This window comes from Canis lupus, chromosome 3 (genome assembly GCF_048164855.1).
Source record: "Canis lupus baileyi chromosome 3, mCanLup2.hap1, whole genome shotgun sequence".
Classification (NCBI taxonomy): domain Eukaryota; kingdom Metazoa; phylum Chordata; class Mammalia; order Carnivora; family Canidae; genus Canis; species Canis lupus.
Window position 1 is genome coordinate 51,347,373 of NC_132840.1, and position 144,179 is coordinate 51,491,551.

The following is a 144,179-nucleotide window of genomic DNA, read 5'->3' on the forward strand; positions in this document are numbered from 1 at the left end:
AGGAAGTTGCTTTGCTTTTAGCTCTAATATTTTGGCCCCAAGTTAATGATCACTTAGGTAAGAATGAGAGCTATTATGAAATGGATTGATGTTTTATCTCTTTCCCCCTTCCCACTCCATCTCTCGATGTTCTCATTAGGAAAAAAAAATAGGAAGCAGTTCTCTCATTTCTCCTGGTTTTGAGCTTCCTTGGCTAAGGGCAATGGCAAGTATTTTTGTTTTTGTTTTGTTTTGTTTTGTTTTTGTTTTTGATGTTGGGGAAGAATAGAAAACCCAATGGTCCACTCTGAGAAGGCTTTTGTTTGCAAATGCTGATGGGGATTGACTTCATTAAGCCTGAGGAGTAGGGGGAGAGGTTGGAGGCTGGTGTAGTTGCAGAGGAACTTCTCTGACCTGAGAAGAATATGGGAAAAGAGCCACACTTGCAGGAGGAGTTGAGGTTTACTTGGATGCACCAGCCCGGAGGTAACAAGACGTGAGTGTGGCTTGGTGGTACATTGAAAGCCTGGGTGAAGGTAGAGGCCAGTGAGGCTGACATGGAAACACAAAAACCATAGAGAAGAAACATTGACTTTCAGGGGTATCAGATACCAGAATACTCAAAAGACCAGACTCCTCACTCATTTTTATAGACTCGTGTAAGCCCAACAGAATAGAGAAGAAATCTTCAGTGGTTACTGACTTTGAATTCCAAGTGGAATCTGGTGTGTGAGGGCTGTAAACCAGATTCTAATTTGATTTATAAAAATTAAGAAATATTACATTTTTCCACTTTGAGTATTGGGAAAATTCATGACTATCATATTTCAAAATCTGCAATGGCACATTAGCATTCTGTATCTAATTTCCAAGCTCTTCTGCTGAAAGCATCGTCAGTTTTTATATCCATCTTGTACTCATTAAGTGCTGTGTCTTTGGAATCAGAAAGACCTAGTTTGAATAATCACTGTGTTTCTGACATGATATACAAACAAAAGTCACTTAATATTTTTGAGTTTCAGTTGCCTCTTCTAGAAATGGGGAAACCTGCCTGAGAGAGTTATCATGGTGTTCATTGGATAAGACATTTCTACTGCTCATTCCCTGGACCTTAGAATACATTCAACAAACAGTAGCATGTGTGATTATTTCTGTGGTGCTGGGGTTAGGACCCTAGGTGACCTAGGCTCTGCCAACACCATGACAGAGGCTTGGAAAAATTTCCTGTATGTCCCTGTATGTCCTGTGCGTCCCTCTTCTTCCTCACTTTTTCACCCATGACACCTGACAATGATAAATGACCACACCCCATGCTCAGGAAGGGAAAGGGTGATTTCCCTTCTCTGGTAGGATTTATTCCTGTTTCTGGAAGGAATGTGAATTTAGGATTCAGCTGTGGTCTAGGTGGCTCTTTTGCAAGACGGAGGAGAGAATTTCTAATTCTCAAATGTTAATGTGCATACAAATCTTCCAGTGTTTTAAAACAGTGTATTGACAGAAAATTTGAAGTATAGGGGCACCTGGGTGGCTCAGTGGTTAAGCGTTTGCCTTTGGCCCAGGGTGTGATCCCTGGGTCCTGGGATCAAGTCCCGCTTTGGGAACCCTGCAGGGAGCCTACTTCTCCCTCTCCCTATGTCTCTGCCTCTCTCTCTGTCTCTCATGAATAAATAAATAAAATCTTTAAAAAAATAAGAAAATTTGAAGTATAGTAAGGCCAATGTATCAGGAGATGATTGTCATAGAAAGGATAGTTTATTATAGTTCCCAAGAGAAAGAGACACACAATGCTATGGAGGCCATACAGAGAAACACCAGGAACAATCAGTGGGCAGAGAGAGAAAGGAGAGCTGTGGCTAGTTTTAGTTGTTTCCTCAGAAAGGATGGGGTGAACCAGGGTAAAAAGGCTTAAGATTAGTTAAATAATTTCAGCAGACTCTAGGGTAAAGGGGCAGACCTACTCCCCCAATGCAGTGATTAGGATAGTGGCCTGGAGAATGAGAGCCCCATAAAGCAGGTATTTGTGGTGTGGGCTCTGGATTGGTTGGTTTGTAATTGAAAAGCAAGCTTGGGAATTGACCAATCCTGGGAGGGGTCGTCCCTTCAGGGTCAGTAAAGCCCCAGATGTCGGAGCATCAGAATACAGAAAATAAAAAGACCAGAGGATCTTATTTAAAACACAGAATTCTGGGTCCCACCACTAAGATTCTGATTCTTTTTGGCCTGAGATGAAGCTCATTCATTTCTTTTCTTTTTTTTTTTTTAAGATTTTATTTATTCACGAGAGACACACAGAGAGAGGCAGACACAGGCAAAGGGAGAAGCAGGCTCCCTGCGAGGAGCCCGATGCGGGACTCGATCCTGGACCTCTGGTAAGACGCCCTGAGCCGAAGGCAGACGCTCTACCACTGAGCCCCCCAGGTGCCCCGAAGCTCATTCATTTCTCATCAGCCCCTAGGTGACAGTACATGCTGCCAGTTTGTGGCTCACAGTTTAGGTAGTAGGGCTCCGAAGAAGATGAGCAAGGAGCATCCCAGAAAACAGCATCTGAGTAGAGACAGTCTATTCTTGAACAGCTCCCAATCACAGCTGAGGATAGCAGAGTAAAACAGATCCTCTAGCTTCCCCAGCTATCCACAGAACCTGGGTTAAATGCTCTGGTTACTAGAGACCTTACTTTAAGCTCTTTAAATGTAGAGACGTTAAGGACAAACAAAACATGTTGGTGGTCTCAGTATAATTCAAAACCATCGAGCCTGCCCCCCAAAGGCACTTAGACACTTAAAGGGCAGTGGAATCCTATTAGTTAATTGACCACCAACCATTTAGGAGAACTTCCCCTATGTGAAGGAGTAGACCAAATGCTGTGGAGCTTTTATTTTCAGTTTTACCCAAACATAACCCAAACCTAAGTGTGCAGTTTAGTGAGCCTTCAGAAAGCAAGACATGTAACCACAACCCAGATCAAGAAATAGAACATTTAACCAGTGCCACAGAAGGCTCCCTAATCCTCCCTGCCAGTTTCTAGGTCCCCAACAGTCCTGACATCTATCACCATTGATTAGTGGGACCTGGTTTTGAACTTTATATAAATTAAATCATAGAGTGTAAATTCTTTTGTCTTCTATGTTCGTTTTTTTTTTTTTTTCACTCCACACTTTGAGATCCATCCATGGTGTTTTGTACAGCAGTGGCTCATTCTCATTGCTGTGTAGTATTCTATTCTGTGAACAAACCACACTTCCCCTAACCTCCCAGTGGTGGACATTTGGGTTATTTTTATTTCACAGCACTGTTGTGAGCATTCTTATACAGGTCCTGTCCATATTGTTGGGTATACACCTTGGAGTAGAATCTGTGAGAATTTACATTTAGCACAAAAGATTTCCATAGTGATTATGCCAGCTTGCGTGTGCTCCAGCAATGAACGAGAATTCTGGTTGCTCAGCACCCTGGCATCAGGTCTTGGTTTTTAAATGGGTACAGGTGGAGAATGATGGCAAGGGAAATAGAGTGAACGAGAGTTTGGAGGTGGGAAAATGCAAGCCGCATTAGGGCAAAATGTTTCTATGGATGAGAAATGCAACTGGACATTTCACCAGGAGTTAAGAGAGGGACAGGCCATCAGTGCTCTCTTGAAACAACGCTTGAAGCCAGAGGCTAAAAATCAGAGTTAAGCAGAATGTGTCAAATTAGGCATTTAGAAACTGCAAACCAGAGAATCTAGGTATTCATGAAAAAGACAATGTGCCAGAGGCTCTGTTACCTCGACACTATGGATGTAAAAGTGAGTCATGTTCCCTCCTCTACCAGAGGCCACACATACCAAGAAGAGATAAATAAGATGTATAATAAAGCATTGCGATAAATGCTGCAGCAGAGACTCATACAGACTGGAAGCAGGAAGAAGGTATCCATCAATTGGCCTGGTAGGCCTGGGAATACTTGCCTAGGAGGTGACATTGGATCTGAGTCTTGATAAATTAGCGGTTCATTAAAAAGGTAATGAGCAGAGAAGCAGAAGCAATGGTTTGAAAAGGTAGAAGATTATGGGGATGTGGTTGGAGAAAGTCCAGTCGTTTTGTGCAGACTCATGGGACTGGGTGAGAGTAGACTGGGAGCAGCCTCATAAATACTCCCGAGCATCCATGTGCCACAGGCCAGGAGAAGAAGCCACTGGAGTTCTCCAAAGGGGAGCTGCCAAGATCCCTTGGAAGGATATCGTGATAGCACGAGACTTAGGATCTAAGGTCCACAGCAGAGGAAATAAAAAGAAATAAAAAGAAAGCAACAGATGTGACTTCAAATAAAATATGGCTCAGTTCTCCTCTTGCAGGGCAAAAATCCTCATTTATTTGGAACTGGAAAAGTACTTAGGGTGATGATTTTGTTCTGCTAGGGTGGGCCCAAGACTGAAGGTAATTTCTCAAAAGCAGCTGCTCTAAGAGTTAGTTAAATGGTGCCAGGGGATTCACTGGACACAGGTGTCATGTTCAATCTTATTCATCTATCAATAGAGCCAGACTCCGAGTGCCGGCTGGATGCTGGATGGCAGCAGGGCACCTCTGAGACAGGAATTCTATTAGCAGATGCATCTCGCTGCTTCAGTCTGGGGCTCTGCTGCAGACTTCAAAGACAGCCTCAAGTCCTTGACTTCTACTGTGCGTCTCCATCTCTTCGGCTGCAGATCCTGCCGGGGTGACTCAAATACACACGTGGAGTACACTTTTCACATTGAGGGTGTTCCTACACATATTTTCCTCCTGCATTTTTAAGATAGGAAAGGAATATTTGAGCATTTAATTAATTGAATACATAATAAAAGGAGTTGGTACATTAAAAAAATTCTTTAAAGATTTTATTTATTTACTTATGAGAGATACACAGAGAGAGGCAGAGACATAGGCAGAGGGAGAAGCAGGCTCCCTGTGGGGAGCCCAATGTGGGACTCGATCCCGGGGCCTGGGGATCACGCCCTGAGCCAAAGACAGAGGCTCAACCACTGAGCCACCCAGGTGCCCCTGCTGTACTCTTTTCAGAACATTGTATCAAGGGTACAAAATGTTGATATGTTTTATAACTGGTAATGTTAAATTTGATTTAATACAATAGAACTAATAAAATATAATATTCATGTGTATAAATACAAAATACATAAATTTATATAAAAATATATGTTAAGTATATTTTTTAAAGAAAAACATGAGACACCTGGATGACTCAGTCAGTTAAGCAACTGCCTTCAGCTCAGATCATGATCTCAAGGTCCTGGGATGGAACCCGCATCAGGCTTCAGAGCCTCCCTCTCTCTCTCTGCCTCCTGTTTGTGCTCTCTCTCTAGCTCAAATGAATAAATACAAACTAGAAAAAAAAAGAAAAACACATGAGTTCATACAGATACCTCAGGCTTCAATCCAGCATAAATTTTAGTTTCCCCTTTACTTGTAACTTCCTTCTCCAACAGTTTAAAACCTGTCATTATTTGTAATACATTTACTTACTTGCTTACCTCTATTATATGTGTAAGGTAGTTTTAGAATTGCTAGCACATATCCTTTTGAGAAACAGATATACCAACTAGAGTACAATTTTGTCTACAGGTTCATTTTGCCTTTGGCCTGTGTCCAGGCAAAAAATTTTTTCCTGTAGGTCAGCTTCTTTCTTACCCACCCCTTCCGGTGTGATGATGTTATTCACTGACAACACAGTTACATGTATTCGTCATATGTATCCTGCAGCATATCTTGGGTTGCCTCGGTGACCTGGTTGATTTTTTAAAAATTTGAGTACAATAAAATTCACTCATAGTATGCAATACTATGGACTTTGACAATCACACAGAGTTATGTACTGATCGTCCTAATACTGTAGAGGATGTTTCACTGACCCCCCACCATTTCCTCATGCTGCTTCTTTGCAATTAACTCTTCACCCAGTCTCAAACTGACCGTTGCTGCTCAGTTTTGCATTCCTACTGTTTTGTCTTTTCAAGAATATCATATAAATGGGATCAATCAATATACAGTTTTTTGATTCTCACTTTTTTCACCTAGCCAAGTGTAGTTAAGATTAATCTACTGTTGTGTGGATACATAGCATATTCTTTAAAAAATAACATATTAATGATGTATAATTGACAATGAACAGCACATATTGAAAATGTTGATTTGACAAGTTCTGACATAAGGATGCATCCATACAGCCTTCACTACAATCAAAATAATAGATCCAGCAGTACCAAAACTTTTTTTTTTTTTTTTGGTAGATTTTATTTATTTATTTATTTATTTATTTATTTATTTATTTATTTATGAGAGACATAGAGGGAGAGGCAGAGACACAGGCAGAAGGAGAAGCAGGCTCCCTGCAGGGAGTCCAATGTGGGACTCAATCCCAGGACCCCAGAATCACGACCTGAGCCAAAGACAGACGCTCAACTGCTGAGCCACCCAGGCGTCCCTATACAAAAACTTTTGTCCCCCTTTGTTATCATTCCTCATGTCTTTCTCCACTTCTTCCATCCCTAAGCATCCATTGATCTGCTGTCACTATGGATACATGTACACTTGCTAGAATTTTATAGGAATAAAATAATACAACATGTATTCCTTTTTATCTTTCACTCAGCAAAATTATTTTGGGACTCATCCTAAAATAGCATGTTTCACTAGGTCATTCCTTTTTGTTGTAGGGTTGTAGTCCATTGGATGGATAGAATTCAAGTTTGTTTATCCATTCACCTGATGATGGATGTTTGGATAGTTGCCATTTCGAGGCTGTTACAAATAGTGGCTATGATCATTCATGCACTATTTTTTGGGGGATGGATATATGCTTTCATTTTCTTGGACAAAGTAGAATGGCTGGATCAGATGGTGGGTGTATGCTGAACTTTTAAGAAATTGCCAAACTCTTGCAAAGTGGTTACTCCATTTTACATTCTTATTAGCAAGGCAGGATAGCTCTAGTTTTTATGTATTGCTGCCAACACATGTTATGGTCAATCTTTTTCCATTTTAGCCATTCTTATTGGTATGCAGTGGTATTTTATTGTGTGCAATTTGCATTTCCCTAATGCAATGATGTAGGATTTATTCCATGAGTTCATTTGCCTTCTCTTCTAGTAACATAACTGCTTGAATCTTATGTTTTTAAAAGATTGTGTCCTTTGTATTGAATTTTAAGATTTTGATATATACTTGGAATATATTTAAACGTCTGTTATATATTAAAAGTCTGTTATCAGATACATGGCTTTTAAATATTTTCTTCTAGTCTGTGGCTTGTCTTTCATTTTCTTAAGAGATCTTTTGGAAAGCAGAGCTTTAAATTCTGCTGAAGTCCAATTTATCAATTTCTTGTTTTATATCTCATGCTCTTAGAGTGTCATATGGAAGAAATCTTTGCCTAAAAGAAGGTCACAATAGTTTTCTTCTATGTTTTCTTCTGAATGTCTTATAATTTTAGGTTTTACATTATGTTTATGAGTTCATTTTTGAGTTAAGGTTAATTTTTCTTTATGGTGCAAGGTATGCACTGAAGTTTTTTTGCTTTGTTTTGTTTGCTTGTGGATATCAAATTTTTCCAGCACCATTTGGTGAAAAGTGTCATTCACTGAATTGCCTTTGCACCTTTGCCATAAATCACTTGTTCATATATGTGTGGGTCTATTTTTGGCTTTTCTGTTTGTTAAATTTACATACTTATTTATATTTCTACCAATACGACCCTGTCTCAATTATTGTAATTTTATAATAATTCATGAAGTCAGGTAGTGTCAGTCCTCCATCTTTTTTGTTTCGTTTTGTTTACAAAATCATTTTTGCCTATTCTAGGTCTTTTATATTTCCATATGAATTTTAAAATCGGTTTGCCAATTTCTACAAAAGCATCCAGGATTTTTATTGGGATTTCATTGAATCTTTAGATCATTTGGGAGAGAACTTGCCTGTTAATAATACTGATTCCTCAACTAATAAACATACCTATCTCTTCCTTCATCATGTCTCCTTTTTGTTCTCTGAGAAAAGTTTTGTATCTTTTCAGATTTATCCTTATGTATTTCGCATTGTTAATGCTATTGTAAATTTTACTCTTGGTTAAATTTCTATTGCTTACTGTGTGTTGTTATACAGAAATACAATTGATTTTCTCCATTGGTCTTTTACCCTTGAAACTTGCTAAATTCACTTATTAGTTCTAGCATATTTCTGTGTTTCCATTAAATTTTCTATGGAGAAGATTATGTTATCTGGAAATAATGCCAGGTTAATGCCTTTGTTTGCAAACTGGATGCCTTTAATTTCTTGTCCTCACCTTGCTGCACTGGTTAAAACCTCCAATACTGGGTGATGGGCACTGAGGAGGGCACTTGATGAGATGAGCCCTGGGTATTATACTATATGTTGGCAAATCGATCTCCAATAAAAAAAAATACACAAAAAAAAGATCATGGAGGTATTCACCAATATTAAAATCTAAAACTTTATCATACAATGCTGAATAGAAGTAGCAAGAGTGGATATCCTTGTATTGTTCCTGATTTCAAATGGATCATTACTTAGTTTTTAATCATTGTATACATGCTAAACATAAGGGCTTTTTCTCTTTTAATGTCTCTTATGAAGTTAGAGAAAACTTCTATTTCTAGTTTGCTGAAAGGTTGCTTTCTTCTTTTTATCAGAAGTGAATTTTGTCAAATGATTTTTCTATGTCTACTGAGACTATTTTTTTTTAGTTCACTAATATGCAAGCAAAAGGACAATGAAACAATGAAATATCAGCCTAAAATCCTATACCCAGCAAAAAATGTCTTTGAAAAATGATGGTGAAATAAAAAAAAAATGTTTTCAGGCATACAAAAGCTGTGATCGTTCAATGCCAGCAGTTTTGCATTGTATGAAAAATTAAAGGAAATCCTGAAGGCAGAAGAAAAACATGACCAGATAGTAATATGGATCTACACAAATGGATGATGAACGCATTGGCAAATATATAAGGTATCTTCATACTATTAAATCGATTTACAAGATAATTATTGAAACAAGAGCAATGTAGTATGATGTTTATACCACATACTACATGTAAAAGCAAAATATATGAAAACAATAGCACAAAGGTTGGAGGGAAAAATGTAAGTATACTATTGGCAGGTTCTTATACTGTACATGAAGTAGTATGATATCACTTGAAATTGGAATGTGGGAATTAAAAAGGCATAATTTAAATCTTAGAGCAACCATTAAAATTAAACAGTTATAGCCAAAAATACATCAAGTTGTTAAAATGTTGATGGAGGTCAATAATTATATGGATAAATATCAATATTTATTGATATTGATAAATATATTGAACATATCCAAAACAAAGCAGAAAAATAGGAAAAAGAAAAAAATATGGACAAGAAAACTAATAGCAAGATGATGGATTCAAACCTGACAATATCAGTAATATGTGAGGTGTAAATGGTTCTGTATGATCCCCAGGCCACTGTTACTTCTAATCTTTTCAAATGTTTCTTTCCCCAGCTTGTAGTAGTTTCTACCCAAGCATTCACTGATCAACACTCACCTAAATACTAAATGAGACTCCTCTCCAGATCTCTATATTCTGTCTCTTTGCAGTTCCTTTCTCTATTCTACTCTTGTCTTGGGTACTCTAACCATCTTGGTTTCCCTAAATTCTTGATTCTATCTCTTCAATTCAGGAAATCTGCTGCATTCCACCAGGATTCCCTCTCCCTGTACTTTGTCCTGGAAACCTCTCAAGGCAGCAAGCTGAGCCAACCATAGGGCTCACCTCATTTGTACTCTTTCAGGAATCATTGCTCTTTGTTGCTTGGTATTCGGTGTCTTACAAAACTGTTGTTTCATATATCTCATTGGTTTTTGTTTGCTTCAGTCCAGAGTGTAAATACAGTCTTTATTATTACACTTTAGTCAGAAGCAGAAATCGGGTTTTTCCTTTTTATTGCCAGGAATAGTCATTGTATGGATGTACCAGTTTGTTTACTCATTCACTTATTGAAAGGCTGCATTATTTCCAGTTTCTGGCAACTTGAATAAAGCTTCTATAAACATTTGTATGCAACTTTTGTAGGAACACAAATTTCCACTTAACTTAGTTAAATACCTGGGAGTGGTATTACTCAGTCACTTGGTAAGGGTGTATTTAATTTTATAAGAAATTGCTGAGTTGTTTCCCAAAGTGACTGTACTACTTGGCATTCCCACCAAAAATCTATGAGGGTTCCAGTTGCTCTGCATTCTTGCCAGCACTTGGTGTTGTAAGTTGTTTAATGATTTATTTCTAGTCATTCTAACATATGGATAGTGGTATCTCATTGTGGTTTTAATTTGCACTTCCCTAGTGACTAATGATGTTGAACATCTTTTTATATACTTATTTGCCATCTGTGTCTTCTTTTTTTGAAAGGCCAATTGAGAACTTTCACCCATTAAAAAAAATTGGGTTGTCTGTTTTCTTATTTTTTTTATTTTTTTATTTTTTTAGCTTTTTAGAGAGAGAGCATGTGAGCCAGCAGAGGGGCAGAGGAAGAAGGAGAGAATCTCCAGAAGAACCCTGCTGAGCATGAAGCCTGACATGGGGCTCCGTCTCATGACCCTGAAATCATGGCCCAAGCCAAAATCAAGACTGATGCCTAACCGACTGAGCCACCCAGAGCACCATATTTTTGAGTTTTGAGAGCTCTTTATATATTATGGATGCTTGCGATATTTTGTCCCCAGTCTATGGCTTATCTTATGTTTCATTTTAAATCTCCATATTAGAGGAATTTGATTTGACAAAAAAACTGACTTAGAAGTGTAATTTTAGAGCAGCCGCAGTGGCTTAGTGGTTTAGCACCACCTTCAGCCCAGGGCATGATCCTGGAGACCCGGGATCGAGTCCCATGTTGGGCTCCCTGCATGGAGCCTGCTTCTCCCTCTGCCTGTGTCTCTGCCTCTCTCTCCTTCTGTGTCTCTCATGAATAAATAAATAAAAATTAAAAAAAAGAAGTGTAATTTTATTAATGTTCTAAATTTATTTATTGACTGATGGAAGAAAGGATTTTAAGTACAGTAATTTTTACCCCCAGACATTTAAAGTCATTTATATCTGAGTAAATTTTGAGAGTGAATTGAGTATAGTAACAAGTTTAGGGCATTTGTGTTCTCTTTCTAGCTCAGCCACTAGTGATATGATCCTAAATATCTTGATTTTACAGGCTTAATTTTCTCAGCAGCAAATGTTCAATGTTGAGCATAAGCGTTTCAAAGTTACTAACTCAGAATGCAATAACATTCTTTGTTAACTTTCCTGGAAGTTATAGCTTTATCTTGATTTGTTTTTTTTCATTTTCATAATAACATAATAGTACCTTTTGTTAAGAGTGATATTTATATATATATTTTCTATTTATCTATTCAAATAGCTTGACAACTGGAAAATGCACATGCAACTAAAGAAGGGGAAGAGTGAAAGGGAAAAAGCTTTTATCAAAATAAAACAGTAGCACTTCACTTATTTTTTAAAATTCCACTTAAACAGTATGTTGCTTGGTAGGCATAGATAGTAAATTACTTCAGTATATTATTTAGGGGCATTAGAGTTATACTTATCAGGCATCTAAACTGATCCTTTTATTTAGTTGTGGAATAGTGAGTGTCAAAATATGTTTTGAGGGAAAATTCTATCCTGTTTTTTTCCTCAATCATTTTATGATGAAAAATTTCCAATGTAGTAAAAATTTGCAATAATTCTGCTTGGAATACCCATAAATCTACCATATGGATTTTACAATGAACATCTTACTACATTTCCTTTATTACATACCTGTCTATCCTTCCTGATACCCATCTATCAATCCACCTTATTTTCTGATGTGATTTGAAGCCTATGGATTTTATTATTTGAGTATTTGTTATGAAGGAATCTTTTGATTATTTAATGAGATCATTGTCTCTACCATATACTTGTCTATCAAAAAGAAAATCATCCCACTAAATCTTGTTAAAGTTCCCAAAGCTGGGAAATTCTCCAAAGAATCCTGGCCTGCACCCCGGATATGTTGAATTCAGATCTGGGTAAGCCTCACATTTGAATCCCCCACGCTCCTTCCTCCTGTTAGCTCCATAGTTGTTTGAATTGCCCACTAAGGTATTTGCCCAGACACATCTTGAGAGAGCCGATTAGAAACAGCACATGTGGGGAAAGGCCATGACATGCCTCAGTTAAACAGTCTAAGGAAGAGAGAGTCAGAGAGAAGATATTCCAGAAGTGAAATTGAGTGAGGGAAGATATGCTCAGGCAGGGCTGAGATTAGACAGGGCCTAGAAACAACCCTTTGCAAACCTAGTTGTCTGAAAGAATCATTTGGGAGAACTAAAATAAAAAACAAAACAAGAGGCACTTTGGGTGACTCAGTGGTAGAGTGTCTGCCTTTGGCTCAGGTCGTGATCCTGCAGTGCTGGATCCTGCAGTGCTACGGGGTGGATTGTAAGCAGGGAGCCTGCTTACAGGCTTGCTCCACAGGGAGCCTGCTTCTTCCTCTGTCTATATGTCTCTGCCTCTCTCTCTCTCTGTCTCTCATGAATAAATAAATAAAATATGAAAAAAAAAAACCCAAAAGCCTAGTTTCTAATAAAGAGTTTGACTTAGCTCTGGGTGAGGGCTGAATCTCTACTTTTAACAAGTGACACATGTCACTTTAAATTTAAATTTAAAGAAATGTAGGGAGGTACAAAAGAGCTAGCTGCACATGATAGCTTTTAGTACAAGCCAAGTGATATTCACATTTGAGGGTTCCCAGCTTGACTCTCAGCTGTGTCTGCTGCTTGAACTTACACACATTGGGGTAGCTAGTAGAACAGGCCAGCAGAAGTTGATTGGCCTAAAGGCCCATGGAGACAAGCTTGGTCAAGTACCAAATCCATGCAGAAGGAAGGGATGGATCTGAGTTCCAGACAGTGTTTTGCTCTCAGTTATGTATCCTGACTCTGGTTGCCAGTCTGGAAACCAGCAAGAAACTGAAAGATTTGGCCAGTAACCCTAAGATATTGAAACCCAGCATTTCTTTGTTGTTCAGAAGACAGAGTGAAATACAAAAGGAGGTAGAATTTTACCCAGAGACTCAGAGACTGGAGAACTCACAGACAGCAGACCTTGACACTGTGCAAGTGTCTCCAGCATAGTGGGAGATGGCAGTTCCCAGGAGAAACCAGTGGAAAGGCTCAAGGGGACCTTGACACTTTGATGCCTAGGGCATCATTGGAGCCAAAGTGCCAGAGAAAAATGGCAACCATTTTTGGTTGCAAGGCCATTCTTAACATTATTGTGGAGCATCCTGAAATAATTGATGGTTGGGGGTGATTTTCAAGGGATGAATACCTTCAGTTGCTGGTAAAGTTTGGGCAAGAGTCAGCAAAATACGACTTCTATAGGTATTGAATTTAAATTCCATTGGCTTGTTAGGTGAAACTAACTTGTAAAGATGGCCAAAAGAAATCAGGGCCCTAAGAAATGAACGAGGTAGCATATTAAGAGAAGGGAAGAGCAGATGCTTCGTAAACTCATGTCTGCCCTAATAGATATTGCCTGGTTTATCTTCCTCTAATTAAAAGTTTCTTTATTAATTTTAACTTAATAGTTTAAAATTTTTAGACTGCAGGTATAACTATCTTCTTGTTGTCTGTGATGTTCTGTGTTTCTGACTCTTTTCTCTTGCTTTACTGATTCCCCTTCTGTAGTATTTCCTGGATTCTTCTCCTTTGATACCTTAAAAAATGTATTTTCCTATTTCTCTCCATCCCACAAGAGCAGTGGGATTTCAGGGTTGAATCCACCTGGGTGTTTGTCCATCTACCAGCCCCATGCTTACAATCCACCCCGTAGGTGACTGCTTGTCCCATCTTGGCCAGGGAGAGCTTTATGGAGAATGACTTTCTCTGCAACAAAGGCCTTTGCCCCTCACTCTGACAAAGACACATAATGGATCCGTTTTGAAAAGCATCAGATGTACTTTCATTTTCCTCCAGGAACGATGAACATTTGGAATTCTGAAGAGCAAACTAACTCTAAAATGTAGGTGCCAAGATGCTTGCATTTGGAACTCTTGGTAAAATTGGGATTTGGTTAAAAAGAATTTCCGTGGGATGTGTGGCTTAGGACACATGCACAGGTGGTTGGGAAGAGGTTTGTATCTGGGTCATATTTTCACCCAACAGGTGATCTGAGAAGTGGTGCAGTCGTGATAAAGGAGGGCGAGGTAAACACTATCTAAAGATATATTTGAGGCTCAAATGAGAGCTTAATGCAGGCAGAGTTCTTGCAACATCAGAATGTAAATAATTTACTTTACTCATTCATTCAGCAGAGAGAGGGGAGGGAAGATTAATGGGCAGTTTAAAAGAAAGTCCAGTTAAAACCTTTGCCGCCCTAATGTCATGGAGGCAAGAGCCAGCTTAATCTAAACAAAAGGGGTGGCTCACCCATTTGGACAGGGCTGGGAGACCACACAGTGGCTCAGAATTGCCCATCAGCAGGGTCCCGCTCTTTATAGACCATTTGTTTCCATTTGTAGTGAAAAAGGAGATGCTCTTGTAGAGGTTAAGTCAGCCAGTTATTTGTTATAAACTTTCAGAAAGGAATGGGTTTGAAACAAGTCTTAAGTGTTTCAGTGACAAACATTTAACGTCAACTCTGAGATTTATGGCACTTCTGTTCACCCTTTGAAAGCTTTTAGTTCAGTGGCAAAGGTTACTGGGGGCTTGTCCAGGAAAAAAAAGGAGGTTCTTTCTGTTGTCTTATCATTTGAGCACTGGCTGGAGGATATTCCAAAGTTTCGGTAATGAATAATCGTCCTTTCTGCTCACACCGTCATCTGCCTTGCAAGTATGATTGTCCTCGGAGAGTAATCCAAGCATTAAAGCACTCTGGCATCTGGAGGCTCACACCCCCCAGCTGGGATTCAGGGAGGAGGGCAGGCAAAGCTGACCCCAGGCCACCCCGCAGCCATGGGACCACAGGGCAGGCAGGCCCAGGTGGCACATACCTGCTGGCATCAGCCACTGCTACACCATCTGGAGTACTTGTGCTGTTGAGATACCTGTCCTAGAATAATCCAAATGGTGAAAACTCATCATGTCGTGGCCAAGGCCTCGTTCCCTTTTGCTTAACCCAAATTTTGATGAAAGCAGCCCTCACTGGTGTGATTTCAGGAAATCTGGCTTCCTGAAAGAGTCCTTTCTAACAAGATGCTGCTTACCTGTTACCTGGTGGCACTACCATAGAGAATTCTGCTGCTGACCATTGTGAAGTCATAGCTACCTGCCACTAGGAATCACAATGCCAACCACCTGGCCTTGGGGTGGGTGGGTGGGGGCCGAGGAGTGAGACATGGGGCTCCCCTCCTAATTATACAAGGACAGGCTTGTATGTCTAATTGAGGCCCATTAGGACTTAGAGTGACTCTGGATGCAGCCCACTCAGTTCCAAAGGGTCTTCACAGAGCTCTACCCTTGCTGGTTCCCTGCTTACTCTGTGTTATAAAAACAACAGTCAACATTTATTGGGTGCTTAGTAGGTGCCAGGCACTGTTCTCAGCCTTTTGTGTGGATTATCCCACTGATCTTCACCACCACCTATTGAGATCTGTTTTTACAGATGAGGGAAGTTAAGTCACAGATTCTGTGACCAAGGACATTCCTCTAAAATCAGCGTAAGGTCCATCCACTAAATCTTCTTTTCCCACTCCAGGACTGATCTCTTTCAAAAGGTGACTGCTAGCCCTTTTCTTCTGGAAGAAGCTTTAACATACAGAAGCTCTCTCCCAAAGGTAGCACTCCCCCGAGTGTGCTGTGGGATGATGTAAGTATGTTTTATGTTTTCCAAGGTCTGAGATATTCAGTCAGGATACACCACAGTGACTTCTGTTTCTTTCCCAAATCTCCTTTTTTTTTAAAGGGGAAAAGAGGATGGGGGGGGCGGGCGTGCTCTGGACTCCCATTGCTCTGCTGCCTTGACCAGCTAAGTAAACAAGAACATGTATGAATCTCTGAGAATTAGCAGTGCTGTGGATCTAGAAGCGAGTCTAAATTTCTGCACAAGAAAGAAACTTTTCTTTTAAGTCAGTGGTTCTGGCCACTGGCAGTAAAAACACTGCTTGAAAGAGCACAAGCCAAGGCATCTGGGTTATAAAACATAAAATCTCTATAGGTGATTCTAATATGCAGTTCTGGTTGCAAACCACTGACCAAAGGGAAAGTGTAGCAAAGACATAGGACTGCTGAAAGATATACTGTATTTATCTCACCAAACAGAACATGTAATTATAGACTGAAGCATGTGTGGTCTGATGAGTTCATAGCACTCAGGTCTTATACAACAAGGCTGTGTGTGTGTGTGTATATGTGTGTGAGTGTGTGTGTGTGTGAGAGAGAGAGACAGACAGACAGACAGAAAGAGAGATAGACACAAAGACAAAAAGAGAGAATGTGATGTATTTGCTTTGCATTTGCTAGCTATAAGGTCCTGTCCAAGTGACAGCCCTGCCAACCTTTAGGTGACATAGAATTCTCTTGCTGCTTTTATTTTGTAATAACAAGTATTAACTTTCATTAACTGAAGTAAGAGACCATGATGTGAATCTGTAGACATTTTCACTGCCTTAAACTTTGGATCTTAATAAAGTCCTTCAAAGTTAGGCAAAAAGTTTTTGGAAACCACCAAAATAATTGGATTGTTTCTCCCCACCACAATGGCTCAACAGTGGCACATTACTTAAGTTCTTTACTTGTTTCAATGTTTAAAAATTAATTTGGCTAGATATATTCATGCTTGCTTTTTCTCAGAACTATTTATTTTTTTAAAGGTTGATTATTTATTTATTTATTTATTTATTTATTTATTTATTTATTCATGAGAGACATAGAGAGAAAGGCAGAGACATAGACAGAGGGAGAAGCAGGCTCCCTGCAGGGAGCCCGATGTGGAACTCAATCCAGGACCCCAGGATCATGCCCTGAGCCAAAGGCAGATGCTCAACTGCTGAGCCACCCAGGGGTCCCCCCTCAGAACTATTTAGATACTCTTCCATGGTCTTCTGGCATTGAAATTTATTGTGGTGAAATCTGAGACTAGTCTGATTTTTTTCTGTTGCTTGCACTGAACTAGAATTTTTTATTTTTTATTTATTTATTTATTTTTTTAAAATTTTTTATTTATTTATGATAGTCACAGAGAGAGAGAGAGAGAGAGGCAGAGACACAGGCAGAGGGAGAAGCAGGCTCCATGCACCGGGAGCCCGACGTGGGATTTGATCCCGGGTCTCCAGGATCACGCCCTGGGCCAAAGGCAGGCGCCAAACCTCTGCGCCACCCAGGGATCCCTAGAATTTTTTATTAGGGCTGAAGATTCTATCTTTTTTTAAAAAGATTATTTATTTATTTATTTATTCATGAGAGATACAGAGAGAGAGAGAGAGAGAGAGAGAGAGGGAGACAGAGACACAGGCAGAGGGAGAAGCAGCCTCCATGCAGGGAGCCTAACATGGGACTTGATCCCGGGTCTCCCGGATCTCCAGGATCCAGCCCTGGGCTGAAAGTGGCACTAAACTGCTGAGCCACCGGGGCTGCCCAGAAGATTCTATCTTTATCCTTTAAATTAAATAATTAAATGAGATTATGTCTTGATGCCAATAATTTCTATCAGTTATTCCCTATATATATACTATAAGCATTCAATTGGTACATCCAGTTTTTCTTTCTTAGAGACATTTTTTTTCTGTATTCTATCTCTGATTACTTTTTCCTCCCTAGTCTGGGTTCTTGATTGTAAGGACACCAATTAGCTTTATGTTGGATCTTCTTTGTCTCCTATATTAATCATCCACTCGAATTGCTTTAATTTCTTTTGTCTTTTCCATTCATTGAGCATATCCTATGTCCTCCCTCTATGCCATTAATATAGTACTTAATCTTATTTATGATAGTTGTTGCTTTTTCTAAAATGTCAAAAGACTCAAAATAGTGTTACAATCCTTCACTTGGTTTATTTGTTCTCCCTTTTCATCCCAATCTTTTATTTATGATCTTGTTTCACAATTATGGTTTTATTGACTTTGTATTCTGTGGGTCTATGCACTTGAGTGCCTTGGGCCATGCTTTTCTCCAGACAGATTCCTTGCCTGTTGTTTTGTGTGTGCTACTTTGGTTGTTGGTGTTTTTTTTTTTTTTTTTTTTTTTTTTTTTGTCTTTTATCTCCTGTTGGAAGTTATATACAGAATTAATATGCCATTTCCTTGCACCTTGTTCATGCTTATTCTGGATTATTTTCCCCCATCTTCCTTCTTTGAACTACATTTTGAGGGCCGAATTTTTTTTTCTCTTATTTTTTTATGGCCTGCTTGTTTGAGCATGGGAGAAAGGAAGAAGTCAGATGGGGATAATTCTAACCCTTAGTAGGGTACTTGGATGTTTCTCAGTTTCTTGAAATCTTACCAAATGACCTGTATGTACCAAGACACTCTTCACACAGTGGATTTTGATTTTCCTTTCATCTTGGACTGTGTCTTGGAAGATGGCAGACTTAAATAGCCCTTCTTATTTCCAGTGATAGCTATTACATATAAATTGACAGTTTTCCAAGCACTGTGATAAGCATATTGCATAATTTTTTTTCATTAAATCTTTGTGACAACTCACTTAAGTAGGTACTATTACATTGCAGTTTTGTAGATGGAGTTCAAATGAGATTGATTCAATAGTTTTTCTCCTTTGATGTATTTCTGTTATCTTGTCAGAATCAGATCTATTTAAATCTTTTGTAAATAACCATATTAATATGTTATATTTTAGGGAAAATACAATAAAATAAAATATAAAATATAACAATTCCTTATATTGTACCTAACTTTATAGACTAAACTCTAATGTATTATAAATATACAAATTAATATATAGTATGACAATCTCCTCTTTCCCCTGTTAAGTTTGTTTAGGGGGGTTCTATATTTGTGTTTTCATATTTTTTGGAATAAACTTTAAAATCTTAAATTTGTCAGAAGTCATTTGCTATTTTATTGGAATTACATTAGCCTACAGGATAATTTGAGAATCAACATATTTTTAATACTGAATATTCCAGTCAAGTATACCCTTGCATTTATTCAATTAACCACATATATTATGGAAAATCTTGATATTCTGAAGTATTTTTATATTGGTGGCTCTGGTGAATATATGTTAACCCTTCCACAGAAACACTAATATATATATATTTAAAGATTTTATTTATTTACTCATGAGAGACACAAAGAGAGAGGCAGAGACACAGGCAGAGGGAGAAACAGGCTCCATGCAGGGAACTCAACGTGGGGCTCGATCCCGGGTCTCCAGGATCATGCCCTGGGCTGAAGGTGGCACTAAACTGCTGAGCCACCCGGGCTGCCCTCTATTTTTAAACTTACTATTGTCTCTTATTCTAATAATTATGTGTTTGCTTTTTTTGAATGTTCCATGGTTAGAAAAAATCCTGTTGTTTCTAATAATTCTGTATTATTTTCTGTACATTCTTTTCAATATATACAATTCTTCCCCCTCTTCTTCTTCTTCTCTTCTTCCTCCTCCTCTTCTCCCTCCTCCTCCTCTCTGGTCTGATTGCATTGGCTCATTCTTTAAGAACAATATTAAGTTGGTCCACTCGTTCAGCTCAAGAGTGCCATCAAACTCAGCAGCTTAAAGCAGCCATCACCCAGCCCAGCTTATTTATACTTCAAGGTGCTCTGCAGACTAGCAAGTGTTGATTGCTCTAAACTGGACTAGTCTGGCTTGGCTCCAGGCTGTAGGTTAGATTCAGGTGAGGAACTTGATTTACTCTTGATTTATTTTGTGTTTATGTTCAGAAGTGTGCCTCTCAGCCTTTTAAGTGTAAATACTAATGTTTAAGCCAAGATGAGCCTTCTCTTGTTTGGAACCCAAAGCATCCAGATTGACTTACCACTAAACTTATGTGCTACCCAGACAACCTGCGTAGAGTTCAGCAGCCATTTGCTGTCACTTCAGTGGTTTCTCTCAGGCTCTGTCTGCTAATGTGAAGTAGTACCTACCTTCCTCCTTTCCCTGGAAAGCTGTGCCCTCTAGTCTGATGTTTCTCACACTTCAGCATGCATTCAGATCACCCGGAAGTCTTATTAAAAGTTTCTAAATGCTTAACATCACTCGGCATCAGGGAAATAAAAATCCAAACCACAATGAGATACCACCTCACACTGGTCAGAATGGCTAAAATGAACAAGTCAGGAAACAACAGATGTTGACAAGGATGCAGAGAGAAGGGAACCCTCTTGCCCTGTTGGTGGGAACACAAACTGATACAGCCACTCTGGGAAATAGTATGGAGGTTTCTCAAAAAGTTAAAAATTGAGCTACCTTATGATGCAGCAATTGTACTACTAGGTACTTATCCAAAGGATACAAACATAGTGATTCAAAGGGACACATGCACCTCAATGTTTATAGCAGCAAAGCCCGCAATAGCCAAAATATGGAAAGAGCCCAGACATTTATCAACAGATGAATGGATAAGGAAGATGTGGTATATTTATTGGAATATTTCTCAGCCATCAAAAAAAATGAAATCTTACCATTTGCAACAATATGAATGGAACAAGAGGATATTCTGCTAAGTGAAGTAAGACAGTCAGGGAAAAACAAATACCATATGATTTTATGCAAACATGGAATTTAAGAAACAAAACAGATGAACATAGGGGAAGGGAAGGAAAAATAAAATAAGATGAAAATAGAGAGGTAGGCAAACCATAAAACAGACTCTTACCTATATGGGACAATCTGAAGGTTGCTGGAATTTAAATTAAAAAAATTTTAAAAAGAAAACAAATTAAATGCAGTTTCAGATTCAGCAGGTGGGACCTGAGATTTTGCATTTATCGCAAGCTCTCAGATGATCTTGGTCTACAGACCACTTTGAATAGCAAGGCTTTAGACCATGATAAGAAAATAATTTTTACCCAGTTTAAAAAAATGATTATACACTGTTAGTGACAGCGTGGAGGGGACATAAGAGGGTAGGAAGATACTAGGCTAGATTTAGACCCTGTCACTGTGTCTGCTGTCAGTTTAATTTTCACACACTGGAAAGTTGAAAAAATCAACTGTCAGAAGGGATGTGAACATATTATGCATAAACCATCCAGAGGAAAGGTACCACTCATTCTCTTATGATTAATAAGAATGATCACTAGGATTTCCCAGGTAAGTTATTGTCTACAAAACAGCTTCATGAGAAAGTAGCTAGAAAGTGAGGACTAAAAAGAGATATTTGGCATAAAATGCCTATCACTGTGCCTGGTATACACTTAGTAGTGAATGTTAACCATTGTCATTTTTATTAAACTTTTAAAGACTGAGTAAGGATAAAGCTGTGCTTTCCAAATGAGTCTTACAGAGGGGTTTTCACTTTATTCTCTTTATTACTTCTGTTTTGGTGTTGTGTGTTTTGTGTATGTGTTCTCTTAATGATTGAACTCTGTAACAAACAAGGAAAATACATAATGAAAACTATCACTCTGAGAATTGTACTGTTTGCATCAGTATTCTTTAAGCTGCAAGAAACAACACCCCCACACCCCACCCCTGACTACTGAATTTGTTTTAAGTAACAGGGAAAATTTATTATATCACTTAACAAGAAGGCTTGAGATAGGGGTAACCCTGCGATCCATCAATTCAGTGACTGGATGGGTTTTCCATCTCTCCTACTCTTCATTTTTGTTGTGTTGGTTATACCCTCATCATCTCATGATAGCTTCAGTAGTTCCAAGTGTCACATCCAGACACGACAATGTCTAGGAGAGAGAGTCTCCTTTTCTGGGTTTGTCTATTTGAGAGGGAGGAAATATCATTCCCAGAAGACCCTCAAAGACTTCTCTTCTCTCTTATTGGTCATATCTGAATCACATGCCCCTTCTTAAGATAATCCCACTGGCAAATAGAATGGGATCACCAGCCTTGTCTATACAGTCCATTCAGGAATTGTCTCTATGTCATGCAGGAGAAGGATGGAGACCACAACAGAGAATGAGGCACACAAGAAGGAGGGATGAGCTTTCTGGGGACACAGATAGAGTGAGTAGAACTCTAAATATGAAGGGAGCTGGCCAAATTTTTATGGTGACAAATGTTTTTGAATTTTCCACTTAGGACTGGAGTTCTTTCTTGCTGCAGCCATCTCAAATATTTGTCATTTTCTGTCTAAATTTTTAGTGACTGGGAACTCATTATTTTGCAGATTTTTGGCATTTTCTTCCCTTTTGGGTCCTTACCCACACTCCCAGTCAGCCATCAAAGGAGCTTTTACAACACGAGTACCAACCCCTTTTAAGGAAGTGTTACTGTTAGCTTCTGATGGTGGCGATGACCTGTCTCATGCTCAAAACCTCAGCTGTGCTCTCCTCTCTATGTGTCTGTGTCTGACCCTTATGATTCAAACCCATATTGAACAACGCTGACCTCACTTTCACGCTGTCCTCCTGATGTTTCATCACCATACTTTTACAATTGTCATGCCAACATGGCACCTGAAAGTAGTTGAAAACGGGCTGCTTTAAAAGACTCATCTCGCTTCCCACTTTGATTCTCACTACTACCAGTAAGTACCCCTCACGCCCCACAACCACCGAAAGCCATGGTTTCCAATTCTTTCATGAATAGGAAATCTTCAGGGTCCTGCAGCTCTAGATTTTGAATCCACTAAGCATATGACCCATTTACTCTGAACTCTGAGCAAATCAATTGACCCTCTATAGCGACTAACTCTCAGATATGTACACGTCTAGAGAGATTTAAGTCCTGACCTTCTACTTGCTCCAGAGTAGTTCACCTTTGTTCAGTGGCATTGGAAAATTCACACAACATTTATTTCTTGCTCTAACAGCCTTCTTGGAAGCTTCAGAGTTAGTCAATTATCTATTCCAAGATGGAGGAGGAATAACAATGGTATTAATCTCACTGCTGTGTGATCTAACCTTTCAAAGTAGACATTTTTCAAAAGGACAGCATTAAGAGCTCAGCGTCCCAGCGAAGGTAGATTTCCCATAATCATGTCCATAATTAAAAAAATAGTCTCAAGGAAATTTTATCATTTCAGGAAACTTCTGCTAAAAGTCTTATATTTTTATGCTTTTGAACCCTTGCTAGCTTTGCTTTTTTTGCATCATTGCCTCTCTATAAAGACTATAGCCCCATGAAGGTCAAGAGAATAAGGGGTGTCTCTGTGATTGGCACACTAACTTTGGCTGACTAAGCTTTATGGAAATGAGGAGAACATTACCAATGTGTGTAGCCTGCATGGCCTCGTTCAGGAGAAACTTGATGACAATCTGTGGTACCAGAAGGGCAGAAGCTCCTCTGTGCATCCCGCTTCCTGCACAGCCATCCATCAGGGGAACTGCGGCTGGTCTCCAGAGGCTTCTCAGGCACAGAAAAGCTACAGGTACCTGTCTTTCCAATGGTTTATTGTTTCAAGCTGCTCAATGGTGCTGTTGTCATGTCTTCTAAACAGAAGCTTCTCACCCCAACTTCCCGATGATGATGAGCAAGAGCCAGGTGACATGGTTTAATGGGGATGGGGGGGCAGGAAAGAGCACACCTCTCCTTCAAACAGACCTTAAATCAGACTCTACGCTCAACCTTTAATATCTATCCAAATTCCCTGGGAAGCTAGCTAAAAATGCAGAATGGAGCTCATTTCTAGATAATTTGATTCAGAAGGTTTGCACAGTTTTGAATCTGCATTTTAAGCAACATACCAGCAGATAAATCTGAGAGGAGTACAAAGAAGAGCCACTTTGAGAAAATCTGCCCTAAGTCATAGATTTGAGGACCAGCATCAGCATTAAGCATCCTGCCTGTTACAGCCTCTCTGTGCAGGTTCTTTGTATACATGAGCATCCATCCCCACCAGCCTTGCAAGTTGGGTGGCCCAGTTTACAGATGAGGGGAGTGAGGCATCCAGAGGTTAGGACATTGGATCAAGAGCTCACTGCCATACGCTGGCCTGCTCCTGGGCATGAGCTGGAGTCTACCTTCTTCCACAGCCCATGCTCTCTGGTCTGGGTGACACCATTCCCCCCAATTAATGACAGCTCAGGTCCTGAACTAGGCTCTGGACAGACCAAGATGAACGAGATAGTGTTCATTTCAAGGACTCATTCTAGTGAGTTTTGAGGGCTGGTTTCTGTCTCTCTCCTTCCAGATGTGCAAAAGCAGCTTGCTCAGTGACAGGCAGGGCCAGAACTAGGAAATAAAACCGCGTGGAGATTTTTCACCTGTACCATGATGATAGATTTAGTATATCACTTGTGTGGCTTATAAGCTGCCTTGCTAGCTTTGAAGGACCTCCAAAATAGTTTAGTCCATGAGGCATTTAGATAGTGCTCCATTCTTTTCCAAGTAATGAGTCTATTTTTGATGATGCTAAACCTCCGCAATGCATACCTATGCATTGCATTGTGTGCCAAACCAAGTAAGATGGCTGATACACAAGCATTTTGGGAGGATAAAAGCACTATGCAATGAATTGTGGATATGTTTTCAAAGGTCCTGTTGAATGAGTCCACCCAAAGCTGGGCTTTGAATCTCACAAAGACCACTTGCTGAATTATTCACCATAGGCCAGGCACAGCAGACTCCATGTATATTACTTTGTGTGTTTTCACAATAATTCTCAGACTTTTACAGAAAAGAAAACTGAGGCCCGGAAAGAACACACGGCTAGTACATGGTGATGATGAAGGCTGAGCCCAAGACCTGAGCCCTTTTGTTTAAACACTGTACATCTTTCACTCATTCCATTTAATATATTCACTTTTAAGATGGAGGGGCCCTTCGAGATAATGGAGTTCAACTTTTTTTTTTTTTTTTTTAGATCTTATTTATTCATCAGAGACACACAGAGAGGCAGAGACACAGACAGAGGGAGAAGCAGGCTCCTTGCAGGGAGCTGGATGCGGGAGTCCATCCTGGGACTGGAATCACACCCTGAGACACTCAACCGCTGAGCCACCCAGGCGTCCCTGGAGTTCAACTTTATTCCATCATAGAAATCAGCTCCATATTATCCTCTGAATAGTCATTGCCTTCTTCTTGCACACCTTCAGAGGTGCATGCTCTACACCTCACAGGTAACCTTCAGCTTCCTTCTTGCTTGCAGGATCACATGCAACCTTCTCGGACATCCATATTTTTACCCACTTACCTTCCAACTCTCTTCTCACCATTGCTTTAGAGACACACTAGTCCTCTGCTGTCTACTAAGTTGACTACATGCATTCCCAACCTCTGCTATTGGGTAAAACCCTCATGTGGGGCAACCTCTTCCTCTTTTCTGCCTGCCTGAGTCTTCTACTCATTCTCAAGTCCAGTATCAAGAACCTCTCGGTCCTCAGCAAGCTTTCCCAATATCCCAGGGCACCTGTTTCCTACGTTACTCATGTACTTCCTAATGCAAGTTGTTCTCTAATGTTGACCGTTTTGGTGCTGTGGTACCGATAGACCCCATGAAAGGAAGGGCTTTGTCCTATTCATCTTCGTATCCTCAATGCCTTGCTTAAGTCATTTTTCAAGAATGGTCTTCCAGTTGTATTGGTTTAGATAAAAACTATTCTGCCTAGCAGATCCTGTATTTTCTATTTTGCATTTATTTCTCTGTGTTGGTGAAGCACCCAGCACACAGTCAATTCTGTCTAACTAGCTGAATGTTGTTGTTGTTGTCATTGGAGCTATGTGGGAACAGGCTAGGAGGAGAACTGAATCGACTTACTGGGGCTAAGAAAATATTTATGATAGCATCATTTGTAACAGTAAAAAACTGGAAACAATTTAAAAGTCCGTGTATATAAAGTTAAGGAACATACAAAGCAAGATTATGTGTTATTTATTGGAAAATGCATATTCAATACAATTATACAGCAGTATGTACCACACTAGGGATGAGGGAGAAGGTATTCATTTTTTGGAGGCTGCTCTAATAAAGTGCCACACTGAGTGGTTTGAACAACAGAAATTTATTGACTCACGGTTCTGGAAATTAGAAATCTAATATCAAGGTGTTAGCAGGTTTGACTTCTCCTAAGGCCTCTTTCTGTGGCTTGCAGATGGCCACCTCCTTCCCGTGTGGTCCCATGGTCTCCTGTGTGCAGACATCCTTGGTGTCCAAATCTTTCTTATAAGGACACCTGTTAGATTGGATTAGGGCTTACTCCAATGTCCTCTGTTTACCTTAATCACCGTTTTAAAGGCTCTATCTCCAAATGTAGTCACATTTATGAGGTACTGGGGGTTAGATTTGCAACCTATGAATTTTGGCAAGGGGTAGGGGACACAATTCAGTCCCTAATAGCAGAATTGGCTCCTTCTGAGGGCTGTGGGGGGAGAATCTGTCCCACGCAGCTCTCCTAGCTTTTGGTAGTCTCAGGTGTTCCTTGACTTATGGACAGTGTTCTCCTGTGCCTTCACACTGTCTTCCCTCCATATGTGTCTCCTGTATGTTGATGTCTAAATTTCCATTCTTTTTTTTTTTTTGATTTGTAAAAGGTATTAATTCTTCCCTTCTGTTTTGAAATTATTTCTAACAGTTTCTAAAGACATGGTCACGGCTGCCTGAAGCATGTCTTCTTCACTCATAACATTTCCTGGATCACTGCCCAGTGCCTCTGAACTTGTGGTGGGCCTCTCACACGGATGTGAGAGCTGTCCTAGTGGATCCTGTTGCTGCTGCTGCTGCTGCTGCTGCTGCTGTTGCTGCTGCTGCCACTTTTCAAAGTAGGCTTCTCTTCTCTTCTGTAGCTCTTCTGAAGTAATGTGGAGTATCTTGAGATATACTTCTGGAACTCCCTTGCATACTGAGCTGAATAGCCCTGCGGAGATCTGTTTCTTCATCTTCATGTCAATTTCTTGGCGACTTAGTGCCAGAGCCCTCTGCAAATCTTCCTCATCTTCATTTAACATGCCTGACCCATCGTTTGCTTCTAAGACTCGTTCCAGATCTGTTTTCTGGACTCTCTGTTCTTTTAGTTGTGCTAATTCTTCTCCAATAAGTTTTGGTCTCTGCATCTGTTGGACCCTGATCATCTGTAGAAGTTGGTCAGCTTCACAATCTGGCAGATCACCCTTAACAACAAATACAGAATAACCTTCCTGTTGTAATTGAGATAGGAAAAGTGCAAGGTATGTGTCTGATATTAATTCTGGACCCGTCAAAGAGAATTCAAGTTGAACCACTGTTTCCCTAATGTTCTAACTGTAAACTAGTGTTCTTTGTAATTGCATATAAATGATCTTTCATTTATGGGATCGATCCTGAACCTCTGATACTCTGGACTGTTGAAGAGAATTAGTTCTAAACCCCAAACTTTCAAGGCATTGCTTATAACTTGAATAGAGAAAAAACCACTGTCATCGATATTTCCAGAAGGCTGCTGTAAAAATGTGCGATAGTCTTCACTAGTAACTCCTCCTTCTGCCATTCTCATCCTCTCTTCTTCATCTAGCTGATGTGCAATTGAAGATAATTCCACAGGGCTAAAATATTCTCCTTGCAATAGATTATTCAAGCAATGTTGAGCGCAAAGTGAGCCTTCTTGTTTCTCGTGGAAGATGGACTCCATGTTTATTTGTCTCCCAAATTTCCATTCTTTTATAGGGACACACATCACACTAGATTAAGGCCCAACCTTATTTTAATTTGATCATCTCAGCAAAGATCCTATCTCCAAATAACAATCATGTCTTGCAGGATTCAGGGTGAGGACTCCAATATAGGCTTTTTTGTTTTGTTTTGTTTACTTTTCTTTTGTTTTGAGGAGGATGGAGTGGGGATGGACACAATTCAACCCATAACAGAATATGGAGGTTGAAGAAGGTCCATAAGGGACTTTGTGTCATGCATATGTCATGTTTCAGTTCTTAGGTGAGGCTGTGTTCATAGACATTTTGTAACTAGAACAATGACAACAAAAGCATTGAACAAGACTACTATTCATCTTCATGGGAGCTGGAGCCTTAGCGTGGAGTGGACATTTCCTGGCATGTATGTTTGTATCCCCCACCACCACTACCCCCAGTAAATTCTAGCATACTGCCCAGTGCTAGTGAGGCAGTCATTGTATCTTGGACCAATTTGTTCACTGTTGACACCTTCACATCTTCAGGCATTTCTTACAAGTTCTGAGCCTAAATCTCCCCATTTACCCTCCATGCATAAGTGCTAGGGATGATTTCTATCTGTGGCCACATAGAATACTTCTGTTGTCATTTCCACCTGGAATGTCTAAAAGTGTTGTAGAGCACACCCTCTCTCCTACCTATCCTCCTACCCACTGCCCCCCAACCCATTGCTAATTCCTTTAACTCCTCCTTATACAATCCGACTTTTGTGATTTAGGCTGCTCTTGACATTGAACTAAATAGGCATTGCCTCATCCCCATAGAGCTTGCATTTTAAGCAGGTCATTACATAAGCAATAATTTGATATCAATGGTGATAAAGGGCTAGAAAGTAAGGAGCAGTGCAAGTTCTCCACAAAGAGATCATGGGTGGGGCCACACTGGGAGAAACTAGGAAATCCCCTCCTTGGAGAAGTGTTGAGCAGGGGTAAGAACTTATTGGCTAAAGAGGAATGTCCAGCATGAAAAGGAGGTAGCATGTGCAGTTTGATGTAAGGCCTTTGCTGTGGCTAGTTAGGGACCTCTAGGTCACATTAAAGACTGTCAACTTTAATCTAAAGGGAAAGGGGAAAGTGTGGAAAGGTTTTAAGTAGGGAAGCACCATGACCAGATTTGCATGTTAGAAAGACCATCTCAGGGGCTCCTTTGTGGCTCAGTGGGTTAAGCCTCTGACTCTTGATTTTGACTCAAGTCTTGACCTCAGGGTGGTGAATTCGAGCCCACCATTCAAATTCCACCACTCGAATTCCACCACTTTTAAGTAGGTGGACTTTACACCTACTTAAAAAAAAAAAAAAAAAAAAGACCACCTTCTGTGAAGAGGCGGGGTGAGAGATTGTATGAGTAACAATGAAGTGAGTTGTCTGTTAGACTATTCCCAAGTGCAGGCTGGAGGGTGGAAATAAAAGCAGCTCTGAGCATGGTGGGCACGGTGACATGTTCAGAAGTGGATGGATTTGAAATATGTTTTAGGATATAAAAAAGAACATGATAATTTATTAGAAATAGAGGGTGAGGACAATACCACTCTTAGCCCCTACCTCTTAGCCCAAGGGGCCCTTACCTTGGACTAGGGATTGGAAAACTCCAGTCTATGGGTCAGGTATGATCTCTATCTTATTTCTCTTTTTAAATAAAGTTTTATTGAAATACAGTTACACTCATTAATCTATGTATTGTCTGTGGCTACCATGGTGCTACAGTGAAGAATTGAGTAGTTTGTGACAAAGGCTATCTGGCTCATGAAGCCTAAAATATTTACTATCTGGCCCCTTACAGAAAAAAAATTTTTTTTTTGCCAGGCCATGCTTCCAAAGACCCCACATATCCAAACTGGCACAAAAAATGAATTTTTAGTAAACAAGTGAGTCCCTCTCAACCCAGGCAAATTGCTTGGCTCTAACTCTAGGCATCTACTGTTAAGACCAAGGATGTTCCCAGGGAGATGCTTCTTTCCATCCCTTCTTCTCAAGTCCTGTAAATGGATGTGTCTAAATGCTTTGGAATTTTTGGCTTTTGTTGTTGCCAACACTTTCCAGTGCAGGGAGGATTTGAGCAAAAGGAATGCTGATATGGAATAAAAGACTAATTAACTTGTCAAAAATCATTGTCTAATCTATAGCATGAATGAAATGAATTATCTGTCACAAAGAGTAGTTTCATAGTAGAACTCAGAGCATCCGTGTGTTTGTTTTGCATTGTTTTGCAATACTCCTGCATCAGTGCAGTCTTTGTGGTCATGGCACATGGTAGATGAAGAATATTTTGCTATATTAAACTATTCATGTTATTCTGGTCTAGAGGAAACATGAATGAAGTAGGATACTGATTCTTTACAGAAATGTCAAAGTTATACATATGCATATGAACTCCATTTCTACTCTAATTCTGGGCGATCATGACTTTGTTAAATTAACATTTGTTAAGTAGAGCACAGGGTGAGCTGGATGGTGAGCTGAGGTTCAACAAAAGACTATGAGAGAAATTGAAATAGAGAAGTTTATCACTTACAGGTCCTGGAGGAAATACCCATATGCCTTGAGGGGCCACATGGGGAGGACAAGGCAGGTATAGACAGAGAGGCAAGACCTGGGGCACCATCCCTTTATTAGGGTCTGGGTGTAGAGTGCTTTGGGATTCCCAGGCTAAATACAGATTTGTCAATTCAAATCAAAGAGATTAGGGTTTTGGTAAATTCCATGGGGATCTTATCTAAGCGGTGCACAAGAAGAAGGCCCTGGGAGATGGAGGAGACTGCTGATCACCAGGGTTTTGTGGGGAGTCATATTTGGAGCTTACATTTACTTAAGACTCTGTGGGCTATTATCTAGAGCACATGGTTGTACAAGGGGCTAATGGCAGTTTAAGGTCCCTGCAGGGCATGTGGCTACACAAATGCATGTGGAGACAGCAATACTGTGGAGTAGCTTAGCTGAACTCTTGACATGGGTCCTGAAAATATTAGGGTGGAGGAAGGCAAGGGAAGGGTCAAGGGTATCTCTTGGGTTGCTGGTATGATCATGAAGGTGGCAGAGGTGACAGCTGGTTTGGAATATGTTACTTTTGAAGAATGTTTGAGAATCCAGGTAGAAGATATAGAGTAAATGTTTAGATCCATGCTACTCAGAAGGGAATAAGGATGCGTTGAAGACAGAGTTGTCAGTCATTGGTAACTGAGCTCATGGAAGTGGTGGCAGTCTATTGGGAAGAGGAATCTGGAAGAAAAAAAGAGCTTGTATCCTTGGCATACAGTGCCTATTAACAGCTGGGTGGGGAGTACAAACCAGCTATGAAAGATGTAGAGAAGGAGAGGTCTAGGAGGTTAAAGAAAGGCTTAGAGACTGAAGAATTAGAGAATTAAAAGCTCAAGAAAAAGTTTCTTCAGAGGGAGGCTTTGGTTAATTGTGTCACATAAGCTGAGGGCTAGATTTCGCTCCTGGAAGCCATTTGTGACCTAAGAGTCATTTCCATGATGCTTAGGGGGGAAGGATGTAGAAGTTTTTGGGAATGCTATGAGGAATGCAGGAGACATGAGGCATGGAAACAAAGAATGTAAACAGGGAGTTCAGGGGGAAGAGGGAATAAAGTGGTAGCTGGAGGAGGATGTAGGACCAGATTTTTTAAATTTTTTTTTTTTTTTTTTTTTAAGGATAAGAGAGCCTTGGAGATGTCTAAGGGTTGTTGAAAAGTCTCCACCTTGGAGAGAGAGGATGATGATAAAGGAGAGACAAGAAATTACAGATGCATTCCGAGCTCATTGGCCTCACTGAGTATTGCAGCCTCACCCCTCAAAGTCTCTGTTGAGTCTTTGGCACTTAGGAAAGAGTGCAACCATTTTGCTGGGAGAGATGACAGCCGTGAAACCCTGAAAAACCTCACACTCACTTACCCAACTATCTGCATAGCATTTGGTCTTTGACTCCGTTGCATTCGGAAGAGGCTTTTGTTATTTATCCTTTCAGAAAATGAGTTGCATTTAAAGTAGATCTCATTTGAGATCCAGAGCCTGTAAGGCTATCAGCCTACTAGATAGAAATAGCTTGTTGCTCTCTTGGTTGATTGCAGTCGTAACAGCAGGATTTCACGTTTCACAAATGATTACATCCTGCATGGATATCTGACATATTCTTCATCACTGTTTTACTCGATTAAAAATGTTGCATTCTACGAAGAAATAGCATTTAGGACGCACAGGTCTCTGAGTGGCAGAGTTTTCAGAAAAGCTGTCATTGCAAAATGAAATTTAGAATCTTAGAGATGGCACCAAGCTGGGAAATTTACATACTATCAGGAAGCAGGACTGGCTGTCTGGAATAATTGAAAACTCTAGTAATAACATGAGTTGTCCTAGGAAGTAACGTTAGGAAATGTAATAAACATTTTTCAAATCTGAGAGCTTTTGTTTTCCATCTATTTACTATACAAAGATGCTGTTGACCTCACAACTAAATATTTTTTCTTGATGTGCTTTACTCCCCCAAATGCTGATCACTATTATTACTGATGCCTTTTGGAGCAATTGTGCTAAGTGTTTCATATACATTTCCTCATCTTACCTTCATTATGATCTTGAGAGGTTACATTGTTTTCACTCAGTGGAGGAGAAAACTGAGGCTTGGAAAAGTGCATTGCTTCCCTAAGTGTCACAGGCATCAGATGTAAATGGCACAGTTTGGATATAAAGTCAGCCAGGATGACTGGAGCCCTTATGTTTAACTTCTTCATTTCTCCATATAGAGGCGAAGGGATTTTAGCTTCTGCTCTGAGAGCTTCAAATCTGACTGGAAGCATATCATATGTGTCCACATAACTTTTCCATAAGGCAAGAGTTAGTAAGTATAATAAGGGGTGATTTGGAATTTAGGAGAGTGAGAAGTGGCTGGGGAGTGGGGCACGTTCTCAAGGCTGGTTCATCATCAATCCTCTGAACTAGAATTGGTGGAATTGTGATTGACACGTGGGAGTGAAAGATTGTTAAGTTGGAAGGAATGGTAAGGGCAAAGGCAAGGTCAGGATAGAGGCACTGTCTGGAGAGCAAGGGGGCAGCCCTTTTACTGATGTTTGAATGTGGAATAACACTGAAAAGACCTGTCCAGGTCAGAGTGTGGAGGTATACAGATGGCAGGATGATTATATTCTCTCCCTACATTCTGGAAATGAAGGCTGGAGCTGAGTTGGATAAAGACTTGACTGTCATGGGAAAGTCAATTCAGCTTCTACCATCCAAAGGAAAGAGAGTAAACTCAGTTGTTATAACTAGGAAATAACAATACTAAAAAAAAGTTTGATCTTTCTCCTTTCATCATGCAGTCAGTGACAAGTCCTCATCTTTCCCTGGGATAGGGACTTTCAACCTTGGCTATATATTAGAATCTTCTGGGGGAAATGTTAAACTATTAAACTTGAGTGGCACCCTAGAGTAATAGAATCTCTTGGGGATGGATAACAAGCATTGGCATATTTTAAAGCTTCCCAGGTGACTCTACTATGTAGTTGAGACTGAGTACTACTATGTTAGCAGGTCCCTCACTTGTTAAGCGAAGGAATTATTTAACTTCTAGAACAGGCAAGGCTGGTAACTACAGTGCTAGTTGTGCTGGTAATAGAAAATGAAACATCAGGAAGGAGACCTGATTTGAGAAAAGATGAGGAGAAACATCTGTTGTTAAATATATTGAAATTAGAAAGTCCAGGTGGAGATTGGGTGTTCCTCTAAGGTGGGCTCTCCCTGGCACTGTGGTGTCATCTGTAAGTACTGTTCCCTGAAAATAGTAGCTGCAGAATAAACATTGGAATCAGGAAGTCCAGCAGGCATTTGGAGCTAGGGTTTTACATGCTTATGAGGTAAGTCAATGTTCTTAAGACTCAGATGTTTGAGCTGCATGTGCATTGGCAATAGTGTAAGTCATCTGGATAGAAAAGAAAAGCTGATGGCGCAACATGGTGGCATGCCAGTATGAAGGAAAAAGAACTAGGAGAGAGAGAGTTACAGATGGAGAATAAAAAATAATGCAAAGATGAAAAGACAGAAAAGGAGTCCATGCAGTCAACTGTATGAAATATTATAGGAAGTTTTTAAAAAAAGAAGTTGAAGGAGAAAAAAATTCAAATCCAATCCCATTGGTGCATATGGGATAGACAGAAGTATTATTTTTAAAATCATACAAAGAGTATTGTTCACTGTAGAAAAAGTAAAAATTATAATAACTAAAATAAATAAAACCAATCACTCATAATCCCACCACTCAAAGATAAACACTATTTTTTTTTTTTTTTTTTTTTTTTTTTATTTATTTGTGATAGTCACAGAGAGAGAGAATGAGGCAGAGACACAGGCAGAGGGAGAAGCAGGCTCCATGCACCGGGAGCCCGACGTGGGATTCGATCCCGGGTCTCCAGGATCGCGCCCTGGGCCAAAGGCAGGCGCCAAACCGCTGCGCCACCCAGGGATCCCGATAAACACTATTTCTTTTCCAAACATATATCTGGGTTTTTTTGTCAACACAAATAGAACATTATTTACATAGTCATATAGAATCTGTTGTTTTCATAACACAGTACGCCATGAATATCTTTCCATGTCAATGACTATACACATTGAAAATGGCTGCAAGTTATTTTGGTTATAACAGAGCTACCATAATTTACTTAATCACTTTCTTATTAGCAGTTTTTAATTTTTTGACATTTTCAGCTTTTTATTGATATGCACGTGTACATGTGTTTGATTATTTCTTAGGTTAAGTTTCTAGGTGTAGAATTTTTACTAGAAAATTACACAACTGGTTACTTCTTCATATGCTCAACAATACTGTAAATATGCCTTCTGTATCTATTGATTTATCAAGTAAAACAGTGGTAGTCCAATGGTGCATTTATGTGCTTTGCTTTGATTCCTAATTATGTTCAGTCTTTCCATATGTATATAGGACATATGTATTGCCTCTTTTTTTTTAATTTTTATTTATTTATGATAGTCACACACACACAGAGAGAGAGAGAGGCAGAGACACAGGCAGAGGGAGAAGCAGGCTCCATGCACCAGGAGCCCGATGTGGGATTCGATCCCGAGTCTCCAGGATCGCAGCCTGGGCCAAAGGCAGGCGCCAAACCGCTGCGCCACCCAGGGATCCCCTGTATTGCCTCTTTAATTGAATTCTTTTCATTTCCTCCACAGTATTCCTATTAGTATATTTTGGTCTTCTAGGAATACTGTCCATCTGTTGCCCAGAACACCTTTTCCTTCTCATGTACAGAGCAGAGGGATGCTTGGCTATTTCCTCATCCCAGTTCACCCTGCCTGTTTTGCAGGGCTGAAATTATGTTATCTCTTGTTTTCTATTCCTTTGGATATTGCAGAAGGAACCTGGGATGGAAAAATGTCTCTGGGTGGGTTGCTAAGAGAGAAAGAAAGGTGCTAAGAGAGAAAGAGTGATGTGAAGGATGATATAATGCCTCAGCCCCTGCAAAGGGAGAGGGCAGAAGCAGGCCTAAACAGAGGAAGAAGGTAAACCCATGAGGCTGTCCAACAAAACCTTGACAGTGCTTCACGGAGCTCTGAAGGGAATGTTGCCTGACACACCTGGCCCTGATGCCCTCACCTCATTCAGTCAGTGGATAAGTATGTCTCCTGATGAAGCAAATAAAAAGACAAGATGCTTAATTAAGCTTGAATTATAGATGAAGAATTAATACTTTTAAAATATGAGTATGTCCCCCAGGCACCTATCTGGCTCAATCAGAAGAAAGTGTAATGCTTGATCGTGAGGTCATGAGTTCAAGCCCCACATTGGATGTAGAGATTTTTAAAAATAAATAAAAACTTCCAAAAAATATGAGTGTGTCTTCAGTGTTGCATGAGACATATTTATGCTTAAAAAAACAATTGTTTTCCTGGAAGTCAAATTTAACTGGGTGTTTTGTATTTTATGTGGCAACCCTAGATGTGGGCACTAACGAAGGAGGAATATTAGATGAGGTGGCTCTGCTGAGACAGCTCTGAAGGAGCTGGTAATCGTAGGTGATCATACATCTTGTATTTGAAGCAAACATTTCTGGATGAGGGGTCTGGGTGGTGTGTTTCCATATCCAACAGAGTTAAACCTAGGACTCTCCAATCCTGAGCTTGAACTGGAAGTCCTCGGAGAACAGCTCCAATTAATTGTTAGAAGAGAAACAAAGATTGGGGAAAAAAAAATCAAGGAAATCATAAGTGATGGAACAGAGGAAGCAGATAATGTGGGAAAGTGGGACAGGGGTTCCAGGCAGCGATTTTGATGATCAACAGTTTGGCTGGAGTGTTTTAGGTCCTGTCTGTCTCAAGGATGAGCACTGACCATTACGAGTGGCAGAGTCCATTTTTTATCCGCAGGAAGCCTGCGAGAGCCTCCAGTCATCTGGGTGTGCTTGTTGAATTTTTATGGCTGTCTAATGACTCTTGAATGAGAGCTAACAGGCTTGGGCTCCTATTCCTTTATTCCCTTAAGAATGGATGAGGTTTCAGCTGTTCCAGAAAAGAGGACAGTGGGAGGCTCACACTGCATGTGGGCTGTTGGCTAACGGTGCTCATTTCCCGCAACAATGAAACGGCGTGAAAAGGAGTCTTCAAGAGGTCCCTGGGCTGCCTGGAGACTCCCTGTGTCGTAACACAGGACTAGTTTTGGCATTCATGAATACTAAATGAGAGCAAAGAGGTAATTTAACTTAATGAACTGAGAAAGCTTTGCAAGACTTCGTGAGTACTTCCCAGCCTATGCGTTACCTTAAGTGCCTACTAAAAGTAGAAGAGATGTGATGCTTTCTCTCCTCTCTCTCTGTCTTTTTATTTTTAACTCATTACTAATTCTATCTCTGTTTCCATATAAGGGTCTTAATATAGATCTTGCCCTAATACTGCCAGACTAATCTTCCTTAATTGCAACTTTTATTGCATTATTTTCCTGCTTAAAAACCTTCAATGGCTCCCTATTTCCTACTATAAAGTCGTCTTGATTTAAAAATTGCCATAATCTCTCTGGTTTTGCCTCACACGCCAACTGTATTCCTTTCTAAGCCCTAAAACATAACCAGTTGCCTTGACAAGCTTGCCCTAAATTAGGTATTTTAACAATGAACCATGGGAAACCTTCACAGGGCACATACATTTAGGTATTATTTTGTCATATTTTCACAAGGGACAACTTGAGATAACTCAGTCGTATATTTTTTTCTCAGTGATCTAACTGCAGCTGTATTTTCATGATCCTGAAAACCTCCTCCTACTTTCTCAGAGCTTTTGGTTATCTACCTCCCTGCCTATCAGCTGGAATCTTCCTCAATCAATGGGGCTTTGATTATGGATATCTAGTAAAGCCTCTGTTTTCCATAGGAGATCTGATCATCCTTTGCAGAAATGAAACAGCTTGTGTTTTGTCAACATCAATTCCCAGTTTAGATTAGAATCATTAGTGGCAGAGCAAGTGCTATTTGGCTAAGCAGTGATAATTAAAGCAGCAAACAGGGACCTGCATAAATCTGTCCGTGTTTTACATGGATAATGGAATGAAAACCCGTCACAAGGACTTTTGAAATAGATGGTAATTGGAGCTCAGTGGTACATCCCCACCCCCACACTCTGAAACCCAAGGTAAAATACCAAGGGGACATAAAAATGCCTCATCATCACTGGAAATGACAATAGAGTTCCAGCAACATTAAAGTATTTCTGAGACAGTACGGAGGAAGTGACAAAAGATACACAGTCTCAATTCCCCTTGTATACAAATGGCAGATGTTAGCAGTGGTGAGTAAAGAATGGTTTACCAGCACTCCAGAAAAATAAAACCGCGACTTGCTATATTCCTGCCATGGCCAGTTTCAGGTCACCATAGCAGACCTGGGGAGAAATGCACAGATTTGGTTCGTGCAAGGCTGCCCAAGCAGCTCCATCATCCCACTGAAGATGTGGGAAATTAGTCCAAGTGGTGACTCAGAATAAACCTCTGAACTGGATCTGGGGGTGTGAGGGTCTGCAGTGGGGACAAGAGGCCAAAAGAGATAAACATCAACTCCTCAGACCCCTTTAACTGCCAGTCCACAGCTTCCAGGAGTATCTATGCTCAGGAGGTAGAGGAACAAGTCAGTGAGAGGAAAAATCTAGGGCAGACCTGGTTTTCTTTCCATCAGACTATCAGCTGCCCTCTTTTTGCAAAGCAGACACTGTGGCCTCCATAAAGGAAGAACATAGAGAAGCCAGGTAGAAGAAAAAACTAGATTTAGAAAGATGTCCTAGGACAAAAACGCTCATAAAATAGAAAGCATATAACGTGATGACAAAGATATGACCAGGTTTACTGTTGACACATTAAGAATAAGAACGGGTTAAGGGCACCTGGGTGGCTCAGGTGGTAAGCATCTGACTCTTGATCTCAGGTCAGGTCTTGGTCTCAGGGTCTTAAGTTCAGGGTCATGAGTTCAATTCCCATATTGACCCAACATGGAGCCTAATTTTAAAAAAAAAAATGAGAATGGGTTAAACTTCTGAGCAAAAGACAGACTATTCAGATTGGGTGATAAGGCAAATTCTAGCTGTTTGTAGGAGAGACACCTAAAGGAAAATGGCACAAGGAAGTTAAAAATGATCAGTATCGCAGGAAAATGAAAAGTAAAATTCAGAGCTTAATTTTACTATTACACAAAATGGAATTTAAGACTAAAAGGGGCACCTGGGTGGCTCAGTCAGTTAAGCATCCAACTCTTGATTTCAGCTCAGGTCATAATTTCAGGGTGGTGAGGTCTAGCCCCGTGTCAGGTTCTATGCTCAGTGGGGTTCCTTAAGATTCTATCTCTCTCCTCCCAATACCCCCTGCTCACATTATCTCTCTCTCTTTCTAAACAAAACAAAACAAAACAAAACAAAACAAAACATTTAAGTAGGAAAAAGGGTTATTGGGTTTTTCGTTTTTTAAAGATTTTATTTACTTATTCATGAGAGACACAGGCAGAGGGAGAAGCAGGCTCCCTGTGGGGAGCCCGATGTGAGACTCGATTCCAGGACCTTGGGATCATGACCTGAGCCAAAGGCAGATGCTCAACCATTGAGCCATCCAGGCATCTCTGGTTATTCGGTATTAAAGAAAAATTCAGAACAAGAAAAGACTCGCGAAACTTTATGTACCAAAAAAATATAATGTTGAGGTGTGTATAGTGTAACTGTTTGGAAGATGAGAAGCAGTTGATACAACCGTGGTGTTGTACTTTAACAAAATGTGACTTTTAGAATTTTCCAACAAAAGTATGATATAGATGAGTGGAATAGTTTAATTACTACATTGGATTTAATAATTATATACATAAGATGTTTGTACTCCAAAAAAATATTGATTTTCTTAAATGTCCAGTGGAACATGGTAACAAACATTCAATAAATATTTATTTTGTATTTGCCAATGCCAAGCCTTATATTCGGTAGGGGACAAAATGTGAACAGAATTGTCACAGACCCTGTCACAGGGAGCTCATGTGTCAGGCACTCTTCTAGAAATAGGGGATGCAGCAGAGAACCAAACAGATCAAGATCCCTGCTTTCCTGAAGCTTATATTCTATATATCCTAGTTGGAGAAAACAGGTAATAACAAAGCCGTATGGATCTTTCTTTTCTAGTTAAGCTAATGCCATATTTTTTGGGGTCATGGTATCATTTTCATCATATCCTTTATGTATTTTAAATTTCTAAATAGCTTATAATTGCAGTTTTTATGTACCTTTTGCCCAACACTAATTTTAAAAGAACATGTAAAAATTTTCCCATGTGGCTAGAGTTTTGGGGGGACCACCCCTTTATTATATTTTAATTTCTTTTTGCTTTGAGCCAGAGAATGTAGCCCAAATAATTTCTTCTTAAAACTCATGAAAGTTTTCTTTGTGGCCTAGTTTATGATGAAATTCAGTTCAGCGTCTCCACATTGCCCAACGTCATTGGAGCCAATTCATGTATTCCACATGCTTCAGTCCTGCTGAACTCCTTTCATTTGCTTGAAACTGCCCTTTCCTTCCAATTTTGAGACTATAAATCATGTTGTAACAGAACACTTCTCTCGTTTGTTTATTGTCCTCGTCAGACTTTTTCAGAAGAACAAAACCAATAGAGTGTGTGTGGAGAGAGAGAGAGAGAGAGAGAGAGAGAGAGATTTATTATAAGGAATTGGCTTGTGTAACTTTGAAGGCTGAGAAGTCCCAAGATATGCAGTTGCCAAGCCCAAGACCCAGAAGAGCCAATGTGTAGGACTTGTCCCCACCTAAAGGGCTGAGAACCAGGAGAGTCAATGATGGAAGGTCCAGTCAGAAGGGCAACAGACTTGAGACCCAAGAAAAGCCAATGTTTCTGTTCAGATACAAAGACAGGAAAAGACTGGTGCCCCAGCTCAAAGCAGTCAGGCAAGAGGAGCCAGAGGACTTTCCTCTTATTCAGTTTTTTGTTGTTGTTTATTCAGGTCTACAGCTGATTGGATGAACCCTGCCCACATTAGAAAGGACAATCTGCTTAACTCAGTTTATTGACTCAAATGCTCACCTCACCTAGAAACACTCTCATAGACATATCCAGAATAATATTTGGCCAAAAGTCTGGAAGCCCTGTGGCCCAGCAAGATTATGTTAGAGGGTCCCACTGGGTGCTCCCACAGCATCCTGTCCATCTCCTATCCTCATATTCTGATATAGTGGCTTCATTTGCTTATTCAGTTGACTAGATGGTATTCCTACATCTTTAACTATCACCTGATCAGAGAAGCCTCCCCTGAACCCTATTTCCATCACTCTCTCACTCTGTTTTATTATCCTCCACACCCAATGTACTTGGGTGTCTCTATTATTGAGTCCTCCCACTAGAATATAAGTTCCACAGAAGTAGGAATTTTGTATGTTTTATTGACTGCTGCATCCACTACTTCTGAAAGAGCTCCTGGTACAATGTGGGTATTCAATTAATATGCAGCTAATAAAATCCGGGAATAAATAAAAATAATTTATTATAACTAAGTGTATTATAGGTATGTAAGGATAGTTCAGCATTAGGTATTATGTAGAACATTCTCTAGAATTCAATGAAGCAATCAATATGTAAAAGATTTTTTAAATGTCATGATCTTGATGTCAAAAGGAAAGGATTACCAAAAAAAAAAAAAAAAAAAAACACCCCGAAACTAAAACAAAACTTTAGCAATCTATAGTTGAAGGTTTATTCCTTAAATGACAAAAAAATCATAGTTATGATGAGATATTAAAGACCTATCATTAAAATGTATCAGGGTTCAGTAAACTATGGTCTATAGGCCAAAACTCATTATGCTCACTTTTTATTTATTGTTTATAGCTGCCTTCATGCTATAGTGGGAGAGTTAAGTAGCCTTGACAAGGATGATGTGCTCCCCAGAGCTAACAATATTTACTATTTGGCTCTTTATAGAAAAAGCCTGCTGACCTCTGTCAAAGAATAAGAGAAAAATCTGTACACATAGATATTGTCAGCCTTATTTTAGAATTTCCATAAGCACAGTAAGATTTGAAGTAGAAAAAAAGGGACATTAATTAGTAGGGAAAAATAGAGAAAAATCACCATTATTTGGCACTATTAATTTTCTATATGGGAAAGAGGCTCAATTCAAAGCCATTAGGATGATCAAGAAACTTTGCCAAGATGGCCCATTAAAAGCTAATTATACATTCTTACATTTTATTTTTTTTTAAAGATTTGTTTATTTTAGAGAGAGAGAGAGAGAGCATAAGCAGGTGGGGGGGGTAGAAGGAGAGGGAGAATGAGTCCCAGGCAGACTCCTCACTGAGTGCAGAACCCAACATGGGGCTAGATCTCATGACATCACATGATCTCAAGAGATCACAACCTAAGCTGAAACCAAAAATTGGGGGCTTTACCAACTACACCATGCAGGAGCCCCAAATATCCTTACATTTTAATAACAAATATAATCAGTAAAGAGAAACACATGCCTCGTCTAACTTTTACTTTATATTCTTTTCCATGAAATCTACATAACTTTATTCAGAATAATAAAGACTTGAGTAGTGAAGAGTCCTATCACTTGGACAGGGAGCTTCAATATTGTGAAGCTGTCAACTCTTCCAAAATCAATATTCAGATTTAATGCAGTTCCACCCAAAATCGCAATAAGAAAAGAATATCCAGGAAGTTCTTGAAAACAATTTTTTTGTGTGTGTATCAGTTAGACGAAGCTATATTATGATCTGGTAACATACATTCTCTCCATCTTTAGTGGCTTAAAACAGCTTGGCTTTTTTCTGATATGACACTGCCCATTGAAGATTGACTTTTTAAATTTTCTTACACTGAGATTCAAGCTGAAGTAACAGCCTCCGTCTCAGATATTGCTGGGCACTGTGGCTGATAAAAGAGATCTCTAGAGGGTCTCAGAATGACAGTTAAATATAATGGCCTGGAAATGACACGTATCCCTGTGTTCACAAGCAGCACCAGAACAAGTCATAGGCCCCATCCAATGGCTGGTTGTGAATCTTCTTCTTCCCCAAAAGAGAGGACCAGATGACAGTGGCAGCAGTGACTCCCCACTATTGGGAAGAAAAGGACTCCGCTTTACCAGACATAAAGATTGTTTTAAGTTGCAGTAATTAAAAAAGAGTGTGGTGCTGTTTCATGGATGGACAGACCAATTAATGCACAGAACAGAAATGCCCAAGACAGAACAATTAAACTAGAATTTAGCCCATGACAGAAGTGCCATTAAAGAGGGTGCTTGGGTGGCTCAGTTGGTTAAGCATCTGCCTTCAGCTCAGGTCATGATCCTAAGTCCTGCATTGAGTCCTGCATCAGGAGCCCTGCTCAGCGGGGAGTCTGCTTCTCCCTCTCCTCCCTGCTCATACTTTCTCTTGTTCTCTCTATCTCTCTCGCTCTCTCAAATAAATAAATAAATAAATAAATAAATAAATAAATAAAATCTTTTCTTAAAAAAAGATGCCATTGGGATGCCTGAGTGACTCAGCGGTTGAACATCTGCCTTCGGCTCAGAGCGTGATTCCCACTCCTGGGATCGAGTCTTGCGTTGGGCTCCCTTCAGGAAACCTGTGTCTCCCTCTGCCTGTGTTTCTGCCTCTCTCTGTGTGTCTCTTATGAGTAAATAAATAAAATATTTTTAAAAAAAGTGCCATTAATGAAAAAAACTAAACTCCTTGAAATCTTAAATTCTGGTTTAATCAATGATTTCAGATGATGTTAATATGATGTTAAAAATCGTAGCAATTTTAAAAAAATAAATAAAAAATAAGTGGGTGAGTAATATCATTTTCTAAAACCTTTTTCTGTTTCTAACTAGGAAGATAAAAATCATTTTGCAGGTTAAGAGAGAAAATAAAATGCCAAAGGGAAGACCAATGTGGTGGAGGTGTGAGAGCTCTCCAGCCAGGGCAAGACTATGGAAGGTGAAGTGGCTTGAGTTAAAATAGCCAAGTGCTGTTCTTGGCCCACCATAGGGTATTATGGATCTAGTATTGAAATGGGTGATAGAGAAAGAATAGGTTACCCAAGTAAAAATTGGAAACCCATGGCATTAAGTAGAAAAGACACCAATCTATCCCTAGGTATTATGCTTCCTTTACATATTGTTTTAGATTTTCCCAAAACAATCAGTTGAATTCATATTTTATACTCAATATGAAAAGTAGAGCTGGTAAATTTTATCTGATTTTTAAAACTCTTTTTTTTTTTTAAGATTTTATTAATTTATACATGAGAGACACGAGAGAGAGGCAGAGACACAGGCAGAGGGAGAAGCAGACTCCATGCAGGGAGCCCGATGTGGGACTCAATCCCAGGACCCTGGGGTCACACCCTGAGTCAAAGGCAGACACTCAACCACCAAGCCACCGAGGCGTCTCAAAAACCCTTTTTAATTGAAATATACATATAGAAAAATGCGTAAGTTATACATGTATGGCTTGATGAATTACAACAAAATGAGCACACTCAAGTGATCACCCCCCCAGGGTGTTATCAAAAAGACTCTCCATATTTCCTTCCAAGTACTATCTACTCCAACCTCCCCCTCATAGATTAATTTTGAACCTTATATACATGACACCACCCAGTATTTTTTTGTTTGTTTTTTGTTTGTATTGGGTTTCTTTTGCTCAACATTTGTGGTGAGATTCATCCATGTTTTGCATGTAGAATTAGATTATTTTCACTGTTGCATCGTTTTTAAAAGAATGAACAAACAATAATGTATTTATCTAGATTATTGTTGAAGGAATTTGATGGATTAGGTTTTTTAAATTTTACTATTAAAATTAATGCTGCTATTCTTGTGTATACATTATGGTGTACAAGTCTTTGGCGCACATTAGATATGTAACTGTGAGTAGAATTTTGAAGTCATGGATCATACATATATTCAACTTTAGAAGTGAATACCAACAATATTTTAAAGGGATTGTGCTAATTTACATTTCCACCAGCTGTGTATGGAAGTTTCTGCTATCTCACGTTATTGCCAAAACTTAAACTGAGCACTGTTTTTTATGTTTATTGTCTGTTTGAATGTCCTTTTCAAATTCCTTTTCAAGTTTCTTGCCTAGCTTTTTGGGAGGAGATATTCTATTCTTTCACATTGAATTATAGAAGTTCTTTATAGATTCTATGTACAATTCTTTTACTGGATTTTGCAAATATTTCTTTTGGTAGCTTGTATTTTCACTCTTTCATGGTGTCTTTTATTATTTGTAATATTAGTAAAGTGCAATACATTGTTTATTTCTTTTATGATTAGCTTTTTTCCCCCCTGCTTAAATAGTCCTTTCTAGACCATGAGCATGAAAATATTCTTTTATATTATTTTCTAGAAGCTATATTGTTTTATCTTCCTCATTTAGAATTTCAATCTACCTGGTATGGACTTGTGTATACTGGGTATAGTAGGTAGCCATGTTTTATTTTTTTCATATGGCTATCATATTCCTAAATAGCAGGATATTCATTCAAGGTCAGACCTTCAGTTCTTCATTGTGAAAATACCAGTTATCTCCAAATTGACCTATACATTTAGTGCAATCCCAATCAAAGGACCAATAGGTTTCTTTGTGGAAGTGGACAACTTGATCTCTAAATGTGTTTGGAAATGCATAAGTCCAAAAGTACATTCTTAAAGAAAGACAATGTATGGGGCTCCTGAGGATTGCTCAGTGGTTAAGAGTCTGTCTTTGGCTCAGGTCGTGATCCTGGGGTCCTGGGATCAAGTCCTGCATTGGGCTCCCCACAAGGAGCCTGCTTCTCCCTCTGCCTGTGTCTCTGCCTCTTTCTGTGTGTCTCTCATGAATAAATAAATAAATCTCTTTTTTTAAAAAAGGAAAAACAATGTAGGAAGATGTATTCTACAGGATGTCAAGATTTACTATCAAGGTAGTAATTAAGACCAAACATTATAGACAAAAGAGCAGACAAATAGACTGGTGAAATAAAGAGAAAGCTGAGAAATAGATCCTCATACATGGTTACTCAGTTTAAGATGAAGGTGAGATTGCATAGTATTAGAGAAGAGATAGTCTTTAAAATACTCTAATTTTATTTTAGGTGTAGCAATTAAAATTAGAAAGGTAGTAAGTTGTACTTAGATATTTTAGCTGTGTCTCGATTTATTTATTTATTTATTTATTTATTTATTTATTTATTTATTTATTTATTTATAGATTTTGTTTATTTATTTCAGAGAGAGACAGAGTGCACAAGCATGAGTGGGGCCGAGGGTTGTGAGAAGCATCCTCCCCACTGAGCAGGGACTCTGAAGCAGGACTCGATCCCAGGACCCTGGGATCATGACCTGAGCTGAAGGCAGACACTTAACCAACTGAGCCATCCATGTGCCCCAAATATGTATCATTTTAAAGGATAACATCCTTTGATGCTTTGTGATTTTTAATGGTTATTGAGTTAAGGGAAAGAGGCCTGAGATGTTTAACATTCAAATAAATGTAGTCAATTAAAGCATGTTGTTTTAAACATCTGCCATATGGTCACAGTACTACCATATCTGAGGAAGCTTATCTTGATCGCAGACAAAATGTATGACTAGCTGAGGAAGTGCTTGAGAACTTATTTTGAGATTAACTCTATTAGAATATGGCGGGGCTACTAAAGATGTAAATATGGTTGACCTTTCTGGGGATTTTAGAATTGACATGTGATGATCAAGTCAGCACACACGAAAAGAGAAGGAAAAAAAAATAGGAGTCTGAAAATGGTCATTCAGATGTATGGTCAAGGAGGGCACAGAACATTGGGGGAAGGAGGAATTGGATGGACTCCCGTGTTAGCAAAGCACTCCTCAAAGAAGGCAGATTTGTGTTGAGCCTTGGAATCTGGGTAGGTTTTAGAGAAGCAGATGGGATGATGGTTATCGCTGGTGTAGACAGATGTGAGAAACTGAAAGAGGGGGAAATGAGCATTGTATTTGTCTATGTGTTGGTGGGGGTGTGTGTATATGTGTGAGGACAAGCAGCAGAGTGGGGTGGAACATTTAGATTGATGAATCATGGAGAATAGCTTGAGTTGGTGGGCTGGGACCATGTGATGGCAGAACTGAAGAAATAGTAAAGGAATTCAAAGTCACCTAAAAGGCAACAGAGACCTGAGACTTGTCTGTCCTGCTTATCACCTTACCCCCAATGTGTAGCAGAGTACAAGGCACAAAATGCATGCTCATAGATATCTGTTGAATAAATGAATGGAAGAAATAGTAGGATTTGAGAAGTAATAGCTAGTGTGTGCCCCAGTTTAGCACATAAAACTCCCAACAGTACTATCATCTCCTACATGAAACTCATCTAAGCCCCCCGATAGTTGCTGATACCTAAGAATAATTAAAATCATAACGATCAAATAATCATGAACTTCATGGTAAGGAATGTTTCATTGACCAAACGCTGATCATTAATTTCCATTTTTCAAAAAGCCCAAAGGAAAAGCTCACTCTCTGCAACCTATTCTCCAGCTCCGGCTATATGTTTTAACAGCCTATGGAGATAATCAACACAGGAAAATAACATGGGATTTACTTTTTTTTTTTTTTAAATGAAGACAGTCGATCATCAATGATATTTTTGGCCACAGGTTTTATGCTTCTGCCTCTCTGCACATTCAAGGTTAAGTTAATAGATGTTTGTGTGGGTCTAGGGCTCCATCTGTTCATTGTCCTACTGCAGAGAAGGACGCACTCAGTACCTCACCCTGCAGGTGCCATCTGATCACGATTTACTAATCACCACTCCCCTCTAGCTGCCACCTGCCCTGGCTCGCACTCAAAGACCCTTTGGGGAAAGGTGAAATCCTTCATTAATACCTCCGCAAGCTCCCATCCCTGCTCCTTCACTCCTTCCTGGAGAATTCTTTCTGAGGGCATGAACCGGAAGTGTCAAGTCCAGTAATTGGACCAAGTGTCACTGTTCTCTTGTCCTGCACCCACAGCATCAGTGAGGCACCACTACTACTCATGGAATCTCCAAACTAAGAGACCAGAGAGATGATAGTCCAAGCACAGTATTTTACAGATGGGGACACTGAGCCTCAAGGATTGACTTGCCCCATGACACACACCTAACTAATGGCAGTGGTGGCAATGGAACCAAGACTGCTCCCAGCCAGCTGTTCATACCCCTTGCCACCCTGCCTTGCTCCTTTCTTATGGCTCATCATTTTGCATTTTGTTTTCACCTTTGTTTTCAAAGCCACACATTTGTCACAAAGTAAGTTTGCAAGGCTGATCCCCACTGCAATACACATAGTACAATCCCTCACATGGCAGTTCCATGGTGTCGGGCTCTCAGGGCCGCTGTCCAAAGTGAATCGGAGCTGGAAAGACTTCTGACTTGAGGCCCTCTTGGTTGGAACTGACTCCTCTCCAGGACATGTGGCCCCAGGCAAAGTTTATGCTGAGTTTATTCTGCAATGCGGAGAATGTTTCTTTCCTCCAAAATTCATTGCCAATTTAAAGGAGTTTATGGAAAGGGTTCTCGAGCTGACAGGCTAAAAGAGCAATTCACTACATTGCAGAGCATCTGGGAAATTGAAAGCCACAAAATGCAAAGAGATGAAAGCAATGTTCATCACCTTCAGCATCAATGTGAAAAAGTTTGTCTTGATCTGGCCAACATTGGAGGGACTATGGGATCTGGAAAGGATGTGGTGCCCAACATCTTTCTCTTTCTCTCTCTCTCTCTCTCTCTCTTTTTTCCCAAGTAAATCAATGAAAGCACAGAAAGGACAGGTGACTTTTAGTGGTTGAGTGAGAATGACATTTGTTCTAAGACTACCTATCTAGTGTTCGTGTAATTGTGTTTCCATTGAAAGAGAATGTTCTCATAAAAGTGACATTGAGTTGTTCTGACTTTATCACCTATCATAATAAAATAAGATTACTAAAAATCTTGTAAACTACTTTTTAAAAGATAAACTCTCAGATTTTTTTCTACAGAGCGTGAATATGACATCGCTAAATTCTCTGAACAAAGGTAGGTACAAGATGCTTTGTGCACTTTTTGAGAATTTCTCTGCTTGCTTCAAATCTCAAAAAAAAAAAAAAAAAAAAAAAGAAAAGAAAAAGAAAAAGAAAAAGAAAAAAGGAAAAGAAACCCACAAAGACAATGTAGTTAAACGAGATTCCTAGGACATAAAGAAGCATGTGATTAGTTCTGTTGTTCCTTTCTTTGCCTTAATAAAAAGAGGAGAAAAATTATTCATATCATTTAAGAGAACTCTGTGGCCAGAAGGAAGGAAACCCTATTCCTAAGGAATGGATGGCATCACTAGAGGTGAAGTCATTTATTTCCTTTTGCCTAAAGAGCTTTTCATGTCACTATTCCACATAAATTAGTATATCCTCTGTTCTTAAAACTCTTAAAAGATGGAACATGTTCTACTGAACAACACAGAATTCTGGAATCCCAAATCCACTTCCCTCATTATAAAAACAAAGGCAAATGCCATAAGCTCCAGGGTCACCTCCCCTGTTTTTCTCCATCTCAAGAACCAGCACCATTATTTCCAGTTGTTCAAGATGTAAACTAGGGCTCATCCTGGATTTCTTCCTTTTGCCTCCCACCTCCCCTTCTACTTCTGCTCACACTGTTGCTTCTACTTCTAAAGTTCATCTCCACCATGTTGGTTCCTCTCCCCTCACCTCATCCATTCTAGCCCATGCTACCAGCCACCATCCATCCTTCTCTCAACTTGACTTCTCTGCTAGCTTCCTGACTGGTCTCTCTGCCTTGACTCTTGCCCCACTCAAACCTATTTTCTACATGGCAGTCAGAGGGATCTTTAATTTTTTTTTAATTAACTAGTTTATTTTTTTAGGGCAGTTCTAGGGTCACAGAAAAATTGAGTGGAGGGTACAGAGATTTCCCACATGCCCCTGCTCATAACCCCATTTGCATAGACTCACAGACCATGAACATCCCCCACTACAATGGAACGCTTGTCACAATGGATGAAGCTACATGGACCCATCACTATCTCCCAAGTCCATAGTTTATTAGGGTTCATTCTTGGTGCTGTGCATTCTCTGCATAGGGACAGAGGGATTTTTGAAAACATAACTCAGATCTTGTCTCTATCCTGCTGAAAAACTTCCACCAGCTTTTCTTCACACTGGGAACAAGGATGTTCCCATCTCCAGGCCTGTACTTTCTGTTTACAGTATTTCCTGGGCTAGAACACTCTTTCCTTAGCATTTCACATGGCTAGATCCTTCTGCTCAAATGTCATGCCCTCAAAGAGTCTCTCCTGAGCCAACCTATCAGAAAGTAGCCAGTTCTCCATTTGCACTTTACTTCTGTAATATTTTCTCCAGGGCCCTGAGCTTAATCTGTAAATCTTCTGTCTCTTAAATTTTTCTTTTCCCCCACTATAATGTAAGTCTCCCCAGCAACCCAACCCCACTACCTTGCTTCATTCCCTATAGGCACTTGGTAAGCACTCAATATAAATCTGTTGAGTGTTGAATAATGCTTGATCATACCAAGCATTTCCTAGGCATCATGCAAAGGTACTTTACAATCATAATATACTTCATCTTTGCACTGACCCTAAAAGATAGGTTTGATTATTTCCATGGCATAGATGAGAAAACGGAGTCAGAGAAAAGTTAAATGGCTTGACCAGAATCATACAATGGGTAGGGTTCACAATCAGGAGGAGTCTGGCCTAGAACCTACCTGCTATGCCATTCGGCTATACTGAAAGAATAAGCGAGAGTGGGGTTGTTTCTTCTATCTGACCACCTTTTGCCTTTACAGATTACAGAATAAAGAGTTCACGAGGGAGGACCAAAAAAAGATGGCAATTGTTCCTTGTAGATATCTTAGTAAAGCTTCCTATATTGGATCTCTAAGCAGAGGAAAGAAATCCAATTAATTCCCTAGCCATAGCCCTCAGGGATCCTGTCATTTACATATGATTCATCACTCTCTTCCTCTCCTGTGGGCTTTCCAGCTCAGGGCTTCAGCTACTGCTAAGTTCTGCCCTCCATTCAGTTTCTTCACCTCTGCTAAGGATCTCCTCACCAGAGCAGTGGACTAGGGATGAACAAGGAGTAAGACAGGTTGTGGTCTGCTGGTAACTAGCAATGGAACCATGAGGCTCATTTTCTTCACGTGTGAAATCCTAGGAACGATCTCTCGGGTCCATTTTTAGGTTTATAATATTATGACTTAGGAGGTGTTTTACTTAGAACTCAATTGAGGATTTTTCTAGGAGCTCTTTGCACTGTTTCCTCTGTGTCCATGCTCTCATTTCATAGGTCTTACATACCAAGGTTAGAACAACATCATAAACCAGACCAGACAAATTCTTCTGATGCCAAGGCATTTGGCAGTGCTGGCGTAGGCTCTTTGACTCCCCCACCTTGGGAATTTCTAAGTAAATTCATTCATCCATCTATCTATCTAAGAAATAATTACTGAGCGGCTACTATGTGTAAGGTTTCATGTCAGGTGTTGGGAATATACGTGGTCTGGACCCTCATGGAACCAGTAGGGATAAAGTTACTAATGAAAGAAAATCACACACACACACACACACACAAAAGAAAAAATTAAGAAAAAAGGACACCTGGGTGGCTCAATCAGTTAAGCATCTGCTTTCAGCTCAGGTCATGATCCCAGGGTCCTGGGATGAGCCCTACATCGAGTTCCCTGCTCAGTGGGGAGTCTGCTTCTCCCTCTCCCTTTGCTGCTCCCCTTGCTTGTGCTCTCTTGCTCTCCCTCAAATAAATAAGTCATTTTTTAAAGATTTTATTTATTTATTCATGAGAGACACAGAAAGAGACAGAGGCAGAGACAGGCAGAGGGAGAAGCAGGTTCCATGCAGGGAGCCTGATGTGCAACTCGATCCCTGGTCTCCAGGATCATGCCCTGGGCCGATGGCGGTGCTAGACCACTGAGCCACCCGGGTTGCCTAATAAGTCAAATCTTTAAAAAATAAATAAATAAAAGAAAAATCACAGGAGTCAATGTAAGAATATTGCAGTGATAAGTACCATAAAAGGAAAGTGTATGGTGGTATGGGAACAGACATTGGGGGTATGGGGTTTGACCTAACTGAGACAGTTAGTGGGGGCCTTCCTGAAGAAGTGGCAAGCTAAAATCCAAATGATAAATAGAAGCTCACTAGAAGATGAGTGGTTAAGGTGCTCTAGGCAAAAGGAATGGCATACGCAAAGGTCCTGTGGCAAGAGGTAGGATTGCATGCTCTGGAACTAAAAGATTTGTGTGCTTGTCATACAGAAAACACAGAGACATACTCAGATAAGTCAGGGATGACAAGAAAAGTAGGGAGAACAGAAGTTAGCAGGCCAAGGCATCTATCTCAGCTTCCTGCAGAATATGATTCCCACCCAGTTAGATCTCCTTACACATGGTTCTTCCCTAAGCAGCCTATAAAAATTTTAGCTTGAAGAAAGGACAATTAAAATTCATTGGTATTTTTTTTTCAATCCTTTCTATATAACGGTGCTGGGAGACCTCTTTGGAATCGAAAAGAAAGTCTCCATCAGTTGTCATTTGGCAGCAAGGCCTGGCCATGAGGTATCCGGCAAAGAATTCACTCTCGTCCTACCCCTTCTGGTCGTGCCACAGACGATGGCTGTGTGTGTTCTGGCAGCATTCCCACTCCCAATCAACCAAATGAAGCTGTAAAGAGCAAATACAAAGCATTTGCTAGAGAAGGAAAACCAAAGGATCAGAGACAAGACCCAAAGCCAGAAGGTTTTGCCAGTTATCTCTGAGAGATAACTCAGAGGCTGTTTTCCTCTGGAGAAATAATATCATCAACAGAGTCTGGAAGTTCCAAAATGAAGTTTAGAAAAAAATAAATGGAGGTGATTCAAAACAGTGGTAATTACCCATTCTTTCCCCATTCTAGATGACTCACACTGGATCAATAATCCAAATGACTTTCTTCTCATTAGTCCCAAAATAGAAGACTTTGCCAGGGCCGTAAGGAGGAGAGTTGATGTGTATTAGCTGAATTCAGTTTCATGGATGCTAAGTGCCCCCACAAGCTTAAAATTCAATACAAGTTTTACAGACTCTCTATACTTCTCCATGGCAGAGGAGATAATTGAGTAGCTTTTGGGGGTTTCTAGGCAAAAAAAAAAAACCCAACCAAACAAAAAAAAAAAAAACAAACAAAAAAACCCCACCTCTGCCTCCATCATCTGGAAATTAAGATACTGGCAAGTCAGTCTTGTGAATTGTGAATGTCAGTGTGTTAAATAAACATTTTAAAAAAGCAACCTGCTTGACAGTTTTTTTCTGAGTCTGGCATATATATTTTTCCTTCATCCAAAGAGCTCAAAATTGCTTAAGTGGAGATTAATTGAAAAAGTTCACCTCAAGAGTATGATTAAGCCTGGAAAATTTTAGCCAATAGGGGAATTTTTCATAAAATTATGACTGAGTGGAAATAGTGTTATAATGGAAGTCTGTGTATAATGGGCACCATTAAAATTATATACGTGTATATTTGAGCATCAACAGGTAACTGACTTACAGGGTTACAGTTCTGTGAAGGATTTCTGGTGATATTATAAGCTATAGGCGCAAAGTGCAAGTCATCCAAATTCCTAAATAGAATTACAGTTAGATTAAAAAAATAGTCTTGCCATAATTATACACCAGGCGTGGTTTGGATCTTCTAATTAACTTCTCTATGCACAGGCTTTGCCTATGTAGTAATGGGTAATCCAATTCTCATGTAATGGAATTATAGGATATTCAATATAGGAAGAAGCCTCTGATTTTCTAGTTCATCTTCAGCCCAAAATTCATGAGGAAAAGAAATAAACAGAAAGAATAGCAATCTTGCAAACACTGCCCCGCAGCAGGTTAGGTGATTTGTAAATACAGAAGTTCAGGAGGGAGACCAAAGTTCCAGTGTCTTAATCCAGGTACTTTTCATGGTTTAAAATTTCATTTCTCCTCTGGTCTGCTTCTAACCTGCAGTTTATAGGGAATTCTAGAATTTTTATGTAAGAGGAGTGTGGGCATGTCCCTTTGGTTGCAGGAAAGGGGTAAGCAGGTAAAACGTGCTTCTCAAACTTGAATGTGGATCTGGGGGTCTTGTGGGTGTAGGTTCAGATCTATCCAGTTTGTGATATGGCTCCAAGGTCTCAAGTGATGCTGGTATGCTGGCCCCAGCACCCCACTTTGAGGGCCAAGGCATTAAGAGAACTTGTCTCACAGCTGGATTTGCAAGCAGACACCAAACATAACCTAGACCGCCTGTTTCTCTGGAATGCCTCTGGGGCGACTGATGAAGATCAGAAGTACCCCCCCCTTCCAACTAGCTCTTGTTTTGGCTCCCTAATCGATTTCTATTACAAATGGGTGTATCAGATATAATTGTGAGATCCATCAGTAGTGTCTAGACTCAATGAGTCCGGAAAGGTCCTCTGCCCCCCTGTTCAGTTCACCTAGCATCTTGAGATGTATGTTTATGTCTTTCATCAGATTTGGGAAGCTTTCAAGCCATTATTTTTTTCAAGCACTTTTTCTCTCTCCTTCCAGAATCCTGATAGCATGAATGTGAGATCTCTTTGTTATAGTCCTACAGGTCCCTGACGCTCTGTTTTGTTTCATTTTGTCTTGTTTGTTTGTTTGTTTATACAGTTATTTCTCAGTTGCTCAGATTGGATTATTTCTATTGTGTAGTCTTCCAATTCACTGATTCTCTCTTCTCTCCTATTACTCTGATGCTGAGCCCATCTACCGAGATTTTATCTCTGTATTTTCTTTCTTTACTTTTTTTAAAAAAGGATTTTATGTATTTATTCATGAGAAACACGGACACAGAGGCAGAAACATAGGCAGAGGAAGAAACAGGCTCCCTGTGGGGGAGCCTGATGTCGGACTGGATCCCAGGACCCCGCGATCATGATCTGAACCAAAGGCAGATGCTTAACCATTGATGCACCCCCCTCCTCGGAGTTCCTTTTTCTTCACTTTTTATATTAACTGTATATCCCCATTTAAAAAATTCCATTTGATTCTATTTATTGGAGGAGGCTTTCTGTTTCTGCAACTATTTGGGGCTTCTTTGTGATTGTTCATGGAAGCATTTTTTTTATTAGAGCTGCTTCTGTCTGATTATTTTAAAATCTCTTATCTCAGTGTTGTCTTTTGTTACTCAGTTTGAAATCTTTCTGGTTCCTGGTATGAAAAACAGTTTTCAGTTTAAAACACAGGTATTTTTTGTGTTATACCTTGAGACTCTGGATCTTATTTAAACTGGTTGAACTGGGTTTTTCTGACACTGCTCTGGCAGGGGAAAGGAGTTGTCACCTTGTTTCTGCCAGATGGAAATGAAAATCCAAGTTCTTCACTTGGCCTCCATTGATGCCTAGGGGAGTAGGTGGACTGCTCTTTACTCCTGAGGAGCATGGGATTTCCAGCTCCTCTATGGTCTCCGCAGACACCATAAAGGGTCCACAGGTTTGTAAGTGGCCAACACGGATGGAAGTCCCTGCTCCTTACTGCCTTTCTGTGGCACCACCCAGGGGTAGAGGGGAAGTGGGGTGTTGGGCACTTCATTATAGTGAGGGTGGGAGTCTGGTCCCTCTTCACTGATGGGGTTGGGATGGGGGTTACAGTTTTTTCTACAGAATTTGACTGGAGTAGACAGGTCATTGTCTAAAAGTTTTCTGTCTTGTTACACTACCTCTTCCTGGTCTTTTGGCTGCAGAGGGCAGGCTTTTCTTGGTGTGTCTGTGAGTCTGTTGACTTCTCTTGCTTTCTGGCTTCTCCAGCCCCAAGGCTAAAACATTTGATAAAAAATCAGGGGACTCACTACTGTGCTGTGTCTCCAGTTCTGAGGGTCTTTTCCAGGGTCTTTTATTTTCCTTTTACTTACTGGGAAGGATAGGGAAAAGGACATTTACTCATCTTCCCAGAAGCATTAGTCACTATACTTACTATTTTATTGTCGTGATTTTACTTTCATATGAGGGGTCTCATGCAACAGGTAGCACATATTAGTTTACAACGTGCTCTTCTCACTTAGCATTATGATTTGGAGAAGTATCCATATTGGTATGTAAAGATCTAGGTCCGAATTTACTTCCGATGGTTCCTGGCCCAGGTATAGAATAAACGACCCGGTTCAGTGAAGCATGCATACAAACATGAATTAAACAGCCTCCATCATCTGGCTTTCAGATGATTTACAGGGACTATATCTACATTACTTAGCTGATGTTTGTTTGTTTGTTTGTTTGTTTTGCCACAGAAGATATATTTTAATGACCTTTGGGTTATGGAATACTTTGAAAATTGGGTGAAAACAGGGAGCATTTGTAAGTTATGGTAGATAACAGCACTGGTCTTGTAGCAACAACAACAACAAAATGGCAATTACTATTACTACCACCAGTGGATTGCATCCTACTGTGTGCCAAATGTTGTCTTATTTGTTTTCATGGCATCTATGTAAGGTGGCATTGCTTTTATTCTTACAGATAAGGAAATGAGCTCACAAGAATCAAAAAGTTTTCTCAAAGCATCTAGTTCATACTTGCCAATTGAATCCATTCTGTGAATTTTTTTCAGTAAAAGAAAGCCTTATCTCAAATTGTAACAACAAAAAAGAAGATTTATTATCTCATATGACATCAGTGGTATCATCAAGATTCAGGTTCATTCCATCTTTCTGATCTGTCCAGCCTTGCTTCCCTAAAGGCACAAGATGGCTACAGTAGCTCCAAGCATCACATGCAGAAGAAGAGGGGGCATATTTGTGTGCAATAATATTTGTTAGAAGTACCCCAAGTAGATTTCTCCTTGCCATGTTCGCCAGAATTGTAGCATACACATAGACCAGTTATATAGTTTGTAATAATTTGTGGGGCCCAAAGCAAAATTAAAGTGTGACATCTCTTGTTCAATGGTTATTAAGAATTTCAAGTTGATAGCAGAGCCTTAAGCCAAGTGTGGGGTCCTTTTGAGACCAGAGCACCATGCAGCTGTACTAGTTGCATGCCCTTAAAGCTGGCCTCCTCCAAGCCTATAGCTTAAGTAATTTCAGACAAAGAGAAGTGGGTCATATCACTGGCTTAGCTAGGCTAAGATTTATTCCGGAAGCCTGGGGTACAGGCCACCCTTCCTGAATCATAGGGAGAGGGATGGGAACCAGAATAACATTGAGATGTCCCCAGGGAAGTGGGGAAGGGCTGTTGGTTGTAAATCAATACCATCTGGTTTGAGTGTATGTATCTCTGCTTGCCTCCTCATATTTTGCCACCTCCTAAGGGTTCATATTTCTGAGATGTAGCTCAGTTCTGCTACTACGAGAATTTGAGCAAGTGTTTTCATTTCTCTGAATTTCAATTTTTTTATTTGTGTAACTAGAACACATGGGTGTCCCCAGAATTCGGAGTGTGACCCTTATGCCCTATGTATGTATGTCCATCACCAGAGGGTGGAATCTTGATGCTCTGCCCAGTGGGAGTCCTCACCTGTGGAGCAGAGACTCAGTCCTCTATACCATCAGAGTCACAGGCACTGGAAGAGTCTCCTCCCATAGCATGTATTTTGGCTCCCACACTAGCCTGCCTCTTAGAACATGTGGTAGGTGGCAAGATGGCCACAAGTACATCTTCATGTTCCACTCCATTCTGTGTTACATTGCAGCTTCTCTCATCAATGATTAGAGACTTCATCTCCATCCCTGAATCCGGGCTGGCCCTATGACCTATGTTGGGCAATGGAACAGTAATAAACATGGCTCAAGAGGAGAATTAAAAGCATGTGTTGGAAAAAAAATAAAAATAAAAATAAATAAATAAAAGCATGTGTTGGAACTCTGTCCTCCCTCTCTGGACTTTTGAGCCTTGAAACTCTCACATCATGACCCAGGGTAGCCTGGAGCTGGTGATACTGAAGAGCTGAGGTCCTCCAGAAGAACCACCCTGCCAACCACCAGGTACGTGAAGGAGGTCATCTGTATTAGTTTCCTACTAGTGCCATAAAAATTAGCACAAACTCAGTATATCATAATCATGGGAGTGACATCCCATCATTTTTTCTATATTCTATTGATCAGAAGCAGGCCATGGGTCCTACCCACACTCAAGAAGGGATTACATAGCTGTGTGAAGACCAGGAGGCAGGGGCCTTGGTAGGTTGGGGGGGGTCACCTTGAAGTCTTCCCACTGCAACCTCCCAGGAGGTAGACAATAAACATACAGGATCTGCCTTCTATGCTCTCCTCCTGTCTATGGAAGTGAACTTTAACAAGTCAGTCACTTCTCTTTCTCGGGGCTTTTGTCCCAGAAAGACTCCAGGGCAGCTGATTGTTTTCAGGTTATTTGGACCCAAATGTCTCAGCAATTAATAAAAATGACACTGAGTTTAATGAAGATAACTGTAGTCAAAATTACCCTCATTTCACTTCTGTAGAAAGTGTGTCTTTCTTTTTTCTGCTTTTGTTTCAACATCTTTTAGAATAAGGCTTCCCCAGGGTCCCTCAAAGAAGGTTGAAGATGTTTTGAATTGGCATAAAGCAAGAAGACAGCATTGATAGAAAGGAACAGGGTAAGAACTTACACTGCTTTTGCTTGACAGGCTTTGCCTAATGGAGCAAAATAAAAATTTACTTGGGAAAGAAAAGTTGATCAAATGTCAGCTTGAAGGCAAGTTGCATAAACCATCCCCAAAAAGGAAGAGAACCAAGTCATGAGCTTCTAACTTGGATTACAGCTTTGTAAAAGCAGAATTGCATTTAAAACCTTTTCTTTCTCTTGCACACCCCTCTGTTCACCATGTGACAGTACTAAAATGGGTTAGAATTCACATTTTCCCTGGTCTCAATTTCTTTCACCCCTTCCTCAAATTGCCTTCACAATGGAGCATCCGTATGTCCAAACAAACAGACAAGTGAGGAGATTAATGAACTGACCTTTAACCTTCTATGTATTTATTTCAGGGCTCAGGGGGGAAGCATGTCTGTGCCAATGAAAATCCTGAAACTGTCTCTGATAATTTGGTATTAAAGATAGCTCTGTCAAATGCCTCCTGAGGCAGAGTGAGCATCGCCCTCCTCCTGACCCCAAGCTTCTTAGCCCTTATGTTCCTCTTTCCCCATTCAAACAGATTGTACCCCATCCCTTTACCATTATTCCTCTAAGAGAGTTTTTCTTTAACAATGATATTAGCTACCATTTATTACACACTAACTACTTCAGATACTGCGTTTAGCTATTTTCATCATCATCATCATCTAACACTTTTGAGCACTTACTACATGAGAAGTCAGTCTCATATTCTTTCACTTAAATTTTATGCTAGCTGTACGAAGTAGGTGTTTCTAAAAAAAAGAGTCAGCTACTTACTCCTTCTGTAAGGAAATGTTGAAGACAGAGTGGGTTCATTGGGTTTATTAACAACTTGATTAGATGAATATGGCTCTTGAACATTTTCTGTATATGTCCTTGTCACAGCAGGGTGGGAAATAATTGGTGTTCAAAGCCAAACACTGGTATAAATAGAGTCATTTTTTCCAGCCCTCTGATCACTCCTCAAATTCATAAAGATTATGAATCGGAGCATGCACATATGTATGGTTGCAGGAGGGCAAACCCTCTCTTTCTTTTGCATCCAGTGCTCTTACAATGTGACAGTACTGTACTCTAGAGGTACCAATGTGGATCAGAAGCATAGAAATACACCAGAGTGATTAGGCTTGGAGTCAAATGACAGGTCTGTTATGGCTGCTCGTGTCCAAAGATGACCTTTCCCTGTATCCTTTGTCATCACTTGGCTGTCTTCCGCGTGTATGACTGTGTGTCTCTGCTTTTCTGAAAATGACATCAGTCATATTGGATTAACCAGCTGGAGTACCAGGGGGTTTATGAACCAGGTAAGGCGTGTGGGTCATAGTGTAAGAGCTATGGATGATCTTTACAGGCTTATTACAATGAAATGACATAATTTGTTTCCCTTGTAAAATCATCCTGCTATCAGTACTATTAAAAAAAATGGGTCATTTGCACTACTAATGTTAATTATTACCCAAGAACCTGTGTGACAGATATATTGGATGGGGGCTGGGGTCCTCATATCAAGAGGTAGAGCTTATTTTTCCCTCCCCTTGAATCTAGGCTGCCCTTGTAACCATTACAGTAAAAAACAAAAGAATATAGTTAAAGTAACTTTCTAATGTTTTCAAGTTCAGGCTTCAAGAGACTGACAGCTCCTGAAAGCTTCCTTTTGCAGTGTCTTCTCAGAAAGATGCTGCCATGTTGTAAGGAAGACCAAGCAGCTATGTGGGAGAGCTCCCATAGAGGAGAACGAGAACCTCCACCAATGGCCTCTGCTGAGCTCCTGGTGACAGTGACCACCAATTGCTGGTTGTGTGACTATGGCCATTCTGGACTTTGTAATATTCCCATCAACACCAAAAGAAGTAGAACTACCCATCTATCCATGGATGTGAAAGAATATATATTGTTGTTCCTTTAAGGTGTTACATTTTGGGGTGGTTTGTTATGTGGTCACTCTAACCAGAATACTACTGGTTCTCCATACAAGTTTATTTTCTGCAAGCCCTTTGTTGGAGATGCCTTTTGTTTTCCTTTCTAACACTTCTGTTCCCCTGAATTCAAGGATCAGGGCTAATGGGAAGAAGACAAGCCTCCTCCTTGGAGGATCCATCAGGACCTGGATGGAGCTCAGGGGAAAAGAGAAAGGCAACCAATTGGCTGTTTTCTTGTCTAGAGAGAAGGGATTTCTTTTACTTTCATTTCAATTTTCTATATCTCTACTTGGCAACAAAAGTGGTGCCATTTGAGGACTATGATTAGGTGTGGACCCATAGGGAGGCCTCCAAGAGGGCTACTTTGGCAAATACACATTATCTATAATGCCTATGCTTTTGAGACTGAACTGGGATCCATGAGGAAGGACGTTACGTTCCCCATGCTGCCAGCAAGCCCCATACATATACTCAATCTTTAGGGTTTCAGGAGCTACGATGCACCATAAGGACAGCCACATATCATTTGATTCCATGCCATTTTCATCTGATCCTGCTACCATTTTATTAATTTGTAGACTCTAGATTACATTTTAATGGTCTGGTTTGCATTCTCCTCCCTCTATTTTTCTGGTTGATAAAATTTTAAAAGGACATCTGTTGTGCTAAAGATGACTTTTTACTTAGGACGCAAAGTCATTGGAATGTGTGGTAGCAATTTTTCTTAGGTAATAACCTCCCCTATCTTATCAAACCAGGCTTTGGGCGCAGAAGGGCTTTCTTAATTCAATTGTTGTTTAACTTTGCCATTTGTTGACTGGCTGAATGAATGACTCCTTCTCACACCTCATTCTGACTCCTCACACATTTGTCTTTAGCTCTGAAAAAGGAGTCTGGAATCTGGAGGTCTGGCCAATGACTAATGAGAAATTCTGATGCTATTTTACAAGATTTTTAATAAAGAATCTATTTCCTTTAGTGGCTGGAGGAAGGTAGAGAGAAGCCGTGCGTGCCAAGATGTAATTGCCGTCACCATCAATGGCAAGTGTTTAATGAGTGTCTCCTGTATATAGAGCCCTGTGTTATGTCTGTGGCAGTGGTTCTTAAGTGGGAGGCATTTTGCATACCCCCACTTTCCAGAGAACATTTTTCAACGTCTGAGACATTTTTAATTGTCATAGTGGTGGGGCGGTGGTGGTGGGGTTACTGGAAGTCAGGGATACTGCTAAACATTTACAATATAAGGGCAGTCTTCCTCAGCAAAGAATTATCAAGCCCAAAAAGTGGAAGTCAAGGATACTGCTAAACACTTACAATATAAGGGCAGTCTTCTTCAGCAAAGAATTATTAAGCCCCCCAAAAATACAGTTCTGGGGGTTGAGAAACTTTAGTGTGTAGATATAAAGACATTGAACCTGGACCCCTTAATTATGGAGTGGCATGAGAACAAAAGGAAATAGGGATGGAATATGGGTGAGATGAGGCATGAAACAGAGAGGGGTCAGCCAAGCGCACATAGTTTTCCATAGAACAAAGTCATCCATAACAAGGAAGGACACTTATCCATGAGACATGATAAGCACTAGAAAAAGTATAGGCCGAAGGAAAACAGAGCCATGGTGTTCCTCTGGGTTTGGGGTGGGATCCTTTTGCATCTGTTTGTTTGTCTCTATATTCCTTTCTTCATGAAGGGAGATCTCATCCAGCACCACAGGCTTTATATAATCTCTTGAAAAAAAATAATCTCTTGAAGTTGATGACTCCCAAATTTCTATCTTGAGACCCATCTTCTCTGACATTTGGACTCACCCAAACAGGCTTTTTTTTTTTTTTTTAAGATTTATTCATTTATTTTAGGAGGGGCAGAAAGAGATAGAGAAACTTTAGCAGACTCCATGCTCAATGTAGAGGGTGATGTGGGACTTGATGTCACAATCCTGGGATCTTGACCAGATCCAAAACCAAGAGGCAAGTGCTTAACCAACTATACTACCCAGGCATTCCCCCCAACCAAATAGATTGATTATATGTTTCTATGTGGATGTTTTTAACTTAATGCATCCAAAATGGAATCCTTGATTTTCTTTCTCAGACTTGTTCCCTGCCCGCCCCTGCCCCAAATATTCCCTCTTCTAGTGAATAGTGCACCATCTTGCCAACTGTTCAGGATGAGAACATGATTCCTCTCATTTTCCAAATACTCATATTGGATAGTATTTAATAAACGGTTACCTTCATTCTTTTCTCTTGTGCCACTTCCCCTCAATCCACCCTTGATACCCACATGGACATTGGATCATGTCATTTCATTGTAAAAAGTCTTTAAAGGTCATCCATGGCTCTTAGATTATGATCTGTATGTCTTATCTGGCTCTCAGATCCCCATGTGCCCCAGCTGCTTAATCCAGTACAACTGGTACCATTATAAGAAGAGGAGACACACAAACACACAGACAGAAGACAACCATGTGCATCAGAAGTAGAGACTGGAGGGATGTGTCTATAAGGCAAGGAGCCCTAGGGACTGCTGGCAACACCAGAAGCTGGAAGAGGGAAGGAAGTATTCTTCTCTGGAGTTTTCAGGGTCAAGCCAAAACCTTGAGTATTGATTTCTAGCCTCCAGAATGGCAGACAATAAATTTCTGTGGTTTCTAGCCACGCTGTCCATGGTACTTTATTACTCCAGCCCAAGGAAATGAAGACAGACTCACTGCTCTCACCATCTCACTCACTTCCTCCCAGTCACACTGGACATTTTTCTTCCTCCACACGTCAAGCTAACTATTCTCTTTCTTTGGAAAAATGTGTTTTCCCTTGAAGTTGACAGGCTGATTCCTTCTTGTCATCCAGATAGCACCTTAAATTTTGCCTCCTCTGAGAGGACTTCTTAGAACACCAAACCTAATGGACTTATCACCTACTATTCCACACCATCTTGTACTCGGTTCTTATTCTGTGCTTAGAACATAACACTACATGACCTTTTCCTTCTTCTTGTTTAGTGCCAGGGCTCACCACTGCATGTAAACCCCATAAAACAAAAACCTCTTCTCTCCTATTGATCCCTGCTTCACTTCCACCCAGAAGAGTAGCCCCAACTTTGCAGATACAGCATGATTTTTTTAAAAAAAATTTTTAGTAAATGGGCCAGTTACAAAAATGAAAAGGTCTTTGCCAAAGTGAAGCTGGTTGGAGCAACTAGACAACTGGAATAGGCCATGAGTGGCTCAGTTGGATCTTGAGACAGAGAGGAGAGAGGCTTTTTGATGAAAGGAGCAGGAAATCTCAAAAGATCACCCTCCTATGGGTAAGAGGATCTAAGCTCCTGTTCAGTGCTGAATCTCCAGTGGAAGGGGACATGGTCGGTTGTGTTCCATCAAGCCCACCGCTTTTTCTCTACAAATATTTATGCTCTGAGCTCCCCTGTTCCCAGGCCTGACAGGAGCCCGGGGAAGGCTGTGTGCTAGCACAGGGCCTAATGGAGACATTGCAGTGCTATTAGCACAGATGGTTGTCATATGAATGCAAATGAGAAACAAATTGAATTTGGTGTCCCCTCTCACCAGCTGTCCTATCAAGGAACGCTCCCACAGCAGCCAAAGAACTGCTGCTACACTACTAATCTGTCACCACAGATTAATTACAACAAGCACATTAATCACCATTTGTTTCCAGTACAAAGGAAAATATCTTGTTTTTCAAGTACGTCCTGTTAAAAGAAGGTGTCCAGCCTTGTTGAAACAAGGCCCAACAAGGGTTTGAGGCTTCATTAGTTAGGAATAAGAGGCAAATGGAGGATAAAAAGGCCTCAGTTGCACACTGACTTCAGAGCTATCTGCTAGTAAGTATTCGAGGCGAGGAGGCAAGGCTAGGAGATGAAACATACCTAGCCAGCTTTCCCTGCATGTGATGCTCCAACAGCCCAGAGTTTCCAAGAGTTAATTTTGCTTAGTGGATCTTTAAGGAATCAGGAGGCACCTGAAATAGGTGTTTTAGATGGATTATTATTATTACCATTGTTTGGTAGAAAGGCAATGGGTAGGGCGCTAGCCAGAGATTTGAAGGACCAGGCTTCACTTCTGACATTTATCTAGTTCTCATTTTGAAACTAGATTTGAGTCATTGTTTTTGTTATGGGGAAAGTCAGCACCCACATGAATACTTAACGAAGGCAATGGACTCTGTTGAAATAGAAGTCTGAACAAATTTTACCTGCAGTTGCAGTAGATTAATTGATTCTCTGAAGCCTTTCTATGCCCTCATGTGAAGATGGCTTTGATGAGATGGTCTCTGCTCTTTGTTCTCCCTACACCACCACCATGAGGTCAGTTCCTTAACTACAGATCTCATAGCATTGTAAGCTATGACTCTCAGTTTTAGCCATTCCTTTGGTTATTCATTCGTTCACTCAACAAATATTTCTTGGATGCTGTACTTAGTGATATGCCAATGATATGACATGAGATGCCATCCTGGTTTTCATGAAATGTACAGTCTGGTAGGGAGACAGACAGGAATCAAACAGGCATAGAAATATGTATGGAAATTCAGTTGTGAGTAAAACGTGCAGTAGGGAATCACATGCCACTATGGGAACTTACAGTAGGAAGAGTAATCTTATCTAGGGTAGGGGAGACTTCCTTGGAGAAATGACAATTGTGTGAGGATCTGAAGGATGAGGCATAGCTAATCAGGCAAACACAGATGTCAACCAACCAATTCTCTTCCTGAAAGAGAATTCATCTTTGAGGTGGAAGAGCACATGGCTTGCTCAAGGAATTCAAATAAGAGAAATACAAATGGTTTTCAGAGGCCAAGGAGTGGCCTGGAGAGATTTGTGACTGGAGAGCAGAGGGTTCCTTGTAGGTGCTCTTGAGGAAGAGTGTCTTTATTCCAAGAACAATGGATAATCACTGCAGGGCTTTAAGCAATACAGGGAGCTGATTATATTTGCATTTTGGAAAGCTCATTCATCATTGACTTTAGAAGTAGATATTGGGTCATGTGGTGTCCTTGGCTACAAAGAATTTTAGATCAAGAGTCAATCATCTTGTGCTTCTATGCTGGATTAGGTAAGAGATTCAACACACATAGAGATTATCCTTCCACAGAATAGCTTCCAGGTTTAATACGTAGGAGAAGAAAATTCAAGTGTTCAGTGTTATTTCGAGAACTGAAGTGCTATTGGGTGGAAGGGAATCAGGAGCACTTAAGTCAAGTTCTGTATAAGTCTTATCTTCGGAAGACACAAAGACAAGTTTTGAGAATCAGGAATTTCACAGGCAAGACTAACCAAAATGGAGACTCAAGAACATAGCATTGAAGACAACAAGAGGGGTGTGTGTTGGGGTCATGTATGAAGAAGAAGAGAAATAACCCTTGGAAATTTAAACTTCTAGAAGCAGTTTTTTTTTTTTTCAAGGTTGGCCAATCAAGATTTCAAGGTTGACAACTGTATTAGCAGAAAAACAAGAAGCTGTTCTTTACAGTAAATAATTAATATGAAATTTCACATGAAGTCTAACTAGTCTGTAAGACCACAATATATTAAAAGAGGCCTAAAGTCACATTAACAGCAAACATTTTTACCTGGCATAAAAAGTTTATAGAAAGTAGTGATTATATTCTTTGTGTTATATAAAGCAGAATTCTGGTTCCCCCAAGGAGCAATGAAAATATTGGAGAGAAAGGAAAGCCAATTGATACAAAGAATGATTTTTACAGAAATGTATTCTGAGGGAAATAATTTTTAAAAATATTTTATTTATTCATGAAAGACACACAGAGAGAGACAGAGACATAGGCAGAGGGAGAAGCAGGCTCCCTGTGGAGAGCCCAATGTGGGACTCGATCTCAAGACCCCAAGGTCATGACCTGAGCCAAAAGTATACACTCAACCACTAAATCACCCAGGTGCCCCTGAAGAAAATAATTTTTAAAATATGTGTAAGGATACTTATCAGTAAAATTTGGGCAAAAAAGTAAGTTTCCTCCACAAGAGTAGTGATTAAAGAAATAATGGTCAACTACAGAAAGGAATATAAATATGCAGTAATTTTAAAAGGATGATTGAGATGCATAGTTATTAACATGAAAATATATCCATGGTACAGTCCATGGAATGACCAAAATGGACTTCAAAATACTATTTATTTATTCTGTGATCCTATTGATATAAATAAATATTTGTAGATGCCATCAGATGGGGGGACTTTCTTACCTCTTTGCCACCAAATGTACAGACTTGAATAGTTGGTGTATTCAGGATCTTCCGTGTTGTTTCCAAAGAAGAGGGATTCCCAAACCTGTCAAAGCCTGGTTGGTCCTCATCTGGACTCCATGGCTCTACCTTCCCCAGGGAAATGCTGGTACCGTGCTTTTCTCCCTCCTCATAAAATTCTTCTTTTCTGTTAGGCAGTCCCTGTCAGTGTAGTAAAAAGCTCTCCATTCCCCTCACCTTCCACAGCAGCTGCTATTTCATTTACGCTCATCACTCAGAGCAGAATCAAAACTGTTGCCGTGACGCTGTTTCCACTCCAGCTCACTCCAATCTGGTTCCTGTCCCTACCACTATTCTCAAGGTTACAAACTGGTTCCTCATTGTCAAATGCCTTGATTGTTCCTCTAACCTCATCCGATACACCCAGGGGGGCATGTGATACCATTGACCTTCTCTCAAAATCTTTCATCTCTGGCTTTTCCTTTGCTTCAGTGGCAAATCCATTCTCAAACCAATTTCCAATGTTGACTGCTTCAAAGTTCAGTTGAGATTCCTCTTTCCTTTCCCAGGTTGGGTATTCTCAACCCTGTCTGTGTTAGCATCATCTAGGAAGGCTTCTAGATGCAGGGATGTGTGGGCCCCAGACAAGGGAAATTAGAATCCCCAGTTGTGGAGCTCTGGGTTTGGCAGGTTTTAAAAGCTTCCCCAGTGACCCTTATGTGCACTCAGAGCTGAGAACCACTGCCCTAGGTGATCTCATTCCATTCCATGGCTTTCCATATTATCATCAGAAGGCTAAATCACTGCTAAATGTATATCATCAGCCCCCCAGGTGGAGCTCCCTGGAAGAACAAGGCTAAATTAGTGTGAAGGGACCTCCCTGTCTCTTGATGGCACCGCTCTACTCCTGGGATGGGAGCGTGGGGTGATCAGTGCTAAAGTGGCAAAAGAACCACACTGGACTCCTGAGTTCATGTGTCAACCTGGCAGGGTCACTGGGTGCCCAGATATTTGGTCAAACATTATTCTGGGTGTTTCCATGATGGTGGTTTTGTTTGTTTGTTTTTGTTTTTAAAGATTTTATTTATTTGTGAGACACAGGGAGAGAGAAGCAGAGACACAGGGAGGGGGAGAAGCGGGCTCCCTGTGGGGAGCTTAATGTGGCCCTCAGGTAAAGGCAGAAACTCAACCACTGAGCCACCCAGCTGCCCCCATGATGGTGTTTCTGGATGAGATTAGTATTTGAATCAGCATAGGGCAGCAAAACAACTGCTCTCCCTAATATGGGTGGGCCTGGAAAATCAGCTGAAGGCCTGAGCAGAACAAAAAACTTGACTGTTCCCTGAGTAAGAGAATTCCTTCTACTTGAAACCTGCTACCTACAAACTGGGACATCAGGTTTTCTTACCCTCAGACTTGAACTGGAACATTGACTTTTCTTGGGTCTTGAACTCTCTTGAGGCTTCCTAAAGCTGGCAATATCCATGGCTGAATGGAGTTCTTTTATTATTATTTTTTAAACTTTGATTTATTTTATTATTTTATTTTTTAAAGGATCCCAGGACCCAGGATCACAACCTGAGCAGAAGGCAGATGCTCACTGAGCCACCCAGGTGTCCCAAGATTGATTTATTTTAGAGAGAGAGTACAAACAGAGGGCGGGGCAGTGGGATAGGGAGAAAGAGACTCTCAAGTAGTCTCTCCACCAAGTGGAAGCCTGATGTGGGACTTGATCCTAGGACCCTGAGATCATGACCTGAGCCAAAATCAAGAGTGGGCTGCTGAACCCACTGAGCCACCTAGGTGCCTGGTGAAATACTTATTTTAAACAAGAAATGCTTCCACAGATTCAAAACTCAAAATATGCCAAAGGAGGTATCATCAGCATTACATCACCGTCTCCTTTCTTCACTCTTTCATGCCTTTTTTTTTTTTAAGACTTTATTTATTTATTCATGAGAGACACAGAGAGAAAGGTTGGCAGACACAGGCAGACACAGGCAGAGGGAGAAGCAGGCTCCATGCCGGAAGCCCGATGCGGGACTCGATTCCGGGTCTCCAGGATCCCGCCCTGGGCTGAAGGCAGGTGCCAAACCGCTGAGCCATCCAGAGATTCCCCACTCTTTCATACCTAAATGCAAACTGCGATTAATGTCTTTTTCCAAAGGTGGGTATATTTATATACACATATATTATTTTGGCGGACATAAATGGCACCATACTAGACCTATTTTTTTTATACACTTTGCTTTTTGCTTTCTTTTCAAAAAGATTTTGGTTTTAAGAAATCCTTAAGTAATCTCTACACTCAAAGTGGGGCTCAAACCTACAACCCCATGATCAAGAGTCACATGCTCTACCAACTGATCCAGCCAGGTGCCCCAAATTTAAAAAGAACTCTCTCTTTTTTTATTTTTTTGAGCTCTACATCCAACATAGGGCTTGAACTCTGGACCCAAAGATCAAGAGTCATATGCTCTACCAACTGAGCCAGCCAGGCACCTCTTTGCTTTTTACTTTCAATGATAAATCTTAAGAGTCAGTTCCTTATTAGCATAGTTAGAGCTCTTTCATTTTTTATTATATTGTATCCATTGTATGGGTATCTTCAAAATATATTTAGCTCACATTCTGCTGATGGATATTTAAGCTGCTTCAATTATCTTGCTACTACACACAACGCTGTAATAAACTTTTTTATTTCACAAGTTTGTGAGGAGATTTCATGGCTACATTCCAAGAAATAGAACTTCTGAGTCAATGACGAAGGGACTTTTATTTTTGGTCAAGTTGCCGTCAACAGAGGAATACTTTTCACTTCAGTCCCCCAGCGATGCAGGAGAGTGTCTCCTCACAATTTTGCAAGTGTATTATCTAGCATTTAGTCTTGCTCATCCTGATAGCTTAAAAAAGGGGATATTAGTGCTTCATTTTAATTTCTCCAATTGTCAGTGAAGCCAAACCTGTTTCCATAGTATTTTTTTTTAAGATTTTGTGTATTTATTCATGACAGACACAGAGAGGCAGAGACATAGCCAGAGGGAGAAGCAGGCTCCATGCAGGGAGCTGGATGCAGGACTTGATCCCAGGACCCCGGGGTTACAACCTGAGCCGAAGGCAGACACTCAGGTGTCCTATTTTCATAGTTTTGAGAGCTATTTATATTTCCTTTTCTGCAATATCTTTTCATAATACTTTCCCATTTTTTAACTTAAGCTCTTTGTGGGTTGGCTGATACTGTTTTATTTTATTTTATGAGTTACAAAATGTCAGGTGGCCAATTAAAAGCTGTTTTCATCTTTTTCTGGTTTATTAGTGTACATGTTAAGGATTTTCCTCCTTCTCCCACTGTAGCTCTATCCCATAGGTTTGATATATAGGATTTTCTTATCTTTATTTTGTAGCTTTTTGCAATTAATGAGGTTTATTTAAATTTTTTAATATTTCCAGAGGGCTGGGGATCTTTTTCCCTACTAGCTTTGTGATTACTTTTTAACTCTGTTTCATTGTTAGCAGAGAAAGTTTTCTGAACTATTTCCTGTTCATTTCCTGTGTTTTAGAATAATAATACATTATAACAATAATAATGCTGTTATTTGGTAAATAGTCAATAACTATTAGGGCTTCATTGCGAATTGAATTCATTATTTTAAAATGTTCATCTTTGACTCATTGAGGTCCTTTTACTTAGAATATGTTTTGCCTGTTATTAAGATCATGACCAATTTTTTGTGTGGATTTTTAATTGCCTGGCTTTGATTATTCAACCTTTCTTGGTCATTTTGTTTTAGAATCATCTATTCACACAGTAAAACTGGAGTTCTGCTCTGTGATCTGAGCCTTTTTTTTTCTTTTAAAGAGTGAGTGTTGTCCATTTATATCACAATAAATACATTTGTTTTTTAGTTCTGTAATACGTCTTGTGTTAAGTCTTGTGTTTTTCTTGATCTCTTATTTTAAGAAAGCCCATATGGTGAATTTTCTTGGCATCCCGAGTCTGTTTCACTAACTTGGAAATTTTATACTTTAGTTCCAAGAATTACTTTTGTAAACACATAATACATTATTACATATTTGTGTATGGCATTTAAGTATCTATGCAGACATTAGTTATCTGCAGAAAACCAACAACATTGGTATGATACACTTTCTCCACATTTTCTCCTTAGCTTCCACCCCAGTTTTAGTTGGCTTTATCATTTTTCAGTGTTTTACTTATAGTTGGTAAGTATACCTCAATGATTTTATAGTTCATCTTTAAATGATGTTTTACCTTGCCTTTGAAAGCTACAATAGTATCTCTGAGTTTCTGTCTGCCTTTTCCTTCAAATTTTTGTCAGTGATTTCATTCGGTGTATTTAGTGTTTCAATTTACTTTGAATTCTGAACCATTATCTGCTATTATTTTAATCTTTGCCCTACATTTTAATGTTAGATCTTCCTCCCCCCCCCCCCCATTATTTCTAGTTAGCTGAGGTTTATCCTCGCTAGTTCTTTTTGGAATACCACTTATTTTTAAAGTATATCATTTATGTCATTCTTGTTTGTTCTTTCCTCTTCCATCCTTTGAAATTCTGATTATTGCATTTCATTGCCCTTGCTCTTTCCTGGTTTCTGTTGTCCACACCCCTTACCATGTTTGCAATGATATTTATCCCCCTGTGTGCTACTCCTAATGTGTGGTCTTTGTGGATTTAGTTTTCTTTCATTCTTTTCCTGAATAACTTCCAACTCATGTTTTATTTCCTTCTATCATCTCACTTCTCTTTCCTGAGCTCTTAGATGCATGCTCTATGCTTTATCCAATAAAGGTGACTACTTCATTAAGGTTTTTGTTGAATGATGACATTCTTGATTAGTTTTCCTCAGCTCCCTGGCATGGCAGCATTTTGTTGCTGAGTGCTCCTCATTTTTTGTTTGTTTCTCCTTTTTGTTGTTGTTGTTGTTGTTGTTGTTGTTTCCTGCTGATTGTTGAACAGGCAAATCCCTCCTGGGCCTGCTATTTGCAGGAGTTCTCTGGTTGCATGGAGGAGGGAGGAGAGTGCTCTAGGCTTGTAGAAATCCTCCTCATGATAATAGGTCTCAAGTGTGAGCAAGTTCTCCTAGCATGTACTTGAGGTTGGCGGTGAGCAAGCTACCAGTAACACAGAGGTCTTTCTCCTTTGTTCTACCTCAGTCTCTGCAAAATGGTTTGCCTATATGATTCCTGATTGTGCTCCATTTTCCTTGTTTCTCCATAGCGAGAGAAACTTCCTCTACCAACATAGTCACTTATTTTCATTTATCCAAAGACAGAGCTCTTGGTTCTGTCCCCACTACTCCTGGTTCCATTGAAAAAGTTCTCTCCAGCTTCATCTGAGATTTGTGCCTTCAGGCGCCATCTCTGCCCCTTCTCCAAAGTCCCATCTTCATTTCAGTATCATACCCAGTAGGTACTCATTATGTATGGATTCTGTGTTTACAGATTTGCCTTTTAGCTGAAACACATTTGTGGCTCCCCATTCAATACCTGTGGCACTTTTGTGGTCATCCATGGACAAGCTTAGACTGACAAGCATGGATTCACTCAACAAACAAATTCCTAGCTGAGGTTGAACAGGATAACACTCTGCTTTCCGGGTCCAGCTTTTATACTGTAAACAAGTATCCCTTATAATGGTCTATTTGTACTATGTTCCTTGTATTGTAGAGCTTGTTGATGATGACTTTACTCTTTTAAATGGCCCCAAAGATGGTGCTGAAGTGGTGCTCAGTGTTTCTAAGTGCAAGAAGGCTGTCCTGTGCCTTAAGGAAGAACTACATGAGTTAGATAAGCTTCGATCAGACATGAGTCACAGTGCTGTTGGTCATGAGTTCAATGTTAAAGAATCAATAATATATACTAAATAAGGGGTTTTTAAACAGAAACAGACATAAAACAAGGTGATATTATGATCAATTGATGAAAATATTGTGATCAGAGGCTTGAAGGACCCTAACCCCGTGTTTCCTTTGGGAACAAGGGTTCAGTATGCACTAATTGGATGTTCTCAGTGACTTTACAGAATATAACTGCTGCAAATAACAAGAATCAACCCTATTGTCATTTTAGATTACTGATATCTCTGTTACATCAAGGACAGAGTTTTTTGACTATCCTTCTTTTTTGTTTTTTTGCTTTTGCTTTGGGTGATTTATAAGAAAAGTAAGGGTAACTGCCACATCTTGCCATTTTAGACTATGACAACTCCCTTTAGTTAGGGCTTATTTGAAAGTGTTACCTTGTTAGGTAAATTACCCTGAAAAGGTGGAGAATGCCAGGTAAGAAGCTGAGGTTCAGAGAAAAGAATGGGGAGAGAATGAGGAGGCTGAGAGAGGAGCGGGTTGCAAGTTCTGGCTGAGTGCAAAGCCCCCTGGGTAAGTCCCAGAATGTTTGCAGTCAGGTAGTTTAAAATCTGATCTTGATCCTATCATTCATTACCTCTGCGAGACTAGATAGGTTATTGCTCTGGGAGTCTGCTCTCTCTTTTGCAAATGTTGATCATATGGTATAATTGTGAGATTATATATTTAAAGACTATATCTGAAAAGCGTCTGTGACACAGTAGGCACTCAGCATTTATTAGTTCACTCCTCATTCACTCAGGGAGGAAGCATATTTGGGAAAGCTCATATGCCTGCATTTCTGATTTCTCTCAGAATCGGTTTATGATCCGTGCCCAAAAAAATCAATCTCAAAGTCATACTTGTTTATTACCCAAAGTGCTATTACCCTGCTTGATCACCCTCCTTTTCACCAGGCTTGGGAATGAATAGCTCTTAGCTATTTTCCAAAATCAAATCTACTCTGAGCAAATGAAGATTTGCCACCAATAACAATATTATAGAGGACATACTGTAGCTTTGAGGGCACAAAAGAATTCTGGAGACATCTACACCGAGACATCGCTGATTATGTACAGCCTCCCAGAGCTCCTGCTTAAAAGAGGACAGCACATATCACAGTGCCGGGTTCTGACATGTTTATTCTTTAAAAATCAGCCTAATTACCTTAGCGTTACACCTGGTGGGTCTCAGCTGGTGTGGCCCAGGCAATTAGGCTCAGGAGATTTCCCATGATGGTGAGAAAATTGGTGAGACAGTCAGGGGGTACTCTTGACTGGAGACCCTCTGCTGTCTGCTTACCAGTCATATCCCAGAGGTACCTGTGTTGGGGACCTGAGAAGGGGATGGAGCCATACTAGGGCTTTCTCTAGAGGTGACTTAATTTTCCCAGGCAGGAAGTGTTTGGTCACACTGCCCTCTGATCAGGAATTCAAGTCACTTAGTGGAAAGAAATAAACAGACAAAAGATGAAGGTTCAGTGGCATAAGAATTATAAGTGGTATAAGAATTATAAGTAAAGTTTGGGATTCTGCTTCGCCCAGCAGGAGAGTTTGATGTGGTTAGGGGTGTAGAGGGACAAGGAATGAGTCCAAATTAACTCTCTGGACTGATCACTGGATACACAACTATAGCCATTGTGTTTTCTGTATAAACCTTGATCTTAGTCTCCTCTCCCCGCCTCCACTTCCCAAAATGATGATCATGTTGCTTATTCACCTTCCATAAATGCTCCAAAATTACAAGGGGTGCTTTCCACAGTTTATCAGCCAGTAGGACTACAAACCTATAGAGTGATTCTGTTCCTTCATTCATTCAACAGATGAGGTAACGGAAGCTCAGAAATCTTGGGTAGCTTCCCCCAAGGTCACCCACCTGTTAATGAATGACAAAGCTGGCGCTCAAATATAAATTTGTCTTACTGCCTGAGCCCAGGCTGATTTCACATGCCAGGCTGCAGTGAGGTCCTGTATACACAGGCGTTGGCTGGAATTGCCTTAGGAGCCCCTTTTCCCAATGGCCTAACAGTCTGGCTGCATGTGGAATTACGTGAGTATCACATACCTCAGTGATGACGCCTTCCTGGAGGGAGATCTCCTTAGCCTCATTTTGAAGTCCTCATTATATTCTCAAGAGTAGACTTCTTCTTTTCCATACAGAGTATGCATAGAGATGCTACTTTGAAGTTTGAGATGAAATATGAAGAATTGGCTTTTCTAGTACAAGAGACTATATTGCCCACCAAAAACTCTTTAATGATGTTTTCAGTTGCAAAAACGCCAATTTTGGCAAGGAAGGGACATTGTTAGAATGATCTTGGAGGATTTCATGAAATCAAAAGAAGGAAGTATCTGAGCCTTAGGAAGGTGTTGAGTCTCTGGAGAAGCCTGAATATATATGTTCATTCTATCTTCTATCTATCTATCTATCTATCTATCTATCTATCTATCTATCTATCTTTGATATTACCTGAGAACTTGTTACAAATGCACTATTCCCAGACTCTGCCCCAGAATCAGCAATGTGTATTTTCATAAGTCTTTATGATAATTCTAGTGCTCAGTAAAGATTGAGGAAACACTGCCATGGACCACATCTGTTACTTTTCCACATAACAGAAAGTAGCCATTATAGGGGCACCTGAGTGGCTCAGTTGGTTAAGCGTCCAACTCTTGATTTCAGCTCCTATCATGAACTTAAGGTTGTGAGATTCTCTTTCTTCCTCTCCCTGATATACCTGGTAAGCAGGAGCAGAATGTGGGCAATATGTGACTTAGCTACCACTACTTTAGATTTTGTCTGCTTTCAAGGGCAATAGATCTTAGTAAGTCGGATGGTTTGAGACTGGGCAAGGTGAGGTTTGAAATCCCGTCCATCTCCATAACCCCAGATTGTCCTCGGCCATTTGCTGTTTAACAATATGACCAGTGCATTCTGCACTACAAAGCAAAATAAGAAAGGACCTGGAGGTGTGGGATTCTCAAATGCAGGTTTGAGACACTGGAGAATTTGAAATTTATTCTGGCTGGGGTATGGTCCATCCAGACATAGAGGATTAAAGGCATTTTCACTACCCCTATCAAGGAAGACCGCTCATAGAGAGAAAACGTGAACTGGAAAGAAAATGTCCCAGAGATATATCCAGGGAGGCTCTAAATGAGAGACTTAATCTGCAATCAGTAATTTTCTCTTAAAGTCCCCTATCTATATCCCTCTATAGCTTTATGCAAATTTGTATAACAGCTTGAGATCTCATGTCCTGAATGCACCAATCTTTTAATACTATCATGTGAAGGGGAAGCCATTCCAGAGGAAACTGTGGTCTTAAGAGTTTTGCACTGTCCTGCTCATCTGGCATATTCGAACAACCTTACTCTTATTCTAAAAAATCGGATCCATTTGTTTATCTGCCCACATCTGCTCCTTCCTAGCCTCATGATGCTCTAAAAACTTGTGATGAATTTTCCTAGAATTTCAGGCACTGGGTCCTCCCTGCCCCCAGCCCAGCTCATCCAGGACACCCTTACTCTTCCATTGTGGTTCCTTCTGCTAGGCATCCTCTCCTGGCATCAGCCTCCCAGCACCCTGCCCTTTGGGTTCTTCTTCTCCCCAGTTTTCCCACCAGTTTCTCCTCTTCAAAATAAATGTGGATTCAAAGCCTGCCTGGCTTTCTTTCCTTCCCCCAGTCTTCCTTACTTTTCTTCTTTTTCACCTTATAGGCAGCTATATTGAGAATCCTATTTTCCTCTTCCGTAGCAACAGTAAGAATACTCAAGAGCCTTTTATTTACTAAGAACAGAGGAAGGCTGCTATCTTGTCTGGAATAGCCAGGAACAACTGATACGATGGGGAGCTTTTCATCACAGTCCCCACGGGGTACCTTGTGATGTTTTAATGGTCAAGACCAAACTTAATTCAAATCCAGCAGGCATTATTAGAAGTCATGTTGGCTGGCATGTCTTTATTGCTCTCATTTAAAATTATGAAGTGTAATAAGGTCACATTTCTGGAAATAGAACTCAGTAAGATACATTGGTTTAATTTGTAAAAGTAATCTCCCTTCATAGACGATATGTTACATTCCACTTCAGCTAAAATCCACATCAATAGCAGAAAAATGTAACAGGCTTCAATTAGCCTCAATAATCCTTCCACACGATGATGAACAGGAAAAAAAAAAGAAATTGGTATTTCATATCCTCATCATTTAAGGGCTTTGATGATACAAAATAGATTGGTTCTATTTATTTCCCTATGGCAGTGCATGTCTTCTTGAAAGGTTGTAATATGATAAAATGAATTTTAATAAAACAAAGGTGAAAAAGATTCCTTGGAACTGAGTCAAGAAACTTTCAACTGGGCAGCAGAGAGGATCCAGGAGATCTTTTGCAAACTGGAGGCTGGGGTTGATCTGTGCCTGGATGGACTTGGCTTGAAAGCATGAGCAAATCTCCCAGTATCTGGAACAATCCTTACCCTTGGGGAGTTGTTGATGGAATATTTCAGTGTTGAAAATGTCACTCGTAAACTTCTCAGGGTCAAACAGTTTTCAGTTGAGTATGAAAATAGTTCAGTTTTTTTTAAACCCCTGCTAAAAAAAGTAGTGTGGATTTATATAGCTCAATGGCCCTGGCAATTCAAGAAGGACTGAGTCTAAGCAGAAGACCCAGGTCCTAGGAGTAGTTGTACATCCGTGACCTGAGGTGTGTCCCTTCTCAGTCCTATTTTAATCATCTGTGAAACAGGAAAACACAACAAGATCATACTGGTAGTGTTTTCTCATTTCAGTGTTCACTCATCAGCATCTAGGAGTGAATCCTGGCTATAAATTATATAACGATCCTTAGCTTTTTATAGTTGACAAAATGCTGCCATTTATCCAATGTTATTTGATCCTTGCAAGAAGTGCTTTGAGGGAGTATTCCAAAAGCCATCTCCGTTTTACAGATAAAGAACACTGACTCAGATCGAGGGTGACTTATCTAAGTTGATACCGATAGTCATGGCAGAGTGAAGACTCAAATCCAGATTTTCTGATCTGCAGTCATTGTCTCAACTGAATTCTGATTCAGTCCAACAAGCATGGACCCCACTATATGCCAAGTTTTAGAGATATAATGTGAATAAGATAGACCTTAAGTCCAATCTTCCGGGAAAAATCAGGTCCTTCACCTGATAGACAATAGAAGAAGCAAGTGTCACTTTCATAGATCAAAAATGTTGGCTATTGGTGATTTCATTTGATCCCATCTAATACTCTGTAAATTCTGTGACAGAGGTATATTGATTAGTACTTTGTTCTTTTCCTTTGTACTCCTGGCATTTCTTCTGTTTTCATTCATTTTTTTCTACTTCCTGAAGCAGTTGGCTTTGTCAGGGGTGACTAAGTATCATTTGGGGGTGACTAAGTGATCTCTTTAATTCATGACAGCACACAAGTGCTCACTGGATGCCGTCTCTAGCGAATGGCACCGACTTCTCTCTTGCCCGAACCAATGCTCAAGTTTATGTACAGTCTACCTTTCCTTCACTGTAAGTACACAGAACCAATGGCTAATGAATGATTTCATGCAGGCTCTAAGGTTATATATAATAAGAGGGAATACTCCCAGATCCAGGACACTTAGGGCTCTACGGTGCTGAGGACTGCAGGAGGTAGGATGGATAAAGCCTTTGACAAGACCATTAGTTTACCCTCTAGAAATCATTGGTATCCTCAGGAGCTGTTACTGTGGTGTGAATGGGATTCAAATGGGATGGCAAAAGGTAACAGAACTGAACGAGAAAGAAAGGCTGTATATCAAGCGTTGGCTCAAAACCTGAGTGGTTGAAAAGGGAAGTCACACAATAGGATGAGGGTGAGTGGATTAAACTGTGTTCCATGGTGACAACGGGGACATTTTTTCAGCACTAAAAGGAAAGGTGCTATCGAACCAGGAACAGACATGGGGGAAAGTTAAATGTGTATTGCCAAGTGAAGAAAGCCAATCTGAAAAGGATACATGCTGTATGATTCTGAATCTCTGACATTCTGGGAAAGGCCAAACTAGGGAGACAGTAAAAAGATCAGTAGTTTCCAAATGTTAAAGGGAAGGGAGGGATGAATATGTAGAGCACATGTAGATTTTTAGGGCAATGAAATTGCTCCATACAATATTATAATAATGGATATATTTGTCCAGACCCATAGAATGTACAACAAGTACCAAGAGTGAGCCCTAGTGTAAACTGTGGACTCTGGGTGATCATGACTTGTTGGCGTAGGTTCATGTGTTATAACAAATTCACTACTGGGTTGAGCGATGTCGATAATGCAGGAGGCTGTGCATGGGCCAGTGGGGTGAGTGAGCAGATGATATATAGGGAATCTGTGCCTTCCATTCAATTTTGCTATGAACCTAAAACTGCCCTAAAAATACGAAGCCTACTTAAGAGGAGAAAAAGAGAGAAGTCACAAGCTTGAGAAGTTAGTAGGATTTAATGAAACAGATTTTCCCTGTTTTTACTTTAAAGGATATGAAAGATCATAGGATTTTGGAAGGCAGGAGGGAAAAAAATCAACCAAAAACAAAGAGATTAAAAGTGTGTGAGAAGGAGAGAAAGAAAGAAGGGAAGAGAGATGCACTTGTTCAAGGAAAATGTTCTCCTTTGAAAGAGAAGAAAGGAATTGATATTGACTCAAAGGCTATCTTTTCACCTAGATATCTACTGTCCCCTTGTTTGCCTTTTCAAGCCTCTCAAAGCCTGGTGAACAATGTAGAGATTATTGAATCTTTCATTGAAGCAAATGGGAGAAGAGGGGGGTTATTAAAATAAGCAACATTAGCTCCTGTAACAAACATTAGCTCAAATCCTTGTGGCTTAACAAAATAAAGGTTTATTTCTGACCCACCCAAAGACATTCCTACTTGGGCCGTGTGTCTGGGTGTTTTCCTTCTATCTTTTCACTGCACTCTTTCTTGGGACCTCAGAGCCATCCAGTAGATCACCTGAATCCAGCACTTGTGAGGTCATGTGAGAGCAGGGGTGGGAAACCAAACTCATAGGGTGAATCTTATCCACAGCCAGGTTTGGTCTGGCCTTCGAGCTAAGGATGGTTTTCATATTTTTTAATGGCTTAAAAAAAATCAAGAGAAGAATAACAGTGCGTGACACGTGGAAACTGCATGAGATTCAATTTCAGGGTTTGTAAGTAAAGTTTTATTGCAACACAGACCTGCTCGTTTGTTTGCCTATTTTCTATGGCTGATTTTTGCTAAAATGGCAGAGCAGAGTAGTGGCAGTAGAGACTTAATAGCCTGAAAAGCCTACTGATATTTATTATCTGCCCTTTACAAAAAAAAAATTTTGCTGACCCTTGACCTAGAGCACCCAGTATTTAACTATGTCATCCCCAGAGGTCACACCTTAGTTCACTCACGTTTTATTGGCAAGAACTGACCATCTGGACCCATTCAGATGCAAGGAGTCTCTGTCTGGGTAGCTTCTGCTCTGCATCGGCTCTGCCCTTTCACACTGGGGAGCACAAATCTTCATAATTCAGGTCTGTGGCATACACTTCACAGGATACACTTCACAGATTTAAATGCCCTTTAGATATTTCTACTTTCCAAAATCCATGGTCAACTGTGTCTCCAGAGGAGGTGAGTGTGTGCGTAGAGAGGCTGGCAATTCTTCCCTTCTGCCTCTCGCTGTATTGCACATCCTGCTTGGTTCAAGTTGGCTTTCCTCAGACTATCACTCTTGCCTCTTCTCTCTACTGTGCTGAGTGACTCAGTTATGTCTGAGCTTCCAAGGCTGAATGACATACCCAGTCTCCGCCACTCCAAAGGGCAGCACTTATAAATAGAATCCACTGGTCTTGGAAGGACGTGGTCATCCGAACTCATCAAAATATGCCTTCCAAGAACGTGAGGCAACTCTCCAATATGAGAAAGATGGGCTGGGTAAAAAAACAAAACAAAAAACATTTCCTCTGTGTCCTTAACCTTTAAAGGATTTCAGGTTAAATCTCAATACTGTCAATTCAACTATGTATGTACAATGCATTTTAGGGAGTCTTTTGGTGCCTGGGGGTAGCTTACCCAAGATTTACTATTCCTCTGTCACCCACCACCTAAAGCTACCTAAAGAAATACAAAATCTGAGTAAAAATTCAGTGCAAGTCCAGCTCACAGACTCTAATACCGTCTTGCCTTAGATTGCCATCCCCCAAACCACTGCTTTATAGAAATTCTGGGGTTTCTGCTATGACACAAAATTAGTTAAAACAGTGCCTGCTCTTCAGGGAATCACAGTCCACTGGAAAGACAGGCTCTTACACATCTATGGATGATGGAAGGTAGACGAAAATCAGGGCTCAAATTGAGATCCAAACAAAGTACTCTGAGCAAACACGGGGGTGGAGTGATTAATTGTGGCAGATGTTAACCAAGAGTAATGATTTTAAGTATCAGGAATAGAAAGCCTTTCTCCATCACGCTTGCGATGCTAATCCCAATTCATTCATCATCAAACCTCACCTTGCCTGGCCATTTATCTTAAATGCAAACCCAGCTTTATTCAGGAAAATCAGTCATGTTCATTTATCCTTTGATTGCAGACGCTCAGAAAGGATAACTGCTGCCTGCCATATTTCATGCTCATCCACTCACACGGTAGGCCAGAATTTTGCCAGGAGACCTCTTAAACTGAGATGGTTTTGAATTCAATCTAAAACCAAGGCTTGGTCATAGAGCAGCCTGATAGCCCTGTAATACATTCTAGGACACACACGCGTCCTGGTCTCCAGTCTGCTATCCTGGTGAAAATCATATGGATGCATATGGATGCATCTCTTTGGATGCATCATATAAGTATGAAGATGGGAAGGTGACTGACATAAGTTCTGTTCCCTCAAGAAAGGCCAACTAAGAATCAACTAAGCAATGATGCAAGGCTTGAGGTGATGCAGGAAGAGAAGGGCACAGAGCAACATATCATGAAAGAATTGGAAATGGAAAAACAAATTTTATCGGAGTACCCAACTCATTCCTCTATTAGAGTAAGAAACATTGCTCCTTCCTGTTTGGGCAAAGCTTTCTACCTCTTCATGATATCAAGTCCTCCTGTTTCCCTAGTGATGTAATCATTTCTCTCTACCAACCTCTCATCTTCAACCATCAGAGGTTCTCCATTGTGGAGGAGAAAAATCTACACCAGCCTTAACAGCCTCCTCTGGCTACTTTTCCCTTCTTTTCTCTACCCAACATCTCAAGATAAACCTATTGTAATGCCCTTTACTAGGGCTGCTGTCCCACTATCAATACTAATTTATACAAAATAGGCATCTTCTCTCAATTAGCCTGCATTCCTTCTTCCTAAATAGTCCTGCCTCACTGTTGTTTATGGATACTTCCTCCTCTTGTGCAAATTTTCTAGCTCTTTGTGATTTGGATGTGGTTTCAGCTAGAAAGTAGCCAGAATCTGAGGGCAAACTGTAGCCATTGGACAAAACTGACCCTCCACCTGTTTTTGCAAATAAAGTTTTATTGGAATTGGGTATAGCTGTACCTATTTATTTCTGTATTTATTTAGGACTGCTTTTGTGCAACAACAGGCAGAGTTGATTAGTTATGATAGAGACCATATATCCTCAAAAGCTTGAAACATTTACTATCTGGCTGTTTACAAATAAAGCTCACCAATCTCCCAGATATACTTTCTCATAATTAGTATTATAGACTCTCTGTGGTCTTTGATTCTCTTTACCTTTGATAAGCTGATACTGGACTTTAGGGAGGCCACATCCTTGGTTCAAAAGTGGGAGACACCTGGTACAAGAATCAACATTCATACTTGGATTATTTCATGCTGCAAGCTAGGGCAGCCACTATGCGCATAAAAAATCCAATTATGGAAAAAAGATGACTAAAGTCACACAGTCCTTACTTCCTTAAGAATTCTTTTTTCTTTCTGATAACAAGCCTAAGTTCTTGTTTGTTTGTTTTTTAAAGATTTTATTATTCATTCATGAGAGACAGAGAGAAAGAGGCAGAGACACAGGCAGAGGGCGAAGCAGGGTCCCTACGGGGGAGTCCAACATGGGATTGGACCCCGGGGCCCCAGGATCACAACCTGAGCCGAAGACAGATACTCAACCACTAAGCCACCCAGGCGCCCCACACTTAAGTTCTTGTAATAAGCTTAAGAGATTGTGCTTAGATAATTAAGTGACTCAGAAGGTCAATATTGCTTTCCTGGACTGGCAGTTTCTCTGGTAAAGGCAGGGTGCTACTCCAGAAAGGAATCTTGAACACAAATGCTCAGAATTGGGATGCCTGGGTGACACAGTTGGTTAAACACCCAGCTCAGGTCATGATCTCAGGGTCCTGGGACTGAGTCCCTGCAGGGAGCCTCTTCTCCCTCTGCCTGTATCTCTGTCTCTCTTTCTGTGTCTCTCATGAATAAATAAATAAAATCTTTGGGAAAAAAAAATCCAGACACTTAACAGGACTTAAGTAGACTGCAGCCTGCATTATCCATTAGAAATGTAATTTAATACTTCCTTATAGCCACCTAATGAAAGTCAAATGAAAGAGGTGAATGTAGTTTTAACAATAGATTTTATTTAAGCCACTATATCTAATGTAGGATCATTTCAACACATAATCAACACAAAAAGTATTAATGATTTATTTTACTTTTTTTTTTCCATGTTAAGTCTTGAAATCTAGAGTGGTGTTCTATGCTTATGGCACATTTCACTTTGGACTAGCCACATTTCAGGCTGTCTATAGCCACATAAACCAGTGACTCCTGGATGGTATAGCTCTAGATTGTGTCCCCAGCTGGCAAACATTTTCCAGGTCCCCCCCTGGAGTATTTTACTCCTCCAGGAGCCTGGAACATGTCCTACCAAGAAGTAAAGCCAACCATGAGTAAAGAGACCAAACTCCTAAGGGAGTGTGACTGTTGTTTTCCTACTCCTTATGGTGGTCATAATATTATCATTACTAATACCTAACGTGTATTGAATACTTACCATGTCCTGAACTCCTGTGCTAAGTGCTGTACAAGATTATTTTCATTCATTACCCACAACAAACCTCTGAGAAAATAATTTGCACGACCATCTTAAAGGTAAGGAAACTAAAAGATAAGAAAATTTAGGCAATTTGGCCAAAGTCTCAGAAATTTTGAGTTGTTGCAGCCAGGATTCATTCTAAGACAAGTATTTCCAGTGCCAGCTGTACTAACCATAAGCAACAGTGCTCATTTCCTGATCCTTTGCTTAATTTTTTTTTTTTTTTACCAACACATTTGCCCCCTCCTGAGCACTAACTTCTGTCTCCTGTCTTGACCAACAGTTGCTTTTACTAAATATTGGAGTGAAGGGAATGTTTTCCAGGGCTCTTTTTACCAGCCATGGATGGCATGGTGTTTAAACCAACCAGTCGGGGGATCCCTGGGTAGCGGTTTAGCGCCTGCCTTTGGCCCAGGGCGCGATCCTGGAGTCCTGGGATCGAGTCCCACATCAGGCTCCCTGCATGGAGCCTGCTTCTCCCTCTGCCTGTGTCTCTGCCTCTCTCTCTCTATGTCTATCATGAATAAATAAATAATAAATAAATAAATAAATAATTTTTAAAAAAATAAATAAACCAACTAGTCTTGAATTCCAACCTCTTTCCCCAAAACAAACACAGTCTTACATGTTCAGTTTTCCATTGCCTTTTGAGAAAGGCATTGAAAGTCTTCTCTAGGGCCACCTGGGTGGCTCAGCGGTTGAGCATCTGCCTTTTGGCTCAGGGCGTGCCCCCACATCCTGGGATCAAATCTCGCCTGGGCACCCCTCAGGGAACCTGCTTCTTCTCCCTCTGCCTATGTCTCAACCTCTCTCTGTGTGTCTATCATGAATAAATAAATAAAATCTTTTAAAAATACATAACTATTTGCATTCTTTAGCCAAAAAATGTTCCCTTTCCTCAGCTTTTTTTTTTTTTAAAGATTTTTATTTATTTATTCATGATAGTCACAGAGAGAGAGAGAGGCAGAGACACAGGCAGAGGGAGAAGCAGGCTCCATGCACCGGGAGCCCGATGTGGGATTCGATCCCGGGTCTCCAGGATCGCGCCCTGGGCCAAAGGCAGGCGCCAAACCGCTGCGCCACCCAGGGATCCCCTTTCCTCAGCTCTGATCTTGAAAGTAATATTTCATTTTTTTATTTTAAAATGTTGGTCCTCTTTAACAACGCATTGACATTTAAAAAAATATCCTCTTCTATGAGATTCAAGTGATGCAGAGAAAGGTTTTTCATTCCTGTCCTTCTCCCAGTCCTTTATTTTCCATTTTAATAGATACTAACAAATTGCCTTCAAGGAAGTTTCATCAGTTCTTTCATCTATGCATAGCTCAAGTGACAGCATGGGGAGAATCTGAATCCTTCAATCATCACCATTATTTGACTTTATCAAATTGGAATATTTTTCAATGTTTTCCAATTCTTCAGAAAAAGTTTAAAGAGGATCTTCACTTTGAATATAATTTCCAAAGTATGGAAAGTGCAGCCAGACTCCTTTGGTTTATATCATGGCACTGCCACTCATTAGCTGCATGATCCCGGGCAAGTTGCTTTACCCTTTAGACTTTATTGATAACTGTGAAAATGAACTATTTGCTGCCTTCCTTTGCAATAGTTAAAACTCTTCTTTTTCCTGTCTCATGACATTGGTGAATATTTTTAATGGTACTGATAATAGAGATCCTTGTTTTGTTCTCAATTAGTAAGACTGTCTCTAATATTTCACAAGTATGTGGTATTTTTACCGTAGGATTTGATAGAGACTCCTTTATTTTTTTATTTTTTAAGATTTGATTTATTTATTCATGAGAGACACACAGAGAAAGGCAGAGATATAGACAGAGGGAGAAGCAGGCTCCCTCTGGGGAACCCAAATCAAGACTTGATCCCAGGACCCAGGGAACACAACCTGAGCCAAAGGCTCAACTACTGAGCCACCCAGGTTCCGTAAGACATTTTTAGAGAATAAGGGTATTTTATTCTGATAAGAGAACATTATGAAAGTATTTATTTAATGAAGAAGGTTATTGAATTTTATCAGATGTTCTCTTTGGCATCTTTTAAGGTGACTATATACATGTTTTTCTCTTTTAAGTAGCTTATTTGATGAATTATATTAGTGAATTGCCCATTGGTAAGTGAAATAAACCATTCTGACATTCTATTATCAAACTATTGCATTCAATTCATTTATTTACTACTTAGAACATTTACATCTGCCTACGAGAGTCTGGCCAACACATTTTCTCCAAGCACTATTTTTGCAGATTGAGGTGAGAAATTTCCTATCTTTTGTTATGTTATAGAGTAAATTAAATGACCCAAAGCCTTGAAGACTTGGTAGAATTTGTGTATAAAATCGTTGGGCCCAGAGTTTAGGGGGGAACTTTGATTACCTTATTGGTTTCTTGCATGGTTAGTAATATATTCAGGTTTTGTAACCATTCTTAAATAGTTTCTCTTTTCCCAATAAATCATTCATTTTATCTAGATTTTCAAATTTTTTGGCATAAAGTGGTACAAATATTTTTATAATTTACAAACCCACTCTGTAACTATCATCCCATTACTGTTCTTTTTTTTTTTTTTAAAGATTTATTTATTTATGATAGACACAAAGAGAGAGAGAGCGAGAGGCAGAGACACAGGAGGAGGGAGAAGCAGGCTACATGCTGGGAGCCCGATGCCGGACTCGATCCGGGGACTCCAGGATCGCGTCCTGGGCCAAAGGCAGGTGCTAAACCGCTGAGCCATCCAGGGATCCCACTGTTCTTATTTTCAATAGTAGTTAACATTTTCCTTCTTCTCCTCTTTCTCCTTCTCCTCCTCTTCTTCCTTCTTCTCTTTGTCAGACCTGCCAAGGATTTGTCTCCTTCATTAGTCTCTATAAAGAATGGGCTCTGGTTTTACAGATCAGCTGACTTGTTTTCTGGGTGGCTGTTTTCTACATCATTAATTCCTGCTGCTACCTTTCGAGTGTCTTCCTTCCACCTGATTATTTTGTTTATCATTTTGTAATATGAACAACGAGACATACACAGACAGGAAAACACTGCCTCTGAGGAAGGTAAGTTAAGGCTTTGGGCATGTACCCCTTCATACTGTTTGAGTTCATTTTACCGTGTGTGTTTACTATCTATTCAATAAATAAGTTTAACGTAAACTGAAATTAAGGTCATTAATTTGTATGGAAAAAGTCCCAGAGGGATCCTGAGTGGCTCAGTGGTTGAGCGACTGCCTTTGGGTCAGGGCGTGATCCTGGGGTCCTGGGATTAAGTCCCGCATTGGGCTCCCTGCAGGGAGCCTGCTTTTCCCTCTGCCTATGTCTCTGCCTCTTTCTGTGGGTCTCTCATTAATAAATAAATAAAATCTTTAAAAAAAAAGAAGAAGAAGAAAGAAAAACTCTCAGAACTGGAAGGACTTTTAGAGGAGAACTAGTTTAAGCATCCTCCTTAATTTAAATAGAGTTTTAAACACTGGGAAGTCACTCTCAGGGTTCCAGGGTAGAGGTCTGCTATCTCTGGGAGAATCCAGACCACATGACTGCACAAAACTTGCTGTCTGGTCTGCTAATGTAGTAGTGGCTACAGGCAGCAGCCCAGGACTCTGGGACTCAGCAAAGCTTGGAGAGGAAGGTTATCGCTAGATCCGGCCACAAGAGTGACAGAGGAGGAAACAAGAGGTTTCCTGTCTGGGGAAGGTATTTGCTTTTGTTTCAAGACCTCTTATCTCCATCAGGTTGTGTCTGCCTCCACTCACCTAACAGCTTGCCTGGCTCTGGTTTTTCGCTCTTGAATCGACTCCAGCCCCAGACAGAGTCCCTGTCTGCCCTGCCTTTGACCTGCAACATCTCTTTATTTCCCAGGCACCACATGTCTGTCCCCAAGTTCAGCCACTTTACTGCTTCAGCCACCAGGGAACAGGAGGTCGTTGTACATGCAGGTCGTAAATAACTGTGAGGTCAAAATGGGTGTTGAAAGTTGAAGAGAATGGACATGGAAAGTGGAATTAGCTAGACGGATGGAGTCAATAAGTGAATATTTATCTGAAAGATGTGGAAGAGCACATTTGTGCAGAATGGGGAAAGAAAGAGGGAGCAGGACAGAAGGTTGGACTTGGAAAGGGGGATCACCAAATTCAAGACTTCAGAGGGCAGAGGGATGAAGGGGAAATCAAAAAGAAAGTCAAAAAAGTTCCTTCAGTGTTCCAGGAGCTCTGTAGAGATCATCTCACGGAATTCTTTCAACTTCCCCACATTTTATGGAGGAGGACTCAAAAGCCTATGGGAACTAAGCACTTTTCCAACAACCCACAACTGATAAGATGAGATGCAGGGATTGGGTGGCTGATGGAGAAATAGATGGAGGCCCAGGGTGGGTTTGGAGGAGAGAAGCTTGATGTTCCCCCTTCAGGCTCAAATGGTTTGGAGGAAGCAAGAAGTAAGGCACTGGTTGGAGAAAGCAAAAGCCTCGTCTGCCTGGTCGCTCATGCCAGGAGCCTGCTCTCACCCCATCCGCCAGCCAGTCTTGAGGATTATAGTCAGTCTTCAAGATCATATTCCAAAATACATCTTGACTCTCCGTACTCTTCAACTCTGCCACCATCACCCTAGCCCAGGCTAGCATTCTAGAATAAATGATCACTTACCCTCCTTTAGACCACCATGCTAACTTCCTCCTGGCTTTTTGTTTCCTTGGATCCATTTTCATAGATCAGATGGAGTAATATCCCTAATATGATATGATTATCATATCATGATATGATTATCGGATCAAGTCTTGCCATCCTGTAGCCTTTCCAATAACTTTCCACCATCTACAGGATAACATTCGTTATCCTCAGTACGAGATATAAATCATTATGCAATCTGTGTCCCATAAACTCCTCAAGATTCAGTGAAGCCACACTCGCCTTTGCTTATAGGTCTGGGTACTGGGCTTTTCTTTGTTTCTCAACCTCAACAAAGCTTCTTCCAGTCTTAGGATTTTTAACATCTTTCTTTCTGGCTCCATCTTTTCATTCTTCAGGTGTCAGATGCAGCTGGACCTCCACAAGGCTGGTCTCTTACCTGCACTGTTTGATCCCCTTATTACACAGCTCATTGGTGGATTAATTTATTTAGACTCATGTTTGCCTCTTATATGGAACTCTCCATGAGAGGTGAGATTATTTTCTTGTTCACTCAGGCTGATATTCTGAGTGAATGAAGAAGTGAAATATTAAATGATGAAAATGTGTCATGAAAGCCAATCACAAGTGTGGTCTTGTACTGTTTAGCAAAGCACCTGCGTGAAGGATGAGGAGGTCCCCCTCCTGTCACTCTCCAGAACTAGGAGGTAATGGCTCATCTGGGTAGCTCATCCCACATCTCATCCTGATGGGATTTGGCTGTGGTCTCCTTCCCCTTTTGCTCAGTGAAGAAATCCAATGAACACATTCCCTTCATTTAATGCCTCCTAGTTTCCTCTGTGGTTTATCCATACCCCTGCTCTTCCTTTTGCTTTCTGACTCTGGCTTGGAATAGTAGGTGCTGCTTCTTCTATGCTAAGTATTGTAATAGAGGCTTTTTTCCTTGCCCAAAGTAAAGAGGAACCTAGGGAAATATGTGTAAGTATGGGGGGGAAACAGAGTCTCTCTGCTCATTTGGAATCCCTGTCAAGTCACCCCAGGACGTCGTCCTCATTTCTCCCTGCACAGCCCCAGCACTCCGTGAGATACAGCACCCCCTCTAGACATTTCGCAGACCAATAGTGATGCTGTTTGGCTCAGCAAGGGGGCACCAGGCTCTGCCGGAGGGATCTGGGCTTTTTCCATGTCGTGAGTCAAGCTGGGCAGACAAATCCTGCTGAAAGGAGTAATAAATTGGGGACTGTGAACTTCTCCTGCTGAGAAGCTCTAATAGTTTATAAGGGAGAAAAATTGATAAACCCCTGGGTATCATTTTTTTTTTTTTTTGGTTTTCATTTCACTCTGGGGCCAGCTGCAAAAGGGAACTGACTGTAAACAGCCTATTAAGAAAACTGCTTTAGCAAAAACACCGCAAAGCCAAGTCATAAGCAATTGTTACGTCAGCCAGGGCTTCCCACCTCATTTCAAATGGCAGAAGAAGTGGAATGAAGCCCCAAGGTGAACCTATCTTGCCAAAAACAAAACAGAATTGTCACAAAGCTGGTTTCCTGAGTGGAGATGGATCCTAATGGCACCGCAATGTGGCAACAGTCTGGGCCTCCTACATTTTCTCTTGGATGAGACTCGGCCACCAATGCTTACAAGTCTTCTTGGCTTCAGGTCTTCCTATCGAAACTTGATCATGGGCAAAGCATACAGGGAAAAGAAATTGGGCCCAGAGCCATGCAATATTAAAAAAAAAAAAACAACAAACATTACAATGGCAAGCCAGAGGCCCAACCAAGTGCCTTAGAGAAGCAGAAGAGAGCAAGTTCACTGGCCTGGGTTGTGTGAAGAAGGAAGACATGCAGAACGCAGCTTCCCAACTGGACCTTGAAATACCAGGGGTAAGGGAGAGGAGGTGAGAGATGATTCTGCATGAAAGAGGCAGCAGGAATTGAGGCTTCAAAGAAGAAACACCCTCATGGGGCTGGGTGCCATTCTAAGGTCAGCTTGCCAATAGTACATCAATATGCGAATGTAATTGTGAACCAAATCTAAAGGATTTTTAAAAAATTCAAATTTGAATGTCAGATGGTCTGTGACTGGAGTCATATTCTTATTGTTCATGAGATATAGAGCAGCCCCTGGAGAATGGATGGTGTGGAGTCAGCAAACAGCTTGGGTGCCTTGGTACTGTGGGGCACTGGCATCCCCGGCTGGGAGTGTGTCCCTTAGCTGTCCGTCCTTCTAGGGTGGATAAAATAAAGCTCCTCTTGCTGCCTCACTCCCAGGCGTGGCTTCGCAGAACGCATTCCAAACCCAAGGCCCCAGGGAGACCCCGGAGACCACCAGAGACCTCCTTGAGGCCAATGTGAGGCCTTGGCCTCTTTGGCTGGATTTCAGACCCAACACCTTGGGTCCCAGGGAGCCTGGCATGACCTTGCAGAGGGTTTGTTTATTAGCTGTTCTGTTAAAGTTCCATTCATTTATTTAAATAAACAACTCCATCTAACTCAAGGCTCTCCCCTGGCAGCCTTAAATCAAAGGAAGCTTCTGTTATACTTTATTGCTTTACTTTGCAAATTTGAATGAAAAGAAGGGGTTAGCCAAGACCAAATTGCTTTAGGGTTCAGCTGCAGCCACGTAGCAAGTTCAGTTAAAAACCCTCAGGGTCTGCACCCCACATCCTGCCAGCACTCTCATTCTGTGGGCCCCTTTATTGCTAGAGCTGCACTCACAAGAAGGGCAGAGGAGAATGCCTGGCATAGGCTGAGAAGACCCATTTTGAATGAATGTGTTGAGCTGGGGGCGGTGGGGGCCATGGGGCAGCATGCAGGCTTAGGGCCTGGAGACCCCAGGTCAAGGCCACACCTCGCCCAGATGCTGCTCTGTGCTGTCGGGCAGTCACTCTGCAACTCTGACCTTCACCATCTTCTTTCTGCAAAATGTAGGGACAGGGCAAGAAAATCTTCTGGTCTTTTCAGTTCTGTGATGACTGACGACCAGGGCACAGCTGGTGGTGAGGAGCCAGATGTAAAACAGGGAGGCGGCAGTTGTCACTTGGCTTGCGAGTGAGGGGGTGTTATCTAAGGGGTTATAGGAAGAGAGAGAGGGAGAGAGAGAGAGACAGAATCACATATAAGTATTTCCAACCCTAAATCAGTCAGTTGATTATAATTATACAGATGGGGATGGAAAGAAGGGTGTCAGATTTGGGCAGAGTTAAAACAGACTCTGTGTGTTTTAGATTTGGAGGGGTGAGGTCAAGAGTGGAGTCGAGAGCCATCCCCAGCTTTTTTTGGCTTGTGGCCCCTAAGATAAGAAATATTGAAGAAGGAACAGGCTTTGGTGAGTTAGATAATTAACTCATTTTAGGACATATAGAAGGACTTCATCTTGATTTTAAGAGCTGGAGAGATTCTTGGGGCACCTGGGTGGCTTAGTGGTTAAGCATCTGCCTTTGACTCAGGGTGTGATCCCAGGATCCTGGGATCGAGTCCCGCATTGGGCTCCCCTCAGGGAGCCTCCCATTCCCTCTGCCTATGTTTCTGCCTCTCTCTCTGTGTCTCTGATGAATAAATAAATAAAATCTTTTTTTTAAAAAAAGAGCTAGAGAGATTCTTAAAGAACATTTTAAAATCTTTATTAACTGAATACTTAAAGCAACATATATTCCCAGTATGAAAATAATACACAGGGAAAAAATTAAAAGATGCAGAAAACTATAAAAGAAAATAAATTCCCCATAATTCCACACACACAGATAAGCACTGTTTGCAATATTTAGTGGTTGCCAAGAACAGTGGTTTTTGGCTTGGTTATGTGGTTATCCCCAGATACACATGCATACACAATTTTTTCTCACTATTTGTAAACATTTTCAAATGACATTATAGTTTTTATTGACTATATTATTCATTCTGAAATGTTGAGTTGTTTCCAATTTCTTTATATTAACAAATACTGTATGAAAATCATTACAGTTAAATCCTATGTCTAATTATTTCAAAAATATGAATTATGAGAAGCAAAATTTCTAGTTAAAAATGAGTGAACATTTTTAAAAGTTTGATACATATTGCCAAAATACTTTTCAAAAGTTGAACCGATTTATGCCCCCAGAAATGCTATACAGGTACATGCTTTCCCCTATCTTTGTCAACATTGGGAAATCTTTTTCTTTTTAATGATTATCAATCAAAATTGCTGAGATTTTGAGTTACATAATACTTTAAAATGTATTTTTTTGGCCATGTGTAATTCTTCTTTGCGAAATTGTCTATTCATGCTTTTTGTTTTTCATTTTAGATACTTGATTATATTTTATTGATTTTTAGAGCTCTATATATATTAGAAGTTTAATCTTTTTTCCTGCCATTGCACATTTTTTCCAATTTAATTTTGTTTATAGTGTTTTGTGACATATTTTTTAATAATCACATTATCTTATTTATCTTTTCAATTATGCCTTTGCTCTTATGAATATATAAAGATTATCTTTGTTCTAAATTATATAACAATTGCTTTCTGAATTTTTGATTGCTTTTTAAATATTTTCACCTATAAATTCACTTAGACTTTATTTTGACATAGGGTGACAATTCCTTCAGTGACAAGCTACCATTGGATTATTACATCATCTACCTGTTGACTTAAAATGCCTCTTTTAGTATACACTAGATATCTGGGTTAGTTTCTGGTCCTTCTTTCGCAGTCTATTGATTTCATTTTTACATTTTATGTTTTGCCTCAATTTGTAGGACTTTATGCTCCAATAGACGAGTTTAATCATTTATATTTAACATGATGAGTGTTATTTCATTTCTATGATCTTGTTTCATGCTATTTTAATGCCCTCTTATTTTTCCTTTACTTTTAATTTTGTTGTTGCTGTTATACGGGCTGCTATTCTTTTTCATAAATCACTTTCCTTCTAGTGACCTAGCAGAGCTACATTTTCTTTGGCTTGTTATTGAGGACCTTGGCAATAACAAGAACACAATGTTTGTGAGTCCTCTTCATGTAAAATAAAGAAATTATTGAAATCATATAGTATTTGTCTTTCTCTGAATGGCTTATTTTGCTTAGCATTCATTACACTCTCTAGCTCCCTTCATATTGCTGTAAATGGCGAGATTTCATTCTTTTTTATGGCTGAGCAATATTGCATTTCACTGTTTATATATAAATTATATATAAAATTATATATATAATTATATAAGATGTGAGATTCATCTCATATCTTCTTTATCTATTCATCAGTCAATGGACACTTGAGCTTCTTCCATAGTTGGCTATTGTAGATAATGCTGCAATAAACATAAGGGTGCATGCATCCCTTCTAATTAATGTTTTTTGTAATCTTTGGGTATATCTGCTAGTGCAATTCCTAGATCACAGGGTGGTTCTATTTTTAATTTTTTGAGGAACCTCCATACTGTCTTCCACAAAAAATAAAGTGAATAAAGGGGGGAAAGGGGAGAGACAAACCAAGAAACAGACTCATAACTCTAGAGAACAAACCGATGGTCTCCAGAGGGGAAGTGGGTGGGGGATCTGGGAAATACATGATGGGGATTCAGGAGTACACTTGTAATGAGCACTGAGTAATGTATAGAATCGTTGAATCACTATTTTGTACACCTGAAACTAATATAACACTGTTATGTTAACTACATGGGAATTAATTTTTTTTAAATGAAGGAATTAACCCTCATTTGATTTCATACTTTGCTCTGTCATCTCCTGAGTGTAAGTTGACAGAGTGTGGCACCGATCAAAAGTTTGACGTTCTCTATATCTAAAGTTGCCCCATCTCTAAAGTGGGCGTAATAAGTGCATCATAGAATTATGGTGGAAATTAAATGAGATAATGCATACAAAGCATTTAGAACAGTGCTTGCACGGTAAGTCCTCAGGAACATTGTAATAATAAATAGGATAAATATATCCTTGGAAATTTTTAAATTATTATCATCATTTGCATACAAAACTTGTCATTTAATAATTACTCTGACTGCCTTATTTTTTGGAGTGATTTAGACTTTGGTTTCTACTTTACTGGTTTCAGAGCTTACTGTCTGCTCTCTCACGCAGTATTTTCCTATGTGCAAACTGTATTTTGATTCATCTACTCATTGATTGGGCTACTTCAAGTAATTTTAGGTTATATACATGTGTCATAGTTGTATTAAGTTTGCAAGAAACAGGGAAAAAAATCATGACTTTTACAAGTTTAGAGTCTATTTTTTCTCTTGTGTCTAGAGGTGCTCTGGAAAGTTTAGTGTCACAAAGTCATCAGGAACCCCAGCTCTGCCTGCCATGTCATTGCATCCATTCCCAAGAAACAGATGGCTATTCCAACACCATCCATCCTGTCTTTATTGCATCTGGCATGGAAGAAGAAAGCCCAAAGATGGACATGGCCCCTCCCTCCAAAGAGACTTCCCAGAAGTTACGTACACCACATTGGCTTCCATCCCATTGTCCAGGATTTAATTATGTGGCTACAATGCAAGGGAAGCTGTGAAATAGAGTCTTCATTCCAAGTAGCCATGTGCTTAGCTAAACATTTATTTCTGAGAGAGAAGAGAATAAATATTGGGATCAGCTAGCTGGTTCTTCCAAGCCTGCCTTTTGGCTACTGGAATATCCATGTGCTGTCTTTCCCACATACAGGATGTCCTCCTCTCCCATGGGAATATGGTCCCAAGTCCTACCCAGTTGGTGCATCCTGTCTGACTCCCACAATTCCTACATAATGCACAACCTTTTCCATCAGGTTTGGTGTGGCTCTTCCTGGGTCGATAATTTATTACTTCAACACACATGTTCTATCCTTCCCATTCTAAGCTACACCCATAAAGGAGAAATGTGAAACTTAAAACAAAATAAAAATATATTTTTAGGGGGCACCTGGATAGATCAGTGGTTGAGTGTCTGCCTTTGGTTCAGGGCATGATCACTGGGTCCTGGGATCACGGGGTCCCTGCAGGGAGCCTGCTTCTCCCTCTGCCTGTGTCTCTGCCTCTCTCTCTGTGTCTCTCATGAATAAATAAATAAAATCTTTAAAAAAACAAAACATATTTTTAGAGGAGAGAAAGTCACTGGTCAGTGACTGCTATGTGTTTCCCATCCTCTCCTTCTTCAGTAGGATCTATGACGATGATCCAAGTCAGTAAGCAAGAGGAGCAGAGACCCTCTTTCTTGGCAGTGGGCAGGTTGCTGGATGTCCCATGTCACAACCTCAGCCTCTACTCTCTGTTCATTGTTTCCTGTGGTCACCCCCATGGTGGGTTTTGGAGAGGTCTCTTCTTGTGTTTGAGATTCTCAGAGTTGTTTAGAAGTCAAAAAGTTTCTGGCATTTGTAGCCAAGCCAGTGATCTCTTTGGGCACAGGTCCTTCAACAACTTAGTAGACGTCCTGTCTACTCGCTCTCCATCAGTTCCACATATAAGTAACCCTGTCAAAGATCTTGCTTTTAATAGTTTAACTCCCAGATCTTTTGCCTGCCAGCTTCTGCTCTGCCCAGCCCTTCTCTCAAGTTAGGATGATGACCTTGAAGTGGTTTGGAACAACAGGCTTTGGGGATAATATTGTGTAATCTGCTCCTTCCCCCCTGACTGAGTTGTGTTATCTGGTAAAGAATCCTTAATAGAGGGGCACCTGGGTGGCTCAGTGAGTGAGCATCTGCCTTCGGCTCAGGTCGTGATCCTGGGTCCTGGGATTGAGTCCCACATCGGCCTCCCTGCATGGAGCCTGCTTCTCCCTCTGCCTGTGTCTCTGCCTCTCTCTCTGTGTCTTTCATGAATAAATAAATAAATAAAATGTTTTAAAAAAGAAGAATCCTTAAATGAATATATTTCAAAAGGGATCGGGGGCCAGAGTTTTATCTCTTACTAAGTCCAGATCCTCGGGTTACTACTTAAAACTGCTCCCATTTGGTTTCTGGTGGAAATTGTTTTGTTTTCATCCCTGCAAGGCTCTGTGTTCCCAAACTCTGAGTCAGCTTACTGAGGACCACAGGCAGAAAATGTTTCTTCTCAAAGAGCCATGTCCCCTTCCCTCCAGCTCGCAGAGCAGCTAGCTGTAGGACAAAGTTCATCTCCATTGTGGGATGTGAGAACAGCAATAGGCAACCAACACACCAACACCCTGACCATTTCCTCCCATCCCCTCCAATTCTTCCTCTACCCCTGGAGCACACTATTCCTCTTTCCTTATTTTCATCACTGTCTGAATAATGTCCAGGTGTCATATTTGTCTCCTGTCCCTAGCATCTCCCTCTCTGATCCAACCCTGGCTGGTTGGTTACCAGTGCAGAAGCTGAAGAGCCAGCCGGGGTTGTGCTTCCAACTCTGCAGACCTGGTTGAGTCACTTCCTCCCCGCAGCTTGCTTTTTTGCACCTTGCCATTTGCTGTGTATGAGTGGTGGCTGCTGCCTAGTACAATAAGAAGTTCTTTCTTCTTCTTTTTTTTTTTTTAAAGATTTTATTTATTTATTCATGATAGACACAGAGAGAGAGGCAGAGACACAAGCAGAGGAAGGGGGAGAAGTAGGCTCCCTCTGGGGAGCCCGATATGGAACTCGATCCCAGGACCCCAGGATCACACCCTGAGCCAAAGGCAGTTGCTCAGCCACTGAGCCACCCAGGCATCTCGGGAGTCATTCCTTGAGGAGAATCCTCTATCCTGTCTCTGTGGCCATGGCTGGCCCTTGGCTCGCCCCTGGCTTCATGGCCAGGTATTCTGGCTGCCAGGCCAACTGAATTCCACATGACTCCTTCCAGTGTTGCTACGAGCACGTGGCAGACAGGAGTGATACAGTGTGTTTGTGGAGCCCCTGCCCTCTGAGCCAGCACATGGAAGCTCCACAGTTCCACCCATCTAGAGCGACCAAGGAGAGTCCTCTCCATGAAGCCCTCCCTTGGAACTTTGCAGGATCCCGTCGCCTCAAGCCTCCCCCAACTCTGAAGCAGCAGAAATTAGAGCGACCGCAAGTTTTCCCTCTATGTTTCTCATGGGACCCAAACTGCCTTCTGAGGAAGATGCGCTACAATTCTGGCCCCAGGTTGTCCTTCCATTGTATCTAGTTTATATTCTCACGTTTCCATAGCACTCTCCCCTCATTGGTGATGCTTAGAAAGACTTCTTTTCTGCTTTTCGATTTCCTGGCTCAGTTCATGCAGAGCCACAAAGGTGGGAAGGGGAAGGAAGCCAGTCTTCCAAGGTGGCCTCGTTATTTCCAAGCTCCCAGCCTAAATGTGTCACTCATGGGCAAGATGAGGCCAGAAAGGTGCAGGCTTTTGTGAGGTACCTCTTGCATAAAACAGGAAGCACATACTATTCTGACAGGAATCCACAGCAGACTTGGGTCTGGCCTGGACTGCTTTCTAAAAACTCCCTGTGGACAAGTGGCACCAACTAGACATAAGAACTAGTAGCTGGGTAAGCACAGCTTACCATGTTCTCATGGCAAGCACAAAATTCTTCAAGAACAAATGACCAATGTGTGCTGGAATAGACAAAGAACGGCAGATTTGTGGAATCTGGGGAAACATGCCCCAATCTTGATGCCACCATCTTGACACCACCACCCCTCTGCGATGCAGACTACACTGACATTGACACACAGGTCATGGAGGCAGCACATTTCCTTTCTTTATGAGTCAGACAAGAATGCAAAATTAGAGGAACTTTGCCCTGAAAAAAAAAATTCCCCGCATCTCATCACTCATTTACTTTATTTGAATCTTTCCTTTGCCATCTCGATTAATACATTTGCCCATTTGGAGGACATTTTATGATCTGGTTTTAAGAGGAATCCATCCATGGCTATCTGGCTGCCTGGAACTAAGTAAATAAATGCACAAAGAAAGAAAGAACAATAATCAGAGAAAGCCAATAAAAGAGCCTTTAAAACTTGTGTGTGTTCTTGTGCTGATCATGTCTTGAGGTTTCACTCTTTCCTCTCTTCTGTGAGGAGAAGGTGCTGGCAGGCTGGCTGGACGTGCCAAATGCTCATGCAGAGTAGATCCAGGCTGGCCGCTGTCGACAATTCTTTGATGGGCCTCTTCTAGAAGGAAGATTGATGTGAGTCAGCAAAGCCCTCATTAAGTGAGTCACACCATTAATAAAAGGTGCAGATTGCAGAGTGGTGTTTATTTCAGTGTTGATAGAAACCAGGACACAGTGGCCTTGAATCAAAAATAACCTTGGGCCAGACATATTGAACTTGCATCAGACCTGCAATCCCAGGCATTCCTTCTACCCCAAGGCAAACACACCACCAGATGAGTTGGTCCTCATCGCCAGTTCCTGCCCTGGGCTTGATGGTTTACAGAGTCCATCCACTTTGTATGGCCTTGTCCCAACTCAAGGAAGCCTTACATTGTGGTTAAGTGATGTGCTTAGGTTTCAGCCAGTCCTGGGTCAGAATCATGGCTCTGCTATTTTCAAGGCATGGGAACTGAGTTGGCTCATTAACCTCTTTAGGTTTCACTAAATAACCTGTAAGGTCTCTTCCTAGACTGATTCTCTCAACTTCCTCCTTTGGGCCCAATGTCCTTCAGTTCTCCAGTTTATTAGTGAGAATGATAGTCCCTCCATAACAGAGCATGAAGATTACACTAGGTAATTCAATTACTGAAATCATCTCAATGGGCGGCACATGGCAAGAGCTCAAGATATGTTATCTGGAGATTTGGGGACCATACACAGTATGCCAGTTACTGGATAAAGAAACTGGAGTTGAGAAAGTTTATTTGTTTAAAATCATAGAGGTGGAACCCAAAGGTCCACAAGTTGAAATGAATTCTTCTGACATCAGAGCCAGGATTCTTTCAAAGCCACCTATAGCACAGGTCTCTGAGGGATGACCACATTTTCTCTTGCCTTGATCACTGTCCAGGAAATGAACTTGTCTTGTACTTCTCCTGATTCTTCTTGGTTTGCTGTTCTGTTCCATATTCACTTTGGTTGAAATGTCAGAGCCTGGGGCCTCCCTAGCCAACAAGACAAGGTGCTTCCAACCTAGCAGTTGTTGTAGTCAAGTAACAAGGCCATTGTAATTTGGTGTGCTGGGTGATACAGCTGCCATACAGGTGGCACGTCACCCACCTTGGCTGGAGAGAGGGTCAAAGAAGGTGATCAAAGAAGATCTAGCATTTAGCAGTGGTCCAATAAATATTTATAAACTGGTTGCTTACTTCTCCCCAAGGAGATGGTGTTGAAGCTGATATCTGAGGGACAATGAGGGTCAGTCAGGTGAATGTGGGGAAGAAATTCATTCAGGCAAGGTGTGATGCATTGTGGGGAAAGGATGTGCTATGTTCAGGGAGCTGTAGTTAAAGTGCAAACCAATGAGTCTGTTAGGAATTTTGGAGCTTATTCTACAGACAGCAACTTGACTTCCAAGAGGAACATTTTCTTTTAAGTGGTTTGATGCAGTCCTCTTGACAGCACCATATTTTTTAACCCAGGAAAGAGTTTGATGCAGAAGTAAAACATACCCCTTCATAGGTAAAAACACCGTCTCATTACCAAACAATGTAACCACCATAATTCATGGTCTACATAGTCCTTAAGTCAGGTCTAGCCTGTTTTGTACATTATTGGATATATTTCGAGGTTAAAAGCTTAATATTTGGGGCACCCGGGTAGCTCAGGTGGTTAAGCAACTGCCTTTGGCTCAGGTCATGATCCTGGGGTCCTGGGATTGAGCCCTTGGGAGAAGCTTACTTCTCCTTCTCCCTCTCCCTGCCACTCCCCCTGCTTGTGCTTTCTTTCTGTCAAATAAATAAATAAAATCCTTTTTTTTTAAAGCTTAATAACTTCAGAAGAAAATGTGAATTACTGTTTCTATTATCCTAGGATAAGTAGGTAGAAAAATATAGAGAGACATTGAAAGATGTACCTAGATAAAATCAAAACTTTCTTGAGCTGCAACAGAACTATAAAAGCTGAAATATACACAGAATATTAATATTTTTTCAAGTGTGACAATAATTAAATAATAATTTAAATGATTTAAAAGATCCTAATGCACAAATAGTTTCTAAATATTAAAAGAAACAAGATGAGCAGATTAGTAAGTAGCTCATAAAAGAAAAATACAAAAATGCATGAGGGCAATTATTTATGTCCCATTTCAGTGATGTACACATGCTAAGTGCACAGAACAGACCTGGCTCGTTTATTCACTTGCTGAATGAATAAATGTGAAACATTCTTTAGCTTCATTAGTGCTTTCAAAGAATACTTTTTAAAAAACCCACAAGATGTACTTTCCAATCATTAATTTACTCAAGATTAAAGATATTGATAACATCCAATCAGAGTTAGAATGTGGGAAATTCAACTGAAGTTTACTGACACAGACTATATTGATTATAAACTAGAAACAATGATTCCCCATTAAAAAGGGGATGATTGGGACCCTGGGTGGCTCAGTTGAGCATCTGCCTTTGGCTCAGGTTATGATCCCGGGGTCCTGGGATTGAGTCCCGCATCAGGCTCCCCATAGGGAGCCTGCTTCTTCCTCTGCCTATATCTCTGTCTCTCTCTCTTTGTGCCTCATGAATAAATAAATAAAATCATTTCTTTTAAAAAAGAGAGCTGATTAAATAAATTAGAATGTATCTATGAGTTGAATGAAATATTATGAAACCACTCAAAATGTTTATATAGGTGTATATCAATTTATCATAGAAACCTATATATGTCATATTCAAAAGTGAAAATTGAGAACTGAGAAACTACAGAAGGAATAATTTGTTTCATTATTAAAGTATAATTATTGCTATAGGTTTCTAGGAATAACTTTAATGAGTTAATGAAGTTTCCTCTGTTTTTAGTTTACCAAAGTTTTTTTTTTCATTCATCTTTTAAATCCAGTGTTGCTGATAAGAGCATTGGTATTAATCCATTTTTTGTTCCTTGTAGATATCCTTGTTTTTTTTTTCTCTCTCTCCTTCTCTTTCAAATTCATATTTTAATGAAATTTTGCCGTAATACATATAGGTGATGGGCCTTTTTCATTCAGTTCTGTTCAACATTTGATGGGCTCTTAATTCTGGCATTTTAAAAAAATCTCTGTCACTACTTTCCATATCCCCTTCTCTCCACCCTTCTATTCAGCATATTTTAATTTTTATTTCATAATTATCTTTTTCTTTCTTTGTGCTGGACATCAGATGAAATTTTTGGCCCAATCTATTAGCTTGTGAATTTATTCTTTTTTATCTGTATCCATGCTGCTCTTGATCCATATAACTAAGCTTTTGATTTTTGTAAAAAATTTATACTTCATAAGCTCTCTAGTTGATTCTTTCTCCCTTTTAAAAATGATCTGTGAGGGGGATCCCTGGGTGGCTAAGTGGTTTAGCACCTGCCTTGGGCTCAGGGCATGATCCTGGAGTCCCAGGATGGGGTCCCACGTCAGGCTCCCTGCATGGAGCCTGCTTCTCCCTCTGCCTGTGTCTCTGCCTGTGTCTCTCACTCTCTCTCTCTCTGTGTGTCTCTCATGAATAAATAAATAAATAAATAAAATCTTTTAAAAAATGTAAAAAAAAAGATCGGTGATGTCTACTCCATATTATGAGGATTGTAATTATATAATACATATTTTTTAATGATTTATTCATTTTAAAGAGAGAGAGAGAACGCACAAGTGGGAGAGGCAGAGGGAGATGGAGAGAATCTGAAGTTGACTCCATGTTGAGTGTGGAGCCTAACATGGGGCTGGATCTCATGACTCTGAGATCACAATCTGAACTAAAATCAAGAATTGGCTGCTTAACGAGCCAGGAGCCTCTGTAATTAAATATATATAATACATGACAGAGAGAGAGCACAAGCATGGGGAGCAGGAGAGGGAGAAGCAGGCTCCCCACTGAATAGGGAGCCCAATGTGGGGCTTGATCCCAGGGCTCTGAGACCATGACCTGAGCCAAAGGCAGATGCTTAACCAACTGAACCATTCAGGCACCCATGTTTTTTTTTAAAAAAAGATTTTATTTATTTATTTGACAGCACAAGCTGAGGGAGAGGGAGAAGGAGCTCAATCCCAGGACCCCAGGATTACAACCTGAGCTGAAGGCAGTCACTCAACCAATTGAGCCACCCGGGCCCCTAGTTATATTTTTTAAAACTATTGTTTTCATTGCTCTATTAAATCTAACCTCTTGACTATTGTATCAGTCATGATAACACTGCATAACATATAACTCAGAAAAGCAGTGGCCTACAATAAGTATTTATTTTTCTCATTCACAGGTCTGAGGACTAAGGTGGCTCTACTTTAGATGGCATTTGGCTGGACTGGTCTCCTGGGTTTAGGTGTATTCAGGTCTGTCCCACTTCACACTCTCCTTGGACCAACAACTACCTTGCTATGTGTTTACCTCATGGTAGATTGTGGGAAAACAAGAGATCACATCAATCAGTGCAAGCATGTTTGAAGTCATGGCTCATGGACACATCTGCTAACAGTGATTTTTGCTTATATGCTCAATCTTGAATTTGATTTTCCTAAGTAGGATTTCTGTGAGTGCTATATTTTTTCATCACTGTTTGTGGGGGAGGGTGGAACTTGGTGCCAGATTGGGTCTACCCAAGACCAACTCTAATGATCACATAGCAGATGTTGCAGATGCCCTACCTGTGACTCTTTGGCACACACATTCTGACATATTGGCTTCCTATTGTTTAGTACTCATGATTCAGTCCAAGGAATTTCTCTTGCCATGGTAGCTTTCTCAGCTTATGCTTGAAGCAGGACCCACAAAACTGGAATAGGGGGACCAGGGAACTAACACCCCAGAAGCAAGCCTCAATCAATCATGGACTGGAAATGGATGAATACCTAACTTACCTGTCTTTCAGGTGGGACAACTCACAAGTGTGCCTTACATGGTCTCAGAGTCATACCCAGTAGGATTGGGCTCTAATTGCCCATTGTTCCTCTACTTTAGATAGTGACCTAGTCTTTAGCAAAGCCTATATTGACTTCCTTCCCATCCTTTTTTTACCTCCTCACTCTCTTGTAGGTGTGTCCTGAGATTATTTCCAAAACAAATGACTTTTATTCCAATCCTTACACCTGCTTTTAGAGGACTCCAACTTAAGACAAAAGTATATTTTGGTAATAAAAGTTCATGTAAGGGGCCATCTAAATGGCTCAGTCAGTTGAGTAACTGGTTTTGTTGGTTTTGGCTCAGGTCTTGATCTCAGGGTTATGGGATCAAACCTTGCATTGGGGTCCATACTCAGTGGAGTGTCTGCTTCAGATTCTCTCTCCCTCTGCTCCCACCTTGTTCATGCATGCTCACTCACTCTCTCTCTTTCTCTTTCTCTCTCCAAAATAAAAAAAAGGTTAATGTAAAAACTACATTTCCCTCTTTATACTGCTCAGAATTGTCTACATGCTTTATATAATCCAGAAAAAAACAATAATAACAGAAAGAAACCCCAAGAAAAACTTCTGCCATATCTAGTTGCCATGAACTTCTCCTGCTATCTTTTAGGAATTAGAAAAATACACAAATCAGAAAATTAATATGCTCCTTTTCCACTAAAAACAGGCAAATTATTTTGGTGTCTATGGTGCAAGTTATAATTTGGAAGAAGCATTGAGTTAAAAAGGAAAAAATAACCAAGAGTCTCAAAATTCAATAGATTTCCCCCAGTTTCATCATAAAAAGAGAACATGAAGAGAAGAGCTGTCATTTCTTCAAAGTGCACTGATTTTATGGTAACCATCATGTTTAACTTCAAGAAAACCAGTGGATATGAAATTGTAATATTAATGTGAATCATCTTAAATACCACATCCATCTACCTCCCTCCTCTACACTCATAGTCTCCAAGAATATGATGGATGAGCTGTTCATCTAGAAATTCAACAAATACCTCATTGTTCTTTGCCAGTCATTGGAACAGGCTGGAAAAAGACTGGTAAAAGGTGTACAGTTCTCTGATATCAAGGTGCTGGTGGAGAGAGACAAAACACATAAATACATGAACAAGAGTATTCAGGTTATGATAAGTTCTTTGAGGGAAATAGGATGGATGGTTATTTTTGAGTGAACTGAGTTTCTCCTCAAAAACATGAAGAGGAGGGGCATCTGGGTCACTCAGTCATTAAGCATCTGTCTTTGGCTCAGGTTGTGATCCCAGGGTCCTAGAATCAAGTCCCCCATCAGGCTCCCTCCAGGGAGCCTGCTTCTGCCTCTGCCTTTGTCTCTACCTCTCTCTGTGTGTTTCTCATGAATAAATAAATAAAATCTTTAAAAGAAAAAAGTGAAGAGGGAAATCCTGTCAGGAGAAACCTCATTTGAACTATCTCGAAAGAGAAGAAGATGCCCAGTACGAAGAACGGTTCCAAGCTGAGCAAAGGGCAGAGGGGAAGCCCAGGACTGGCTTATTTGGAAGTACAGATGGGAAAAAAGATGATTCTGGAGAATAGTGAGTGATTCTGTTTTGTGCAACTACAAAAACAAATCAAAAACCTACATTCAAAGACTCCCAAAGGGTACCTTGGTTGAGTGTCTACCTCTTGATTTCGGCTCAGGTCATGATCTCAGGGTCCTGGGATCAAGCTCCATGTGGGGCTCTGTGCTCAGAGGGCATCTGCTTGAAGATTCTCTCCCTCTCCTTCTGCATCTGCTCCCCCCACAAGATCTCTCTCTCTCTCTCTCTCTCTCAAATAAATGAATAAATCTTTAAAATAAATAAATAAAGGGATGTCTGGGTGGCTCATTCAGTTGAATGTCCAACTCTATTTCAGTGTAGGTCATGATCTTGGGGTGGCGGGATTGAGCCCCACATCAGGCTCCGTGTTCAGTGGGGAGTCTGCTGGAGACTCTTTTTCTCCCTCTGCCCTTCCCCACCTCAAATAAAAAAAAATAAATCTTAAAGAATAAAAAGCTAATAAAAATGAAGCAAGCAGAAGCGAGGAAGTAATAAAGATTAGAAATTAATGAAACAAAAACTGAAAAACATTAAAGGAAATAAATGAAATCAGAAAAGAACCCCCTCCCTCTCTTTCTCTCTAAAAATAAATAAATAAATCTTAAACAACAACAGCAACAACAAATGCCCTCAAAGTATAGACTGAAGCACACTGAACTGTCATACCAACTCTTGGCAAATCAAGGAAAACGAAGAACCCTCTCATATACTGTATGTGAGAGTATAAATTGGTACAGACTTTTTGGAAGGCAATTCCATAATTCCTATTTAAATTTAAAATACTCGTTAACTTTTTACTTCATTTAATTCCATCTGGCCTGAAATTTTATACTTATGTTTTACTTTTACATTTAAAAAGCTGATGAAAGCACTTAAACCCGTACTTTTCACATTTACCATATCGTGACCCACACACCACGTCCATGTATACGTAGAATGTGAGAGGACAGAGCACAACAGCACAGAGTCTAAAAGACAATGAACAAATAGGTGTCTCAAGGCAGAATTAAGCAAAGAAACCAGGTCCCTATGGGGGCCATGAAAAGGTTGGATCAAATGTAAAACTCGAATCCAGTAGAAACCAGCTTGATACCAATTTCTTGCTTTAATTAAAAGTGTATTGCTTGAACAATGTCCAACCCATGTCTTTCTGGAATTTCTAAGTCTTGCTTTTGGTTCCAAAACTTTTCACCATTTATCACACTTTACAGCCACCCTCCTAGGAAGGAACACAAGGTTGGTCTGTGTTAAATACACAAGTGTATGCCAGTGCTGTTGTTACGTCATTTCCCATAGGTGATCCAGGAAGAAGCTTTGAGCCCCAAAGTGGCAGATCATGGAGGCCAGTTTATTGCAATCAATTTTTCAATAACTCCCAACTGGGCCAGAGTCAATCCAATAACAAAAGATGAAAGTGTCTGAGTCTATTAAACTATCAGGTGCCCAAATTTACTTAAATCACATATTAATTTCCTTCCCTGATCTCACTGCTAAGCTGTCAAAGCCCTATCCATGTGTCACTGAATCAACTATTCTGGGGTCAATTATGTTGAATTGCTTTACTATTAATTGGAGCACAGCCCAGCAGACTTAATTCAGTCTTCAGTCTGGAATGGTCCACGATCCAATCACCCCCGTGTCCTCTCTCTGAAAGCAGCACAAAGGAATGTGTTGTCTGATTGTCCTTTTGGAGGTCAACCTGAAAATCCAGGCATGTAAACTAACAACCCAGCTACAGTCATGTTGAGTATAACATTGGTGAGCTGATAACTCGGGCATGTTCCAAGAGCAACTATTTCACTTGAGGCATAATGACATACCCCTGCTCCCCCCACCCCACCCCACCTGAATGTAGCACCATCAATGTAATGGCTCATTACCTCTTGAGTCCTCCTTCCCATGCCCATTCTTTATAACCCTCATTATTCCAGAATGGAGTTTTCTCCCACCTATCCCAGACTTCTTTCTTTCCAAAGTTAAGTCCTGTTCATCTTTAGCACCTTTGCAAGTGCCCACACACTCTCCCTCCAGTTTCCTGCTTTTAATGTTCTCAAAGCCTGCTTTGCATCGTGGCCGACTGGAACGAGTCCAAGAGTCCTTTCAGAAGCACGATGCATGGTATCCATTTTCACTGAGGAAGAAGTGTGGCATCTTGAAGGAACAATGAAAGATTCTTCTTAGCTGCGATATTTTTTTCAGCTTTTAAAAACACCTGGATGTATTCTAGGATATTCTTGATGGTCAGAATTTCTCCTTCCAAATATGGATCTAACCCACAGCTGGAAATAACATGTACTCCAAATCCCCTTGCCAAAGAGCTAAATATCTTCCCAGCATTTTAAATCATTTAAAGGCACTTAACCACTCAAAATGGTATGAATTCTCCTTCCACTCACATGGAAAGCATTGCACAATTGACAAAGAGCATTAGAGGGGCTTCAAAACCAGAGCTAGAAAAAAAATCAGGAAAAGCAAATACTCTAGAGATTTATGAATGAAAATCTTTAACTAAACCATAGTGAAAGGCTTATCAGGAATGAGTGAACGGTCCTCCCTTGGTCTCACACCCAAATTGGCAAGAATTTACTTCTGCTGGCTGGAAAGACAAATTGAACTTCTACAAAAAAATAAAATAAAATAGGAACACAGTAAAAATAAATCAGTTTTCTTTTTCTTTCTTTTTTTTTTTTTCATGAGAAGTAAAACAACTCTTAGAAATATGTTAGCAGAGCAGACATTTGGTGTTGGATACATTTTTTTCTATGCCTATTCTTCTAGACCAAACCACTCTCACCTCTTACTTGAACAACTACAACACTGCCTCATTGGACTTACACCTCCCGCTTTTGCCATGCCAATCCTTTCTTCAAAGAGCCTCCAAATCGTATCACCTCATTGTGCAACCTTCTAATGACTTTCCGTTGTTCTTTTAGAATAAAACCTAAACCTTTTGCCATGGTCAGTAAGGATTTGCATGATCCAATTCCATGGGGTTTCTGCAGGTCCACCTTGAACCATCTATATTAACTATGGAACTTCTACCTTGACCTGTTCTTAGAACATACTTTTTACTGTTCCAGCTCAGACCTTCTGTATCCACTATTTGCTCCATCTCGAGCTCACTTTTCCTGGCTGCTTGATTGATTTATGATTGATGTATGTATTTATTTATTTATTGAAGATTCTCATCTTTTAAATCTCAGCTGAAATCTCATGTGGCAGAAGGCTTCCCCACTAATCTCTCTCTAAAGCAGACTGCCCTTCACCTCCAGCTACTTTTAATTACATTCATGGGTTTTACTTCTCCATCGCACTTATCGCGATAGTTATCTTGCTCACTCTTTTTTCTTCATGTTTTCCTAAAACAATCCATTATTTCAGTGGCTGTCCAAGTTTGAGAATCGCAGTACTTCTCAAACTTTACCTCACATATGAATCACCTGGGGAACATATTAAAATGCAGACTGTGGTTCAGTAGGTCTTGGTTGGGGCCCAAGATTCTGTTTTTTTTTAATATTTTATTTATTTATTCCTGAGAGACACAGAGAGGGAGAGGCAGGCAGAGACATAAGCAGAGGGAGAAGTAGGCTCCCTGCAGTACCCACGCGGGACTTGATCCCAGGATCCCGGGATCACATCCTGAGCTGAAGGCAGATGCTCAACCACTGAGCCACTCAGGTGCCCTGGGTTTCTTTTTTCATAAGTTTTTGGCAGTGTTGATGCTGGATTTCCTTGGATCCTTTCTTAGGCAACAAAGTTCTAGTAGATCCATGAAAGGTACAATCTTGATGTCTTAGTTTGTTTGGACTAATATAACAAAATGCCAAAGGCTGGGTGCTTATTAACAACAGGCATTTATTTTTCACAGTTCTAGAACCTGGAACATCCAAGATCAGGGTGGTGGCATGGTCAGGTGAGAGTCCTTTCCAGTCCATATTGTATCCTCACTTGGTAAAAGAGGCTAGAGAGCTCCCTGGAGCTTCTTTTATCAGGCCACTGATCCCACTTGTGAAAGCTCAGCCTTCCAAAGTCCCCACCTCCTGTTATTGTCATCTTGGGGATCAGATTCCAACTTAGGAAATTTGAGGAGGGGCACAAGCACTCAGACCATAGCACATGGTGTCATTGGCTATGCATATGGTATAGAAACCTATGGAAAGAGTTTTTGTCTCTGATATCACCGAGTTGTTCCAGCAAATTATATTTTGTGATAGACATGCTTTCTGTCTGGGACTTTGGGCTGGGTAATACAATACATTTGAATTTTCTTAACATTTTCATTCACAAATGCATGAGGGTCCACTTCATGTTAGGTGACGTGCTTACTCTTCTGTGGATGGGAAAAATCAGGATAAGGCAAGCAATAAAAATTTTCCATGAAAGAGTGGTATTTCTGTATCATAAATAATTTCACAGTCATCTTCTTCTGTCCTAAAACAAATGAAAGTGCTCAAAATTCTTCAACTCTTTGAAATGGATACATTACTAAAATGGATGATGATCTTCCAGGCATATTCATGGTACATAATAGTTTGTGATGGGGTCCAGGACACATTGTTCCAAAATATGCCATCATATGACATATTGAAAACCATAAACTGAAGAGGTTTGAGAGTACAGCAGAAGCAGGAAGCTCACTCTGACCTCCTCTCCTCACCCTTCTTCCCTGAAAAAGGTAATAAACCTGCCATGTGAAGGGTACCCTCCCTGTACTAGGAGGAAAAGAGACATTTCTATCACCAGGGATGGAGAACTTTGGGGCCAGGAAAGCTGCATAAACAAATTTGTTAAACGGACTTTATCTTTCTAGTTACTCCTTCACTATTTACTATCCTTCGCCCAAACCACTTTGTCTTGTCAATTCTTCACAAATTCATAGTTCTTCTGTCTAAAAGCTTTCTGATCTGGTTAGCTCTTTGAGTCTTTAGTCTTTTGTGAAGGTTCCCACCTACACATAAAAATTTGATAAAATGTGCATGCTTTTCTCCTGTTAATCTATCTTCATCAGTTTAATTTCCAGACCTATTCAGGGACCCTAGGAGGGTTGAAGAAAGCTTTCCTCTTCCTTACATTGCAATCTTGGATAAGTAGTTCCATCCAGTCTTAAATTTGAGTCTTGATTCTAGGGTCACATATATATTGGTGAAGTCAATGATCAATTTTTGGGTCTAGTCATTACCTCTCGTGGCAAGGCCTTACTACAAGCAGGAGAAAGAAGTTTCTCTTGACTGGCTTTGGTCAAAGGCCATGTCTTTATATTTGATTAGTTAGACCTTTGGCAGTTTCATCACTGAGCAATAGATCTGATTATCTTCTTAATGACTGACACAATCAGACCCTCTATTGATAAAGCCACTGCTTTGCACTCAACCGTAATGAGAGTTGAGGGAAAAAGAAATTGATCCCTTTGGTGAAGACTAATCTGTGCCCTTAAAATATGGAGTCTTTTGGGAAGGAGGGAGGTGACGTGATTCCATTTCTCTAGTTTATTGACACTAATGGCATGAACAGTCCTGTTATCAAAGCTTGAATTACAGGTGCAAAGTTATCCACTGTGAGAAGCATCCTTGTGACTTGTACTCCAGGATTGAGAGACCGTTTGTTTTAAACCAATATGCAGAGCCAGATACATTGAAGTACAATATTCTAAGTTCCGCCTGTGGAAAGAGAATCTCTATTCATCTACAGAGGTGGCGTATTTAAGACAGAGGTATTATCACAGAGTGGAAATAAAGCCAGTCTTCCCACTTGCTAACTGTTCGGCATTAATCAAACTTCCTCAGTAATGTAGGATTCAACTCCCTTAAGCCTAAAATTGAGCCTCAAGTCCTTTCCGTTCAAAAGTCTATGAATCTATGGGAACGTTTCAGCTGGTTGTGTTCCTGCAGAGGCTCAGCTTGGATATTGGAGGTTTGTAGCTTTCAGTTAGTGGCCTTTCGTTATTGGATGGTTTCTGACAGCTGGCTAACTCACTGGATATTCCCAAGTCTATTCTAACCTCTCGGACTGAGAGTTGTAGCCTTGTTCTGGAATTAAGTGAAGATATTTGCCCTCTGAACTGGGCTCTGCAGGTACCTCTCCCTGGGTGCAAATTCACTTATCAAAATAAGAGGACACATAGCCACACTGATGTTTATTCAGACCCTTGCAACTGACCCTGCTCTCAGCACCCCTTTCAACACCGTTGTGAAAATTACAAGGTAATTGCCAAGTTCAATCTGCTTCCATGATGTAATAAATGGAAAGACCTGTGAATTGCTCCATTGCTAGACATTAAGGCACGGAATGATGTCATTCCTTAAAAATAAATAAGCATAACCTAATGTCTTTTTATTAATAGTCAACTAATTGCTGCATCAGAAGAAGGAAAGCTTTGTAGAAGGGAATGAGAAACTGCCCCTGACATCATACCAACAGCACAAGAGGAACTTTATTCTCTGGCTTTACACACATACACACACGGGTAAAATGACTTCTTAAGTAATGAATCCCCAGATAACGCTGTAAGAAACATGAAAGGGGTGTCAGCATTCTGATTGGCTCACAGCTGGAAAAAATTAGAGACTGAAAAATGACTGAGAAGTGATACGACGTGATCCATGGGGGAAAGGGCTGTCTGGGGGGAGGAGGGGAGTAGTTCTGTTTCGAACGTGACCCCTGTGCCGTCACTGGGAGCCCTTCATTTCAGACCCCACATCTCACCTGTGCGCTCATGTGTTGGTTCAAGTGCACCGCAACAGATGCAGCGTCTCAGTAACATGCACTGTGGTTGAATGGAAAGAGAAGCAATGAAAAAAAATAACATTGACCAATAAGGCAACTTGAGAAGTCAAGTCACGGCAGAAGAATCAGATTATCCAGGTATTATGATTTTTTTAAAAATATTTTATGTATTCATTTGAGAGAGAGTGAGCAGGGGGTAGGGCAAAGGCAGAGGGAAAAGCAGACTCCCCACTTAGCAGAGAGCCCAATGCTGGGATCGATCTCAGGACCCTGTAATCATGACCTGAGCTAAAGGAAGACACCTAATCGACTGAGCCACCCAGGCACCTCAGTATTATGATTTTTAAGTATTTAGGGCTCAACAACTGGCGTTTTTTCTTATTAGTGGATTTGAATGTTTCTCCACAGGAGGTTGAATGTGTCCCATCTTGACTACTCTGAGTGTTATGATTTTTGTAGCACTGGGGGGGGGGGGGACAAAAAGAAAGGTCTGTTCACAACCCCTGGAGTGTGTCCATCATATTTCCTATGGACAGACATCATAAAATACCCGCTCAGATTGAAATCCATGATTCATTGTTAGTGGAAACGCAATCCCACATGCATTACCACAGATAATATTGATGGCAACATGCCTCTTGTTTCCAATCTGGAATTTCATATGCTGTGAAAGTCAACACACACGCCAGTTAGGGTGAGGCATTTCCACCTGGATCACTGCCCTGTAAAAGAAAGAGGTCAGGAAGCTCTCATCAAAGGGAAAACAGTCTTTGTATCAGCTTCTCAATCTGTGTCCTGACAACTATGGGCCAGCCGTACTTCCAGGTAACATTTCTCTTTGGATCTTTTTTCATATTGAGCCAGCGCTGGAGGATTTTATGAGTTAATCAGAATGAGTAACTTTAAAAAAGAGCATGAAAGCATTTATATGGCCTCTCTTGGTTGCGGATTTTAAACACAAACGATTGCTCACCTCTCCCACCACATCATGGAGCTGAAACAGCCCCATTGAGATAAGGTTCTAGCATGATGAGTCCCAAGCAAAGTGCCATCATAATTGGACACCTAATAGGGGCCTCAGTGATGAGAGGGGAGCTGTACAGTGAAAAGACATACAGTGAAAAAGCAGAATGAAGAGGGAGAAAGCCCAGAAACAGATGCCATATAAACAATCTTGCATGGAAGCCCAGGGATGGAAGAGCACTGGGCTTGAGGATAACATTAATGGTAATGAATAATTACTACTAACGATAATGACTGGGAATTTGGGATGTGAGTTTAAGGAATTGGAAATGCAAATTCTCAGGCTCCGTCAGGATGCAAATCGGAAACCCTAGGGAAAGGGCCCAGGGATCTGTGTTTTAACAAGCTTTCCAGGTAATTCTGATGCTTGCTCTACTTTGAGAACCATTGGTCTAAGAGCCCTGCTGAAGCAAGGCCAGTCAATACTTGTCCTCTCTGAGAGCGAGTTCCCCGTGTTCACAGGATCCTCACTCCTACTTCACTCCCATTCTTGTCACACCCACCCTCTGATCACAGTTAAAGACTGTGAAAAAGCACCTGCAGGTAAGAAACAGATAGTTTGCATTGCTTTAATAGCCATGGCACTTCAGGCAAGTCCAGCCACTTCGCCAAACTCAGTTTCCATATCTGCAAAGGGAGCTATTGGCAAGGTCCCTTTAGAAGTAATTTATGATTCTGTGAGCTGTTGGTGCTATTACCCTAAACTCTAAATACCCACCACTGCTCTCATTATGTGTTATCGAGGTATTCAAAAGGATAAGGAGGTCTGATAATACTCCTCAAGATAGCATGCAATAAACAATTGAAGTCTTGTAGATAATGAGACCCTTAGCAAAAACTGCCTGTGACATCACTATCTGAGGCAAGGACAGTGATCCATAACAAATAAACATGTCTAAATTTATCAGTCTGCATTCTTGCCACATACACTGAAGATAGTGCCTTAAAGTTAATGAAGGTGACAACGGGCTCTCGCCTGGGTTATTCTCAAGTAAATATTGAATAATTAAATGGCAAATCCGGTGACTGGGTATGATAGTGAGGTTTTATAATAGATTTAGTCAATAATAACATTATCATAATAGATGTAAGACCCAAAGCACTGGAAAAGATTTTGGAAATTAGACTGTGCATGCCTTAGATAGGAGAGACAGCTTCAGGCTCATTTTATTATTTTGTTTTATTTCAAAATATTATTTTTAGGTCTTTTTAAATGGAAAATGTATTTGTTTATTCATGAGAGACACACAGAGAGAGGCAGAGAGATAGGCAGAGGGAGAAGCAGGCTCCCTGCAGGGATCCTGATATGGTACTCGATCCCAGGTTCCTGGGATCATGACCTGAGCTGAAGGCAGATGCTCAACCACTGAGCCACCCAGGCACCTAGAAAATTTAAAATAGATGAAAAAGTAGACACAATATAATAATGACCCCTATATTGACAGGGGTCAAAGTTTAGGGCAAAGACTATAGTCAGGAAACCTGCAAACAGAGAGGGTTGGAGAATCAGGAAATGAGAGAGGAGACCCGGAAGGTACAAGAACAAGGTCAGCAGCTAAATGCTCTCCTCGCAGGGAACTTGTGAGGCTGTTCTCAGCCCTTGACCTCCACATGACTCATGCTGGGGGCGGGAGACAAACCCCGTAATGGCATTGGCATTAGTGAGCGTTGGCCTCTCTTCTAAATGCTTTACTCACACTCCCAGCAGCGGCACATGAGGCATCTATTGTGTTCCTACTGTATAGACGGAAAACAGGGTACCAGAGGCTAGTTCATGGTAGTGTTGGGATTTTGAACCCTGGCAGGTACCTTCCAGACCCTGCAGGCTTATCCGCTGAAATTCCTCTGTACCTTAGAAAGATTCTCCTAATCTTACAGATCAAGGAGAAGGCAGAGGGAGCAGCTTCTTGCCAGCAGATGATTCTCATGACTTGTACTGGGCAACCCCAAAATAAAACAGAAATTCTGATGCCCCACCCAAGACAAATTAAATTCAGATCTTCAAGACATTCTTTGAAGCTCTCCAGATGATTCTAATGTGCAGACAAGATTGAGAAAACACTGATAGCAGAGGGGGCCTTAGGTGTCATCTGTCATCTGCTTTGAAATCCCCACTCTGTCACTTGGCCAGCTCGTCACCTGTTTTATAAGGAAGTATCCTTTAGATGATTATAGTAAGGCTAATGTTTTGAAGGCTTCTGGCACATTGCAGGTGCTCAACAAATTATAGCTATTCTTCCTACTATTAGCTGCTGACATATCCAAAGTTGAAATAATGGATTTTATTTTACTTTGTTTTCCAATAAGCACAGTAAATGGTATCCAGCATTGGGAGCTTCAGCAGCGCTCTGGAGTAATAGCTAACATATTAAAGGAACAGACTATGGTAATCAAGGCTTGTGATCCACTAAAGTCAACCATGTTGACAAGTATAGCGAACACTATCACCCTCCAGATGTCTTACATTTGTGCTCAGTAAAACCCAAATACCTCCACTCTGACCACGCGGAGAAGTTTAAGTATTGTTTTTCGTCTTCTGTAGTTTATCTGTGTGAACTTGCCTTTCTTGAAGAGGCGAGTTAACCATGGCAAGTTCCAAGATAACTTGTTTTCGGCCTTCATTGATTTGAAGGGCCTTTGATGATCACAGAGCTGACATATTGTTTATTCTCTGGGTTTACAGTGGGCTTAGTGAAAAGACACGGCTCTAAACTGGAAAGAAAGTTTTGAGATGGGCATCTTGGTCTCTGAGTGAAAATATGCTGGGGACTCTCCAACAATCAAATGCAGCCCTGTTCTGATTGGATTGGCCTTCACCTGCCTCACTTATTTTGCATGGTCTCGTCTCACACTGCAATTCAATATTTCTTTTGATTCCCTGATTCAACATGGCCATATGTCCAGAATGACTTTGATTTGGTTATATGAACCTAAGCTGAAATGCCAAGTCCCTCTGTGCCTTTAAAGCTTACTGTTCGGGGATCCCTGGGTGGCGCAGCCGTTTGGCGCCTGCCTTTGGCCCAGGGCGCGATCCTGGAGACCCGGGATCGAATCCCACATCGGGCTCCCGGTGCATGGAGCCTGCTTCTCCCTCTGCCTGTCTCTCTTTCTCTCCCTCTCTCTGTGACTATCATAAAAAAAAAAAAAAAAAAAAATATTAAAGCTTACTGTTCGTGGGAGAGAGGGCATTTTCTTGCCAAATCATTGCTCTCAAACTCCAGGCTGGAGGCCCATTACTTTGTGACTATCTGTCCAGTGCCCGCTGAGATGTTGCCCCAGCTCCTATATCATCTCCTACTTCTACCCCATTGAGATTATGTATGTTTATTTCACTCTTGAGTGATTACTCAAGAGAGTTTATATATTCTTCCACTTTCCAAAAATCCGTCTTTTATTTCTAAACACCTACATTCACAGAGCTTTAGAGCTGGAAATGCCTAAAGCATTCACTGGACATCTTGGGACGGGACAGTGAAATATTTTCAGCAAAGCTAAGTGACCTACTGAAGACCCAGTGGTCATTCCATGCTAAGACCACTAACTCTTTCTTCTGTTCTTATCTTGGATTTTAAATTTTCTTATCATACTTTTTAAATTTTTAAGACTTTTTCATAATGGAAAATTGCAAACATATATAAAAGTAGATAGAACAGTATACGTGTCCTCAAAACCTAAATTCAACAGCTATCAATGATGATAGGTCAATTTTGGTCAATCTTGTTGACTCATCATGTTCAGTCTTGACATAATGGTTTATCTTGTTTCATCTACACCTTCCCACATTCCCATATCAATAGTAAACAAATCCTAGATCCTACATTACTCCATTCACAAATATTTATTATGTTCCTATAAAAAATGAAATGCTTTTAAAAATATATAACCACATTACCAATATAGTATTTTCATACATAAAAAATTCACTCTCTGATACTCTCAAATATGCAATTTTTAGATGCCACATAGATGTCAGTTGTTCACGATATTTTGTAAAACTATCATTTTAAAAGATTAAGAAATATAAGATATATTGTGACTGGAGTTTTAAAATCTACTTGAAAGACTTTGGAGTATAAACTACCAGACATGTAAGAGGTTTAAAGAAGAATGCTGTAGGTCCTATGGGTTTTACAAAATCAGATAGCAGGATCACCACAGAATACTGTGCTCAGGAAAGAAGATTAAGGATGCCTAATTTTAACAGGGCCTTCAAAATGAGGACTCCGGCAGTAGAATTTAAAAGGGAAAATACAGAGTAGGGAGTGCTGATCCTAAAAATCTCAGAAGCAAAACATACAAGGTCTGTGTGTGATAGGGAAGAGAGTGTTTGTTTACAGCGCAAGTTTTTTAATCTTATGCAATATTGAATGATAATATTGGATATTTCGGTTAGATCAGATCCACAGTCACGAAATATCAAGCTCAGGGTTTTTCAGCTTATCTCTGCATACAGTGGGGAGACACTGAAGGCCATTGAGCTATTATAAAAGCAATTTGGCTTCATGGATAGTGGCAAAATAGGGATATAACATTTTGTCATTATTACACAAAATAAATCGAAGCAGAAGTAAGACCTATCTATCTCCATACTACCATCAGAAAAGATAATTAGGGGAAAAAGTATAATTTAAATGATAGCCACCAACACACTGTAGATATTAAGATTTTTCCAGGGACGTTCTAACATCATTTGTCAGCAGACATCAAATTAAATTGGCAAAAAAAGAACATGACTAGCTTATGTCTCCAGTAAAGATATTTGAAGTTGTTTATTGAACTGGAATTCAATCTCCATAATTTTGTAGCTCCCTCTTTTCATCCATAATAATTCATCTCTATAATTAAAGCCTAATGAACCAAACAATTTCTCTTTTCATAATCAACCTCATCTGTGTGAGTGGCCAACATTAAAACACAATCTTTCCAGTAAACGGAGTCAGTGCTCCTAGTCAAGAAAAAATAATCTTCCTCTTTCTTTGAAATTTCACACTTATCCCCATTAATTAGCTTTATTTCCTTAAGAATGCTAGTATGTCACAAAGAGTACCAAGAGCGATTGCTGATAACCTCCAGAATTAGAACAAAGCTATGTTATTATGAAATTAACTTACTGATGCTACACAAAATCTAAGAATCTGTGGTGTCACTGTGATCTATTGAGGGCCTTTGGTCCCTTCCATGCTTTGTCACTTAATAATGCTCTGGTTCTTGGGAGTAGCATGGTGTAGAAAAAGATGAAATCTCCATCTTTGGGTCCTCATTTAAAATTTAAATATCTCTTGGAAATGTAAGGCTTTAAGCCATTATCAGATAATGTCTTTGGGCATGATTAGCTGACATCCAGCTGGGACCAAAAAAGAAGATTCAGTCTAGATTCCCATTGGAATGGAGGCCCAGCCAGGAGAAGAATTTGCAGAGGTAAAGACACTAAGGACAACTTTTTTAGTCTCTACAGCCTTGCATAGAGCAGAGATCTAGTTACTTCTAAGCAAACCATTTCCTCCCATTGACACAAGTGCCAGACATTGCCAAATCCAAGTGGCTAATGTATCTGCTGGAAAAATGTGTATTGTTGAAATGATTGTAAATAATATCCTAAATACATGGCCTAAGTTTAATAACATCCCTTGTGCCTAAGCCTCCATAGCTGAGATTTCAAATTGGCCCTCATGGCCTCAGTTGTGACCTCTTTGCCCTACAGTATGATCCTTAAAAAGTTCAAATCAACATTTAAAAAGAAGATATTTAAAAAATAAATAAATAAAAAGAAGATATTTCACAGAAAGATATGCATGTCTGGCTTCTCTTGGAAAATGGGGAGATATGGTAAAACTACCTATCTTTTCCACAGAGCAATGTGTGGGTTTCTAGGAACAACTGCACTCTTTGGAAGGTGTGTTTCCCTGTTCCCCTGAACCAGTGACCTCCACCCCTGAGGCTGTGTCATTAGTCATTATCATTGCCCTTAAACTGATTTTTCCCCCCGCTTTTAGTAGAGAAAGATTGTCCAATACCTCCATAAAATATGGGACAATTCAAGACAGCTAAGCTGATTTTTCCTGGTTTCCTATTTTCCTTTTCCTGACTTTTCCTATCCTACTTGTCTTAATCATTTGGGTTTCTTGCCTGGTCTCCATGGGCATTTGAGTTTCTTACTCTGCCTCAAGACCTTGTTGGGGGGATAAAAATTTTCCTTGACCCATTTAGGGTCCCTGGCCAGGTCTCAAAATTAAAACCAACAAAGACAGATTAACAGGAGAAAAGCATACAAATGTATTTAATATAGGTTTTACATGACACAAGAGCCTTCATAAAGATGTGAAGCCTTGAAGAAAAGTTAAGCCTGGGTATTTTGGAACTAATTATGAGTAGTGGGAGTTGTGTAGAAATAGCAGCATGGCCTGTTTGTAGCAATTCTTCTCAGAGTCCCTTTCTCTTTGGAGTTAAGGATGCTACTTTCCACCAGGCATAAGGAGGGCGCCTCTCCCATGGTGGTTTTATGACCTGTTTTAGGGGAGAGGGGTGAGTCAGAGTGACCTTCCTCCTTCTGTTGCTTTCTCTGTTGAAAATTTTAAAGTATTTTAAAGTAAATGGGGATCCCTGGGTGGCGCAGCGGTTTAGCGCCTGCCTTTGGCCCAGGGCGCGATCCTGGAGACCCAGGATCGAATCCCACGTTGGGCTCCCGGTGCATGGAGCCTGCTTCTCCCTCTGCCTATGTCTCTGCCTCTCTCTTTTTCTCTCTCAATCTGTGACTATCATAAATTTAAAAATAAATAAATAAATAAATAAATAAATAAATAAATAAATAAATAAATAAAGTAAATGTTAAAAATCTTATTGGCTTTACTCAGTGATTCATGAATCGGGCAGCATCCCATCTAGCAGACAGAGAGGAGCTCAGAGGAGCTGTACAAAATGAAAGATTTTTATAGGCAGAGGGAGTGGGAACAAGGAAATCATGAGTTCCCTCTTAGGGGATGGCAGGGGTCTATCAAGCGGGTGGCCTCCTGAGTACTGATCCAGTGATTCCTGACTGGTTTAAGATTCTATTTCTGGGAGAGCCAAGACTATAATTAAGTCTCCCTCAGTCTGGTGTCATGGGGCTTAGCATAAGTGACTCCAATTCGCTCCCATTTTTGACAACTCAAGCTTTTCCAACCTGAGATTCAATATGCCAAGCTGCCAAATTTGGGGTCCTATGATCTGAACCCCATCAATGGCAGCTGAATTCTTTTGGGAGGCTTTTGCTTTTTAGGTAGATCAGGGAAATTCAGAAGAAGCTTCTTCCTTCAGCTGTTGATCCTCAAATGTCTTCAGCTCAAAATAATCCTCACATTGCTAGGGTATATTCAGAGCCCCTTGAGGAGCTTTCTGGGAGAGATGGGCAAGGTACATGGAGTGACAAGATAGTGTGAGCCAAGCCAAGGTGGGACAGGGCCCAGAAGGTTCAATGTGCATCCCTAATCTGAAAGGACTAAGGTTGAGAGTCAGTGCTGGAGAAACAGTAGGACTTCTGCTTTGCTGGCATATGTGTGATCTTTTATGTTTTCTCTGATAGTCCCCAGTCAGGACTCTGTCTGTGTGGTTCACCACTCTACCCTCAGGGCCAGACACGTTGGTAAATGTTCAGGAAATACCTATTGCCTGACATTTGACTACGAGGCTTAATCATGAAGGAGAGAAGTTTTTTCCAGTAGGTTGTTGCTTTTTGTTTTGTTTTGTTTTTAATATTTTGAAGATCTTCCAGAGGCTTCTGGCAGAATCTGCTTCACATGCTTTCCGATCTACTTTCACAAGGCTTGCTCAGGAAGCCATACCTCTAACTTCGTGCACTCTACAAAAACCACATCCAACATATCTGGCAGTATCCCATCTACCAGATACAGAGAAGCTCAAGGAGCTTGTACAGAACCTTTGCAAGTTCTTTGTAAGGCAAATACGGTGCATTGACTGCAGACGTGAAAACAATCTCTCACCCCTCCAGGAATCTATGTCCTGTGCAACATGATGCCACAGCTCCTCCTCTAAAGAAGTGGAATTTACTCCCTACTCCTTGAATTTGGCTTGGCCTTGTGACTTACTTTAGCCAGTAGCATGCAGCAGAAGTGATGGTGTGCCCACCCTAAGCCTCTAAAGGTTTTGTGTACTTCTGCTCACACAAAAATCTTCAGCATCAGACATATAACTCAGGCTAGTATACAGGATAATGAGAGATACATGGTCCAGTCAACCTGCTGCCCAGGGAGCAGCCAACCCACCACAGACACGTAAGGCCATCTTCCACCTGCCCCTAGGTGACATATAGCTGCATCTTGATGACCTGCATGAGTCAGCCTGGCATAAATCACCAGTCAGCCAATCCACCCAATAATAATAATATTGGTAAGCAATAACAAATGTGTCCTGTTTGCAATCACTGGGCCTTGGGGTGGTTTGTGGTGTGGCAATAACTAACTAATACAGGAGGGACAAGTGATTTCTCTTCTCTGCTTTTCCTTGTAATCTAGAGCTTTTTCCACTCCAAGACATCTCTCTCGTTTTTCTCTTTGGTGCCTCTCTTCCAATAGACTTTCTCTATGATTCATCCTTTTAAGAGTGTGGTCATATTACATGTGGATTCCTATGCCACCACTGAAAACTGAAAATGGAATCTGAATACATATACATATGAAAAGACATTTTTTGGGGTGCCTGGGTGTCTCAGTGGTTGAGCATCTGCCTCTGGCTCAGGGCATGATCCCAAGGTCCTGAGATCGAGTCCCACATCGGGTTCTCCACAGAGAGCCTGCTTCTCCCTCTGCCTGTGTCTCTGCCTCTCTCCCTGTGTCTCTAGTGAATAAATAAAATCTTTCTTTAAAAAGGCATTTTTTTAAAAAGTGAGAAACATATCATACAGGCGCTAATTGTGTATGCATGGTTGAATGACTAAACATGCCCTGGAGAGGTTCTGTAGCATTCCATCAGAGCTTGCTCATAGCAGGAAACATACCAACGGTGTGTGCAGCCTGATGTGAAAGAGATCCCAGGTCAGTGGCTTTCCAGCTTGCTGTTCACAGGCAGAAAAGATGTGGAGAGCTCCCATCTTTTCAAGTGGCTGCAGATTGCTATTAGTGCACGCTTCCGGCCTTGGCCTACACAGGCAAGCTCTTGGGGAGGAAGTGGAAATGGGAGTTTTGACATCAGAGAGATGGAGTCTCTGGCCAACAGCATTGCTTCTCTGTGTCCCAAACAAGCTCCTTGAGCCCTGGGACCCTTTGCTCGGTATTCCAACAAGGCATCCCCCCAGCATTGTCCCTGGGGTGAGTACACAGATTCATAGGTGAGTCATCTGTGGTGAGGAAAAGAGATACACTATTGTTGGGGCCAACCATTAGCCCAAGTGAAAGAACTTACCTTTCTGTTTCAGGGGGAAAAAAAGACACTAGTAATTATATTTGCAGTATAATGTTTTCAAAGCCTTTTCTGATTATTTACGACACAGAATCCTTATAATGTGAAAGAAATAAATGATGTTCAAAGAAGTTAAGTGACTAACTCCAAGCCATAAAGCATTTTAGTGGCTGAGTGGCTAACTGCCCAATGCTTTCATCTCCTTCATTTTATTAATTTAACAAATATTTCTTGATCATGTGGCATTTATAAAGCAGGACTTCCCCATCACATACTTTAGAATTTTTTTTCCAGGAATTTTCTTTAATTGTTCATTTTACAACATGTATATGAAATCTGAATTGCTAATTGAAAACAAAATCACATTTGGGGAAGTTCCGCATTTAATCTAGTAGCAGCTTAACAAAGTGACAATACCCATCACAAGACACCATTTAAAACGTTAGATTAAAAATATTAATGTTGACTTGAGCTAAGTAGGATACATCAAGGGGAAAATACAATATTTCCACAGGCAGTCCCCATTAGACATCTACATAAAGTGACAGGTACTACAAAAAATGATTAGGAAGCTGGTATAAAGCCTTTTGGAGGAGCGGCAAGGCATTTATTAGGATGAAAGCATGATTTGAAACTTTAAAAGGAAAAACAAATGGTCCCTGGTTGCGTGTGGACAGGAGGCAATAGAAAGCATTTGCATTTGCTAGGCAAATAAGACCTTAAAAGGTAGGGTTCAAATGCTTGCCTACAGTTTTATAAGATCTATTACCAGCAGGTCAGACTAAATCAGAACACTCTTTCTGTCTGTCTTCAACTCAGGCATCTGATTGGAAACAAAAGATCCCTCCAGAGAATAGTGTGCGAGATGCCAGATGTGGCAGGGCAGGGCAGAGGCGGGATAGAAAATGAAGCTAACTGACAGGGTGGTGCCAAAATGTACCTGAAATCCAAAGAAATTAGCAAAGCCTGAGTGAGGAGTGAGGGCTTCGGTTTTTTTCTCCAGGGGATGAGATGAAGTGGAATCCTGCAACTCCGCAAGCAAGAGAGTGGTTTCAAGAGAATAAACCGATGCCAGTATAGACCTCCTGGAGTGAGGCCGAGCAGAGCTCCAGAGTCTGTGAACTGTCTGAGTCCCTACCAGCATCCTCTGTTCCATGCACAGGCTCTGCTTTACTGGCTCCCCTGGCTTTGCCTTCAAGATCCCAGGCCTGTCTGGGTCTAGGTAGCTCTGCCTGCCATCAGGGGCTGCCCTGGCTGGATGAGCTCGCATGGCCCCCGAAGCAGACACTGTCCCTGTGTAACTCACCCAACAGGTCCAGGCCAACCTTGCCCACTTCTGGATGCAGCTGTGGCTCTTCAACAGGAGACCCCAGCCAGAGCTGTGGGAGGAAGCCTTGGGGAAGTGAGGACTGGGACCCACCAGAGTCCAGGCAGGTGATTTTGAGGGATAAGGAGTCTGAGTGATGAGCTCTGAGCAAAAGCAACAATAAAAAAGCTTGTGTGAGCCAAAGGTTTTGCGATTCGAGAAACTCCCTTACCCATTGTCCCTTGCCTCATTCCATATTCTTCTTCATCCTGGCAAGAACTGGTTCTGGAGCTTGCCCTGGCATTATGTCTCTCAATGTGTGGTCTTTGTGTCAGGATTGGTAAGGGTGTTTTTTAAATGTGCAGACTGGGACACCTGGGTGGCTCAGTGGTTGAGCATCTGCCTTTGGCTCAGGTGATGACCCCGAGGTCCTCAGATGGAGTCCCGCATCCCCCCCCCGCCCCCCCGGAAGCCTGCTTCTCCCTCTGCCTGTGTCTCTGCCTCTCTCTGTGTCTCTCATGAATAAACAAATAAAATCTTTTTAAAAAAGAATTAAACGTGCAGATTTCCATAGCCAATACTTATCTAATGGAGCCGGATCTCCGAGTGTGGGACCCAGGACTCTGCATTATTAGCACATCGTCCAGACATGTGGACATTTGAGAACTGCTTGAGTGTTTTGGAACATGGTGATCAGAAGTTGGAGGCAGTTCCAGAATCTTCCACAGATGTCAAAATTTTACTGCTCTTGTCCAATACATTAGCTGTGCCCACCTACAGGGAATGGGGTCCTCCTTCCCCCTTGTCAACTGTCAATGTTAAACAAATATTTATTGAGAATGTACCATGCAACAGGTACTTTCCAGGTCCACAGACATCGTAGAGATACAATTCAAATAAAAATTCTTGCTCTTTCAAAGCCCAAGTGGGAGGAGACAAATAATAAATAAGTGATGGATAATGGAAAGGAGTTGCTATCTGGAGAAAATGAAGCACAGGGAGTAAGGGGAGTGAGGGTGGGGTGGAGGGCATCCTTGAGAAGATGACTTCTGAGCAGTGACTTGGTGAAGATACAACCATGTGTGGGGCTGTTACAGACCAAATCATGTCTCCCACAGTCCTGTGCTGAAGCCCTAACCTCTGATGTGACAACCAGTAGGATCAGACCTTTAAAGATGTGATCAAGATTAAATGAAATCGTAAGGGTGGGGTCTTAATCAATAGGATGGGTGTCCACCCAGGAGCAGGAAGACACACCAGGGATGTGAGCCCATAGAGAAAGGGTCATGTGAGACGCAGGCTCCCCATGTGCAAGCCAAGGAGAGAAGCCCTAGGAGAAACCAGCCCTGTCATCACCTTAACCTTGGACATCTAGCCTCCAGAAGCATGAGAAAAGAAATTTCTTTCTTGCCAGGCACCCATATGTGGTATTTTGTTGTAGCAGACCAAGCAAAATGATACCCAGTTATATTTTCATTGCATGAAGAAAATTAATAAGTTTTCACCATGCATGCTGCATACTCACAGCAAAACATTATCTGTTGTTTGTATAAAATATAAATGTAAGTGCACATCCTAGGGGCACCTGGGTGGTGCAGTCAGCTCAGTGTCTGCCTTTGGCTCAGGTCATGACCCCAGGATCTTGGGATCAAGCCCTGTGTGGGACTCCCGGCTCTGTAGGGAATCTGCTTCTCCCTCTCCTTCTGCTCCTCCCCCAACTCCCCTGCACATGCTCACTCTCTCTCTCTCAAAGAAATAATTAAAATCTTTTTTAAAAGTGAATACAGGTGAGCATCCTATATTTTTATTTGCTGAATTTGAAACCCCGGTTATGTCAGTACCTGGGAGAAGAGAATTCTAGACAGAGTGGACAACACTAAGTGTCTGGTGTGTTGAGGGAAAGCAGAATTAAACCCAAAATGGAACAGGTGAAAGCAAAGGATGGGAAGAGATGGGTCACTGTCAGGCGGCCAGAGGAAATTCGGAACGTCCTTACATGATTTATCTGAATAATGTATTATCTGTTGTTTATCTGAAATTCAAATTGAACTGGCTTGCCCTCAATATTTATTTGCCAAATTAAGCAACTGTAGGTGGGGAGCGGATTCTATGGGGTCTGCTAGCCATTAAAGGAGCTGGACTTTTACTCTTCCTGAGACCGCCAGCAATTAGGTGATTGTTGATAGACACGAGATTTTCAAAGTCATTCCAAAAACTCCTAAGCTCTTTGCTCAGAAGGCTATGGTAGACAAGGTTCTAGTTCAGATCTTCGCCTTAGAGCAAAGACTGTTTTCTTTGCAACAGGCATACCACTGTTGCAGCGTCGCTCCCCTAAATCCAAGTTGACCTGGCTTTAACTGCAATGTGGAGCTCATAAAAAGGTTCATGCTATACCCATTTTACACCGTTACCACTGCTACTATATTGAAGCTTGAGATTTCATTCCGATTTTTTTGAGCCTCCGTGCATACCATTTGAAATGAAAGAAGGTGGGCCAGGCTACCTTGTTTAATTAAGGCTTTCTAATTGGAAACTTTTTGTAAATCAAAAATCTGATTCTCCCGGTTAATTTTGCTTATAAAACTTTGCAAATTAAAACCTAATGGAAAAGAACTGAAAAAAAAAATTAAAGCTTTGAAAAATTCCCAAACACCTCAATGAAAAACCGTTCTATTTGTTCAGAAAGTTTACTGCTAGGAAAATCTTATAACCTGTTTAATCCCCTGCAGCTGGGAAAAGCAGTTACGGTAGACAGAGGAGGTTGTTGGCAGCCTTTTGCAAAGAGCAGGGGGACTGAATTTTATTTCATTGTGCAGCATCACTGATTGTAGCCTGAGGAAGATTCTTTGGTAAGGTAAGGTAAAATATTGATACGGACTTAGTCCGCGCTCTGAATTCTAAGAACATGTAGATTGCAGTTCTCTTACAGGCGCTAAAGAATCATGACATGGTGGCAAGGTTTTGGAAAAAAAGTTCACCCATGATGATCATTGAAATGGTTAAGTAGGAGCAAAGTGAATGAATTTATTACTTGATGTTCTTACTATGCCAGCCCAGACACAGACATGTCATATGATTAAGTTTAGTGATGTTTCTAAAGCAGAAATTGGTTCCTCAAGGGGCACCTGGGTGGCTCAGTGGTTGAGTGTCTGCCTTTGGCTCAGGTCGTGATTCTGGGGTCCTGGGATTGAGTCCCACATTGAGCTCCTGGTGAGGAGCCTGCTTCTCTCTCTGCCTGTCTCTGCCTCTCTCATGAGTAAATAAATAAAATCTTACCAAAAAAAAATCTTACAAAAAAAAAAAAGAAACAAAGAAATCAGTTCTTCAGAATAGTTCAGACATTGAGTCAACACAATTATAACGCGGACTCAAGAAACGGGTGTTGGGTAGTTTATTAAGTTTTTTTTTAAATATTTTATTTATTTGTTCATGAGAGACACACACAGAGAGAGAGAGAGGCAGAGACACAGGCAGAGGAGAGGGAGAAGCAGGCTCCACGCAGGGAGCCCGATGCGGGACTCGATTCCGGGACCCCAGGATCACGCCCTGGGCTGAAGGGGGCGCTAAACCGCTGAGCCACCCAGGAATAAAGCAATTCCTAAATATTCCAGTTGAAGGAAATGTTCCTGGGGTTAGTTAACTTTTAAATGAACTAAAATGTCCCCAGTGAACTTGGGAGATTTTGGTAATGCGTGGAATTCCCTTATCCATTCTTCTCCAGCAAGCATCCTTCCTCTTCTGGTAAGGACCTCTCCCCACTTCTGGGGGCGCTGGTGGGCAGCAGCCCTGTTCTCAGGGGCAGGTGCAAGGTCTTAGCCTGGAGCCATGAATACAGCTCACTAGTTGACTCTGTGAAGAGTCCAGAAAATGGACAAGGAACCTCAGACTCTTGTCTTGGGGCTTTCTATATGTTCAGTGGGTAGAAACAGACTTGCTCACCCAGAATAGTGTAAGGCTGTGGCCGCCTGGCTTCTGTTTTTTTCCACATGGAGAAGAACTTTACAGAGGAAGAGAAGAAAACAAATGATCCCCACACATAGACAAGTAGAGACAAGAGGGGAAAAGTTGACCAAGAGATTACTTGAGGATGAGAAGAAAATCAGGAGCAACTCATGTTCTTTTTATTTTTCAAATCCTGTCACCACTGAACCCATTTTGTTCCTGTTCTTTATTTATCTGAGCCACTAAGTTTCTGTATATGTTTTGTGAGGTGGGGTTAAGTTTCTGTCTTTGAAGCCATGAGCCCTGACTAAATATGAGTTAATTCCCTTTCAAGAGACATGACTCAGGTTTTATATAAGAAACAAAATAGGGGCGCCTGGGTAGCTCAGTGGTTGAGTGTCTGCCTTTGGCTCAGGGTCAAGATCCCTGGGTCCTGGGATCGAGTCCCACATTGGGCTCCCCATAGGGAGACTGCTTCTCCCTCTGCCTATGTCTCTGCCCCTCCCTCTGTGTCTCTCATGATTAAATAAATAAAATCTTTAGAAAAAAAAAAAGAAACAAACAATATCTACCTCTACACATGCATATGACTAAGGCACTGTTTTTCTCTTGTCCCCCAAACAATCGATTGGAAAAGACAGCACTGTGATATATTTGAATCCTTACAAACTCTCTAACATGGTGTCTGCTTTCTCAACTGCTTGAGTTCGAACAGCGGCACATCATTTGGGAAGGATATGTTGGCCAGAAAGAATTTCAAGAAATGATAATTTGGGATTTTTATAGGGAACACTTGATATAATCTATCCTTTAAAAAGGTGAGGCAATCTAAACAAATCCAGTGATTACTTCTGGGGAGGTACCAGACTTTTTTTTTTTTTTTTTTTAAATCAAACCATTTGACTATTATTTTAAAAAGACAAACAGCTTATGAATGTCTGGTAGCTATCACCCAGAACAGTGAATGGGAACAATCAGAAAGAAAACAGAGAATTATCTTTCTGTTATGAGGGCAGAAACCTGGGGCCTGGGGTTTCCGAGTCATCGTTATACACAGCTTCAAAGAGTACTTTGTCTCAGAAAGGAGGCAGAGGTGCTGTTTTCTGGGAAAAGCTGGAATACTGTTCTTCATTAAATGTGCGTGTGCAAAAGCAAGATTTCTATATTAATGGATGATTTCATGTAGTACCTACTTGTAAATATCATATGTACCTAATTAATCAGCACTCACAAAAATTTTCCTTTTTCCTTTGAATTTTTTTTTCAACATTTCCATTGACTAACGTTACAGCCTGCTCTCATTGAGAAAGCAGAGAACCACCGTATATTTGGGGATGGATACTGCGTGCGTATATACATATGCGTGCAGCATATGGATGAGGTGTGTGCTTGCAAGAAAACAATTCAAAGGGTCAGAAGTGAAGGTGGCAGCCTTGATCGATGGCTTTGGCATGGGTCAGTGGGCAGGCCGACCAGGTAATCCAAAGTTTGGGAGCTTGAACTCCACCTGAAATGGTTATTCAGGGTGAGGTTTCTCTGGTTTCACATAAAGTAAATTTAAAGGTAACTACTGAGTGGCAGAGCCAAGAAAAATATTATAAAGCACTCTGCACATATTTCAGTGAAATTCTGCCAAAATTCCCTCCTCCCTGCTCCTCCCCCGGGTCTCTGTTTGCCTAGGGATAGAGCACCACGCTAGGGCCTCACCCTGCATCTAAGTGCATTAAGCATGGCGGTAAGGCAGGTGAGTCCCAAGTCCATGCCTCCTACGTGTGATAAATGATGGAAAGAGAAGGCATGTAGAGTGGGAGGTGAGGAGATCAGGTTCCTAGTCGGATCGGGAACACCGTTCCACCACAAGCAAACAGTACGTCTGTGTCTCCAGCAGACTGTTCCTTTGACTGCCTTTGCAACGAGTCCTATTTTCCCAGCTGCATCTGTCACCACTATCACCATCAGTGCTGCTCAAATGCCTCACCACCATCCACAGACATATCTGATCTACAGGGAAGCGGGGCTCACGCCGGGGTTGTTCTAAGGCCTCCAGGTGCTTGGTCTCACTTGTTGGGTGAGTTCATGTCACCCTTTAGTGGATGGCACTGTGTCGATTTTGAGGGGTTACAAAAATACAGAAACAATATTCCTGCCTTCAGGAGAACGCTGAAGGTGTAGCAGGGAGAGACACAGCATAGGGATCGAAAGTGAGCTAACCTTGCAGGAGGAGCTAAATGATACTGAATGAGAGCAAGTGGTAGAGACAATGAGGGTGATTATTTCATGCTCAGTGAACCTGTTGTTATATTTTGCCATATTGTCTAATATAGTTTAGATCTGTATCAGCTGAAAGAGTTATGAAATGTGTACCAAAGAACACCAAAATAACCAAAAAATTTAATGGCAGAAATAAAACACACACATGGGGCACCTGGGTGGCTCTTCGGTTAAGCATCTGTTTTTGGCTCAGGTCATGAACCCAGGGTCCCAAGATCAAGTCCTATATCAGGTTCCCCGCAGGGAGCCTGCTTCTCCCTCTGCCAGTGTCTCTTCCTCTCTTTCTGTGGCTCTCATGAATAAGTAAATAACATCTTTAAAAAGTAATAAAAAAATAAATCTCAGAACTAAATGGAAGTTTTTTATCCTTTGAAATTTCGTATTCAGCTCATTCTCAGGCGGCTGTCTTTTAAAAAATGTCTGGGTTACACCAAGATTCCTTTTTTAGCAGTGGTAGTCTTGACCACCTTTAGCCAAGTTGAGTAAAATATTAAGTCATCAAAAGCAAAATAACCCAAAGACTCTAGATGTGTCCTTCGTTTTTATAGTCGTTGAGGATTGTCAAGACTAGCACGCTATCACAGAATCTGGCCCACCATAAAATGTTGGGCAATAAACAAGAATCTCCCCTGCCCTCCAGCAGTTACTCACAATAAAATTGAGTTTCCAGATCCCGGCACACGGTGCCAGCGGAGACCTAACAATATATTGGAAAAGAGGATAGATGAGAAAATGTGAGAGACAAGAAAAAACATCATTGTGATCTCAGGCCCCAGGATGCCAGGCAGATTTTGAGGCTTGTTGTCCACAGTCCAAAGTATGGGAACTTAGAATAGTTTCTGAGAAATCTCCCATCAACAACTCTGGCACCTTCCATAGTATATTCTGGAAGGAGTGATGTGAAAGATATTTCTGTCTTCCAGAATGTGCGATGGTGCCAATTTTTGACTCACAGCATCTCACTTTATGCTGTCCTATTCCCCCCCTCAGGGTTCATCATGTACATTGTGAACCTCGTGATTTCTATGTCTCTTTGACTATTTTTCTCGGCACTTGAGTATTGAAACGAGTTGAGGCTCTAGTGACAAAACTCTCTTGTGAAAAGAATTCCTTGCAATTTGTGGAAATAGAAGCATTCATGGAGGAGATTGTAATCTCCTGTTCTTTCTCATCATATCCCCTGCAAGGGGTTGAGACCCATGAGCTCTGTGCTGTGAGTCTTCGAGTATCTGTTTTTGCACTGGATTTTTTAGGCTTGTAAAAATACCTTCCGAGGGGTGCCTTGGCTTCTACTTGAGATTTGTTCCAGCAAGATGATCCTTCCTGATTAACTCTGGCATTGAAACTGCTGATCCTAGTTTCAGTGCCAAGGCTTGGTGGTGCTTAAAGCATTTAGTTGGAGCTGTTCTTCTAGCACCCTATACTCATGCCTTGGGCTTAGCCCTCAGCCACGTCTTTCCTAGGACCACATGGCATGAAAGATCCTTCAGTGTTGCTGGAGAGCCTCCTGGTTTTCCATTAATTTTCTCAATTCCATGTCCATGATTTTCTGTCTCTTTTTCTCTTTCAGGTTTTTTTTAAGTTTTATTTTTAAGTAATCTCTATACCCAACATGGGGCTTGAATTCACAACCCCAAGATCAAGAGTCGCATGCTCCTCTGACCGAGCCAGCAGGGCACCCCCATTCTTTGTATAAACTCTCTAAGATAAAAGAAGAAGCCTGTTTTCTCCATAATCTTTATTTTCCTATTTAACACAGGCTCATGTTCTCCCACCCGGAGCCTTTCTGTCCCCTTCCTTTTGTCCTGTTCTAGCCAACAGTGATCATTTGAATTATTGAATCCCATAGTTCACTCATACTCTACTTGTTTAAAAAAAGATTTTATTTATTCATGAGAGAGAGGCAGAGACACAGGCAGAGGGAGAAGTAGGCTCCATGCAGGGAGTCCAACACAGGACTTGATCCTAGGACCTCAAGATCATGACCTGAGCCAAAGGTAGACGCTCAACCACTGAGCCACCCAGGCATCCCTCATACTCTGTTTTCATTCAACAATAATGTTATTCCTAGACTCCTTGAATATAGGACCAACCCAATTCCAGAATCTCACTTTTGAAGGCCTCTTTCGTGGGCCATTTCTGGAACAAGTTATCAGCCAAGGCCCAGCAGAACACAGGTGATACAAGTTAAAACAGGAAAATTCCAGAGAGGAAAACCAATGGCACATTCTCTGTGAGGTGTGGGTGTAAGAGAATCACAAGGATGGAGTGGTTACCCGGAGCGAGTAGAGGTGAGCTCTTACAACCCTCGACTTAGAGGGACAAGGGAGAGAGAATTTACTGGAATTCAGAAGACGAGAGAATGGAGTAGCCAGTTATCTTGGGAAGGGCTGGGATTTTCACAAAGCTAGTCCAAACTGACTTGAGAAGGAAGGACACCATTCCCCTGTCTCCCTCTGATCTCCCTTACTCCTCCCAGAGGCTGAAACTAACTGGAAATTATGAGACGAAGGAGCCCTGTGATGTAATCTCTATAGGTCGGCCACTCAGGCAAGGCTGCAGGGTGGAGAAAGGGATGCCATGAATCAGTAAAGGCAAATAACAGCTATCCCACACAGTGTGTTTCTCATAAACTTCATATTACTGCAGTGTGTGTGTACGTGTATAGCCCATTTTAACAACCTCTGCCTCTTTTATAGGGGAAACTTGCTTTTCCACCTTCCTTTTTAGCAACTAGCCTACTTAGTATGATGCTTTTTTATCTCATTTTTCATTGACTGGTTATTTTCGTTCATTGTTTTCTTCTTGCTTTTGTCTTCCGCCCTTATTTTTGCTATCGCATCAAATAGACACTCACTCCAATTGTCCTCTTCTTGTTCAGTTGGAAGCATGCACTACATTTCCTTCCCACCAATGATTGCCTTCTCGTATCCAGCACAGTGACTACTGTATAAAATCAAATTGCCAACTACTTACTCCTTCTGGCTTTTGACTTCCCCTGTTCTTCCTGGATCTGTTTAGCCCCAAAAAGGAAGCTTTAGACTAATTTTAACTTCTCCTCCGTGTCACAAGCATCTCCACCCCCAACTTCTAGGACTGGAAGGCAGTTCAGTACCACCTTGATAAAAATCATGGCCTCTCCTAGCGGGAAATCATGGCCAATGATGATAACTTGCTGTCAGAAAGGAAAATCTGGCCCCCTTACCTTCACTCAGATGACCCTGAGGGGCCATTTCAGCTTCAGCTTTTATAGTATTTGCTGAGGCCTCAGTAGGAAGGATCAGATTTTTCCTCTAAGCTCTTTCCTGTCTTGATTTCCTTATAGGTAGATTTCCCAAGAGCACTCTCCAGTAAACCTTCTGCAAAGCCCTGTCTCAGAGTCTTTTTCCAGGGAATCCAATGGAAGGCCTTATTCTTTTCTCTATTTCCTCTTGGGGCACAGTTCAGCAAGGATCTTGAAGTGGAGTTTGGGGTGACCAGGAAGTGGGCATGTCAGTTTCTTCCCTATTGGGCTGGCTGGTGGTTTACCAGCTGGCACTTGTTGGTTCTCTCTAGGGGCCCAGGATACCCCTCTCTGCTTTCTGGTTTCCTCCACTGCAGAAGTGTACATTTGGGGAGGAAATTTCACTTCCTCCATGGCCACAGATCTCTAGAGTGGTCCTTCTCTGTGGGGTCTGTATTACTTTCCTAGGACTGCCATAACAAAGCCCAACAAGTTTGGTGGCTTAATAAAACAAAAATGGATTCTTCGCAGTTCTGGAGGCTCCAAGTCTGGAATCAAGGTGTTGGCAGGATCACATATTTTCTGAAGGTGCTAAGGGGGAATCCTTCCAGCTTTTGGGAGGTGTCAGCATTCCTTGGCTTTCTCCCTTTTGGCTTCATCCTTGCAATTCCTGCTTTTTTCATCCAGTCGCCAACTCTGTGTCTGTATCTTTTCTTCTGCTTCCTCTTGTCTTTGCATTTAGGGCCACCCACCTACTGTAGCACAATCTATATCTCAAGATCCTTGATTTGATCACATCTACAAAGATCCCTTTTCCAAATGAGATAAAATTAACAGATTCCAGGGATTTGGACGTGGACCTATCTTTGGAGGGAGCCACCATTCACCCCACTATAGGGTACCTATTGCTTCTCAGGTGAAGCTCTTTCCAGCGTATCACTTGTGGTTTAAATAGTTTCCCTCTGTTAGTCTCTCAAGGCTTATCAAGTCCAGTGAGGCACTGGCCTGTGCCGACTTCATATATTCATCTACAGCAAGCCCCTCCCCACACATGGACAACAAGGCAGACACTTTTCCTCCACCTGATCCTCCATGAATCCACCTCTGGTTCAACTGCATGCTCAGGAAAGGTCATTTAGAGTTGGATTCGAATTGGAAAAGGCAGAAAAGACACGTAATTGGATTAATCAGACATCCTACTTCCTAGGATTTCAATCCCTCCCTGTCTTAAAAAAAGTGACATTAAGTTAATATTATAAAGAACAATTTAAAAATGCTTAACTTGAAGAAAAGGACACTGATTCTCCCAAAATTCTAGTATAAAATATATGCTCAGATATAAGGAGTCATTATTTGTTACTCTGATTTTTTTTTAAGATTTTATTTATTTATTTAGACACACAGAGAGAGGCAGAGACACAGGCAGAAGGAGAAGCAGGCTCCCCGCGACTCCTTCGCAGGGCCCCAGGATGATGCCCTAGGCTGAAGGCAGATGCTTAACCAAGGTGTCCCACTGTTATTCTTATCTATTCAACCCAAAAGGTATACAGGTAATGGGCAATACTCGCAGGTGTAATTCAAATGTGTGCTCAGAGAAAGCTGGCCAACACTAAACCAAGGGAGGGGATAAAAGTGGTTCCTCTTCTATGTATTTTTCATCTAGAAGACGTTTTCTAATTTCAGTTTACTTGACAAACATCCATTGATCAATGGCAGGCAACTTTTATCATTAGATGACAGTTACCCCAGCAAAGCCACCTTTTCTCCTGTACCTTCAAACTCAGCCTTGGAAAACAACATTTAGCAGATTTAGTTAATGACCATGGAATGCCAGTGTAATATAACTTAATGGGGATGGAATCTGCTGTAACCCTCCTCATTAGTGACACATGGTAAAGGTTAGTCATTCTAGACTCACTTCCCACTGCTGTTAAGAGATTTTATAGTCCGTGCAGCAAACTGAGCCAGAGCATTGACGTTCATTCCACTTTCTGTATGTGGCCACATGTCCTCCTTACTCTCTTGTCCCTCCTGCTATCCTCTTTGAAAAACCATTTGTTACATTCTATGAAAACTCTAATTAAAAGAGAAAATGGAATCAGGGCAATGGAGCAAGCTCCATAACTGATAAGGGTTTGGGGAGTTTGAGACAACTAGATGATAATGGAGCCTGCCAAAATCATGCATTCTAACCTATTGCATGGAGTCATTGTGGGCAATAAACCAATGTTGTGGTGGTTGTGGTGGTTGTTGTTTCGTCCAGGAAATAGTATTTACTAGCAACAAATAGTCTTTAGACCTGTCCTCACACATCTGACCACCAAAAGAGGGAGACAAACTCCTGGTCCTTTGTGGGAACACTTGGATCAGAAACAGCTCCCAAACAAATAAGTTGAGAAGAACTTCAATGAGTGCTTCCCAAGCAACCTTCTTGAAGAAAGGCTCTGTTTGGAATTGACTTACGTAACAAAGTGACCTGGCTTTAAAGCTGCTGTTGAGAAACCAATTTTCAAAAGTATCAGCGGACATCCTCTTGGAAACGCTCCTGATTGGCTAATTCCCAGGAGCCCTGCATGATGGTGACAGAAGACCTGATGCTTTTGCAGGTCACTTGTGACTCATTTGGGAAAACAGGTTTACACATGTGAGAATAATTAAGTAGCAGTCATGTAGAACCTCTTTTAAAAGGGCAGAGTTTCTAAGTAGTAGCTAGATTTTTCAGGAAGAGCTACTGGAGAACATCAAGAGGGGCTAAGGTCCTGGGTTCCTGAAGAACTGTGTGTGTGAGGAACTGGGACAAGACTAGTACCTGGAAGGCAGTAGATGGGGTTCTAGTCCCTTTCGAGGTGCACGAGCACCACTGGCTCTCAGGACGTAATCAGTGTGATTACCTGTCACACAGTGCCCCTTCTGAGGGGAGTCCCTGCCTGGACCCATGGGATGCTTTTTAAAATTTTTTTGAATATTTTTTTAAAGATTTATTTATTTATTTGAGAGAGAGAGAGAGAGAGAGATCAAGAGCAGGGGAAGGGCAGAGGACAGAGGGAGAGGGAGAATCTCAAGCAGACTCTGAGCTGAGCACAGAGCCCCACATGGGGCTCAATCTCACCACCCCAAAATCCTGACTTGAGCTGAAACCAAGAGTTGGATGCTTAACCAACTGAGCTACCCAGGTGCCCCTCATGGGCTGCTTTGCCTGGAAAAACTCTTCCCTTGAATATCGATCGGCATGATTCCCTTTCTTAGAGTCTCCCCCTTGAAAGTCACCCATTCCATGGTGAGGCCAACTCTGACCTCTTTCTATAAAAGCAGCAAGCCCCACCCTCACTGCAAATGGGCCACCTGGCAAACCCTGTCTCCTCTGCCCTGGTTTATTTTTCCCCTTTGAGTTTTTCCATCTTCTACCATGCTCCGTATTCCACTACATATTTGTTTATATCTATCATCCTGCTAGAACGTCAGTTCCTTGAGTGCTGTTCCCAGCACTTAGAGTATATACTGAGGACACCCAGTAAAATTTGTTGAATACATTTCAATGACAGATTTAAACATCAATTTTCTCATTGACGATTTGAATGCAACTTATAAATCTTCTCACCCTGTATATGAAATCTACTCAATTTCAACAAGCGTCTTGAAAGAGGCTTTTGATTCACATTCGATGGATGTGGTGAGTTAAATCCCATTAAATACTTTAAACTGCATTTATAAATTAAATATACTCAACTTTCTAATTGAATATATGCTTCTAACAAGCAAAACTTCCTCTAATACAGTAAATCCAATAAATTAAATGTAACTACAGAAAATCATAACTTTTCTTAAATCTTCCTATATTGTACACAAGTGCAGCAAAACTCGTTTCTATCACTCAACCACATACTTCAGGTCTGAAATCAATTACTTGGTATGCAATTTAAAATGGGATTGCAAGACAATCCTCTCAGATTAGCCAATGTGCCAATCTCTCTTAATCATTAGAAATATTTTAAATATCACATGTTTTAAATATTACATTCTTCCTAAATGTAATCAAATGCATATCATGGAACTGATTTATCTCTTCCATGTGTCTCTCTGAGCTATTAAAACACACTCACTAAGGAACTAATATGACAATAGTTGCTATTACTATCCTAATGGGCTGATACTGCCTGCAGGTCAGAGAGCTTATGCCAAAATGTGAAATCTGGCGATTCCCAAAACACTCCTCACTGTCTAGCCTTTATGAAAGTTCATTCCCTCCAAGTGGTGGGGCATTTCACAGCCCATGTCCTTGGGCTAAAATACACCATTATCTAATTCATCCTTTTGATTGACTGATTGATTTTTAAGATTTATTTGTTTAAGGGATGCCTGGGTGGCTCAGTGGTTGAGCGTCTGCCTTCAGCTCAGGGCATGATCCCAGAGTCCCAGGATCAAGTCCCACATCGGACTCCCTGCATGGAGCCTGCTTCTCTCTCTCATTGTGTCTCTACCTCTCTCTGTGTGTCTCTTATGAATAAATAAATAAAATCTTTAAAAAAATTATTTGTTTAAAGAATCTCTATACTCAACATGGGACCAGAAGTCATAAGCCTGAGATCAAGACTCCCATGCTCTTCTGACTGAGCCAGGCAAGCACCCCTAATTCTTTTTCCTTTAATTTAGAGTGTTCTTTACCCTTGCTACCTTCCCCTCCTCCACCAACCTTCACAAACCTATGTTACTTTGTCACTTGATAGGATAATTCAACCAATTTATCTCTTGGTTGATTTTTATTGAGTTATTTTCATAGTCATTCTGTGTGGCTTGGCTAAAATTCTTATATGTATTTTGATGACATGCTATTGGATTCTAGATCTCCCTGTGTTTCACTAAGGTGATGCTAATGAAGAGCACAGTCCCCTATGCAGAGCCATGGCTCATGAACCTCCACCCAAACTTTCAGTTCACTCCAGTTACTTCTCTGCCATGCCGCAATGGTCCCAGCCACATCTTCCCCCTCAGTCTTCTTTCCACTGTTTTCATCAGGGATGTTCTAACTCTATAACCTGTTATTTTCCAAAGCAATTATAAAGACCAACTTTTGCTACCAAGCCTCCTGCTGGGGTTTCATCCTCAAAGTATATCTTTAAACAAAATACAAGAGGAATTTTGATTGATACCATTTCCCTCTAGTTTGTTTCAAATGAATAACAAGGGAGACTGGAAGAATGTATGCCAAAGTGCTAAGTCTAGGTGGTGGAATTCCAAGCGATTTCTATTTTTATCTTTTATTTTTGTCTACAGTGAACATGTGTTACTTATATAATAAGGAATAGGAAAAATACTTGGATTAAGGTTTGCACAAGTTGTGTTCATTTGGGGATTCAGACATATTTAGGCATGTTTCAGAAAGCTGATGGACAAAGTTACCTGTGATATTCAGGGAGAAATGATATTTATGAGAACAATGTAATGGATGCCATCTCAAACTTGTCCTGGGCTCCAGTCACACAGTCTGTGTTTAACTGAAAAAGAGTGGCTTTGCTAAATGTAGTAGGATATAGTACTTTGTGATCTCTTGAGCAGAGCCACAGAGACCATTCATAGCATTGGTATCTTGAGGGCAGAAGGATACCATTGTCACTTGGTGGGTATGGGAGATGCAAGGAGCTGAGCCTGGTAGAAAATAAAAGGCAGGCAAGGATATGTCAGAGACAGCTGGTAGATTATCAGTGGTATTCTGGTGGGGACTACAGGACCCATCAGAACAGTGGAAACAATTTCTTCTTAGGATCCTGTGAGACGTCCACTGGAAACTCCCAGGAAAACATGGAGGACACTTCATAAATAGGACTGGAGGTCATGATTCCGAGAATCAGCAGGGTTATTTGAATTAATCAGTGATACTATGATCCTGTCTTTATTCATGATGGGAAGATGGAGAGAAGTTGAGATTGACTTTTTGGAAATATTTGTTGTGTGTCTACTCTGTTCCCCTCACTGAGCTAGACATAGTGATACAAAGATGCCCAGTCCTTGCTCAGAAAATATAGTTATAGCAGGATGTCTGAGATGTGTAGTATGGCTGTGCGGTATGGCCAAGGACAATATTACGATTGAGACATGGACTGTATTTTAAGTGCCAAGCCTGGGGCAGTTGCTCAGTAAAGATCTGCAAATTAGGGGTGGTGGTTGGACGGGTAAATGGATACATGTCTGAAGTCATCAGTGCTCCCAGATCCCAGACGACAGGAAATAGGCTGACCTGTTGGGATGCCTGATCGTATTGAAATAGTGGTGAAATATTCTTTTTGTCAGTGATATCTGTATATCTCAAGATATCAGATATCTCATAAATATCAAAAGGAACAGGAGGAAGAGTAACAAACTCTCAGTGGCCAAGATAAGATGTTCAATGTTAAAGAAAGGAGAGGAATAAATATTGCAGGGGAATTTCCAACCCAAACCTTCACAGGACAGAAAACTGTGGCACGATTGTTCAGGGACATGGGAGGCAGGGGTGTAAATAATACCAACGGGCAGAGGGGAGGCTGGGGAAACACTCTATCTGCCTCTCGATTGCAGCGGGCGCTTTACACCTTGGCCAAGAACAATATGTTCTTACACGGATGCTGCCACGTGAATTATCGGAGTACAGCCTAATGCTTTCTGAAGCCCTAGCATCCCCATCAGTAGCCTTCAAAGACCAGTTCCTAAAGAGATGCCAAGTTGAGTTGTGAGTTTCTTTTGTGTGGGTTTCTGAAGTCCTGGCAGGTAATTCAATCAAATTCCACTCTCCACCTGTCCCGTTTCCCTCTCACCCTTGCCCTACCTGCCAAGAAAGAAAGATAAATGGAAACCAGAACTAACTGAAAACCATTTGGAGTATTACATTCCCATCGCAGATTGTTTCAGCCTCAGCCCCTGGGATTTGGATAGTTTTGGGTCAACGCCAGTCCAGAGTTTCTCGGAGGAAGCTATGGACTCCAGCTGTCTTACGGCTTTCGAGCCTCAAAGACCCTGAAGTAGATGCATTGTGACTCTTGCTCCCCTGACATGGGATGGAGAGTGAGAAGGAATCAAGAGTCCTTGCCGACACCGCCTTCAGCTGCTTATCTGCCACTGTGAAACCACACAGATTGCTCGTGGATGGTTTCCAGAAATGATGAGTCGGGGCAGTAGCAGCTATTCTACCTGAGAATGAAGGAAAAAAAAACCCTTGAGAGTCAGCAAAAACCTTTCCCACATAGTCATACCCTGCTCTTGATAAAGTGCTCCTTGAATCATTCATGTAAACATTCAACAAATATTTATAGAGAACTGTCTACCAATGTCTATGATATGACACGAGGTCATCATGATGAGCACTCTGGACCTCTAAGTTACAGAGTTCATAATCTACCATTCCAGTGGCATGCGGGGTTCTTACAGGGCAATGTGTCACAGAGTGTGCCACGAGAACTCGCAGAAGCCTCTCTTCATTTGAGAGTCAGGGCAAGTTTCAAGTTCAGTAATATGCGATCTGATGTATAAGAATAGACATTCACTGACAGTCAGACCAGGTAAGAAAATTCACAAAGAGGAAAGAGCATATGAAAAGACTTAAAGTCAGCCTGCAGTTCTAATTCAGGGATTACAAATTTAATTTTATGTGCTTTGTGGATGGATTTTGGGGAACAGAAGCTGGAGAATTAGGGACACCAGGGTGGCTCAGTGGCTGAGCATCTACCTTCGGCTCAGGGCCTGTTTCCAGGGTCCTGGGGTCAAGTCCTGTTTCAGGGTCCCCATGGGGAGCCTGCTTCTCCCTCTGCCTGTGTCTCTGCCTCTCTCTGTGTGTCTCTCATGAATAAATAAAGAAAATCTTTTAAAAAAGAAGAAGAAGCTGGGGATTTAGACAATAGATGATGCCATTCTTTATCCTGCAGACAGTGGTCGGGAGAGGGGGATTGATGGATGTGAAGGAGGGAAGGGGCATAGAGATCCATAGAATGTGATGTACAGGAAAGAAAGGGAGATTTTTAGGAAGCTCCTGCAATAGCCAAGCAAGAAGTGAGCAGTGTATGTGAACTTGGACAGTGACTGGTGGGAGGCAAACTCAGCACTAGCAGCGTGGACCATGTCCTCTCATATGCGGTAGTCTGGGATTGGTGCTGTGGATGACTGGCCTTGTCCCTTGAAGCTGAACTCTGCCCTATGGCTTGTTTTGGCCAATGGAGAGAAGATTGACACAAGGAGAGTTCCAGAAGGTGTTCATGCCCTGGGGTTTGATCTCTCTTGCCTCTGCCATCGCCCTGAAAGCATGCTCAACCTAGCTTACTGGAAGAAGACATGCATGAGGCAGAGCCAAGTCATCCTGCTCCCGTGGCAAAGGCCAGACTGGATCAGGTAACCAGTCAGAGATGAACCTCAGACATAGGAGCAGCCCCACCTGGGATCAGCAAACTGCCTCATTGACCTCTCATGAATTGTGTAGCCTTAGAGGATTTTGTGGTTGGTGTCTATACAATGGAAGCTAACCAGTACATTAGCTGCAGCTTTTTTTCCTAGAGTCCCAGGATCAAGTCCCACATTGGGATCCCTGCATGGAGCCTGCTTCTCCCTCTCACTGTGTCTCTGCCTCTCTCTGTGTGTTTCTTATGAATAAATAAATAAAATCTTAAAAAATTTATTTGTTTGAAGAATCTCTATACCTAACATGGGTATCATGTTACTCATCAAGAGTCCCATGCTCTTCTGACTGAGCCAGGCAGGCACCCCTAATTCTTTTTCCTTTAATTTAGAGTGTTCTTTTCCCTTGCTTCCTTCGCCTCCTCCACCAACCTTCACAAACCTATGCCACTTTGTCCCTTGATAGGTAGGGACTTTGTAGGTTCACTCCTCCCTGCACAAGGATGCTCCCTTGGTTTCCCCTTGGCTTTAAAGCACCAAAGGAGAGGAGTGAAAAGTTAACAATTTTGTCATCAAAAACTTACGTCGTCATCAGAAAGATGTAGGCATGGATTCTATTTATGCCACTGGAAAGTTGAGTGGTATGGGGGAAAGTTACTTCTCTGATTCTCAGTTGCTCTCTCTATAAAATATAGACAAAGTGTGTGTTTTAAGGGATGTTGAATTAAATACAAGGAACATGTAAGGCACTAGGCATGAGCATGACACATGGTGCACTTTTAGAAATTATATTCATTTTTGTTACTTTTTGTTCTTTTTCTTATTCTAAGGAAGAGAATGACCCAGAAGGAGATCTGTCTTACAACAACACTGTGACAGAGTTTTCTAAGAACAGGATCCTAATATAGAGGCATCCCAAACATGTAATTAAGGGAGCAAAAGTATGGTTGAGAGACAACAAACATATAACTTCAGTAACAAAGTAAAAAAGATACACAAGGGACATGGCAGTCCCTTTAGGATCTCTGTTCACCAAATCATAAATCACGCTCTCTAGCTCCAGTAGAACTCTTAACCTTGACCATTGTCTTGCCTCTGTGTCTGCTCAAAAGTACAATGATGTGTGCCACAAGTCATAATTTAATATGTAAACCTTACTGAAAGTTTTATTTTAGAAACCAAAGGCTCAGAGACCAAAAAAAAAAAAAGTTTTTTTAGACACTCCCTCCCCTACTATGTTTTGTATTAAAGCTCAGAACAAAGTTTTGGCTACCTTTGAGTAATGCAGAGCCTCCCAAGGGAAAAAAACAACTGCTGATACCAGAAAGGCTTCCAATAAGTGGTTATTAAATTGAATTTCTGCCCAGATTGAGGGAAGGAGGATGCAGACAGGGAAGATTCTCTGGACTGGTGAGAATGCAAAATAGTAAAACCACTTTGGGAACAGTTTGGCAAGGCAACTTGCCAATATATACTTGCTCTATGATTCAGCTATTCCACCTCTAGCTATTCACTTAAGAAAAATAAAAACTTCTGTTCAATCAAAACCCTGTACACAAATATTTATAGTGGCTTCATTCATAATTGTCCTAAACTGGAAGCAAATGTCTATCAACTGATAAATGAATAAACTGTGGTATGTCCATACAATGAAATACGACTCAGCAATGAAAAAAAGAACGAAACACTGAGAGATAAGAAGAATCGCAACTTCGTTATCATTAGTGAAAGAATTCAGACTCAAGACACTGAATAATGTATGATTTCATCCAGAAGGTATTTCAGAAAAGGCGAATCTATATGAATATATGAATAGTAATCAGATCAATGGTGTCCCAGGAGGCTGAGGGTTGGAAAAAATATACTGCAGGAGTAGAAACAGAGTGTCTTATCACAGGAAATGGTGACACCATGTTACTTTCCATTGTTTATATCATACGTGGATAATTCATTCCTTGAATTTGCCACACTTCACATTCTTTGGTAAACCCAAGGAATCTGAAAAGGCAAACTAGCTGTCTGAAAACAATAACTCTTAGTTGGTGGTAAAGTGACGGATTTTGTTCAAATGAGGAACAAAAAATTTTAGGCAAGGAAACAAGGGATCATCAATGAGAAGACGGCACCATCTCATCGATGGTCAGTCATCACAGTGACAGGCTGTGTGCCCAGGAGATAGCTCGAAGGCCATCTGATGAACATATTACAGAACGGTTTGCTCAGTGAGACAGACATATCTCTCCTGGGCCCGAAAGATCCATTCCAAATGTGAAATTTTATAAATCTCAGTCATTTCATTTTTTGTAAAGTCTCAAAATTCCAGAGATGATAATATGCGCATTTCAACAAAACTGTGGTGTTGTACCTAAAGCAGAAGTTAGAATCTAAAGTAAATACATAGGCAAATTGTCCTTGACAATTTTATAGGATGGTGCATGATGGATCCCGACATGGGGCCATGATGAATCCCAACACAGCCACTTTCTTCCTCCAGGCCTGGCTCAGACTATCATCTCCTCAGTAAAGAGCCATTTACAAAAGAAGTTGTGACACATGAACATTTGCCCCCTTACACACTAGGTTCACATTCACGGTGGTGGTGAGATGCTCCCTAAGGGGCAACTGCAGAGCCAGGATCCTCTCCTCCCATCCCCTCCAGGACTTTGCTTTTTGGATGGAATGTGGGTGCAGTCACATATGCAGGTGGTTTATTCTTTTCTGCCTCTTTTTTTTTATGTTCATACATAATTGGATTTGTATAAGGGGAAGCCAACTGTGCAGTGACTCAGTAGTAAAGGAGCAGGTATAAAAAGACTTCTCGGGGAATAGCCATCAATTAGCAATTCACAGGACAAAGATAAAAGGGGCCATTTACCCACTTGTCCGTTGTGGGAGGTGAGCACTGAGGTGTGTGAGTTTTCTTCTTCTTCTCCTCCTCCTCCTCCTCCTCCTCCTCCTCCTCCTCCTCCTCCTTCTTCTTCTTCTTCTTCTTCTTCTTCTTCTTCTTCTTCTTCTTCTTCTTCTTCCTCTTCTTCTTCTTCTTTTTCTTCTTCTTCTTCTTCTTTTAAAGATTTTATTTATTCATGCGAGACGCAGAAAGGCAGAGACACAGGCAGAGGGAGAAGTAGGCTCCCTGGGGGAAGCCTGATGCAGGACTCGATCCCAGGACCCCAGGATCACAATCTGAGTGGAAGGCAGATGTTCAACCGCTGAACCACCCAGGTGTCCCTCTCTTATGCTTCTTATGTCAGTTCCCATGTCTTTTTCTTTGCCTCCATCCCTCCTTCCTTCTCCTGCTCCCCTCTTCCCCAAAACTTTCCCCATCTCCCTCTTTTCTTTACTGCTATAACACTCTGGTCTTTCAAATCAGAAAGCCTTTCCAAAGAAAGCTGTTTGTTATTCCAAATCCCGTATCCTTCTGTAAAGGCGACAGTTAAAGTTAGTTTCTTCGGGGTGGGAGATAAAAAGCATTGACACTACTTCATTGAGCCAATCCTTCTCTTGACACAATTTAATTATCTAGTGCAACAAACCAGGTTATGTTTCATGCCTGGCCACTTTAATGGAGCTTTGACACCAGGAATTTAATTAAGGTAGCAGATAAAAAAAAAAAAAAAAAAACCCACAGAGAAAACCGAAAAACTGAGAAGTCAGATGATCTCTCTCTGAAGCACTGAGCATAAAAATTCATCACTTAAGAATGACATTATTAAATGAGGTTTATTACTTTATTTATAAATGAATGAAACATTATTCCTGATGGGAATGCAGCAATTTTAGTACCACTGTAAGTGGTTAGGTTTTTGGTGTGTGTGTGTGTGTGTGTGTGTGTGTATGTGTGTGTTAAGATGCCAAAAGTTATCAGGGAGAGCGCATAAGAATTAACAAACAGGGACACGTGGGTGGCTCAGTGGTTGAGCATCTGCCTTCAGCTCAGGTCATGATCCCGGGGTCCTGGGA

General features: G+C 40.8%; 2 long non-coding RNA genes and 1 pseudogene across 6 annotated transcripts; 1 reads left to right on the forward strand and 2 right to left on the reverse strand.

Moving 5' to 3' along the window:
* Nucleotides 1-3,805: 3,805 nt before the first annotated feature.
* On the reverse strand, nt 3,806-15,235 carry LOC140630591 (uncharacterized). The gene is made up of 2 exons (XR_012028313.1): nt 15,029-15,235; nt 3,806-4,739 (listed from the first exon to the last, which is right to left on the reverse strand). It is a non-coding gene; the product is annotated as an uncharacterized lncRNA (long non-coding RNA).
* A 116-nt stretch (nt 15,236-15,351) lies between these two features.
* LOC140630590 (uncharacterized) lies at nt 15,352-59,650 on the forward strand. Of its 5 annotated transcripts, XR_012028309.1 has the most exons (6): nt 15,352-15,843; nt 23,193-23,487; nt 24,922-25,177; nt 56,923-57,214; nt 57,736-57,825; nt 59,465-59,650. It is a non-coding gene; the product is annotated as an uncharacterized lncRNA (long non-coding RNA). The 5 variants fall into 5 exon arrangements; XR_012028312.1 differs by lacking the exons at nt 56,923-57,214; nt 57,736-57,825; nt 59,465-59,650 and adding exons at nt 22,048-22,121; nt 34,023-34,197; XR_012028311.1 differs by lacking the exons at nt 56,923-57,214; nt 57,736-57,825; nt 59,465-59,650 and adding an exon at nt 48,213-48,251.
* Nucleotides 26,592-27,668, reverse strand: LOC140624263 (ataxin-3-like; annotated as a pseudogene).
* Nucleotides 59,651-144,179: the final 84,529 nt, after the last annotated feature.